Genomic DNA, 144179 nt, shown 5'->3' on the forward strand with positions numbered 1-144179 from the left:
GCCCTTGCTTTGTTCTCTGTGGGTCTGTGCAGGCAGAGCACACTGTCACAGCTTGTGGCACTGTGCTCTGCAGCTCCCATAGTGATACATAGCCGGGAAATCTTCCGGGCTATGTTGCTATGAGCAGTGGAGCTCGTCCCGGAAATTTTCCGGGCGTGCCACTCAAGGGGTTAACAAGCCTGGATTGACTTGCAAAAATATCAGTCAATGTCTGTTTCTGGCAGAACTAAAAACCTTGGGCATTTCAATTACTTCTTTGAACCAGTCACCAGAAATATGTTTAGAGACTAGAAAAGGGGAGAAAGTCCCAGAAAGCAGGCAGCGTTCATCTCTATCATGGGAGGTGACTGGGGACCAGAGAAACGTACTGCTCAACATGGATGCCAGAACTTTCAGCGCAACAGAAGAGAACTGTTTGCTATGTGAAGAGAAGGCACAAGAAATATTTGCAGTACAACTGTTTCCATTTGATGTGCTTTAAGTACTCTTTAATTGCAAAATAATTCCCACCACCAACATGAAAAACATACCAGCCTACAATATAAAGACAATTTTATTGCCAATAAGCTCTTAAAGATTCAAAATTAATCTTATTTTTATACGTCAGTAGGATCTTGCTTTCTCCTCCTGATGAAAAATCTGGTCATAGGCATCTTTCATTAAAAATAAAATTATTTGAAATAAATAAATATATAAAATAAATATCATATACATTTCATAAATAGTTTTCATCCTTATGCACAGTATCTATGCTTGCTTCTATATAACGTTCCTTGAAAACAGGAGCACTGCGAGTTCAGGGGAAGGGCATTCCACCCATCTGTGTCTTCAGAAGAGAACTGACCAAATTAAGTAGCGCTCACTATCAGGTAGAGATCGTGGTAAAATCCTCCCATGTATTAGCTTTCCAATCCTCTGTCATGGGATGGCAATGGTCGCATTCGCATCCATCCTAGTTAGTATCAGAAGTTGACAGACACATCCAATGTTCCATTAAACAACATCTTTCTTTATGAAGTGGCCTTAAGTGCCTATATCACATACACATACATGTGAGAGATTAGCGGGACGATGAGAAGGAGTGCACTCAGAATGGACTTCATCCTGTTTGTGCCATCTGGATTTATTTTCATGTCTCAGGAATAATTTTATAAACTGACTTGAGCTGCTGAAAGAGTTAATACAATTTACTAACCTTTATGATATTCCATACGAGTCTCTTATGTCATTTGTAACATCAGTTCCCTGCAGCTTCTCTTTACATGCTAATGCTTGTGGACGATTACAGTGATAGTTCACAGTTGTTAAGAATTTTACATGTGGATTTCTAAAATTAGTTGATTTTTGGTTACATGATTCATAAAAAAATCACAAGGAACTTTATGTGTTTGCCGTAGGCCCACAGCACCAAATTATCTTGTTTCACGAGATTCCAAAAAGAATCCCCTTTTAGGATTTTTATTTTAAAAAGGAACAAATATATGATCCCGTTAGAAAGAAAATGCTCTCATACATTCAAGCACAGTACCATTACTCTCAGTTGAAAGCCTTCAATATGGAAAAGACCATTAAAACCATTATCCATAGCCTTTCTTTACTGAAAGCTTTAACTCAACCAATGTTAGGAATGTTTATTAATATTAGGTTCCAGAGACTGGTAACCAGTGGTATATGTTTGTTGGTAGAGAATGGTACAAGGTACCTATTGTCTTATCTATATTTACAAAAGTAAGTATCTCTTTTATTTAATAATGAAAAGTGGTCTATATTATGATGGCCGTCACCCCATCTCCCATAGCACAGGCCTTCTAAACAGGTTCTCTTACAACTGTTTAAAAGGATTGTGCTTTCAGGCCAAGTAGCATTTGAAACAGCGCTTGAGCCACCATAAGAGTCCCAGTTATGTACAATGGCAGCAGTAGGCAGAACATCACCTATAGTGAAAAAGGTCTCTGTACATGACTGGTATTTTAGAAGGCTCCACAGGTCTTGGGAGGAAATGTGTGAACTTCTGGTGTCGCCTAGTCCTATATCCATCTCTTGGAGATCCATCTTTATTTAGGGCCACATAGAACTGTTTCTCGGAGTCCATATGCTTATACAAAGTGGATGCATATGTGTTGTACCAGTTTTCTTCAAACTGCTCCCGAAAAACACACTCCCTGTTGAGCTTTTTCTGTCAAAGAAAAGAAAACACTGGTGAGCTACAAATGAAACACAGTAGTTATAGGAAAGTTACCAATGCACTTTAAGGCTGGTTTCACATGGAAGTATTTGAGAAAACATTTGTGTGCGAAACATGCAGAAAATAGATCCTACTGATTTCAATGGATTTGTTCACATGCATGTATTTAGTGTATGCAATTTGGTCACACAGAAAAAAATACACAGCATGCTCTATTTTCCTGCACATTTGCGCAGGGAAAGACATGTCTTTAATTCATTAAACTAATTGGCCATTTCACTGGCTAAGAGCATTGGTGCGAGTTTTTCTGTGCGTGCAAAAAGTACAGTGAAAAACGCTGTTGCGCACAAAAATATACAATGCCTAATGTGAATATAGCCTTTGAAGCATAATATGTGAAAACCCCAAAGGGTCCATTACAAGGGCAAGAAATAGGCTAAAATAAAATTAAAAAAAATAAGCACTGCTTCCCTGTTAAATGGACACCTGGTCCAGCACACTGGTCCACTTCACCACCACTCTGGTGTCTGAAGATGCTGCAGCGGTCATGTGCCATTAGTGGTAGTATCACCACGAGAGCCAGTGACTGGCTGCAGCAGTCAAGTGGACAAGGATATGTGACTGTTGCAGGAGCTTTCATGATCAGAGCAGTGGAGTTTGAGGCAGCTGCGCTGGGCCAGGAGGCCATTCAGTGGGTGAGTAGTGCTTTTTTCCCCCATCATTGCCCATAATTCCTATCTTGGAAAACACCTAAAAGGTGCCCGGAAACAAGGACATACCCCATTTGCTTTTGCCTTAAATGTAGAGGCTGTTGCTTATGGCAACCAGCAGCATCAATGGACTTTAGACTGTTGTAAAATAGTCAGTGTGTTACAATTGTGCAGGGCACAAGCATGGGTGCCCTTCACAGACATCACCAACACAAAAGACCAAGACACAATTGACCAATATTGACAAAATATAATCACCGAAAAACGGGAAAAAACTTGGCCGCCTGCACACGGGCGAATTTGCATTGCGGAATCTGGGCGTCAGCCTCCGGTTTCCGCAGAAAATACTGCCCATAGCATGCTATGGAAAAGTGATTCTACCTGCACACCAGTGGAAACCAATTGCAGTTTCCATTCGCAGAGGAAAAATCGCAGCATGCCCCATTTTTGCACAGTTTCCGCACAGACGGCTTCCATTGAAGTCAATGGAAGCTGTCCAATCCGCAGCCCTTCTGCAATTGACATTGTGGAAAGGTTGCGGATTCCGTGTCAACACTAGGCCATGACGCAGGAAAAGCGGGGTTTAGAAAAAAAATCTTTACTGCGCATGTCCAAGAGTACTGATGAAGAGAAAGAAAGACAGGTACGCGCGGACACAGCTGCTGACAGGGCCAGACTCTGCTGCCGGATTCCGCATGCAGAATCTGAACCGCCCATGTGCAAGCGGCCAAAAATGGCAGATAATGATAACCGAATTACATGCCACATTTTTTAGCCTGTGTCCTTCTTAAATGCAAGTCACATGCCATATGTGCCCAAAACCTATTATAGCTCTTACAGACCCTATTATGCAAAAAATAATGCCCAGCTGGAATTTGAGCTTTTTCTCTACAAAAAGTCTGTGTTTAACCCCATGTTACCCAGAGTAGTTTTGTAGTGTGATGTCTGCAGCACTTAGTTGCAATGTGTGTGCAGCAAATATATCAAAAGGAAAGTGGCATGGAAGTTCCTATTGAATCGGTCATGAATGTTTGTATAGCCGCAGTCTTAAGTTCTCTGGTTCCACTTTTACTAGAACCTCAAATGGGCTTTGTTGCTACAAATGTAAAATAACACATATAATTGGCATAGTCATTGAGTATTTTAAATACATCTTAATCTATGGGAAAGACAGATGTGATTAATGGTTTAGCGTGACTTCAGATGGAAGAAATGCAACATTCTGTATGTTTCTTTTTCTTTTTTTCAAGCTATTTGGGGCCACATAGCCTTGGGACCTTTTATGGATTTCCAACAGCTTAAACAGCCAGACTTCTCCCCTCTTGCTACAGTAGAACTGAAGAGACAAAGTTATTTATGGAAAGAACAATCTGCAGTCCTCCTGTCCTTGCTGCCTCCGCTCCACCAGTTAGTGTACCTTTCCTCTACAAGATACTGGCATGGTAGGGGTTAATTAACTATGATTTTTTTTGCCTACATTTTCCCAGCTGGACTTCTGAGAAAAGAAAAAAATTCCTTGACTTTTTCCTTTGGACCAAGAATGTTTTTCTTTTAGCGTTGCTAATTGTGTCTTTGATCATTTTAATAGGAAAATCTCCACCTGTACATAGATTTTTTGAAGATTGTTCCCTTATGCCTTGGCAAAGACAATATATGTTTTCAACATGAATTTTACAGCTCTGACATAAAAGAAGCTGGCTTGCAAGTGACACATTGCAGGGCCAGCTCAAATCTGCAGAGGAAAGAGAGCAGGCTATTGTAGAAACACATTTTTAATCATGAAATGACTACCATATGTATATAGGTTTGTGGAAAGCGAGAGTTCGCAGCACAAAAATCTACCTTTTCCTTTCAGCAAAACCCATCCAATGTGTAACAAAGACTGGAAATCTACAAATAGCTCAATACCGGCTTGAATAGGGTATTTTTCTTCATTTTGTTTTTTTTTGTATTAATCTGGCAAGAAAAGAGCTAGAAGGTGAAATATAATGACTTATTTGGCAGGAGACACTGAAAAAGGTACAGTAAATTAGGAAGAGAAGTCCTCTTCACCGTAGCACCTAAGCTGCTCAGGTTGTGAACTTGTACCGGCCCCATTAAATAACTCTTTTTGTGCCAAACATAATCCTTTCTGAACAGTAGTCTAGCAAAACACTGAGTTCAATGAAGGTAAAAGAGAAAATCCAAAGGCAGAGAAATGTGAAAAAAACTATTTGTGTTGCACTATAAAATTACAGAACAGAAGTTCAGGCTTGTAAGGCAGAAGCTTGCAGTCCGCCTGCTGCGGGTTATTTCATGTATCGGTTGTTTTCACCTCTTACTAGACATTGCGTGTCCACTGACAGCAGAATGATCAAGTCATGCATCACTACATTACACTATTGTAACACAGCCACCGTAGTATAGAGTCGGAAGGTTTTGGGTCCTCCTTTCTTGGGAAAGGTGGGGGTCACAGGGGTCAGAGCCGCACAAATTGGATGGTTATCCCCTTTCCTGTGGGTAGGGGATAACGTCATTTCATGGGACAGCCATTTAGTTAGGGCCCATTCACACAGAAGTATATTCAGGCCGCTGCTGTAAGTGTATTCCACGTACAACAATGGCTCCATAATAACCTATGAAGCTTTTTACATGGACTGGGTACTGCTGTCCGATACGTGCTGTCTCTTTCTATGTATATGGCAGGGTGGTGATAATGACACGGTACAGAGCTGCCATGTACTACAGATAATGGGGACCTTGGTGGTTTCATTTACATGATTTCTTATTAGAAAATAGAATCTCTCAGTCCATATGAAACTAAAGCCCCATTTACACACAAAGATGATCGCTCAAAAGTCATTCAAAAAAATAGCTTGAATAACAGTTTGAGTGATCATTTTGCATAAACTACTACCGGTAATGAGCACTTATGCCCATTAGTAGCTTAATTTCCCTTCACTGTATGCAGATAACAGCGGGTGGTCTGTTATCTGCATCCATTGTTCTCCCGCGGGACTGCAGCTGAACACAATGTTATCAGCACTCCTGTGGAGAGTCACAGTGGGCAGTCCCTGCTATCAGCTGGCCAGCCAAAGGATAGTTTCGTAAATGTACACCTTGGCCAGGAAGTACTTAGTGCGAACAGGCATACACTATAGACAGTCCCAGCTTTAAAATGTCTTTAATTCACCGATCATGATGACATTAATGTGATGGCTGCTGACATCAAGCTCTGTAATAGGTCAGCGCAGAAGAGGAGAATGTGCTATGAACACTACAATCACATTCTCCAACCATCGTAGTGTATTACTGGTGGTTAGACAGAGACAGTGAGGGAGCCCTGTGATGAAAAAGAGTAATTTTACAGCGTTCATATTACTTTAGTGTAGTCTAGTGCAATGTATAGTCAGTGTAGTGTCAGTGTATAAGTGAAAAAAAAAAAAAAAAGAGGTGTGTCCCTGTCTCATTGGTCACCACATCCCACTGATCACTTGTCCCTTGATCACCCACCCAGTGATCGCCTGTCCCATGGTTACACACCCAGTGATTGATTGCCCTGTGCTCAACGACCCAGTGATCGCCTGTCCCATGGTCCCGCACTCAGTAATCGCCTGTCCCATGGTCACGCACCCAGTAATCGCCTGTCCCATGGTCACGCACCCAGTGATTGATTGCCCTGTGCTCACTGACCCAGTGATCGCCTGCCCCATGCTTACCCACCTAATGATTACATGTCCTGTGCTAACCCAATGATCTCATGCACTGTGGTCACCTACCCAGTGATCGCCTGTGCCGTGGTCACCTACCCAGTGATTACCTGTTCCGTGCTCATCCACCCAGTGATCGCATGTCCAGTGGTCACTTACTCACTGATCACTTGTCCTGTGCTCACCTACCCACTGAGCACTTGTCCCGTGCTCAGCTACCCAGAGATCGCTTGCCCCGTGCTCACCCACCCACTGATCACCTGTTCTGTGCTCACTCACCCAATGATCACCTGTCCCATGCTCATCCACTAAGTGATCACAGGTTGCCTCAGTGACAATCATTCTTGTGCTTTTACAACAGGAACAAGCATTACTTAGTGAATGGAGACAGAGCGGGCCAGGGATCATTCCAGCCAGCTGTCTCCATTCACAGAAAACAGGCAGTGGTTCATGAATGAATGACTACTTATTTAAACGGGCTAATCCATCATTCAGTTTCATGCATGCAGAAACTGTACAACGAACGAGAAGTGAAAGAATTCCTGTTAATTGTTCAGTCAGTGCATGCATTTACACTGAACAACAATGGTAAAGATTCTCACTGAACGATTTATTAGCGCATGTGAAAGGGCCCTTACCGGGAACTCAGGGATACAATTTGACACAAAAGGGCTCAGACGGGTGGAGTTTAATTTTTTTTCTGATAATTTTATTGCCCTAATGATGATCCAAACCAATTTATATGCCCACAATTTTATCAGCAAAACCCCCAAATCTATTTCTGTTAAACCCCACAGGTGGCCCCTGAGGATGCAGCAGAAACAATCAAGTTTTCGGACATTGCATTAAGTATGAGGTTAGTAAAGAAGCCGGGCATTAGGGCCTACTGGAACACAGATATTTTATACCACACCCCAATGTACATCATGGCTTCAGCAGGGGTGAAGTTTGAAGCAGTCCTATGATTCCTTCATTATAATGACAAAATGCAGTGCCCATCCAACAATGACCACAATTATGATCGCTTATATAAAATCAAGCCATTATACAGCATTTCAGTGCCACTTTTTCACAAATGTACACCCCCGAGAAAAATATTTTTATTGATGAATCCCTGGTGCAGGTTAAAGGGAGGTCTCAATTCCATCAGTACCTGCCCAGTAAAAAGGCAAGGCATGCAATGAAAATGTACAAGCTATGCAAGAGTATAACAGGGTACACCCATAAGTTCAGGATATAGGAAAGGAAGGACATCAGACTTGAGCCCCCAGAATGCCCCCTTTCCTGGGAATTATTAAGTGAAAAAATGTATTTGAATTGGTGCACCTACAGCTGGAACAGGGTTACTAACCTCTACATGGATAATTACACCAGTGTTTCCTTATTCCAGAGCCCTACTCAAGAGGGATGTCCTTATATTGAGCACAATACACGGCCATAGCAGTACTCCCTGCCCAGTATGAGGTACCAGTACAGAGAGTGGCCATGCATATCATACAGGTGGCACTATGCCTATGTGCTAAATCGATGTGCAGGGTCATATTTCTTGAATTCTAAGAGGAGGTCATCAGGGCCTAATATTTGTGGATAAGGAAGGGAGGCCATATGTATAGTACCAAGTCAACACTGTCCAAGTGAAATTCCATCCACTGGTAAATAGGGAGGGACCCAAAAGAGTGCAGAGCCTGTTACAAACAAGGGATAAGGATGGACAAAATTCATCATTGTGAAACCTGCAACTCAAAACCTAGCCTGTTGAAAGATTGTTTCAAAATATACTACACGTCCCTGGAATTATAATATTAGGTTTTTTTATTGTACCTTTTTTTATGATTTACCCTTCCATGTGCCAAACAGCAGTTCAGGTTGACATATGGGACAGTTACGTTCTTGGGAGAAATTGGGTAACACATGGTGGGATAGAATCCTAGAATGGTAACGTTAGAAGGGACCTCCAGGCTCAATGCAGGAGTCACTAAATAATCCAAGCAGATGTCTGTCTAGCCTTTGTCTTCCAACAAAGAAGAACTCACCACCTCCCGTGGTAACCTGTTCCATTCATTAATCACCATCACTGTCAGAAAGTTTTTTCTAATATTCAATTTGCGTCTCCTCCCTTTCAGTTTCATCCCATTGCTTCTAGTCTTTTCTTGTGCAGATGAGAATAAGGCTGATCCCTCTGCATTGTGACAGCCCTTCAGATATTTGTAAACCGCTATTAAATTTCCCCTCAGCCTTCTCTTCTGCAAGCTAAACATTCCCAAATCCTTTAACCGTTCCTCATAGGACATGATTTGCAGACCACTCACCATCTTGGTAACTCTTCTCTAAACATGCTCCAGTTTGTCTATGTCTTTTTTAAAGTGTGGTGACCAGAACTGGACACAGTATTCCAGATGAGGTCTGACTAAGGAAGAGTAGTGGGGGATAATTACCTCACGTGATCTAGACTCTATTCTTCTCTTAATACATCCCAGAGTTGTGTTTGCCTTTTTGGCTGCTTCATCACATTGTTGACTCATGTTCAGTCTATGATCTATTAGTATATCCGAGTCTTTTTTCACATGTGCCGCTGCTTAGCCCAATTCCTCCCATTCTGTATGTGCTTTTTTCATTTTTTTTTTACCCAGATGTAGGACTTTGCATTTCTCCTTGTTAAATAGCATTCTGCTAGTCACTGCCCACTGTTCAAGCTTTTCTAGATCTTCTTGAATACTCTCCCTCTCTTCCATAGTGTTAGTTGTCCCTCCTAGCTTTGTGTCATTGGCAAATTTGATCAGTTTCTCATCAATTCCTTCCTCCAGATCATTTCTAAAAATGTTGAACAACACTGGGTCTAGGACAGAGAATTGTGGTACCCCACTTGATACATTCTTCCACTTGGATGTGTTGCCATTTATGACCACTCTTTGAGTACGATCAGTCAGCCAGTTGTGAATCCACCTAACAGTTGCCTTGTCAATACCATATTTGGTCATTTTTTTCAATAAGTATGGTATGAGATACTTTGTCAAATGCTTTACTAAAGTTAAGATATACTATATCCACCGCATTTCCCTGATCAACCCAGTCAGTGATACTGTCATAGAAGGAAATTAGATTAGTCTGGCATGACTTGTTTGTTACAAACCCATGCTGACTCTGGTTAATTTCTCTATTTTTATCCAAGTACTTTCATACATGCTGTTTAATAATGTGTTCAAAGATCTTTCCCAGTATAGAAGTCAGACTCAAAGGCCTGTAGTTTCCTGGATCCACCTTCTTCCCTTTTTTTGAAGACAGGGACAACATTTGCCCTTTTCTAATCTTCTTGGACTTCTCCTGTTCTCTGGGAATTTTCAAAAATGATGGTAAGTGGTTCAGCAATTACCTCTACTGCTTCCTTTAGTATCATAGAATGTAATTCATCTGGACCTTAAGACTTGAATTCATTTAAGTTAGCTATGTGTTCCCTCACAATCTCTCTGCTTATAGATAGCCTGCATTTTTTTATTCCCCCAATAGCACAGGGAAGATCAGTTGATGTTACATCTACTTTTTGAGAGAAAACAGACAGAAAATATGAATTTAAAAGTTCGGCCTTCTCAACATGATTAACCAATTCCCCATTTTTATCCTATAAGCATCCAATAGCATCTTTGACTTTTCTTTTGCCCAGACACAAGACTTTGCATTTCTCCCCGTTAAATATCATTCTGTTAGTCACCACCAACAGTTAAAAAAATCATTCTAATATAATTTTAAATAGTTACTGTTTTGTGAGGTGTGACTGCCTTATAAGCAGAAAAAAAATCAGTTAAAAATTGCCGCATTTTTCTAAATTTTCAGTAAATTAATTTTTTAAATATTAATAAAGTCATAATTTATCAATGAAAATATCCAATAACAAAGTTATGATAAAACAGTCCTAGAATTGTGTCGATAAGTGAAAGCTTTGAAAAATTTTTACCACATGAAGTGTCAGATGTTAGATTTGAAAAAGGCGGCTTGTTCCTGAAGACCAAAATAGGCCATGTCCTTAACCCCTTCCTGCCACAGGGCATAACTGAACATCTTGGCAGAGGGGTACTTAGCGCAACAGGGCATATAGTTACGCCTTGGGGATAGCATGAGATCATATGAGATCCTGCTCTATTCGGTAGTGGGAGCCGGCTGTCACCAATAACTAGCCTTCCGCCTGCAACAGCGGGGGTGCATCGGAGCAGCAACCCCCACTGTTAACCCCTTCCCTGCTACAATCTATGTAGATCGCGGCATGTAAAGGGTTCACAGAGGGAGCATGCTCCCTCTGTGATGTCATCGGACTCTCATGATATAATCGTGGAGAGCCCGATGGGTTGCCATGGAAACCTGATGCTAGCTACAGGCATTGTCAGTGCCTATGATTGCTATAACAAGTGATAAGGCATTGTAGGACAGAAGTCTTGCAATGCCTTATCATTGCGATTGGTTTGATTGTATAGGTCTCCTACAGGGATATAAAAAGGGATGTAAAAAAAATGTAAAAAGAGAACAATATTAAAAAAGTAAAAAAAAAAGAAAAGCCTTTTTGGTGCTTTTCCCCATAGTAGCATAACAAATGTAAAAAAATTAAAATCCCACATATTTGATATTGTCGTGTCTTAAGGATGCATACAATAAATTGAGCATGTTTTTTATCGTGCACTAAAAAACTGAGGCAAAATACTTATCTTTTTTTATTTTGCCTCCCAAAAAACGCATTAAAAGTAATCAAAAAAAGTCACATGCACCCCAAAATAGTAACACTAAAACCTATAGCTTGTCTCAAAAAATACAAGCCCTTACACAGATATGTCCATGGACAAATAAAAAAGTTATAGGACTTTGAATGCAGCAAAATAGAAATGTATTTTTCTTCCAAAAATGGGTTTTTATTGCAGAAAAGTAGAAAAACGTAAAAAAATATATAAGAATTTTGGTATTGGTAATTGTACCGACCCACAGAAAAAAATGTATCTTTTATGTATCATTTATGCTGCATGATTAAGGGTTTATTTACATGGACATATATCGGTTGGGTTTTCACGCCCGGCTGATATACGCTGCTCCTCTCTGCAACGGGAGGAGATGGATGGGGTGGGAGCTAGTGTGCTGAACTTCTGCCCCCTGCTACTGTTTGCAATGGGAGGGGAGGGGGCAAGAGCTAAGCTCGACCCCCTCCCGACTCTCCCATTGCATACAGTGGTGAAGGGCGGAGAGGAGACGGGAGCTCAGCACACTAGCTCCTGCCCCATCCTGCCCTTTTCCCTTGCAGAAAGGACCAGCGTATATTGGCCGGGCATAGAAACCCGGCCGATATACGTCCATGTGAATAAGCCCTAACACTATAAAAATAAAACACAAAAAGCAATGGCAGAATTGATGTGTTTTCTATCCCTGACATCATAAAAAAATTAATAAAAGTTTTACAATACAGTGTTATGTACCCAAAAATGGCACCAATAAAAACTACAGTTCGCGATGTAAAAAACAAGCCCTTGACGGAAAAATAAAAAAGGCTTATGGCTTTTGAAAAATGGAGATGAAAATCTGTCAAAAATCGTTGCATCCTTAAACCCAAAATAGGCTGTGTCCTTAAGGGGTTAACTGTGCATGTTTGTCATCGTAATCTTGTGGGTGCTGTTACTGTAGTCGTTACATTAGCAGCAGAAGTGGATCTGTATTAGTGACCACAGCATCTAAGGTATTTGACAAATGGAATGGACTATGTCAGCCAATCACTGGCTATGATGCAATCACAGGGTGACAATGGATTATCATGGCAGCCGGGGAACTAAACAAGGTCCCCAGGCCTGCCCTCAATATCTAACTGTTGGACCATGCAAGAATAAGAGTATCACTAACAAGTAATAATACTTTGGAATACTAGATAGCTAAGTTATATATTTTTAAATGGTTCACCCTCAAATAAAAGACTTCCTTGGTTCTGCCGTCAATCATAATGACAGGAAGAAAAAGTTATTCACGCTGCAAAGCACATTGGTTGCAAAAAAAAGTGGTGGATTTGCTAGATTATTTTTCCATTCAAGGTCCCCAAAACTGTATGAAAATTAGTCAAATTACATGTGCTCTAAAACTGTACACAAAAATCCTAGAAAAAATCCTACAAATCATCCTGCTAAAAACATGCTTCCTTATGGCTAGGTCAACAGAAAAATGAAAAAGTTACGGCTTTTGAAGTTACACAAATGTCTTTTTCCAATGAAATGTTTGTATTGTGCACAAGTACTGGAAGTAAACGTGTATATACATATGTGGGACTGCAGTAAATTTTTGCTATATGGTAAACAACTGAAAAAACTTACAAAACAATGGCTAAATCTATATCTATACACTTAATCTACTGACATAAACCAGGCTCACACCGCTACAATTCTCTGCATGTGAGAGACACACATGTGAGCTCCAGCAAGTACGCAATGACATGTGTACTTGTTGCGCAATGCCAATTGCCATGAACCATCTTGGCGTGTAATTCATGCCAAAACGGTACATGCTGCAATTATTTATGCACACATATTACACACCATCTGTCAGCGCCAACATGGCAGAGTATGGGAGACTGGTACAGCGTATTACACGTGCAAAACCTACGCACATAATCCACTGTGACCACACGCTTGTGCATGCCTATCCATGCCGTGATTACTATTATGTTACCAGTTAATCATGGCAGGGGGGTGAAAATGTTTAGTCTTTGTACATTTGAGAATGTTATAAAAAATACTACCACCAGGTGTAGTATTTCTATATACTCTGCAGATGTTACATAAGCCAGAAACATTTAGCTTGCAGGCAGAAGGACCTCGTAATTCCTATTAATCAATGCTAATATGAATAAACATGTCATTTCTATTTGGAACAACTTATGCAACATGTTTGCTGAATATGTATAGAAAAATGTAAATAGAAAACACCTACTTTTATCCCTTGCTCTTGTTTCATTAAGGGGTTAGTTGGTCCGAATGACTCTGCAGGGGTTAAATATTCCAGTAAAAATTTAACCATCTGCACACCACCCATTCAGTTTCCCAATGCCTATTCAACATTCTTAGGCCCTTGGGCTCATAAGAGGTGTGGCTTCATTTTGTAACCTAATTACTGATGTTTATCGGCTTCAGCGATCAAGATTTATTCACATTAAAAATGTGATTATCAGAAGAGAACACAACTGGGCGAGGCTATACTGAATTCTAGCAGGAGGGATGTGAGGATACTGTGCCTGAGCTCTATTGTCTTCTATCTGGCCGTTTTAATATTTAGGATTTTACTGGGGATCACTGCAAAACTGTTAAAATGTATCAAGATATATCGGACGTCTCTGGCTTACGGTACGATGAGTAACACGTAAGCAACATGTTTATTTAGATTGCAACATCTACCTGCCGCTGCTTATTAAGGCCTTAGTCAGACGGGCGTTTCTAGCCGCAATTTGCGCATGCGCTTGTGTCTGGCGATTTTATAAAACCATTGCTTTGCAATGGTATCGGACACATGAGCGCTTTTTATGCGCTCGTCCGATAAATTATAGAACAAAAAAAATCGCAGATCGCACCTATCTGCGATCTGCGATTCCTGTTCTCTTCTCTATATGCGCTCAATGGGGCCGGCGGCAGCAGCGCCGACCCCATTGAGAACATATAGAATACAAATCATTCTTCTCTGCCACAGCTGTAACAGCTGTGACAGAGAAGAACGATGTTTGCCCATTGAATTCAATGGAGCCGGCAATACAGCCGCTCCATTGAAAGCAATGGGCTGCCGGCGTGCGTGAGGTTAATTGTCGGGAAGGGCTTAAATATATAAGCCCTTCCCTGCAATTCATCCTAAAATGTGTTAAAATAAAAAAAAATTGTATACTCACCTTTCCGCTGCAGCCGGAGTCCAGCCGCGGCCGCTGTCAGTTCTCCTGAACTGCTTCTCGGCACTATCAGCCGGCGGGGCTTTAAAATCCCCGCCTGCTGAATGATCTGCCTCTGATTGGTCACAGCCCTGACCAATCAGAGGCAAGTTTCACTCACACACCCATTCATGAATTCATGAATGGGTGAGTGACTGCTGCCTCTCAGCGCTGAGCCAATCAGGGGCAGGTCTGACTCACATCCATTCATGAATTCATGAATGGGTGTGAGTGAGGCATGCCTCTGATTGGCTCAGCGCTGAGCCAATCAGGGGGCAGGTCTGACTCACACCCCCTTCACACCCTCTGCAGGATGGCCGTGCGGAGCTCCGGCTGCCAGGAGAAGGTGAGTACATATATATTTATTATTTTTACACATTTTAGGATGAATTGCAGGGAAGGGCTTATATATTTAAGCCCTTACCGACAATTCATCCCGGGCTCGCCCGCAGCGCATTGCTTTCAATGGAGGCGGCTGTATTGCCGTCTCCATTGAATGCAATGCGCTGGACAGCTCCGGCCCGTTTCTAATGAAACGCGGCTAGGAGCAGATTTTCGGGCGATTTGCGTGCGACTTGCGCGCACCGGTCACGCGATTTGCGGATGCGCATCCGTAATGCGACCCGCAAATCGCGCAAAAAAACGCCCGTCTGACTAAGGCCTTAGCAGCTTCTACACAGGTGTTTTCCCAGTGTTTAAAAAAACGCTGTACTGAGTCTTCATTGATTTCAATGGGGCTTCTTATATGAGCATTTCAGAGCGGTGTTTTTGAACGCTGTCTGTTCTATTTTAGTCCGATTCAGTGCTTTTTAATGGACCTCATCACCCACTGCAATGATGGGGTGACTTTAAATAGCTGTGTACAGTGTTTAAAAATGGCGTTTACAAACGCCGTGTTTAATAATGTGGCATATCTCCCAACACCTGTGTGAGAGTGGCCTACCAAGATCAGAAATGTTTCTACATTCTGAGTTAGGGATATTACTTACAAATTCTATTGGTCGTTGGACTTGGTGGAGCTCCAGTATGTCCGTATCCATCACCATCTACTTATTGCAATGCCAAGATACAAAGATTCAACTTTTCCCTTGGATGTTGATGTGGCGAGTGTTCTATAATCCTGGAGTGAGAATCCAACCACCTTCAATAACATCTGAGACTTTGGTGATCGCCCTGCCGCTAATATTTACAGGAATTACACAACTAAGAGTCTTGTACCGATGATTCTCTCTGTAGAAACAGGCACTTTTTGGTAATTCCTGTTTTAGATGTTGTATGAATCTTTGATGAATAACATCCTCTTTTTACAGGATGGCAAATGTAATCTAATGTTTATGTTATTCATTCTTAGGCCAGTCTCAAACGATCGGGTTTGAATTGCAGAATCCGTGATCATCACCCGCACGAATGATCCGCGGTATTCTGCAATCATCAAAAATTAGAAAATTTCCATGTCCATTCACATGAGCTGATAGTGATTGCGATTTCTGCTTGCAGAAATTAAATCACAACATGTTCTACTTTAGTGTGGATTCCGCACGGACGGCTTCCATTGAAGTTAATGGTAGCCGTGCGACCCCTGGCCCATCTGCAATTGACATTATCGATATGCCGAGAGTACCTGTGTCATGGTCTAGTGACAATGCGGGAAAAATAAAGATTTTTATTTAAAATTCTGTACTGCCCATGTCCGACGGCGGTTTACCGCGACCATCCGCAGTTTAGGACTTGAAAGGTACGTGCGGACGCCGTCCGGGGACAGATTCCGCTGCAGGCTTCCGTCCATGTCAGACCAGCCTTATAGAGTAGATTAAACAACATCTGAGGCACGTTCACACCCACTTCTGAATTCCAGTATAATTTCTATTATTCGGCTCCATCATAGGAGCCAAACAGTGAAAATACAGGAAGTGCTGGACCTGAACTGCTCCAGACAGACTAAGGGCTCAGTCACACGGGCGCATCAGCATCCGTACACCGGCGCCGATGCGCCCGTGTGACTGCAGGAAGGAGACGGACGTACCTGAAGACGTCCGTCTCTCTGCAGCGCCGGAGGGAAGAACACATGACCGTCAATGAAGCGGGTCACATGTTCTTTTCTCCGGCGCTGCAGAGAGACGTCCGTCTTCAGGTACGTCCGTCTGCTGGTGTTAGTCACACGGGCGCATCAGCGCCGGTGTACGGATGCCGATGCGCCCGTGTGACTGAGCCCTTAACTTGATGTGAAGGGAGCCCTAGAACTTCATGATGACATGTTCTGTGTAGATAAGCAGTGGGCCTTCAAAACATTTACTCCTGCTGGACCAAGAACCCAGTCTGTCACTGGTCACCATGCCAGGCTGCCATAATGTTTTTATTATGTCTCACCTGAATGAAGATTTATACTGTATTCACGGTCCACTAGACATATAGAAAGCCTGTAGTACATAATACTTCACTGACTCACTGACTGACTCACTGACTAACTCACTGACTCACCACTAATTCTCCAACTTTCCGATGTCGTAGAAACATGAAATTTGGCACAAGCATAGATTATGTCCAAATAGGAAAAGCAAAGAGGTCCTAACTCGATTATTCAATTCTAGCGCAAAAGAATTAGCATCAAAATTTTATGTACGGAATCTAATTGTCTCACTTCCCGGTGTCATAGAAACATGAAATTTGGCACAAGCATTGATTATGTCATACATAAGAAAAGCTAATGGGTCTCAACTCGATTATTCAATTCCAGCGCAAAAGAATTAGCGTCCAAATTTTACATGCGTAATCTAATGCTCTCACTTCCCGATGTCGTAGAAACATGAAATTTGGCAGGAGCATTGATTATGTCATACATAGGAAAATTTAATGGGTCTCCACTCGATTACTCAATTCTAAGCGCAAAAGAATTAGCAGCATCCAAATTTTACGTACGGAATCTAATTCTCTCACTTTCCGATGTCATAGAAAATTGAAATTTGGCATGAGCATTGATTATGTCACAAATAGGAAAAGCTAATGGGTCCCAACTCGATTATTCAATTATAGAGCAAAAGAATTAGCGTCCAAATTTTACGTACATAATCTAATTCTCTCACTTGAAATTTGGCACGAGCATTGATTATTATTAGAGATGAGCGAACACCAAAATGTTCGGGTGTTCGTTATTCGGAACGAACTTCCCGCGATGTTCGAGGGTTCTTTTCGAACAACGAACCCCATTGAAGTCAATGGGCGACCAGAGCATTTTAGTATTTCGCCGATGCTCGCTAAGGTTTTCATGTGTGAAAATCTGGGCAATTCAAGAAAGTGATGGGAATGACACAGAAACGGATAGGGCAGGCGAGGGGCTACATGTTGGGCTGCATCTCAAGTTCACAGGTCCCACTATTAAGCCACAATACCGGCAAGAGTGGGCCCCCCCCCCTCCCAACAACTTTTACTTCTGAAAAGCCCTCATTAGCATGGCATACCTTTGCTAAGCACCACACTAGCTACAACAAAGCACAATCACTGCCTGGATGACACTCCGCTGCCACTTCTCCTGGGTTACATGCTGACCAACCGCCCCCCCCTCCCCCCCACAGCGCACACCAAAGTGTCCCTGCGCAGCCTTCAGCTGCCCTCATGCCACGCCACACTCATGTCTATTTAGAAGTGCGTCTGCCATGAGGAGGAACCGCAGGCACACACTGCAGAGGGTTGGCATGGCTAGGCAGCGGCCCTCTTTAAAAGGGGCGGGACGATAGCCCACAATGCTGTACAGAAGCAATGAGAAATAGAATCCTGTGCCACCGCCATCAGGAGCTGCACACGTAGGCATAGCAATGGGGAACCTATGTGCCACACACTATTCATTCTGTCAAGGTGTCTGCATGCCCCAGTTAGACCGGGCTTTTTAATTCATAGACACAGGCAGGTACAACTCCCTATTGTGAAGTCCCTGTCGACCCACAGCATGGGTGGGTGCCAGGAAGCCACCGGCGGTACATAGAAATATCCCATTGCATTGCCCAACACAGCTGAGGTAGTAATGTCGTGCGTAATACAGGTGGGCTTCGGCCCACACTGCATGCCCCAGTCTGACCGGGGTTCTTTACAAGTGGACACATGTAGGTTACACTCCGTGTGCACCTACAGCATGGGTAGCTCCCTGGAACCCACCGGCGGTACATAAAAATATCCCATTGCATTGCCCAACACAGCTGAGGTAGTAATGTCGTGCTTAATACAGGTGGGCTTCGGCCCACACTGCATGCCCCAGTCAGACTGGGGTTCTTTAGAAGTGGACACATGTAGGTTAAACTCCCTGTGGACCCACTGCCTGGGTGGGTGCCAGGAAGCCACCGGCGGTACATAGAAATATCCCATTGCATTGCCCAACACAGCTGAGGTAGTAATGTCGTGCGTAATACAGGTGGGCTTCGGCCCACACTGCATGCCCCAGTCAGACTGGGGTTCTTTAGAAGTGTACAGATGTATTAAAAACTCCGTGTGCACCTACAGCATGGGTGGCTCCCTGGAACCCACCGGCGGTACATAAAAATATCCCATTGCATTGCCCAACACAGCTGAGGTAGTAATGTCGTGCTTAATGCAGGTGGGCTTCGGCCCACACTGCATGCCCCAGTCAGACTGGGGTTCTTTAGAAGTGGACACATGTAGGTTAAACTCCCTGTGGACCCACTGCCTGGGTGGGTGCCAGGAAGCCACCGGCGGTACATAGAAATATCCCATTGCATTGCCCAACACAGCTGAGGTAGTAATGTCGTGCGTAATACAGGTGGGCTTCGGCCCACACTGCATGCCCCAGTCTGACCGGGGTTCTTTACAAGTGGACACATGTAGGTTACACTCCGTGTGCACCTACAGCATGGGTGGCTCCCTGGAACCCACCGGTACACAAAAATATCCCATTGCATTGCCCAACACAGCTGAGGTAACGTCAGCTGTAATGCAGGTGGGCTAAAAATTAATTTGATTACACTGTAGGCGAGGGCCCACAAAAATTGCTGTATCAACAGTACTAATGTACATCCCAAAAATTGGCCATGGCCAGCCAAGAGGGCAGGTGAAACCCATTAATCGCTTTGGTTAATGTGGCTTAAGTGGTAACTAGGCCTGGAGGCAGCCCAGTGTAACGAAAAATTGGTTCAAGTTAAAGTTCCAACGCTTTTAAGCGCATTGAAACTTATAAAAATTGTTCAGAAAAATTATTTGAGTGAGCCTTGTGGCCCTAAGAAAAATTGCCCGTTCAGCGTGATTACGTGAGGTTTCAGGAGGAGGAGCAGGAGGAGGAGGAGGAATATTAGACACAGATTGATGAAGCAGAAATGTCCCCGTTTTGGATGGTGAGAGAGAACGTAGCTTCCATCCGCGGGTGCAGCCTATGTATTGCTTACGTATCGCTGCTGTCCGGTGGTGGAGAACAGAAGTCTGGGGAAATCCAGCCTTTGTTCATCTTGATGAGTGTTAGCCTGTCGGCACTGTCGGTTGACAAGCGGCTACGCTTATCTGTGATGATTCCCCCAGCCGCACTGTTGCACTGCCTGGGATGTACATGCTGCTCGATCTACGCACATCCCCTGCTACCTTGCCCTCGGTACTGCGCCTTCTGCCACTAGCGCTGTCGGCTGGGAATTTTACCATCAGCTTGTCCGCAAGGGTCCTGTGGTATAGCAACACTCTCGAACCCCTTTCCTCTTCGGGAATCAGAGTGGGCAGGTTCTCCTTATACCGTGGATCGAGCAGTGTGTACACCCAGTAATCCGTCGTGGCCAGAATGCGTGCAACGCGAGGGTCACGAGAAAGGCATCCTAACATGAAGTCAGCCATGTGTGCCAGGGTACCTGTACGCAACACATGGCTGTCTTCACTAGGAAGATCACTTTCAGGATCCTCCTCCTCCTCCTCCTCCTCAGGCCATACACGCTGAAAGGATGACAGGCAATCAGCCGGTGTACCGTCAGCAGCGGCCCAAGCTGTCTCTTCCCCCTCCTCCTCATCCTCCTCATGCTCCTCCTCCTCCTCCTCCTGTACGCGCTGAGAAATAGACAGGAGGGTGCCCTGACTATCCAGCGGCATACTGTCTTCCCCCGCCCCCGTTTCCGAGCGCAAAGCAGCTGCCTTTATGGTTTGCAGGGAATTTCTCAAGATGCATAGCAGAGGAATGGTGACGCTAATGATTGTAGCATCGCCGCTCACCACCTGGGTAGACTCCTCAAAATTACCAAGGACATGGCAGATGTCTGCCAACCAGGCCCACTCTTCTGAAAGGAATTGAGGAGGCTGACTCCCACTGCGCCGCCCATGTTGGAGTTGGTATTCGACTATAGCTCTACGTTGTTCATAGAGCCTGGCCAACATGTGGAGCATAGAGTTCCACCGTGTGGGCACGTCGCACAGCAGTCGGTGCACTGGCAGCTTAAAGTGATGTTGCAGGGTGCGCAGGGTGGCAGCGTCCGTGTGGGACTTGCGAAAATGTGCGCAGAGCCGGCGCGCCTTTACGAGCAGGTCTGACAAGCGTGGGTAGCTTTTCAGAAAGCGCTGAACCACCAAATTAAAGACGTGGGCCAGGCATGGCACGTGCGTGAGGCTGCCGAGCTGCAGAGCCGCCACCAGGTTACGGCCGTTGTCACACACAACCATGCCCGGTTGGAGGCTCAGCGGCGCAAGCCAGCGGTCGGTCTGCTGTGTCAGACCCTGCAGCAGTTCGTGGGCCGTGTGCCACTTATCGCCTAAGCTGAGTAGTTTCAGCACGGCCTGCTGACGCTTGCCCACCGCTGTGCTGCCACACCGCGCGACACCGACTGCTGGCGACATGCTGCTGCTAACACATCTTGATTGCGAGACAGAGGAGGAGGAGGAGGAGTAGGAGGGTGCTTTAGTGGAGGAAGCATACACCTCCGCAGATACCACCACCGAGCTGGGGCCCGCAATTCTGGGGGTGGGTAGGACATGAGCAGTCCCAGGCTCTGACTCTGTCCCAGCCTCCACTAAATTCACCCAATGTGCCGTCAGGGAGATGTAGTGGCCCTGCCCGCCTGTGCTTGTCCACGTGTCCGTAGTTAAGTGGACCGTGGCAGTAACCGCGTTGGTGAGGGCGCGTACAATGTTACGGGAGACGTGGTCGTGCAGGGCTAGGACGGCACATCGGGAAAAGTAGTGGCGACTGGGAACTGAGTAGCGCGGGGCCGCCGCCTCCATGATACTTTTGAAGGACTCAGTTTCCACAACCCTATACGGCAGCATCTCAAGGCTGATGAATTTTGCTATGCGGACGGTTAACGTTTGAGCGTGCGGGTGCGTGGCGGCGTACTTGCGCTTGCGCTCCAACAGTTGCGCAAGCGACGGCTGGACGGTGCGCTGAACTACACTGCTGGATGGGGCCGAGGACAGCGGAGGTGAGGGTGTGGGTGCAGGCCAGGAGACGGTAGTGCCTGTGTCCTGAGAGGGGGGTTGCATCTCAGTGGCAGGTTGGGGCACAGGGGGAGAGGCAGGGGTGCAAACCGGAGGCGCTGAACGGCCTTCGTCCCACCTTGCGGGGTGCTTGGCCATCATATGTCTGCGCATGGTGGTGGTGATGAGGCTGTTGGTGTTGGCTCCCCGGCTGAGCTTTGCGCGACAAAGGTTGCACACCACTGTTCGTCGGTCGTCAGGCGTCTCTGTGAAAAACTGCCAGACCTTAGAGCACCTCGGCCTCCGCAGGGTGGCATGGCGCGAGGGGGCGCTTTGGGAAACACTTGGTGGATTATTCGGACTGGTCCTGCCTCTACCCCTGGCCACCGCACTGCCTCTTGCAACCTGCCCTGCTGATGCCCTTGACTCCCCCTCTGAAGACCTGTCCTCCTGAGTAAGCGTTGCACACCAGGTGGGGTCAGTCACCTCATCGTCCTGCTGCTCTTCCTCCGAATCCTCTGTGCGCTGCTCCCTCGGACTTACTGCCCTTACTACTACCTCACTGCAAGACAACTGTGTCTGATCGTCATCGTCCTCCTCACCCACAGAAAGTTGTTGAGACAGTTGGCGGAAGTCCCCAGCCTCTTCCCCCGGACCCCGGGAACTTTCGAATGGTTGGGCATCAGTGACGATAAACTCCTCTGGTGGGAGAGGAACCGCTGCTGCCCAATCTAAGCAGGGGCCCGAGAACAGCTCCTGGGAGTGTTCCCGCTCCTGAGCAGGTGTCATTGTAGTGGAGTGAGGAGGCTGGGAGGAAGGAGGAGCAGCAGACAGAGGATTCGGATTTGCAGCAGTGGACGGCGCAGAACTGCGGGTAGACGATTGGTTGCTCGAAGCACTTTCTGCCATCCAGGACAGGACCTGCTCACACTGTTCATTTTCTAATAACTGTCTCCCGCGTGGACCCATTAATTGGGCGATGAATGTGGGGACACCAGAAACGTGCCTCTCTCCTAATCGCGCAGCAGTCGGCTGCGACACACCTGGATCAGGAGCTCGGCCTGTGCCCACACCCTGACTTGGCCCTCCGCGTCCTCGGCCGCGTCCACGTCCTCTAGGCCTACCCCTACCCCTCAGCATGCTGTATTACCAGTGATTTGATTTCACAGGCAGCTAATAAATTGGCGCAAGACTGCAGGCCAAATATAATTTTTTCCCTTTTTTGAAAACGAAAGGCCCCACTGCCTCTAGTGAATGTATAATCTAAGTTTAATAACTGTGCTGTTTTCCTGCTAATGTGTCACAGAACGTGAGGGTAGCAGAGTTATTAACTGTGGCAGAGCAGGTATTTTTTTTCCCAATTAAGGAAAGCAAATGGCGAAGCCAGGAGTAAAACGTAGCTGGGTGCGTCTGATTTTTACAGGTTGCACACGCAGCCGACACGTGTCCACCGCCCTTAGGACGGACAGAGGCAGGACAAATAGAATTATTTTCCGTTTTTTTGCACCAAAAGGCAGCACTGCGTATATTCTATGAACATGAGAAGTTTAATAACTGTGCTGTTTTCCTGCTAATGTGTCACAGAACGTGAGGGTAGCAGAGTTATTAACTGTGGCACAGCAGGTATTTTTTTTCCCAATTAAGAAAAAGAATTAGCCTCCAAATTTTACGTGCGTAATCTAATGCTCTCACTTCTCGATGTCGTAGAAACATGAAATTTGGCACGAGCATTGATTATGTCATAAATAGGAAAAGCTGATGGGTCCCAACTCGATTATTCAATTCTAAGCGCAAAAGAATTAGCGTCCAAATTTTACGTACGGAATCTAATTCTCTCACTTCCTGATGTCCTTTTATATAAAGGAAATGTCACATGGTTACCTCCACGTGGTGTTTCCTGGGTAACGCAAAGAACCATGCAAAATGGTGAACATATTTTTTTCCTCGGTATCTCTAAAGTAACCACGACTTCATACGATTTTCCGTGTGAACACCAGATAAACATCAGTACCAAATTAACTCGGACGAAGCCGGGTATATCAGCTAGTATCTTAATAAAACAGAATTTTAAAAAATGGCCACAAAGACTGATTTCATCATCTGTAGCACCACATATAGAGTAACATTTCAGATCAGCTGTAATGTTTTCCCATTATTTGTGCTGCTTATCAGTCTACTTGTGTCATGTTGTAGAGTGCAGAGTTTATAAAAAGAAGGTCTTCAAACTTACCGACCCATACAGCTCTCCTCTCTCATTCATGCCCAAGTAGAGCCCGGAGTCCACGCCACGGATACTGACAAGACCAACAGCCAAGCTAATGAACTCCAAAATTCCTAAAGTGAGAACAAGTGCATGGTGTGAACCAGAACAAAACACTGCAGTTCTTATTATTATCGTGCTGTATGAATTTTTTTCTCATTTTATTTAGTATTTAATACAAATCCCCATTTAGCAGTTACATGTAAAATAATTTTAGATTCATTGATTAGTAGATTTTTATTTTGCAATATTTCGTTTGGTTGTATACAGGGCATTTCATTCTCTTGGAGGAAGAGTAGTAATTTGAGTGTATGACCTAGTCTTGGGATTGAGGGGAACTGTCAATCGAGGGAAAATTCATGCAGACCTTGATTTTCAGGGCTTACTGCTCTGTACCAAACCAATTTAAAGGGGTTGTCCCGTGCCGAAACGGGTTTTTTTTTTTTTTTAAACCCCCTTCCCGTTCGGCGCAAGACAACCCCGATGCAGGGGTTAAAAAAACAACCCGCACAGCGCTTACCTGAATCCCGGCGGTCCGGCGTCTTCATACTCACCTGCTGAAGATGGCCGCCGGGATCCTCTGTCTCCATGGACCGCAGGGCTTCTGTGCGGTCCATTGCCGATTCCAGCCTCCTGATTGGCTGGAATCGGCACGTGACGGGGCGGAGCTACACGGAGCTACACGGAGCCCCATTCAGAAAAGAAGAAGACCCGGACTGCGCAAGCGCGGCTAATTTGGCCATCGGAGGGCGAAAATTAGTCGGCACCATGGAGACGAGGACGCCAGCAACGGAGCAGGTAAGTATAAAACTTTTTATAACTTCTGTATGGCTCATAATTAATGCACAATGTACATTACAAAGTGCATTATTATGGCCATGCAGAAGTGTATAGACCCACTTGCTGCCTCGGGACAACCCCTTTAAGTACACACTATTATTTGCTTGTTCTTTTAATGGGCTTTTTCCACATTGGACATTCATTGCATATCCACAGGATATATAATAAATGTCTGATAGAGACGGGTCCCAGCTCTGGTACACCATCTGTCTCCAGAACTGTGGCCAGGACAAGGTTTTCCTGGCTTATCCCCGCAGCCTTTGCTGGCTGCAAGTTTGTAAAAGTTTAAGTACTAAAATCACATTGATTTACATTGGGCCATTCAGAACTACATTTTTCATTCTCGTGTTGTATGAAAAAACAATCACAGTGTGTCTTATTCTGGTGCACTGAAGTAGCCCATTAAAGTCAATGGGATTGCGTAAATACTGATGGGGCATCCTTGCAGTTTCTTTTTTTCTTTTTTGTGCGTGTAAATATGCACGCAATAAAAAACCCACGATACACAGAGAATATACATAGTTCGTTCACATAATTACCCTGCGTATTACGTCACGGAAATATGTAATATGCCTGTGTGAGTGAGAACTAATCATTGCAAAATACAACAGATGTAAACACTGTAAAATGTTCTACACGTGTCCAACTCAATAGTTAAAAATCATTTAAATGGACGGTTAGAACCTTCCTATGATTATACGTTGATCATAGAGTTCCCTGCTGCTTGGACTCCCAGCGATCAGCACTGTAGGGTAATCCAGCAAGTGCTGAATTATTTTACAGCACCACTGCAGGAAAAATGAGGCATTACAGTTCTCAGTAAAATCAACTAACTCTCCAAGTAATGCAAGGGAGTGTTGGGACCTCTAAAGTGACAAACACTCTTTTCTCAACGTTTACATTCTTGCTAATGTTTGTCTATTAACTCAGATTTCCCCACCATGGTTGGTGAAAATTAGTTTTTTAAAATTTTCTAAGCCAAACAACCAGTTGTTGCTTTGACAAGTATTGCATGCAGGATCAAAATAATTTTAGTCAGCATTAATAGATGTAAATATTTTGTAGAACTGTGCACGCTATCCACATTTCTGTCATAAAGACTTCTAAGTAATGCAAAAGGTTTTATTACAGAACTAGATGCAGAGCCATGGTGCTCTCTTCCGCTAGCTCTTGCTTCTCCCAAATTGTAGTCAATGCAGTAGAACAGCGTCAGGCCTACAAAGAGTAATGTCCAATGTTGAAGCATTTGTCCCAACGCATTTGTTTCTGGTGACCAATCGAGGATATTTATCTTGTTTATATTTGCTAAGGAGTAGAAAATGATATAAAAAAGTAAACATTATCAGGTTTATATAAATAACTTATCTACATGAAACTGTACTGTTTACGTTAATCTACACATAAAATATCATATAAACAGCAGACCTTATTACAAAGTTTTTTAAGGTTCATTTTTCCGTTAATACAGAAAGGGAAATTTATTAATTTACCTTGCAATGGACTTTTGGCAGCAAAAAGTTGTAATTTTGCTGCAAGCAATTCTTTGTGGCAAAAGCTTTAGCTTTTTGGGTTTTTACGCTTCCTCCGCTGCCTTTTTAAAAAGTGTCTGAAGCTTTGTGGCAGGGAACTTGGCTTCCGTATTTACTATAATTGAGGCTTTATTCAGACGAGCGTTTTTATGCCCGGCTAAAAAACTTGACCATCTGAGGCACTGGCTTACAATGCATTCATTCGCATGTGGGAATTTGCAGCACCTAAAAATGTTGCACCATAAAAAATAGAACATACACGTCCAAAATCTGTGGGTGTTTTTACGTACGAAAGGATAGTTCTGGATCTATCTTTCGAGCGATATACACTGGCGGCTTCCATAGACAGTTTAGCCGCGTCCAATGCAGGGAAAAGCTTACATGTGCCTCTATTTAGGAACTTGAAGTCATTCCGAGGATTTATTCCAAGCGAGAGATTTCCGGGCTGCCGCATATTTTTTCGCTAATACATCGCACCCAGCCATGTGGATGGACAAGAAAACACTAATTAAGCTTGGGACTTGATCACGGAAAATCATCCATGCATGCGAATTAACAATGCACACGAGTGAATGTAAAAAAGCATACGTTTGAGTGAATAAAGCCTTATACAAGAAAACAGGCGTAAATTATAGCTCAAATCTTTTTTTCTTCTTTTGGCAAGTGGGCGGTCCGAGATGTACAGAGAAACGTTGTGCTTCTATTGGGTGTATCTGCAAATGGCGGATATTTTATTAAGACCAGAGTAGGCAACGTCAATCTTAATAGATCATTGACAGAGTTTTCTGGGGACAGATTCTGAGTCAGGATACGCATCTTTTGGCATCCCATTGAAATTTGCATTGCTGAAAATACTTAACATTGACTGGGGCTAAATCTGCGCCCAGGGATCTGGACCATTTACAGTAATATGTAAATATGCAGCACAAATCTGAGGCCCAACCTCAGACTTCTGCATTGGATAATGGGGCAGAACCATGCAAATCATGTGATCAAGACCTTCAACCACAATATCACTTATAGTTAAATAAATAATATTATACTTGATAAATGGCACTTTTTATATGTTAGGGATATGTTTGCTAGTGGTGGATTTTCTTGCCCAGATGTAGGACTTTGCAATTCTCTTTGTTAAATACTAGAGATGAGCGAACGTACTCGTCCGAGCTTGATATTCGTGCGAATATTAGGGTGTTCGAGATGCTCGTTACTCTTAACGAGCACTGCGCGGTGTTCGGGTTACTTTAAGTTTCCTCTCTGAGACGTTAGCGCGCTTTTCTGGCCAATTGAAAGACAGGGAAGGTATTACAACTTCCCCCGGTGACGTTCAAGCCCTATACCACCCCCCTGCTGTGAGTGGCTGGGGAGATCAGATGTCACCCGAGTATAAAAGTCGGCCCCTCCCGCGGCTCGCCTCAGATGCCTTGTGAGTTAGCTGAGGGAAAGTGCTGCTGCTGGTGGTGCTGTAGAGAGAGTGTTAGGAGTGAGTGTAGGCTTCAAGAACCCCAACGGTCCTTCTTAGGGCCACATCTATCCGTGTGCAGTACTGTGCAGGCTGCTGTTAGCAGTGTTGCATATTTTTTTCTTTTCAAAATCGGCTGTCTGCAGAGCATTGCGCGTTGAAGTAATACTACAGGGAGAGAATTGTGTAGGCAGGGCCAGAAGACATATATTATTGATTGAATATAGTCAGTGGGCCCTCCGTTTCCAAAAAAGGGAAAAATTGTATTTGTCCTGCAGTCTTGCGCCAATTTATTTCCTGCCTGGGAAAAGTAACTGCTCTGCTGCACTTCATATAACTGCATTTCTGTGCAACACATATCTTATCTGATTGAATATAGTCAGTGGGCCCTCCGATTCCCAAAAAGGGAAAAATTGTATTTGTCCTGCAGTCTTGCGCCAATTTATTTCCTGCCTGGGAAAAGTAACTGCTCTGCTGCACTTCATATAACTGCATTTCTGTGCAACACATATCTTATCTGATTGAATATAGTCAGTGGGCCCTCCGATTCCCAAAAAGGGAAAAATTGTATTTGTCCTGCAGTCTTGCGCCAATTTATTTCCTGCCTGGGAAAAGTAACTGCTCTGCTGCACTTCATATAACTGCATTTCTGTGCAACACATATCTTATCTGATTGAATATAGTCAGTGGGCCCTCCGATTCCCAAAAAGGGAAAAATTGTATTTGTCCTGCAGTCTTGCGCCAATTTATTTCCTGCCTGGGAAAAGTAACTGCTCTGCTGCACTTCATATAACTGCATTTCTGTGCAACACATATCTTATCTGATTGAATATAGTCAGTGGGCCCTCCGTTTCCAAAAAAGGGAAAAATTGTATTTGTCCTGCAGTCTTGCGCCAATTTATTTGCTGCCTGTGAAAAGTCTCCGCTCTGCTGCACTTCATATAACTGCATTTCTGTGCAACACATATCTTATCTGATTGAATATAGTCAGTGGGCCCTCCGTTTCCCAAAAAGGGAAAAATTGTATTTGTCCTGCAGGCTTGCGCCAATTTATTTCCTGCCTGGGAAAAGTAACTGCTCTGCTGCACTTCATATAACTGCATTTCTGTGCAACACATATCTTATCTGATTGAATATAGTCAGTGGGCCTTCCGTTTCCAAAAAAGGGAAAAATTGTATTTGTCCTGCAGGCTTGCGCCAATTTATTTGCTGCCTGTGAAAAGTCTCCGCTCTGCTGCACTTCATAAACTGCATTTCTGTGCAACACATATCTTATCTGATTGAATATAGTCAGTGGGCCCTCCGTTTCCAAAAAAGGGAAAAATTGTATTTGTCCTGCAGGCTTGCGCCAATTTATTTGCTGCCTGTGAAAAGTCTCCGCTCTGCTGCACTTCATATAACTGCATTTCTGTGCAACACATATCTTATCTGATTGAATATAGTCAGTGGGCCCTCCGTTTCCCAAAAAGGGAAAAATTGTATTTGTCCTGCAGGCTTGCGCCAATTTATTTGCTGCCTGTGAAAAGTCTCTGCTCTGCTGCACTTCATATAACTGCATTTCTGTGCAACACATATCTTATCTGATTGAATATAGTCAGTGGGCCCTCCGTTTCCAAAAAAGGGAAAAATTGTATTTGTCCTGCAGGCTTGCGCCAATTTATTTGCTGCCTGTGAAAAGTCTCCGCTCTGCTGCACTTCATATAACTGCATTTCTGTGCAACACATATCTTATCTGATTGAATATAGTCAGTGGGCCCTCCGTTTCCAAAAAAGGGAAAAATTGTATTTGTCCTGCAGTCTTGCGCCAATTTATTTGCTGCCTGTGAAAAGTCTCCGCTCTGCTGCACTTCATATAACTGCATTTCTGTGAAACACATATCTTATCTGATTGAATATAGTCAGTGGGCCCTCCGTTTCCCAAAAAGGGAAAAATTGTATTTGTCCTGCAGTCTTGCGCCAATTTATTTCCTGCCTGGGAAAAGTAACTGCTCTGCTGCACTTCATATAACTGCATTTCTGTGCAACACATATCTTATCTGATTGAATATAGTCAGTGGGCCCTCCGTTTCCCAAAAAGGGAAAAATTGTATTTGTCCTGTAGGCTTGCGCCAATTTATTTCCTGCCTGGGAAATCACTGGTAATACAGCATGCTGAGGGGTAGGGGTAAGCCTAGAGGACGTGGACGTGGCCGAGGACGCGTAGGCCCAAGTGAGGGTGTGGGCACAGGGCGAGCTCCTGATCAAGGTGTATCGCAGCCGACTGCTGCGCGATTAGGAGAGAGGCACGTTTCTGGCGTCCCCACATTCATAGCCCAATTAATGGGTCCACGCGGGAGACCTTTATTAGAAAATGAGCAGTGTGAGCAGGTCCTGTCGTGGATGGCAGAAAGTGCTTCGAGCAAGCTATCATCCACCCACAGTTCTGCTCCGTCCAGTGCTGCAAATCCAAATCCTCTGACTGCTACTCCTTAATTGGGAAAAAAAATACCTGCTCTGCCACAGTTAATAACTCTGCTACCCTCACGTTCTGTGACACATTAGCAGGAAAACAGCACAGTTATTAAACTTAGATTATACATTCACTAGAGGCAGTGGGGCCTTTCGTTTTCAAAAAAGGGAAAAAATTATATTTGGCCTGCAGTCTTGCGCCAATTTATTAGCTGCCTGTGAAATCAAATCACTGGTAATACAGCATGCTGAGGGGTAGGGGTAGGCCTAGAGGACGTGGACGCGGCCGAGGACGCGGAGGGCCAAGTCAGGGTGTGGGCACAGGCCGAGCTCCTGATCCAGGTGTGTCGCAGCCGACTGCTGCGCGATTAGGAGAGAGGCACGTTTCTGGTGTCCCCACATTCATCGCCCAATTAATGGGTCCACGCGGGAGACGGTTATTAGAAAATGAGCAGTGTGAGCAGGTCCTGTCCTGGATGGCAGAAAGTGCTTCGAGCAACCTATCGTCTACCCGCAGTTCTGCGCCGTCCACTGCTGCAAATCCGAATCCTCTGTCTGCTGCTCCTCCTTCCTCCCAGCCTCCTCACTCCACTACAATGACACCTGCTCAGGAGCGGGCAGACTCCCAGGAACTGTTCTCGGGCCCCTGCTCAGATTGGGCAGCAGTGGTTCCTCTCCAAGCTGAGGAGTTTATCGTCACTGATGCCCAACCATTCGAAAGTTCCCGGGGTCCGGGGGATGAGGCTGGGGACTTCCGGCAACTGTCTCAAGACCTTTCAGTGGGTGAGGAGGACGATGAGACACAGTTGTCTTGCAGTGAGGTAGTAGTAAGGGCAGTAAGTCCGAGGGAGGAGCGCACAGAGGATTCGGAGGAAGAGCAGCAGGACGATGAGGTGACTGACCCCACCTGGTGTGCAACGTCTACACAGGACAGGTCTTCAGAGGGAGAGGCACGGGCAGCAGCAGGGCAGGTTGCAAGAGGCAGTGCGGTGTCCAGGGGTAGAGGCAGGGCCAGACCGAATAATCCACCAACTGGTTCCCAAAGCGCCCCCTCGCGCCATGCCACCCTGCAGAGGTCAAGGTGCTCTACGGTGTGGCAGTTTTTCACAGAGACGCCTGACGACCGACGAACAGTGGTGTGCAACCTTTGTCGCGCCAAGATCAGCTGGGGAGGCACCACCAACAGCATGCGCAGGCATATGATGGCCAAGCACCCCACAAGGTGGGACGATGCCCGTTCACCGCCTCCGGTTTGCACCACTGCCTCTCCCCCTGTGCCCCAACCTGCCACTGAGATCCAACCCCCCTCTGAGGACACAGGCACTACCGTCTCCTGGCCTGCACCCACACCCTCACCTCCGCTGTCCTCGGCCCCATCCAGCAATGTCTCTCAGCGTAGCGTCCAGACGTCGCTAGCGCCACAGTTTGAGCGCAAGTACGACGCCACGCACCCGCACGCTCAAGCGTTAAACGTGCATATTGCAAAATTGATCAGCCTAGAGATGCTGCCGTATAATCTTGTGGAAATGGAGGCTTTCAAAAGCATGATGGCGGCGGCGGCCCCGCGCTACTCGGTTCCCAGTCGCCACTACTTTTCCAGATGTGCCGTCCCAGGCCTGCACGACCACGTCTCCCGCAACATTATACGCGCCCTCACCGACGCGGTTACTGCCAAAGTCCACTTATCAACAGACACGTGGACAAGCAGAGGCGGGCAGGGCCACTATATCTCCCTGACGGCACATTGGGTGAATTTAGTGGAGGCTGGGACAGAGTCAGAGCCTGGGACCGCTCACGTCCTACCCACCCCCTGAATTGCGTGCCCCAGCTCGGTGGTGGTATCTGCGGGGGTGTATTCTTCCTCCACTAAACCACCCTCCTCCTCCTCCTACGCAACCTCTGTCTCGCAATCAAGATGTGTCAGCAGCAGCACGTCGCCAGCAGTCGGTGTCACGCGGCGTGGCAGCACAGCGGTGGGCAAGCGTCAGCAGGCCGTGCTGAAACTACTCAGCTTAGGAGATAAGAGGCACACGGCCCACGAACTGCTGCAGGGTCTGACAGAGCAGACCGACTGCTGGCTTGCGCCGCTGAGCCTCCAACCGGGCATGGTCATGTGTGACAACGGCCGTAACCTGGTGGCGGCTCTGCAGCTCGGCAGCCTCACGCACGTGCCATGCCTGGCCCATGTGTTTAATTTGGTGGTTCAGCGCTTTCTGAAAAGCTACCCCCACTTGTCATACCTGCTCGGAAAGGTGCGCCAGCTCTGCGCACATTTCCGCAAATCCCACACGCACGCTGCCACCCTGCGGACCCTGCAACATCGGTTTAATCTGCCAGTGCATCGACTGCTGTGCGACGTGCCCACACAGTGGAACTCTACGCTCCACATGTTGGCCAGACTCTATGAGCAGCGTAGAGCTATAGTGGAATACCAACTCCAACTTGAGCGGCGCAGTGGGAGTCAGCCTCCTCAATTATTTACAGAAGAGTGGGCCTGGTTGGCAGCCATCTGCCAGGTCCTTGGAAAATTTGAGGAGTCTACCCAGATGGTGAGCGGGGATGCTGCAATCATTAGCGTCACCATTCCTCTGCTATGCCTCTTGAGAATTCCCTGCAAAGCATAAAGGCAGACGCTTTGGAATCAGAAACGGAGGCGGGGGAAGACAGTATGTCGCTGGATAGTCAGAGCAACCTCATGTCTATATCTCAGCGCGTTGAGGAGGAGGGGGAGGAGCATGAGGAGGAGGGGGAAGAGACAGCTTGGCCCACTGCTGAGGGGACAGATGCTGCTTGCCTGTCATCCTTTCAGCGTGTATGGCCAGAGGAGGAGGAGGAGGGGAAGGAGGATCCTGAAAGTGATCTTCCGAGTGAGGACAGCCATGTGTTGCGTACAGGTACCCTGGCACACATGGCTGACTTCATGTTAGGATGCCTTTCTCGTGACCCTCGCGTTACACGCATTCTGGCCACTACGGATTACTGGGTGTACACACTGCTCGATCCACGGTATAAGGAGAGCCTTTGCACTCTCATTCCCGAAGAGGAAAGGGGTTCGAGAATGATGCTATACCACAGGGCGCTGGTGGACAAACTGATGGTAAACTTCCCATCTGACAGCGCTAGTGGCAGAAGGCGCAGTTCCGAGGGCCAGGTAGCAGGGGAGGCGCAGAGATCAGGCAGCATGTACAGCGCAGGCAGGGGAACATTCTCCAAGGCCTTTGCCAGCTATATGGCTCCCCAGCAAGACTGTGTCACCGGTCCCCAGTCAAGGCTGAGTTGGCGGGAGCACTGTAAAAGGATGGTGAGGGAGTACGTAGCCGATTGCAGCACCGTCCTCGGTGACGCCTCTGCCCCTACAACTACTGGGTGTTGAAGCTGGACACGTGGCCTGAACTCGCGCTGTATGCCCTGGAGGTGCTTGCTTGTCCTGCGGCTAGCGTCTTGTCAGAGAGTGTGTTTAGTGTGGCTGGGGGAATCATCACGGATAAGCGTACCCACCTGTCAACCGACAGTGCCGACAGGCTTACACTCATCAAGATGAACAAAGCCTGGATTTCCCCAGACTTCTCTTCTCCACCAATGGACAGCAGCGATACCTAAGCAATACGTAGGCTGCACCCGCGGATGGAAGCATCGTTCTTTCTCACCATCCAAAACGGGGACATTTCTGCTTCATCAATCTGTGTATAATATTCCTCCTCCTCCTCCTGCTCCTCCTCCTGAAACCTCACGTAATCACGCTGAACGGGCAATTTTTCTTAGGGCCACAAGGCTCACTCATATAATTTTTCTAAACAATTTTTATACGTTTCAATGCTCTTAAAAGTGTTGAAACTTTAACTTGAACCAATTTTTCGTTCAACTGGGCTGCCTCCAGGCCTAGTTACCACTTAAGCCACATTAACCAAAGCGATTAATGGGTTTCACCTGCCATCTTGGTTGGGCATGGCCAATTTTTTCTGAGGTACATTAGTACTGTTGGTACACCAATTTTTTTGGGCCCTCACCTACAGTGTAATCATAGTAATTTTTATGTTCTTCGCCTGCACTCGTGGTACAGAAAGGTGTGTGGGGTTGGCCTACATTTTAGCTACATAAATGTCTATACTGCAGCTACTGAAATGTGAAAGAGACTGTTATCTCCCTAAACTGCTGCAATGGGAATGTTACTGGGGCCTGTCTTGAGTGCTACTATTACTGAAATGGAACTAAGACTGCGCTCTCCCTATACTGCTGCTAGTGATATGTTAGTGGGGCCTGTCCCTAATGCTACCGCTGAAATGTTAATAATTGTGGGCTCTGCCTATACCGCTGCTAATGGTATGTCACTGGGGCGTGGAAACAGAGGCTTCACAAAGACATGATGGCGGCGAGGCCATTTCCCACCAACGCTGTTACTGTTAAGGTGCATATAACCACGGACACGTGGAGAGGACACATAGTGCCTCCAAAACATCCCCCTCCTCCTCCAACAATGAAAACATTCTTGGCAAATACCTTTGCATTGGTCCGTCTGGTGGCAGTCCAAGAATTTCACCTTTAACGACACAACAAGAGAGCACCACCACCATCCCCCCGCCACGGCCCACTTAATCCTGGCCACATTCCGAAAACCAACTACATAAAACCACGCTACCAGGTCCGCAGTCACCACCACATTACCACCAACGAGGTTACTGTTAAGGTATATATTACCAGTCAGACTGGGGCATGCAGTGTGGGCCGAAACCCACCTGCATTAAGCACGACATTACTACCTCAGCTGTGTTGGGTAATGCAATGGTATATTTTTATGTACCGCCGGTGGCTTCCTGGCACCCACCCATGCTGTGGGTTCACAGAGAATTATAAATGCATCCGTTTCCACTTCTAAAGATCCCCAGTCAGACTGGGGCATGCAGTGTGGGCCGAAGCCCACCTGCATTAAGCACGAAAATTCTTACCTCAGCTGTGTTGGGCAATGCAATGGGATATTTTTATGTACCGCCGGTGGGTTCCAGGGAGCCACCCATGCTGTCGGTCCACAGGGACTTGTAAATGCATCTGTTTCCACTTCTAAAGAACCCCAGTCAGACTGGGGCATGCAGTGTGAGCCGAAGCCCACCTGTATTAAGCACGACATTACTACCTCAGCTGTGTTGGGCAATGCAATGGGATATTTTTATGTACCGCCGGTGGCTTCCTGGCACCCACCCATGCTGTGGGTGCACAGAGAATTATAAATGCATCTGTTCCCACTTCTAAAGAACCCCAGTCTGACTGGGGCATGCAGTGTGGGCCGAAGCCCACCTGCATTAAGCACAACATTACTACCTCAGCTGTGTTGGGCAATGCAATGGGATATTTTTATGTACCGCCGGTGGGTTCCAGGGAGCCACCCATGCTGTCGGTCCACAGGGACTTCACAATAGGGAGTTGTACCTTCCTGTGTCTATGAATTAAAAACCGCGGTCTGACTGGGGCATGCAGACACCTTGACAGAATGAATAGTGTGTGGCACATAGGTTCCCCATTGCTATGCCCACGTGTGCAGCTCCTGATGGCGGTGGCACAGGATTATATTTCTCATTGCTTCTGTACAGCATTGTGGGCTATCGCCCCGCCCCTTTTAAAGAGGGTCGCTGCCTAGCCGTGCCAACCCTCTGCAGTGTGTGCCTGCGGTTCCTCGTCATGGCAGACGCACTTATAAATAGACATGAGGGTGGTGTGGCATGAGGGCAGCTGAAGGCTGCGCAGTGACACTTTTGTGTGCGCTGTGGACACTGGGTCGTGCGGGGGGGTTAGGCAGCATGTAACCCAGGAGAAGTGGCAGCGGAGTGTCATGCAGGCAGTGATTGCGCTTTGTTGGAGGTAGTGTGGTGCTTAGCTACGGTATGCATTGCTAATAAGGGCTTTTCAGAAGTAAAAGTTGTTGGGGGGGGGGGGGGGCCCACTATTGCCGCTATTGTGGCTTAATAGTGGGACCTGGGAACTTGTGATGCAGCCCAACATGTAGCCCCTCGCCTGCCCTATCCGTTGCTGTGTCGTTCCCATCACTTTCTTGAATTGCCCAGATTTTCACACATGAAAAACTTAGCGAGCATCGGCGATATACAAAAATGCTCGGGTCGCCCATTGACTTCAATGGGGTTCGTTACTCGAAACGAACCCTCGAGCATCGCGATAATTTCGTCCCGAGTAACGAGCACCCGAGCATTTTGGTGCTCGCTCATCTCTATTAAATACCATTCTGTTAGATGCCGCCCACAGTTCAAGCTTTTCTAGATCCTTTTGAATACTCTCTCTCTCTTCCCTAGTGTTAGCTATCCCTCCTAGCTTTGAGTCGTCAGCAAATTTGATCAGTTTCCTATCAATATTCTCCACCAGATCATTTATAAAAATGTTGAACAACACTGGGCCTAGGACACAGCCTTGTGGTACCCCACTTGATACATTCTTCAACTTGAATGTGCAGCCATTTGTGACCACTCTTTGAGTACGGTTACTCAGCCAGTTGTGAATCCACCTAACAGTTGCCTTGTCAATCCCATATTTGGTCATTTTTTCAATGAGTATAGTATGAGATACTTTGTCAAATGCTTTACTAAAGTCAAGATTAGAGATGAACGAGCACCAAAATGCTCGGGTGCTCGTTACTTGAGATGAAATTTTCGCGATGCTCGAGGGTTCGTTTCGAGTAACGAACCCCATTGAAGTCAATGGGCGACCCGAGCATTTTTGTATATCGCCGATGCTCGCTAAGGTTTCCATTTGTGAAAATCTGGGCAATTCAAGAAAGTGATGGGAACAACACAGAAACGGATAGGGCAGGCGAGGGGCTACATGTTGGGCTGCATCTCAAGTTCCCAGGTCCCACTATTAAGCCACAATAGCAGCAAGAGTGGGCACCCCCCAACAACTTTTACATCTGAAAAGCCCTCATTAGCAATGCATACCTTAGCTAAGCACCACACTACCTCCAACAAAGCACAATCACTGTCTGCATGACACTCCGCTGCCACTTCTCCTGGGTTACATGCTGCCAAATCCCCCCCCACACGACCCAGTGTCCACAGCGCACACCAAACTGTCCCTGCCCAGCCTTCAGCTGCCCTCATGCCACGCCACCCTCATGTCTATTTATAAGTGCGTCTGCCACAGGAAAAGCAGGCACACACTGCAGAGGGTTGGCATGGCTAGGCAGCAACCCTCTTTAAAAGGGGAGGGGCGATAGCCCACAATGCTGTACAGAAGCAATGAGAAATCCAATCCTGTGCCACCTCCATCTGGAGCTGCACACGTGGGCATAGCAATGGGGAACCTATGTGCCACACACTATTCATTCTGTCAAGGTGTCTGCATGCCCCAGTCAGACCGCGTTTTTTTATATATAGTCACAGGCAGGTACAACTCAGCAATGGGAATTCCGTGTGCACCCACAGCATGGGTGGCTCCCTGGAACCCACCGGCGGGACATAAATATATCCCATTGCATTGCCCAACACAGCTGAGGTAGTAATGTCATGTTTAATGCAGGTGGGCTTCGGCCCACACTGCATGCCCCAGTCAGACTGGGGTTCTTTAGAAGTGCACACATGTAGTTACAACTCCCTGTGGACCCACAGCATGGGTGGCTCCCTGGAACCCACCGGCGGTACATAAATATATCCCATTGCATTGCCCATCACAGCTGATGTTATGTCAGCTGTAATGCAGGTGGGCCAAAAATTTATTGGATTACACTGTAGGCGAGGGCCCACAAAAATTGGTGTACCAACAGTACTAATGTACCTGAGAAAAATTGCCCATGCCCAACCGAGAGGGCAGGTGAAACCCATTAACGGCTTTGGTTAATGTGGCTTAATTGGTAACTAGGCCTGGAGGCAGCCCAGTTAAAATAAAAATTGGTTGAGGTGAAAGTTTCAACGCTTTAATGAGCATTGAAACGTATAAAAATTGTTTAGAAAAATTATATGACTGAGCCTTGTGGGCCTAAGAAAAATTGCACGTTCGGCGTGATTACGTGAGGTTTCAGGAGGAGGAGCAGGAGGAGGAGGATGAATATTATAGACAGATTGATGAAGCAAAAAGGTCTCCGTTTTGGATGGTGATAGAGAACGATGCTTCCATCCGCGGGTGCAGCCTATGTATTGCTTAGGTATCGCTGCTGTCCGCTGGTGGAGAAGAGAAGTCTGAAGAAATCCAGGCTTTGTTCATCTTGATGAGTGTAAGCCTGTTGGCACTGTCGGTTGACAGGTGGGTACGCTTATCCGTGATGATTCCCCCAGCCACACTAAACACACTCTCTGACAAGACGCTAGCCGCAGGACAAGCAAGCACCTCCAGGGCATACAGCGCGAGTTCAGGCCACGTGTCCAGCTTCAACACCCAGTAGTTGTAGGGGGCAGAGGCGTCACCGAGGATGGTGCTGCAATCGGCTACGTACTCCCTCACCATCCTTTTACAGTGCTCCCGCCAACTCAGCCTTGACTGGGGACCGGTGACACAGTCTTGCTGGGGAGCCATAAAGCTGTCAAAGGCCTTAGAGAGTGTTCCCCTGCCTGCGCTGTACATGCTGCCTGATCTCTGCGCCTCCCCTGCTACCTGGGCCGCGGAAATGCGCCTTCTGCCACTAGCGCTGTCGGATGGGAAGTTTACCATCAGTTTGTCCACCAGCGCCCTGTGGTATAGCATCATTCTCGAACCCCTTTCCTCTTCGGGAATGAGAGTGCAAAGGCTCTCCTTATACCGTGGATCGAGCAGTGTGTACACCCAGTAATCCGTAGTGGCCAGAATGCGTGTAACGCGAGGGTCACGAGAAAGGCATCCTAACATGAAGTCAGCCATGTGTGCCAGGGTACCTGTACGCAACACATGGCTGTCCTCACTCGGAAGATCACTTTCAGGATCCTCCTACTCCTACTCCTCCTCTGGCCATACACGCTGAAAGGATGACAGGCAAGCTGCATCTGTACCCTCAGCAGTGGGCCAAGCGGTCTCTTCCCCCTCCTCCTCATGCTCCTCCCCCTCCTCCTCCTCCTCCGGCCATACACGCTGAAAGGATGACAGGCAAGCAGCATCTGTCCCCTCAGCAGTGGGCCAAGCTGTCTCTTCCCCCTCCTCCTCATGCTCCTCCCCCTCCTCCTCAACGCGCTGAGATATAGACATGAGGTTGCTCTGACTATCCAGCGACATACTGTCTTCCCCCGCCTCCGTTTCTGATTCCAAAGCGTCTGCCTTTATGCTTTGCAGGGAACTTCTCAAGAGGCATAGCAGAGGAATGGTGACGCTAATGATTGCAGCATTCCCGCTCACCATCTGGGTAGACTCCTCAAATTTTCCAAGGACCTGGCAGATGGCTGCCAACCAGGCCCACTCTTCTGTAAATAATTGAGGAGGCTGACTCCCACTGCGCCGCGCAAGTTGGAGTTGGTATTCCACTATAGCTCTACGCTGCTCATAGAGTCTGGCCAACATGTGGAGCGTAGAGTTCCACTGTGTGGGCACGTCGCACAGCAGTCGGTGCACTGGCAGATTAAACCGATGTTGCAGGGTCCGCAGGGTGGCAGCGTGCGTGTGTGATTTGCAGAAATGTGCGCAGAGCTGGCGCACCTTTCCGAGCAGGTATGACAAGTGGGGGTAGCTTTTCAGAAAGCGCTGAACCACCAAATTAAAGACATGGGCCAGGCATGGCACGTGCATGAGGCTGCCGAGCTGCAGAGCCGCCACCAGGTTACGGCCGTTGTCACACACGACCATGCCCGTTTGGAGGCTCAGCGGCGCAAGCCAGCGGTCGGTCTGCTCTGTCAGACCCTGCAGCAGTTCGTGGGCCGTGTGGCTCTTCTCTCCTAAGCTGAGTAGTTTCAGCACGGCCTGCTGACGCTTGCCCACCGCTGTGCTGCCACGCCGCGTGACACCGACTGCTGGCGACGTGCTGCTGACACATCTTGATTGCGAGACAGAGGTTGCGTAGGAGGAGGAGGGTGGTTTAGTGGAGGAAGCATACACCCCCGCAGATACCACCACCGAGCTGGGTCACGCAATTCGGGGGGGGGGGGGGGGGTGTAGGACGTGAGCGGTCCCAGGCTCTGACTCTGTCCCAGCCTCCACTAAATTCACCCAATGTGCCGTCAGGGAGATATAGTGGCCCTGCCCGCCTGTGCTTGTCCACGTGTCTGTTGTTAAGTGGACCTTGGCAGTAACCGCGTTGGTGAGGGCGCGTACAATGTTGCGGGAGACGTGGTCGTGCAGGCCTGGGACGGCACATCTGGAAAAGTAGTGGCGACTGGGAACCGAGTAGCGCGGGGCTGCCGCCGCCATCATGCTTTTGAAAGCCTCCGTTTCCTCAAGCCTATACGGCAGCATCTCCAGGCTGATCAATTTTGCAATGTGCACGTTTACCGCTTGAGCGTGCGGGTGCGTGGCGTCGTACTTGCGCTTGCGCTCAAACTGTGGCGCTAGCGACGTCTGGACGCTACGCTGAGAGACATTGCTGGATGGGGCCGAGGACAGCGGAGGTGAGGGTGTGGGTGCAGGCCAGGAGACGGTAGTGCCTGTGTCCTCAGAGGGGGGTTGGATCTCAGTGGCAGGTTGGGGCACAGGGGGAGAGGCAGTGGTGCAAACCGGAGGCGGTGAACGGGCATCGTCCCACCTTGTGGGGTGCTTGGCCATCATATGCCTGCGCATGCTGGTGGTGGTGCCTCCCCAGCTGATCTTGGCGCGACAAAGGTTGCACACCACTGTTCGTCGGTCGTCAGGCGTCTCTGTGAAAAACTGCCACACCGTAGAGCACCTTGACCTCTGCAGGGTGGCATGGCGCGAGGGGTCGCTTTGGGAACCAGTTGGTCTATTATTCGGTCTGGCCCTGCCTCTACCCCTGGCCACCGCAGTGGCTCGGCCTGTGCCCACACCCTGACTTGGGCCTCCGCGTCCTCGCCCGCGTCCACATCCTATAGGCCTACCCCTACCCCTCAGCATGGTGTATTAGCAGTAGTGCAGAAACAGAACGCTGTAATTAAATGTGCCGCTTATTGGCCTGTGGTTGGAGGCTCACTTCCTTTACGGAACCCCAGGAAATAATTTGGCGCAAGCCTGCTGTAACACTTAGCTGGTTGCGTATTTATTTGGAGAAATACTACCCCCAGCAGACACGGACCCAGAACACTGAGCAGAGTGACAGGCAGGCCAAATAGATTTTTTCCAAATATTTTTTTCAAAAGGACCACTGTGTATATTCAATCTATAATATGTCTTCTGGCCCTGCCTACACAATTCTGTCCCTGATGTGTGTGTCACGGAACTGCAGTGTTGCACTGTTATTAACTGCAACAGACCGGTGATTTCAGAGCCAGGAAATAATTTGGCGCAAGCCTGCTGTAACACTTCGCTGGCTGCGTATTTATTTGGAGAAATACTACCCCCAGCAGACACGGACCCAGAACACTGAGCAGAGTGACAGGCAGGCCAAATAGATTTTTTCCAAATATTTTTTTCTAAAGGACCACTGTGTATATTCAATCTATAATATGTCTTCTGGCCCTGCCTACACAATTCTGTCCCTGATGTGTGTGTCACGGAACTGCAGTGTTGCACTGTTATTAACTGCAACAGACCGGTGATTTCAGAGCCAGGAAATAATTTGGCGCAAGTCTGCTATAACACTTAGCTGGCTGCGTATTTATTTGGAGAACTACTACCCCCAGCAGACAGACCCAGAACACTGAGCAGAGTGACAGGCAGGCCAAATAGATTTTTTTCAAATATTTTTTTCTAAAGGACCACTGCGTATATTCAATCTATAATATATGTCTTCTGGCCCTGCCTACACAATTCTATCCCTGGAGTATTACTGCAGGGCGCAATGCTCTGCACGGCCGATATACCAAAAAAAAAAAGTGCAACACTGCTAAAAGCAGCCTCCACACTACTGCACACGGTTAGATGTGGCCCTAAGAAGGACCGTTGGGGTTCTTGAAGCCTACAATAACTCCTAACGCTCTCCCTGCCTCCACACTTCTGTCCCTGGACTATTACTGCAGAGCGCAATGCTCTGCACGGCCGATATACCAAAAAAAAAAAAGTGCAACACTGCTAAAAGCAGCCTTCACACTACTGCACACGGTTAGATGTGGCCCTAAGAAGGACCGTTGGGGTTCTTGAAGCCTAAAATACTCCTAACACTCTCCCTACAGCAGCTCCAACACGATACCACTGTCCCTCAGCTATCTCACAATGCATCTGAGGCGAGCCGCGGGAGGGGCCGATTTTTATACTCGGGTGACACCTGATCTCCCCAGCCACTCACTGCAGGGGGGTGGTATAGGGCTTGAACGTCGCAGGGGGAAGTTGTAATGCCTTCCCTGTCTTTCAATTGGCCAGAAAAGCGCGCTAACGTCTCAGAGAGGAAAGTGAAAGTAACCCGAACATCGCGTGGTACTCGTTACGAGTAACGAGCATCTCGAACACGCTAATACTCGAACGAGTATCAAGCTCGGACGAGTACGTTCGCTCATCTCTAGTCAAGATATAATATATCCACCGCATTTTCCTGATCAACCCAGTTGGTGATTTGGTCATAGAAGGAAATTAGATTAGTCTGGCATGACTTGTTTGTTACAAACTCATGCTGGCTCCATTTTCATCCAAGTACTTGCATACATGCTGTTTAATAATCTGTTCAAATATCTTTCCCATATAGAAGTCAGGCTCACAGGCCTATAGTTTCCTGGATCCACCTTCTTCCCTTTTTTGAAGTTAGGGACAACATTTGCCCTTTTCTAATCTTCTGAGATTTCTCCTGTTCTACAGGAATTTTGAAAGATTATGGCAAGTAGTTCAGCAATTACCTCTGCTGCTTTCTTTAGTATCCTAGGATGTAATTCATCTGGACCTCGAGACTTGAATTCATTTAAGTTAGCTATAACCCATTAAGGACTAAGCACAGCAAATTTACGGCTTTTGTTCCTGGGCTTTAAACCGAGCTGATAGTAAAAATACGTTGGGGGGGGGGGGGGGGGGTTTATAGCCCCTGCTTCTGCAATCAATCAGAAGCATGTCAGGTTGTCAGCTGTTAGTCACAGCTGATAACCTGGAAAAGAAGGCAGTAGGTTTTAACCCTTTCTGCCTTCTCCTTTCCTGAGTACACAGTGCTCAATGAGCGCTATATACTAAAAAGTGAAAGTGGAAGTATAACTTTGTTGGCAGTCATGTGACCACCAGGATCCCCTGGCACAGCAGAGTTACAGGGTCCCAGTAGACCCTGATCAGCTCTGCCAGTGACTACTGTCACTGCAGAAGCTGTTTTCACTGTAACAGGGGTTCTTGGAAAAGTGTCAAATTAGGTCTTATGTGACGTCATGGGCAACATAGGTGGTAAATAAAATAGTAATTACATACATAAGTAAAACAAATTTACAGAATAAAATAACAATATATACATAATAAAGAAAATAACCCAAAGTTGATGCCAACCAAAACTGTCACTGTAGGTGGCCTGTAATCCAACGCCTGAAACAAAGTGAGGAACTTTACTTTATTTTAGTGTAAATATACTAATTAAAAAAGAAAAGTATAAATGCTAAAAAAAAATCATTTTTTTTAGCTTTTTACCCCCAAAACGGAAAAAAGTCAATGATAAAGATATTTAAAAAATAGCCCTATATTATCACAGGGAAAAAAATGCAGCAAAAATAATTTTGGTAGCTGAAGGAAAAAAAATATGGCAGTTAAACCACCACATGGTTAACCCTTTCAAATCCAATTTGTATCCTGGTTTTTCTAGGGGGCTTACTCTTTTTCTGCTGTTATACAATGGTGCTATAAACTGGCTAAAGCCAGTACTGCATGAGGTTACACGTTGGATAGGCTTAGACAGCAGAGAGGCTGGCAATATACGGTAAGAGAACCCTGATGGACATCTGCCAACATCGAAGCTGTACAGCCTTAAATTATAATGTCTTCAGACGTCAGACAGTGGATTGGAAAGGGTTAAAGTAGAGCACCTGCCCTGATGAGGGTGACCCTGACTTTGTGTAGCTGGAAATAGGGATATTGGTAACATAGTATGTTAGGCTGAATGAAGACAATGTCCATCTAGTTCAGCCTATTTCCACCCTCTAGTTGATCCAGAGGAAGGCAAAAACCCCAAGAGGCAGAAGCCAATTAGCCTATTTGGGGGAAAATACTCCATAATGGCAATCAGATCAACCTTGATAGTTCCTACCTGACTGTAAGACCTGGATTTACAAACCTGCTGATCCCCTAATGTCTATATCCTGTAATATCCTTCCGCTCTAGAAAGGCATCTAGTCCCCTCTTAAACTCCTCTATGGATTTTGCCATCACCATGTCCTCAGGCAGAAAGTTCCACAGTCTCCCTGCTCTTACAGTCATAGGTGGTAGGTACAATGAATAACTATTTGTGGAGTTGATGTTGTATAAGCACACTATGAATCAGGCATATGTCCAATACAAAAGATAGCAATTCGACAGGAGACAGATGTTGCAACACCCCAGAAAACAAAATAGACTTATCTGAACTGTAAAACAAGACAAAAAACATCTGCAAACTAGAAGTATAACCAGGATCCTCAGTGAGGAGCCAGAATAAATGTGCAAGCGCTGACTGGCCAGCTGTTACACACACCTCCCAGCTCACCAATCCATGCACACACCAGCAGAGAAGTGCTCATGTCGGCATCCAACGCCAGAATAAAACTGAGCATGTGCCAGCATGTGGATTATGTGGCCTGGGACTGATGCTGCGTCGTTACCCCAGTCTTGATCCGATCCCGCTGGTGAGCCGTGAAACCTGGTTTGTATGTTAGAAATATCAGTGAATAACTACAGAGGTAGAAATATGGAAAATGTAATGGGGTCTATTTACACAGAAATGCTTTACTTACCTACCATTTTTGCATGTTTGGAATGCTTTTCATAGTTTGGGAAAACAGAGATACGCCTCCTTGTGTGTACGATAAAGGGATTGTCTACTTTACAAGTTTCATTTTCATCTGCCCTATTAGGTAACTATGAGTTAGTAGAGGTGGTGCTCTACTGAGGATCCTCACATCTTAACCAAAGAGCATCTCTCCCAACCGGCCCTGCATTTCACAGACATCCTACTGATTTGTATAATGCTACATTTCCCATGCGGTGCTGCTGCAGGGAAATTGAAATCTTTCAACCAGGTTTCCCCACTCATCACTGTTAGGCTAATTTCACATAGGCGATTGCAATTTTGCCGCGAGACAATCATGTCTTTGTTCCCGTGACTTTTGGGCGCCAGTAATGCTTTTTTTAAAGCATAATCTTGCATCCGATCACTGCCGCCTGCGATAGAATCGCAGAATTTTTTATCATGAAAGTCAATTGGACTTTATGTTAAAATCACTTTGCAATGCAAGTTTGTTGCGCTGCAATGCAATAAAAAGAAGGCTCTATATCTAAACATGGGAGATAAAAAAAATAATTTAAATTGCACATCGCTAAAAGTTAGAGCATGCTGCAATTTTTTTGTTCTCTCAACACCACATCAATGTTAAACATCACAGTTGGGAACAAAACCATTTAAAATCATTGGTTTCATACTCTGCTTTTTTACTGACTCTTGCATCATGTGAAAATCGTGCAATTTTCTTGCCCACGTGAAAGCTCTTTCATACTAGTGCTGTTTTAACGCTCAGATAGCCGCGCTAAAACAGTGCGGCTATCTGAGTGTTAAATTAGATGAACTAATAGCAACCATGAGCATGTTGCAGCTGCTATTAGCGAGTGTGCTGCTCTCCATTCCTTTGCGGGCCGGCTCCCATAGGAGCCTATGGCAGAAGGTGGCACTGTGCCGTCAAAAGATAGGACATGTTCTATCTTTTGATGCGCAATTTTCTCGGCGCATCAAAGAAACACTCATCTGTAAGACCCCGTTGGAAACCATGGGTTCTTTTAGATGCAATTTTTTTGACGCACCTGCTCAGGGTCAAAACGAAGCTCATGTGAAGGAGCCCTAAATACAATCAGCTTATTGTCAAGTGGCCTTTCTAAAAGGGTAAAGAGTGTCAGAGCGTACAACCACTTCAGATGTACAAAGTTATTAAGATCACTCACACCTTATATATAGTGCAGGAAATGGCTAAAGCAATGAACCACGATTCTCCCTGGACTGAGGACCCCTCTTCCCTAGTTACAGTAGTAAATATGAAATAAACGGAGTAAGGAAATAATGATGAGCATACTACAGGGAGGGTATGTTACAAGCCCACCTGCAAGACATCTCCTGCTGAACTGTGAGTACAGATCCATCATCAAAAGTAGAACTGTAGCAGGGAAAAAGATTGGTGCGGGTAACGCTGTTCACCAAGTAGGAGCTGGCATTGTATCTTACAGACTTCTTTAACTGTTCACCTTTAACCCCTTGAGTGGCAGGTTTCCTACCACCCTGTCGTGCCCACCAGGGCAGGTTTTTTAAAATGGTCTAACCATTGAATTTCAACTAATTTTGCAGTTGCGTCTCAAGAGCCATAACTTTTTCATTTTTCCATTGACATGGCCATATAAGGGCTTGTTTTTTGCGGGACAAGTTGTGATTTTTTAAACAGGGGGGAGGAAAAAAAGAAATGGGGAAAAAAGAAAAAAAGGGGCTATGTCATTAAGGGGTTAAATAATGTATTAACTTCCTTCTCTGGGTCATTACGACGCATGGATACCACATGTGTGATTATATTTTTGATTTTTTACAAAGTAAAGGGAGACAAGTGTTTTTATTATTTTTTTAATTATTTTTTTACTTTTTTTTTATTTTTTTATTTTTTTTTTGTCCCTTTAGGGGACTTCCACAGGGACCCATCAGGACCCCTGATCACATTCCGGGGGTCCGATGGTGACAGCCCTTTACATGCTGCAGTCACATAGACTGCAGCATGTAAAGGGTTAACACAGCAAAGATCGGAGGTTTTCTCTGATCTCTGCCGTAAGAGCTAGTACCTAGCTGTCCTCTGACAGCTAACAACCAGCTCTCCCTGCCACAGAGACCATCGGCTTGCTTCTGACAAGCCGATGGTCTCTATGGCAACCTGTAAACAAACCAGTGCAGTAGATTGCCGGCATGTCGGCAATATCTTTTGCTGGTTTTTCAAAGCCCTTGCTTTGTTCTCTGTGGGTCTGTGCAGGCAGAGCACACTGTCACAGCTTGTGGCATTGTGCTCTGCAGCTCCCATAGTGATACGTAGCCCGGAAATCTTCCGGGCTATGTTGCTATGAGCAGTGGAGCTCGTCCCGGAAAATTTCCGGGCGTGCCACTCAAGGGGTTAAAGGCCTTTACATGAGTATTCTGCATCTGGCAGGGAGCGCATGTCTGAGGCCAGGGGTGGAGATTAATTTCATCCCATCTAGGATTCTTTTGGCTTTCCAAGGGTACCTGCTGCCATACATTCATTGAAGTGGGACACATCTGTTCTTTATTTCCGACTCTATCATCTCATCTCCAACGTCAAGAAAATATGATAGCCACCAAAATTCATCAAACAGTCTTTTCTCAGAACACATCTTTTACAGTATTTGCTTTGTAAAAATGGAAAGCAATAGAAAGTTCCCTTTCAAGTAGCTTGTTAAAAAAATCTGTTTGAACAATCTAACCGGATCTCACTTCAAACATTAATATTTGATGCAGATCAATTTTCGTCTGCTAAATCATGCTGAAGACATGCTGTATTATGTGCCATGCTGATATCTGTAACCTTAAGACCTTCTGATAATAAATCCATGAATCTTTCAGGCAGACTGCATTAGATGCCATTACTGTACAGAAAACACAGGGAGTCACTGGCTTCATATGGCAGCCATTTATTCCTAGCAATTTTAGTCAAAACAGTACATGAAGTCCTGGTTATGCCCCTTTGTACTCAGATTCACCACATGGAGTAATAAGGCAGTGGTTTGGATGCAGATCTGTTTCCAGCTCTTACTCAAACACAAGTGCTGGGCTGGACGGATCGCAGCTGTCAGATGCTGCCCTTCAGAGGCTCCCCGCTCCAAGGGAACTCCAGAATTTACTGCTGACAGGTGGAGAATAAGAACACATTCATATAGAATGGCAAGCTTCTCTAAAGTCTGGGAATTTGCCTCATCCAGTGAAATAAACGTTAGGAGTTTATGAAATCAACAGGATCGTTAGGGTTAATTAAATGGCTATTTCTACCACATTGATGTAGCGATTAAAATTTATCAGTGACAAATTCAAATTCATCATTCAAATGTGACATTACATATGGTGTAGTGATTACACACTACAAATGCCTATAGAGCTACCCCCCAAAATACATGACCTGGCTGGGAAGTATCCAGATATCAGAAGTTCAAATTCAGCAACTATTTACCTGAGTAGCTCGATGGCAAACTGATTCTTTTCTACAGTGAGACAAATGATCTTGTCTGTTATTCCGATTTTCGAGAGCACCGGTATGAACATAGTATACAGACAAGTGCCCCCTATCACTGATCCCCCCAGCCCTCTGATCATACTCATATATATTGTATACTCCAAAAAGCAATAGACTGTGCCATTCATTTGAATTATCTATATATATAAAATTGAATGTATGTCTGTCTGTGTGTCTGTGTGTCTGTCTGTCCTTTATGCGCTACTACACCATTCATCCGATCGCCATGAAACTTTGGGAAGTTGTTGAGTACACTCCTGGGAAGATTATAGGCATAGTACAACTATCCTATGATAAATGGCGCGCGTGCGAGCGTCATCGACAGTTACGTCCCCCCCCCACGTAGATCGTTCGATTTCCATCATTGCCACTAATTCTCTCACTTCCCGATATTGTAGAAACATGAAATTTGCCACGAGCATTGATTATGCCATAAATAAGAAAAGCTAATGGGTCCCAACTCGATTATTCAATTCTAAGCGCCAAAGAATTAGCGTCCAAATTTTACGTACGGAATCTAATTTTCTCACTTCCCAATGTCATAGAAACTTGAAATTTGGCACAAGCATTGATTATGTCATAGCAAGGAAAAGTTAATGGGTCCCAACTCGATTATTCAATTCTAAGCGCCAAAGAATTAGCGTCCAAATTTTACGTATGGAATCTAATTTTCTTACTTCGCGATGTCATAGAAACGGGAAATTTGGCACGAGCATTGATTATGTCATAAATAGGAAAAGTTAATGGGTCCCAACTCGATTATTCAATTCTATGCGCAAAAAAGTTAGCGTCCAAATTTTGCCTACGGAATGTAATTTTCTCACATAGAAACTTGAAATTTGGCACAGGCATTGAATATGTCATAAATAGGAAACGCTAATGGGTCCCAACTCGATTATTCAATTCTATGCGCAAAAGAATTAGTGTCCAAATTTTACGTACGGAATCTAATTTCCTCGCTTCCCAATGTCATAGAAACTCGAAATTTGGCACGAGCATTGAATATGTCATAAATAGGAAAAGCTTATTGGTCCCAACTCGATTATTCAATTCTATGCGCAAAAGAATTAGCGTCCAAATTTTACGTACGGAATCAAATTCTCTTGCTTCCCAATGTAATACAAACTTGAAATTCGGCACAAGCATTGATTATGTCATAAATAGGAAAAGTTAATGGGTCCCAACTCAATTATTCAATTCTAAGCGCCAAAGAATTAGCGTCCAAATTTTACGCTAATAGAAACGTGAAATTTGGCACAAGCATTGATTATGTCATAAATAGGAAAAGCTAATGGGTCCCAATTCGATTATTCAATTCTATGCACAAAAGAATGAGCGTCCAAATTTTACGTACGGAATGTAATTCTCACTTTCCGGTGTCATAGAAACGTGAAATTTGCCACGAGCATTGATTATGTTATAAATAGAAAAAGTTAATGGGAAGTTGTTGAGTACACTCCTGGGAAGATTACTGGCATAGTACAACTATCCTACGATAGGTGGGGTGCGTGCGAGCATCGTCGACAGTTATGCCCCCCAGACAAAGATCGTTTGATTTCCATCTCAAGCACAAAAGCAAAAGGCATTACGAGTAACGGGATGCGTGTTCAACTACAAAATAATGCATCCGCCGAACGTTTCGCAAGACAATTGCTGGATATTGAGAATGCTGAGGTAAAATAAAAGCTGCGCTGTGATAGGTTGCTATATATTATACCGCTGAGGTAAAATCAATGCTGCACTGTGATTCGTTGCTATTTTTTATATTGCTGAGGCAGAATAAAAGTTGCGCTGTGATTGGTTGTTATTTCTCTTACTGCTGACGTAACATGAAAGCTGTGCTGTGATTGGTTGTTATATATTATACCGCTGAGGTAACATATAAGCTGCGCTGTGATTGGGTGTTATATATTATAAAGCTGAGGTAACATCAAAGCTGCGCTGTGATTGGTTATATATTATACCACTGAGGTAACCTAAAAAAACTGCGCTGTGATTGGTTGTTATCTAGATATATAAAAACGAATGTATGTGTGTCTGTCTTTGCAGCAACGCGTGACGGGTAAGCTAGTATTATATATTTCAGGTGATTTAAAACCATGTTTCATTTGACCTAGAGCTATGCACAGAGTTTTATTGATCAATGCATTGTAGGTGTATTTATCCCAATTGGTAGATTCATTTACCATACCCAAGCCATCGACTTTCACTTTGTCTTAAAACCAATAAGTTAAGATACCCAAAAAATAAAATAAAATCTCCAGTCTAAGGGCTTATTCACAGGAGCGTATATCGGCCGCCGTTTTGACATTAGGCCAATGTACGCTACTATCTGAGCTCTCTTCTCCCTTCCTTCCCTGACTCTCTGCCTCTCTCCTCCCCTTTGGCTGTTTGCAATGAAAGGGTGTGGGACATGGGCGGAGCTAAGCTTCCACCCCTCCCCGCCCCTTGTCTGCAGCCAGCAATGGGAGGGGAGCTTAGTCCAGACCCCTCCCATTGCAAATAGCCGGAGGGGAGGGGAGAGGCAGAGAGCCAGCAAGGGTGAGGGAAAGGGGAAGACAGCTCAGATGGTAGCGTATATCGGCTGCCTGTGAAAACGGCGGCTGATATACGCTCCTGAAATAAGCCCTAAAGAGAACATTAGCAGTCATGATTACATATTCATTCTTTGTATTTGGTAGCAGTCAGTTGAGTTCTTAGAGAAGGGACCTCATTGTTTACTTGCAGTACTGAAAATGCTAGAAAAATGTCTTAAGGTCAATTTACACACAAAGATGATCGCTCAAAATTCATCAGAAACGGCTAATTTTACATTAGCTAACGTTAATTAGCTGCTAATGTTGTTAGCGCTGCACGCAGAGAAATCAGCATGCGATCCCTCTTATCAGGGATGATGGCTTTTAGGCTGCATTCAGACGAACGTATATTGGCTCGGTTTTCACGCCGAGCCGATATACGTTGTCCTTGTGTGCAGGGGGGAGGATGGAAGAGCCAGGAGCAGGAACTGAGCTCCTACCCCCTCTCTGCCTCCTCTCCGCCCCTCCGCACTATTTGCAATGGGGAGAGGCGGGACAGGGGCGGGGCTAAGTCCCAAGAATTATCGGAACTTAGCCCCGCCCCGTCCCACCTCTCCCCATTGCAAATAGTGCAGAGGGGCGGAGAGGAGGCAGAGAGGGGGCGGGAGCTCAGTTTCTGCTCCTGGCTCTTCCATCCTCCCCCCTGCACACTAGGGCAATGTATATCGGCTCGGTGTGAAAACCGAGCCGATATACGTTCGTCTGAATGCAGCCTTATGCTGAGCTGATCTCAGTGATGGACGAAGAATGCACGGTAAAGGCCCATTAATACACAACAAATATCGCTCAAAATTCACTCAAAAAACATTTTTTGAGCGATAATCATTGTGTGTAAATGTGCCCATTTTTCACTGTTCAGTCAAACAATTAATTTCAATTCAGCCAGTCTGCTGCTGCAAAAGCTAATAGAGTCTCGGGGTGCATTAAAAGAGGTATAGGGGTGAAGGACGAGAACATTATTCTCCTACTATATAAGGCACTTGTCAGGCCCCCACATGGAATACTATGTACAGTTCTGGACACCGGTGCTCAGGAAAGATGTTGAAGTGCTTGAGGGGGCTCAAAGAAGGGCAACTAAACTAATGAATGCAAAGAGAGAACAGGAATACCCAGAGAGGACTTTTCACCATGGAAAAAGGATGGCTAAGGGGCATTTAAATAGCTATGTATAAATATATTAGGGGACAATACAAGGATCCCTCCCATGATCTGTTTATACCAAGGACTGCGTCGGTAACAAGAGTGCATCCGCTACGGCTAGAAGAAAGCAGGTTTTATCGCCAACACAGAACAGGGTTCTTTACTGTAAGAGCAGTGAGACTGTAGAACTCTCTGCCTAAGGATGGCAAAATCTATTGAGTAGTTTAAGAGGGGACTAGACGTTTTTCTCAAGCGGAAGGATATTACAGGATATAGACATTACGTAACCAGCATGTTTGTAGTTCCGGGTCTTCTATTTAGGTAGGAACTATTAAAGGTTGATCCAGGGATTATTCTGATAGCCATTACGGAGTCGGGAAGGAATTTTCCCCCAAATGGGCTAATTGGCTTCAGCCTCTTGGGGTTTTTCCCTTCCTCTGGATCAACTACGGGTTGAAACAGGCTGAACTAGATGGACATCGTCTTCATTCAGCCTAAAGGCCCATTTACACCAGCAAATGATTGCTCAAAGATCGCTCAAACAGCACTTTGAGTGACAGCTTTGAGCTTTTTTTGCATAAACTATTAAGTAGCTACTCAGCTACTTACTAGAAATTATGTGAGCAAATGAAGCCTTAGCTGAATGCAGTTAATAGCCCAAGGGCTCTTATCTTGCTTAGATCTTTTGTTCTCCAGGGGAAAACAATGTTATTAGCACTCCCTGTGGAGAACTGCTGATAAGGCTGAATGACGATTTTTATGTTGGACTGAATTTAACGTTCGGCTAGCAGTGCCCTAAAAGCGCACGATGGGTGCACATTTAGAAGTTTGAACACTTCCATTGAAGGAGAGCTTACCACCTCCCGTGGTAACCTGTTCCACTCATTGATCACCCTCACTGTCAGAAAGTTTTTTATAATATCTAATTTGTGTCTCCTCCCTTTCAGTTTCATCCCATTACTTCTAGTCTTTCCTTGTGCAAATGACTTTGTCTCAGCTGTTTTTAGCTGTCAGCCCCAAAGCAGAACAAAGAAAAAGTAATTAGGGAACAGCGGGTGGTGTGTTTCCTGATTACAGCTCCTGGCGGCTCACTAGCTGCTACATGGTACTAATAGTGCCATGCAAAATGATCGCTCAAAAGCCTTCTTTTTAGCGATCATCTTTGTGGTGTAAATGCACCATTAGTGCACGATTAGAACACATTTAAATACAAAGAAGATTGCTCAAAAGCCGTTGTTTGGACGAATTTTGAGCGATTATCAACAGATTATAATTGTTGATCAGCCTTTAAAAAACCCTTCAAACATTTTACCCAAATGGAAGTAATACTTACTGGCCAGGGTCACTTTTCAACCCAGTTTTAAATATTGGCACAATATTGGATATGCGTCTATCTATCTATCTTTTTTTTTATTATGGAATATGACAGTTTCAACGCGTGTTCCACATATACAATGGTAGGAGTTCTCAGTTCAGAAGAATTTAGTCACATATGTTTTAGTACTCTTTTGTGGAAAGATATGGGAAAAAATACCATTTAATTTAATCTATTAAATCTTTGAAAATTTGACATCTATGTCCGTGAATGTGATGAAACCCTAGATTTCACACTGATTTAAAAATATAGGTTACATTTCAGATATGTGATTAATTACAGACTGTTGGTACGATAGTAAATCGATTTCAATCTTATGTTTACCTGCAAGACCTTTCTACCGTATCAAGGTTACATACAGCAGACTACACCTATTCAAATATAGATCAGCTCCATCATCACTCAGTGACCTGTCCTCTCTTAAAGGAATTTTCCAGGAAAGGGCGAAGTTTGCAAAAGAGGAGAAAGGGATAAAATAATAAAAGACCAAGTACTCATCTGCTAAATCCCCCTGCATACCGTGCACTTGTGTTTGCTAATGGTCTTTGTTTATCTGGCTGCCTCAATAATGTCATATATCCAACATGTGAGTCCTGCAGCCAATCAGCAACCTCAGTAGCACAGTAACTTTTTAAAGACTATCATAGGTGAGGCGATTGCAGTGAAACAGTGGCTCCTATATTTAATGGTTGCAGATTACTATTAGGCCTGTTTCACACGAGCTTCAAAAATCACACGATTCGTAGCAATGCAACATCGTTACTAAACGCATGCATGTGAAGTCCATAGTTTCCAATGGGTTCTTTCACATGAGATGTTTTGTAGCCTAAAAGAACACACTGGAAACAATAGGTTTCATATACATGTGTTTTGTTGCGATGTTACATTGCTACAAAATCATGTAATTTTGTAGCCGGTGTGAAACAGGCCTTAAAGGCATGGTAGATAGGTGTCTGGGCTATGTAGGTGGGGAAAGGGGGCAAGATGGAAGGCTTTTCTAACAAATAAGAAGATTCAAGCCTGGCCATGTTTTAGCAAAACTTACATCAAGCCTGCCTAAAATATGTGGGAGAACGTGTCATGAGATCAAAGTTGGATTTTTTGTCCATAATTCCAAAATTATGTTTGATGCAAAGCCAACACTGCCATCACAAGAAGAACACCATACCTGCAGTGAAGATGGTGGAGGGGGCAGCATTATGTAGGAGGCTGTTCTTGGGCTTTAGTCAAGGTGGAGGGAATTATGGGCAGTTTCTATTATCAGTCCATTTTGGCACAACAATTTCAGTCTTCGGCTAAAAAGCTGAAGATGAAGAGGAATTTCACAACAATCCAGAGCAGACCTCCAAATCAACAAAAGAATGGCTTCTCCAGAAGAAATCAAGGTTTTGAAATGGCCCAGAGAGCCCAGAACTGAATCCCATTAAAGATCTGTGGGTTGACCTGAAGAGAGTGCTACACATGAGACTACCTCACAATCTGACAGATTTGGAGCTTTCGTAAGTAAGACTGGGCAAATATTGCCAAGTCAAGGTAGACACTGATCCAAAAAGACTAAATGCTGTCATAATGTTAAAGAGTCCATCAACAAAGTATTAATTTTAGGGTGAGCATATTTATGCAAACACATTATTTTAGTATTTTTCTCCATTTTTTCAGGCTAAATAATTTCAATTTGTTCTCCAATGGAATTGTACAGATAACGGGCACATGGGAGGTGGAAATAAATCTGAAGTGATTCATCTTTGTTAGATTTTTTAACATGACAAACCTGGTATTTTAACAGGGGTGTTTAACCGTTTTATAAAAATAAGGAAATTGGAATTACTACCATCTTCCTTATTTGCATAAATTACACAGAGGGAGCATGCATGGCCTTATAAGTCTCCTCACTCACCTTCTAGGTGTCCCCACACGCCTTTTGGGTGCTCTCCTTGGGGATAGACTATGCTATTCCCCTATCCACTCACTCCCTAGGTGTCTCCACACACTTTTTGGGTGCTCTCCTTAAGGAGACACAACACCCTTCCTGACAAACTTTTTATATACACTGTATTCAAGCGATTACTGTTAGTAGCTTTCAGTTTTTCAGATTATATTCTTTTAAACTCTGAGGGTTGTAGGATGGAAATTAGTGACATGTTTGAACAGGTTAAATGATCCAAAAGATATTGTAATGTTTTTGAAATGTTCTCAGGACTGCTCCCTAAGATCCCTATTTGGTGGTTTTATGTAATCGCATTGTAGAAAAGATATGTAATATATAAAAACTGTTTCTTAATCTTTAATCTCTTGCTTTTACCCTTGAGTTTGTTGGATAAAACTAATTAATTTGGTGGCTAAAAGACACATACAACATGTTTTGACATTAAAATGTGATATATGGAATTTGTCTTGCTAATTTCAATGAAGAGTCACTTCTGGGGGCAATTCTTAAAAATCGTACTGCAACTTGCATCTCCTATCTTTCAGCACCACTTTTTACTACTGCTGGTGACAAATGCTTTTTAAGAGAAATTCGGGGCAGACAGAGTCTGCAAAGGGTACCTATTTAAGAACACTACATGTGCTGCTTGCTCTTAAATAGCTCAGCAGTGCACCGGTTGTGAACCAAGAAATTTATTAGAGCAGTCTTTTACATGCACTATAATAGACAATATGAAGCAGATTGTAAGCTGACAGTAGAGGGTTCCCTTATCTATTATGCATCTGTGCAACTCCAAAAGTTAAAATGGGGTATGTCTAGCCCAAGGAATAGATTGGCATGCCTTAGGCCCACCAGGAGGAAGATTTGTTGAATATACGGAATACATGTTGCTGAAGAGAGGTCATATCATTAATAAATTGTAATAGGTTATTTGATCAAACTATAAGAATTCACCCCAGGAGCATTACTGTCAGGACACAAACCGGGAACCTCTTGTACTGTAAGCAGTGGCCCTTCTTATTGAGCTATCCAGCTTGGGAACACTTTTCCTGCATAACTCTCAGCCTTGTCCTCTGATCCCAGTTCTCTAGCTCCTGCCTCCAGGTCCTGACTCTTGCCTTGATTGCATCTCCTGTAAAAGCCTGGCCTTGCCACTCCCTCAGTGTGTGATTATTCTGGTTCACAGCAACGTTTAGGCAAGCTCCACATTAACTGCTCCTCCGCAATTCCTGCAAAGGCTACTTGATAATGACTCCTGGCTTCCAGCTGACTACTCTTCTCGCCTCATCCTTTGTACTGAAAATGTGACCACCCGTTAACGACTCCAGTTTCCTCCTGACTATTCTTTAGTCCCGCTCGGCTACTACACCCATGGCTCCTATCCAGTGCTGGTAATACGCTACAATGTCATTGACTCAAATTGGGTTGTCTTCTGCTGAATATTTGGGGCCCATTAAAGGGTCTGGACATTGGCGCACCAGAGGTTCCTCTGTTGAGACAATATCACTCTGTCTCTTCCTTCTGTCCCTCATACCCATGTAACGATGTCTCGTATGTAATCTTTTGAAACCGATCCAATCAGAAAAAACACTAGATGGTGATGCAGATAGAGAACGTTCTTATTCCAATAAAATTTTACTGTAAATTTGTACATTACGATAGGTAGTAACTGTACATACACCAGACCTTTTTCTGTATAATACATGCCATGTAGCATTTGATGGGACATGGAATGGCATACATGAAATTTGTTTTCCGCTCTGGTTTCTATGTATCTTTTATTTTGTATTCCAGTATTGTAAAAAAAAAAAAAAAAGACATAGCTGCTGTGGATATGGGCATGGCTAGAGAGGAGGAGGGGCAAGTGCCCTGGGTGCAGAGCAAAGTGGAGTATCTATTGCAATGTGAAAAGGTGAAAGATGAAGAAAACTTACATTCAGTTCCCTCTCCACTGTGTTCCTTTTCCAGCTTTTCCTGAGATAATATGTGGGAATAAGAGGAGAGGGAAGAAGTTTACTGAAACCAAGCAGAGCAATCCAGGATGCTCTCAGTCCTAACCTCAGCATATGACTAATTGTCCATTCCACCTAATCAGGCTGCCTGCATGATGTTCCAACTATCTGCATGAAAGGTAAGTGTGCGTCATGTTTGTATCTGTGTATATATGTATGTGTAATGTATCTGTGTGTGCCTACAATATGTATATATATATATATATATATATATATACACTACCGTTCAAAAGTTTGGGGTCACCCAAACAATTTTGTGTTTTCCATGAAAAGTCACACTTATTCACCACCATGCGTTGTGAAATGAATAGAAAATAGAGTCAAGACATTGACAAGGTTAGAAATAATGATTTGTATTTGAAATAACATTGTTTTTACATCAAAAACTTTGCTTTCGTCAAAGAATCCTCCTTTTGCAGCAATTACAGCATTGCACACCTTTGACATTCTAGCTGTTAATTTGTTGAGGTAAGCTTGTGAAATTGCACCCCACGCTTCTAGAAGCATCTCCCACAAGTTGGATTGGTTGGATGGGCACTTCTGGCGTACCATACGGTCAAGCTGCTCCCACAACAGCTCAATGAGGTTCAGATCTGGTGACTGCGCTGGCCACTCCATTACCGATAGAATATCAGCTGCCTGCTTCTGCTGTAAATAGTTCTTGCACAATTTGGAGGTGTGTTTAGGGTCATTGTCCTGTTGTAGGATGAAATTGGTTCCAATCAAGCGCTGTCCACTGGGTATGGCATGGCGTTGCAAAATGGAGTGATAGCCTTCCTTATTCAGAATCCCTTTTACCCTGTACAAATCTCCCACCTTACCAGCACCAAAGCAACCCCAGACCATCACATTACCTCCACCATGCTTAACAGATGGCGTCAGGCATTCTTCCAGCATCTTTTCATTTGTTCTGCGTCTCACAAATGTTCTTCTTTGTGATCCAAACACCTCAAACTTGGATTCATCCGTCCACAACACTTTTTTCCAGTCTTCCTCTGTCCAATGTCTGTGTTCTTTTGCCCATCTTAATCTTTTTCTTTTATTGGCCAGTCTCAGATATGGCTTTTTCTTTGCCACTCTGCCCTGAAGCCCAAAATCCCGCAGCCGCCTCTTCACTGTAGATGTTGACACTAGTGTTTTGCGGGTACTATTTAATGAAGATGCCAGTTGGGTACCTGTGAGGCGTCTGTTTCTCAAACTAGAGACTCTAATGTGCTTATCTTCTTGCTTAGTTGTGCAACGCGGCCTCCCACTTCTTTTTCTACTCTGGTTAGAGCCTGTTTGTGCTGTCCTCTGAAGGGAGTAGTACACACCGTTGTAGGAAATCTTCAATTTCTTAGCAATTTCTCGCATGGAATAGCCTTCATTTCTAAGAACAAGAATAGACTGTCGAGTTTCAGATGAAAGTTCTCTTTTTCTGGCCATTTTGAGCGTTTAATTGACCCCACAAATGTGATGCTCCAGAAACTCAATCTGCTCACAGGAAGGTCAGTTTTGTAGCTTCTGTAACAAGCTAGACTGTTTTCAGATGTGTGAACATGATTGCACAAGGGTTTTCTAATCATCAATTAGCCTTCTGAGCCAATGAGCAAACACATTGTACCATTAGAACACTGGAGTGATAGTTGCTGGAAATGGGCCTCTATTCACCTTTGTAGATTTTGCACAAAAAAACAGGCATTTGCAGCTAGAATAGTCATTTACCACATTATCAATGTATAGAGTGCATTTGTTTAAAGTTAGGACTAGTTTAAAGTTATCTTCATTGAAAAGTACAGTGCTTTTCCTTCAAAAATAAGGACATTTCAATGTGACCCCAAACTTTTGAACGGTAGTGTATATATATATATATATATATATATATATATATATATATATATATATATGTGTGTGTGTGTGTGTGTGTGTGTGTGTGTGTGTGTGTGTGTGTGTGTGTGTGTGCATTCTATGTATAAGTGTGTATGTGCACATATATGTCTGTGTGCATAGTAGTGGTACTGTTTAGGTATAAGGTATAGTGGTAAAGCAGTATCATTACTGTAATGATAGAGCGGGTGTGTTAGGCCCTGTTTACCGGAGGGGTATCATTTCTCCTTAAGGGGAGTGCCTAAAAGGGGTGTGAAGAGACCTAGGAGGTGAGTAAGGAGACTTATAAGGCCATGCATGCTCCTCTGGGTAATGTATGGAAATAAGGAAGATGGAATAATCCCTCTGCAGTGCCACCTGGATGGCAGTATTCCTTCAAATCAATGTCAGACCCTTTAAACTAGTCTTTAAAACAATGATTGTGAATTGAAAACCAAGCCAGAATCCATCCACAGACAGCTATTTTAGGTTTTTTGCCCCTCATCAGTGTGCAGTAGGATCCTGGCTTGGCTGGTGAGAGGCCTGCGACGAGGGTGGGGAGGGGTAACATTTCTCCTTAACCCCTTAACGACAAATGACGTACCGGTACGTCATGGAGCGTCGGGGTATGTATGAAGAGAGGTTGCGTGGCAACCTCTCTTCATACAGTGCGGGCATCAGCTGTTTATAACAGCTGACACCCGCGGGCAATAGCCGCGAGCGGCCGCGCGCCCGATCGCGGCTATTAACCATTTAAATGCCGCTGTCAATTCTGACAGCGGTATTTAAATCCCCGAACGATGTTCGGGGGTCCCGCGCGGCCCCCCCGCGGTGAGATCGGGGGAGCCGTGCAGGTGTCATGGCAGCTGGGGGCCTAATGAAAGGCCCCAGTGCTGCCTTAACAGACTGCCTATCAAGCCGTCCCCGTGGGGTGGCTTCATAGGCTGCCTGTCAAAAAGCAGTATGACGTAATGCTATAGCATTACGTCATACTGCAGGAGCGATCAAAGCATCGCATCTTCAAGTCCCCCAGGGGGACTTCAAAGTAATGTAAAAAAAAAGATCAATAAAGTTTTTTTTTAATTGAAAAAAAAAAAAAGTTGTAAAAGTTTAAATCACCCCCCTTTTGCCATATCTATTATTAAAAAATCTAAATAATAAATTAAAAATATGTATTTGATATCGCCGCGTCCGTAAAAGTCCGATCTATCAAAGTAGCACATAATTTTTCCCGCACGGTGAATGTCGTCCGAAAAAAAAAATGAAGAACGCCAGAAATGCACTTTTTTAGTTACCCTGTCTCCCAGAAAAAGCGCAATAAAAAGCGATCAAAAAGTCATATGTATTCCAAAATGGTACTATCGGAAACTACAGGACATCCTGCAAAAAATGAGACCTTGCTCAACTACGTCGACAGAAAAATAAAAAAGTTATTGCGCGCACAAAATGACGACAGAAAATAATTGAAAAAATTTTTATGTCTTTTAAAAAAAAAAAAAAAGAGGAGTATAGTAAAAAAAAAACCTAAACAAGTTTGGCATCGTAGTAATCGTACCGAACCATAGAATAAAGTTATCATGTCGTTTTTGTTGCCATTTGTGCGCCGTAGAAGCAAGACACACTAAAAGATGGCAAAATGTCGTTTTTTTTTCATTTTACTCCACTTAGAATTTTTTAAAAGTTTTTCAGTACATTATATGGTACTTTAAATAGCACCATTGAAAAATACAACTCGTCCCACAAAAAACAAGCCCTTATACAGCGACGTGGATGGATAAATAAAGGAGTTATGATTTTTTTAAAGGGGGGAGGAAAAAACGAAAATGGAAAAAGAAAAATGGCCGCGTCATTAAGGGGTTAAGGAGACACCTCTGGGAGATATCGCACAATGGTCCTCTGTTTGACGTGCAAGCCAGGAAATAATCCTGATGTATATAACAAGCTGTGATGTGTCCCACTTTATAGGAAACAGTGGAATACATTGCCCATAGTGTTCCATTATTATTAAAAAAAAAATACCACTTAGTATAATTTACTTACCATGTACTATTCTATGAAATAGCATAGCCTACTGCACTATTTCATACTTTTTTGTGGTACACTGATGTATACCGGCCCATCGGAGCCCAAAAGGACACTCTTTTTGGCCTCTGGTGAATGGAGCCCCAGGGATACTCTTGGCATGTATGTCATGAGCCTAGCCTGGCATACACACTAAGCATACATCAATAACATGATGAGAACCAGGTCTTACTGTCAAGCCAATTTAAGTTATGTCATACTTAATGGGGTGGGGTGCGGTGAGAGGAAGGGGCTGGGAGCGGAGTTATGTTCAAAATGTTTATGTGTATATAAGGGAAATGGAGCAGGGGGCGCCAGACTCAGTGTTTGCTCTGTGTGAAGGTAAGCCTAGCTACAACTCTGGCTGTAGACATAAAACTGTATACTGGGGATACATAGTATGGTTTATACTTTAGTAGTTATTCTGCAAGGTTACAGTGAGTAGGACTTGTAGGTATCAAAATGCCTTTTAATTTTATCACTGGAAAACACAACAAAACTTTCCAAAAGCAGAAAGTGTTACTATAGCCCAATCCCATAATGTATGCAAGTAACAGGAAAGTTAACCATTAGTGAAGAACAGCTGGAGCAGATAATGAATCCTGAATCCAGACACAGCCTGTAGGTACAATTTATCCTGCCTAGCATACAGCTGTTGGACAAAAAATAGTTTGGTCCTTAGGTCTCATGCCCACGGCCATGACAGACTCCGCCAGCGGAATATTGCAGGGGAGTCCGTCACGGAGCCCTGCAAAACCTCCATACTTACCACATTGGATCCACCGTACTTGTCCCGCAACGAGGGCCGGTGCACATGCACAGTACGCAGTGTCAGATGACTTGGTCGGCGGTGGGTGGGGATGTGTATTCATGCGATACTTCCGCTGTGCTACAGTGGAAGTATAGCGTGACAGCCAGCTTCCACTGACTACAGTGGAAGCCGGCTGTGCGTATTCCCGCGGCAAATAGGACATGCCGTGTTTTCTTTCACGCTGCGGAATTCCACAGTGTGAACATTGACCTTCCGGGCAACGCTGAGGATTTCTGCCGCATAAAACGTGGCAGAAATCCATCCGTAGACATTAGCTCTTAAAAGCTATGCACACCTTTGCACTTTCTGTAGTCATTGTGTTTCTGGAAATAAGGGCTTTTTGTATTTGCTTCTTTATTAATTTTTTTTTATTGTTTTATTTCTGTGCATGTAATGTTTTCCAAGGCACTGAAGACAGGAGGACTGAAATCTTAGCAAATTCCGTCACAGAAAACGGACTCCTCCCCTAGCCTGTTCCCCTGTTGTGAAAGTGCAGTCAATGTCTTTCCACTGAGCTATTACAGAGGGCTGTATGACGGTGCTGAGGGATAGTGGAGGAGATCAGAAGGACATAGAGCAGAGAAAGCTAATATTACTGAGGGCTACAAATTACTTGGGGTGAATTGCCTGTTCTTAGCAGTAAGAGGGAATGAGACCAGCAGCTATTCTGAGAGAGAATGAGATAGCTGTGCAGCATTGAGTGGGTGTGGTTAGGTTAAGGCCTCAGAAAGAGGAGGAGTTAGCATTCATTAGAGAGACCTGCTGATCAGTGCTTGGAATGCCCATGAGCCAGAAACTTGAATGGAGGAAAACTTGCAAACTAAGTATGATTCTTTCTAAATGTATGAGAAAGAAAACTCAATGCAAAAAAAGAAAAACAGATAAGTGCATCATTTTCTGATGCAGGGACTTAGTAAGAGATGTGTGTATTAATTTTTCATACACAGAGGTTTCCATAGCCTTTAAGATCCAAAATAAACAAGGGCATGCATATTGACCAAAATAAAGCTTCACAATCATTTAGTACACTGTACAATGCTACTTGACATTAAATATGAAGAAACATCCTGAGGACTGAGCCATGTAATTCTTTGTAATGAACAGCTTGTTCCTCTGTAAGTTAAAGAGTTAACAGAAAATTACTGTAGCATGCACATAATATTACATACTTGTGCTGCATGATTCAACTCCATTTTATGTACAGACACAGGATTCCAATAAATACTATTGGGCTTCCCTTTGAAATGCAGCACACAAATATTCATTTAACACTGCCTTGGGGAGCTCTTTAATGTACAAACCCAGAATGTCTTATATTCCATGTCTAGACACATTCACTCACATGAATAATAGGAAATGGAATAGAGGCTGTGAAGCAGAGTAGTATAGGTCAGTGACCTGTGGAACAGGTAGTAACGGCTATAACAGTATGTTTAGCTTGTAGGTGATAAAGGTGTTTCTCCTAAACAACTATATGGAGCTTATACTAGTAGTAATTGACATCTGTGAGGTTTTTAATTTTTTAACAAGATTCTACAGGTGCACTGCTAAGTTTTTAGTTCATAGAGTTACTGTAGATTATATTATAAGGTGGGTTTTCAATGTAGAAACTTGGGGTTTCTCCTGGTCTGCCTTCTCTGGATTATTACATCCAGGATTGCATCCATCAAGTCATCTGTATGAATAAATATTAGTGTTGAGTGAATTTTTGAAAAGTTTGGCTCAGACAGTTGCTGAACTTTAGCAAAAAAGACTGGTTCGAATTAGTTCAAACCAGGACTTCACCAATACCTCTAAAATTGTTATTAGTGGTGCCTTGCATCACTGGGGTCCTATGTTCAAATCTGATTAAGGACAAAATCTGCATGGAGTTAGTATATGTTGGTTTCCTCCCACTTTCCAAAAATATACTAATAGATTGTGAGTACTAACTGGGACAGAAAATATCAAGGGATGTAAAGTGCTGCATAATATGTATGTGCTATATAAATAAAGGTTATTAGGGCGAGCACCCACTGGCGTTTTTTTACCTGCGTTTTGCGTTTTTCCTGCACAGGCATAGAGATAACATGTGTTCCTGTCCACTGGCGTTTTTTTTGCGTTGCGTTTGCGTTTTTAACATAGGAACTGTCAGTTGCATATGTGTCCTTATTTTTCTCCTAATGCACCCATGAAAGTCAATGGAAATTAATGGAAAAGCCGCGAAAACGCCGCGAAAAACGCGCGGAAAAATCGCGGGAAACGCGGCGAAAACGCTGCGTTTTTTTCCCCGCGGAAAACGCAAACGCCAGTGGGTGCTCGCCCTCATCATGAAAGAAAGGAAGAACATACAAACTTCATGCAGATGTTGTCCTTGGTCAGATTTGGACCTAGGACTATAGTACTGCAAGGCAATTGGTGCTAACCACTGAGCCACCGAATCACTACCCTATCCAACTTATTTTTCTTTCAGTGTGTTGGGCTAGGACAAACCGCCCAATATTCAAGCTCACTCTGAACCAAACATTTAGCAAAGTTCAACCCAAAAGTGGATCAGTTCACGCAACACCAATAAATATTCTCTCTTCTAAATGGAGTAGCAAAAGGAGTATACCTTCAGTCTATGTGAGTATTATGTGCAATTTTGTGACGTACCTAAGAGAATCTTCTCATCAACCATTGATTGATTAGAACATTTCAAAGCCTTTACTTTTAAAAATCTCCAACTGGTCTAATGTTATCTTGTAAACAGGCCCCATTTGACCTGAAGTTGTCACTACATAAACAGTATAATATAGTTTTGTAAGACTGTTATTTTGTAAACTACTAAAGCGGAGTTGGTTAATGGAGAACCAGGGAGTTAGAATCAGGGGACCAGAGTAGTCCAGTGATTCGGTAGAAGAACAAAAAAAGCTAAAGGTTAAAGGACAGTCAGGTAATTCAGAGGAAACTGGAAAATGCTAATTGTTTCCCAAGTGGGGGGGTGAGACACCCAGATAAGCAGTATGGGGATTTCTGTAGGAAGAGGTGGTATCTCCAATCACCAAGCTCTGCATTTTGATGTACAATTTATATTGCCTTGTCTGCCTAAAGCTCCAATAAACGTGTGTTTTACCGTTTCACCTGATTCCTAGAGCTCCTCACACTAGGAAACATCTGCACTACGTAACATACTACACTGCCCTTCAGGACCAGGAACCACAACCACCATCATCCATCATCTTTATTTGTAGCATGACTGGGTGGGAGTCAGAGTATATTAGGCACTGTGAACCCAAGCTGATCCCCAATTCTGCCAAATTTGCCTGGAAAAATTGCACAGCATCCAATGCTATTTTTTTCCAATAAAATTTCAGATACCATGACAGAATCCCAACAGACCTCATTTTATTCACTGGAGTCCTTTGGTGTGATTGGTGCTTGTCATATAACCAGGGACATACATAGAAAGCATATGGCCCTATAGCAAAACTCAGGATTCAGCCCCTCACCCAAAATATTTATATTAGAGACAGCATATCTATAACACAGCAGCCCAGCTAGAGTATCTGGAAATAATGCAGTCACCAATTAATAGTCAAACACCAGCTCAACGCGGTGATAGTCATTACAATCTAGTTACCTCACACTAGATTGTAATGTCACACAGGTGACATCTATTTTAGTTTTTCTTCTTTATTTGGGTCCAGACCTCCATGAACATTTCTTCAAGCTATAACTCACTTCTGTGCACTCTCCCCATCCTGCGACTACTCCTAATAAGCCTTTTACCACCCTCATAGTACTAGTGCCTCTTCCATGGCAGCACAACGCAATAGTGCCCTGTGAAACTTTTGGTACAACCCTCTGTGGCCCCTGAAACCTTTAGTGCCTCCTTTATGGTTCATGAAAGCCATAATGACCTTTCTGTGGCCCCTGAAACTTATAGTGCCTGCTTTGTGTCCCCCAACCCCTATCACCTAAATGTCTGTTCTGCAGCACGTCTTTGTTACGTACAGTCTTATTGGTGGAGAGGCTGCCTCCTCCCTCTCTCCTGTTCTCAGGGTTGTACTGCTGGAGAGAGTAGGAGGACTCTGCACTGAGCCACCACTGTAAGTTACAAAGAGACTTGTGCTGCTTGGTAAGACTTTTGATGAGGGCCTGGTGAGTCAGCAGTGGGGTACGGGTGGCACTCTCATCCCATGGGCCCCATAGCAGCTGCATCGTCTTCTCACATTGGCCACACGCAACTACATATAATGAATCTGGCACTTAGTCATATTTATAGCTCTGCTCCTGTGATGTAACAGAACAACACAAACATAAAACACACATGTGATTACACCCTGTTTTATAAAAAAACAGATAATACAGATACAGATCTACAGATAATTGGAGGAGATTTAGTAGAAGGGAACTAGTACAAGGGAAGAGTAAATCAGATGAGCATGGCAACAAGTTAGTTTTTAGCTCTCATCTTGTTTTATCTGAGGCTTTTGAAAAGTCATTAGCTGCTATGGGAAGCGGCTCCACTTTCCTTTGAATCAGTTTTTATAAACATCTACAATTCTGGAAAAGTATATCATCACTAGTAACGGTATTTTAAGGTGTTCACATGTGCTGGATTTAATAGGGGTTGTCCAAATTGTAAGACCCCAGGAAACCCCTCTCCATACACTAAAACAGAGGGTGATCGTACTCCGCTCTCCCCGTTCCCGCAGTGTTGTGCCAGTGCTCAGTCCTCCGCTGCGGTCTCTCTTTACAGCTGCAGTCCCGCCTGCTTTACAGGGACGTCACAGGGGCTGGAGCGAATAACACAACTCAGCGAGCTCTATTAGTTTTGTACTTTAATATATATGGTAGTATCTTGGACATCTTGGAAACCTTTTGAAGTGTTACCATCAGTGTTAGTTTTTCTTGAAGTTATTCATTTTTTTAAATTTGTGAATATTAATATGAAAGAATACAACACACTGGGGTATTATCGCTACAGTTATTGCGCTAATATATTTGTGGAAATACTGAAAGAAACATTTTAAATCATGTATGTATGGAAACAGCCAAGCATTGCTGACTTATGCCGCTTCTGTAGCTTCAATAGCAATGAGTAGGAATCAGCAGGGCCAGAATAAGGTATTTTGATGCTCTTGGTAGGTTAGATATTACCCCCCCCCCCCCATCTGACATCAACTCAAAACTACATTGCGAAGATATTTCACCACATTTTAAAAGAAAGGCAGAGTAGATAAGCATTTAAAGGGGTTGTTTAGTTATAAACTATCGATAGCTTATTCTCAGGATAGGTCATCAGTAGTACACTGATTGTCAAAAACAATTCCTTCCGTAGTTGAAGCTGGCAGAATGGAGTGAAAATTATATAAGTAAGTGATTGCAATATTCGTGATCATTGGTCCTTGGAGCATGAAGTGGTCCAATTATCCCTTTGCCACATAAGAATACATCAGTATTATAAAAAGCTTGTGGTAGTTGATGGATCAGTTACAGATTCTGCATCGGGCCAAAGATATTCCGGTTACACCCAGAGGCGTAACTAGAAGCTTTTGGGCCCCAATGCAAAATCTGTAACAGGACCCCAGACCTACCATGTGACCTTTATAATACTAGTGTATTTGTATGTGATAGAGGGGCCTTTGGAACCCCCAAGCCTCCAGGGCCTGGTAGCAATGGCTACTTCTGCACCCCTGGTTACACCTCTGACTCTAGCTCATGAATTCTATAGCCCATCACAGACCCTTCTACTCCTTTAATATGCTTTTACCCTCATTCCTGTAAAATAAATATCCATGTGTCCCTATTATTGTGCTTACAATCCTGCTCAATGCCCCCAAACACTATACCACAAAAATAAAAATGCCCAAGAATATGGATATAGATATGGATAACAGGGGCATAACTAGAAACCGCAGAACCTGAAAGCAAACTTTTAGTTTTAGAAAATGAAGGATGGGGCAGGAGAGATATCAAAGCCCAGACCAGACCACAAACTCAAATCAGACCCCAAACCCTAAATTCGGAAATCAGGCCAGACCCCAGCATTGAAGGGTTATCCCTATCTTGTCCACTCACCCGTTGCAGGACTCTCCTCCTGCTCGCTGCTGCATCCAGTCTGTATGAGGGGGCCACGTTTTAGGGAGTCAGCCAAGCAGACTATCCTATGCTGTTTCACTTCTCTGTGAGCTGTTTGTGCTTTTCAGAACTTACAGAAATGGTCTACCTTGCCATGTTATGTTGTTTCTAGAACTCCAATTCAGTTCTATGGGTGTTACGGAAAGACAGCTTCTTCCAAGAACTGCAGCCATTACAAGCAGCCTAGGTGCGGTGGAGAGCAGAAGAAGGGCTGAGATGTGCTGACAGGAAAACCCATTTAAAGCCGGCTGCACACAACCTGCAACTGAATCCTGCCCAAACAACTGCCGTCGACCCTGCGTACCTGTTTACTTTCTGTACCGTGGATGCTCACGGCAAGCTGCCGTTGGACATGTGCAGTACATTTTTTTTTTTTCAAGTTTCAGATTTTTTTTTCAAATCCACAACCTTTCCGCAATGTCAATTGCAGAAAAGTTGCGGGTCGGACGGCTTCCATTGACTAAATGCCTAAACCACGAGTGTGCAGGAAGAATCACTTTTCCATAGCATGCTATGGAAGGTATTTGCTGCAGAACACACTCAGTCTCCATAGCAGACCTCTATATTAAGACTTCAGAGGAGATCAAAAAATAAAAATGAACTCCCCTCTCTTGCCCAGGAGCCACCTCCACCACATTGGGTCAACAGTGGTTGTGTGGAAGAAGCAGCATAAGCCTAAGCTCTCTGACTGCCCCGACCCCGCTGTGAGGTGCCGCTTTTTATGCCTGGAACTTCTGGTAAGAACACAGTGCTGAAACAGCAATACAGCTTGAGGGCTCCTTCACATGGGTGCTGTGGTGTTCAGCCAACTGCGTCCGAAAATCGCATGAACGAGAGGCTGCATCTCCCATTTTAACACCGATTCAGATGGCCGGAATACCAAGAGAGAGTTGAGCTTTGGCTGCTGGCAAGGGGAGAGGGCGGGACAGGGCGTGAGCTTAGCAGAACTAGTGTGCTAATCCGCCACTCACCCCGCCCCCTCCTTTTGCCGGCAAGGCACGGAGAGAGGGGGGGGGGGGGGGAAGTGGTCAGGAGTTTAGCTGAGCCACTGCTAAACTCCTTCCCACCTTCCTTTTCCAGCAGCTCTCATAGGCTCCCACAGGAGTCTATGGGACTGGTCACCGTCCAGACCTATGTTTTCCAGTCAACGTTAAAGCGGCCGGACGAAAAATAAATAAATAAAAATCGCCCATCTGAGCAAGTGCATTGGAATCCAATGCTTCAGGTGGTTACGATTTTCGTCAGATATTCAGCACGAAATAGCATAGCATTTTGTCCGTGAAAATACTGGATGGCAGATTGGAAGCTGGATGGACCCCATTAATGGTCTGTTTGGCACTTTCGGTTCAGCTATAGGACTTTCGTGCAGGGATTTTGTTTTCCTGCTCTTGTGAAGGAACAGGAAATCCAAAATCCAAATCGGATGTGACCAGAGCCTACGTGTGCTTTGTACAGAGATCTGCCTGTGAAAGACATATGCTGGAAAACATTTGGTACAGAATTGTACACTATGTATGTTGGATGCAGTTAGCACAATCAGCTCCTCAGCCTTGGAGACAGTTGTATAACTTATCCTTAGTAATGACTAGCTCATATACCCGGCTTCGCCCGAGTTCATTTGGTACTGGTGTTTATCTGGTGTTCACACGGAAAATCTTATAAAGTCATCGTTACTTTAGAGATACCGAGGAAAAAAATATGTTCACCATTTTGCATGGTTCTTTGCGTTACCCAGGAAACACCACGTGGAGGTAACCATACGACGTTTCCTTTATATAAAACTAGCTTACCCGTCGCGCATTGCTGCGAAGACAGACATACATACATACATTCGTTTTTATATATCCAGATAACAACCAATCGCAGTGCAGCTTACATGTTACCTCAGCTTTATAATATATAAAACCCAATCACAGCGCAGCTTTCATGTTATCTCAGCAGAAAGAGAAATAACAACCAATCACAGCGCAACTTTTATTCTGCCTCAGCAATAAATAAATAGCAACTAATCACAGCGCAGCATTCATTTTACCTCAGCGGTATAATATATAGCAACCAATTACAGCACAGCTTTCATGTAACCTCAGTAGTATAAGAAGTAGCCACCAATCACAGCACAGCTTTCATGTAACCTGAGTAGTATAAGTAGTATCAACCAATCACAGCACAGCTTTCATGTTGCCTCAGCAGTATAATGTATAGCAACCAATCACAGCACAGCTTTTTATGTTACCTCAGCAGTATAAGAAATAGCAACCAATCACAGCACAGCTTTCATTTTACCTCAGCATTCCCAATATCCAGCAATTGTCTTGCGAAATTTTCGGCGGATGCATCATTTTGTAGTTGAACACGCTTGCTCGTAATGCCTTTTGCTTTCGTGCTTGAAATGGAAATCAAACGATCTTTGTCTGGGGGGCATAACTGTTGACGATGCTCACACGTGCGCCACCTTTCAGAGGATAGTTGTACTATGCCAGTAATCGTCCCAGGAGTGTACTCAACAACTTTCCAACATTTCATGGCGATTGGATGAATGGTGTAGTAATGCATAATGGACAGACAGACAGACAGACATATATTCATTTATATATATATATATATATATATATATATATATATATATATATATATATATATATATAGACATCAGGAAGTGAGAGAATTAGATTCCGTACGTAAAATTTGGACACATTCTTTTGCGCTTAGAATTGAATAATCGAATTGGTACCCATTACCCTTTCCTATTTATGACATAATCAATGCTCGTACCAAATTTCAAGTTTCTATGACATTGGGAAGGGAAAAAAATTAGATTCTGTATGTACAATTCGGGCACTAGTTCTTTGGTGCTTAGAATTGAATAATCAAGTTGGTACCCATTACCCTTTCCTATTTATGACATAATCAATGCTCGTGCCAAATTTCAAGTTTCTATGACATTGGGAAGTGAGAAAATTAGATTCCGTACGTAAAATTTGAACGCTAATTCTTTGGCGCTTAGAATTGAACAATCGGGTTGGGACTCATTAACTTTTCCTATTTATGACATAATCAATGCTCGTGCCAAATTACATCAGGAAGTGAGAGAATTAGATTCCATACGTAAAATTTGGACGCTAATTCTTTTGCGCTTAGAATTGAATAATCGAGTTGGTACCCATTACCTTTTCCTATTTATGACATAATCAATGCTCGTGCCAAATTTCAAGTTTCTATGACATTGGGGAGTGAGAAAATTAGATTCCGTACGTAAAATTTGGACACTAATTCTTTGGTGCTTAGAATTGAATAATCGAGTTAGGACCCATTAGCTTTTCCTATTTATGACATAATCCATGCTCGTGCCAAATTTCAAGTTTTTATGACATTGCAAAGTGAGAAAATTAGATTCTGTACGTAAAATTTGGACGCTAGTTCTTTTGCGCTAGAATTGAATAATCGAGTTGGGACCCATTAGGTTTTCTTATTTATGACATAATCAATGCTCGTGCCAAATTTCATGTTTCTACGACATCGGGAAGTGAGAGAATTAGTGGCAATGATGGAAATCGAATGATCTATGGGTGGGGGGCGTAACTTTCGAAGACGCTCACACGTGCGCCATTTATCATTGGATAGTTGTACTATGCTAGTAATCTTCCCAGGAGTGTACTCAACAACTTCCCAAAGTTTCACGGCGATCGCATGAATGGTGTAGTAGCGCATAAAGGACAAACAGACAGACAGACACGCATACATTCAATTTTATATATATAGATGACATCAGGAAGTGAGAGAAATAGATTGCGTACGTAATATTTGGACGCTAATTCTTTTGCGCTTAGAATTGAATAATCGAGTTGGGACACATTACCCTTTCTTATTTATGACATAATCAATGCTCGTACCAAATTTCAAGTTTCTATGACATTGGGAAGTGAGAAAATTAGATTCTGTACGTACAATTTGGGCGCTAATTCTTTGGTGCTTAGAATTGAATAATCAAGTTGGGACCCATTAGCTTTTCCTATTTATGACATAATCCATGCTCGTGCCAAATTTCAAGTTTCTATGACATTGAGAAGTTAGAGAATTAGACTTTGCACGTTAATTCTTTTGCGCTTAGAATTGAATTATCGAGTTGGGATCCATTAGCTTTTCCTATTTATAACATAATCAATGCTCGTGCCAAATTACATCAGGAAGTGAGAGAATTAGATTACATACGTAAAATTTGGACGCAATTATTTTTGCAGTAGAATTAAATAATCGAGTTGGGACCCATTAACTTTTCCTATTTTTGACATAATCAATGCTCGTGCTAAATTTCAAATTTCTATGACATCGGGAAGTAACAGAATCGGATTACGTACGTAAAATTTGGACGCTAATTCTTTTGCGCTTAGAATTGAATAATCGAGTTGGGACCCATTAGCTTTTCCTATTTATGACATTGTAGGGTTCGAGAGAAAATAACTAAAATATAGCTTTTATTCAATATTACATTAAAAGGGAACTTGAAATACAAGTTTCCAAAGGACACACAAAAAACATTAAAAAAAAAAAAGGGAATTTCTTGCTCCCCAGTGGATGACCCCAACAATACTCCAATACTCTAGTGAGGGATGCCGTATTTCATGAAGAGCAATTAGTTCCAGTTTAGTAAGAACAAGTACTACGGCTTTGGCGATAGTCATAGGCTACCACATGATGCAAGTGGTGTAGCTGCAGCTGTTTCGTTAAAGGGTCAACCAGACTAGTATGCTCAGGGTTAACTCGGAAATTTCCTGGGTCTACTAATAGAAATTCCTTGGTCTGGTTTGTGCCTGGGATATATATGGTATCCCTTTAATTGCACACTAAATGGTTAAGACCAGACGGAAATTTCCACTGGAAGGAGATGGTGCACGGGATATAGATAAATCCCTGTTGTGTGCACAATCAAACTGATAGTCACAAGGACTGTGGGTAGACTCCTTTAACGAAAAGAGGACAATAACGATGGACCGTATTCAACGGAGAGCAGCCATAGGCTGCATATAGAGGATAAAGACGTTTGCTTTTCAAAAATGCACGGTTTTAAACAGCCAAAGGCTGCATATAGAGGATAAAGACGTTTGCTTTTCAAAAATACGCGGTTCAACGCGTTTCTGCTGCAATCATCGCAGCGTCATCAGGAACCTATTTCCTAGCAGTACGTCAGATAGAAAAGTAGAAATATCCTCAAATGCTAAACAGTAGCGCAAGCCAAACTGTAGCTGAAGATGTAGAGGAGAGATAGAAGATGCTATCACTAAGAAGGATTTAGAAATTCCCCCAGAGATTCCCCCTCAAAATGAAAAAAAAGACCAGAGTGGTAGCAGCACCAGCCGCCAGCCTACCACAAGGGCTTTCAGCTTTATATATATAGATAATACTAGTAGTAGTTTGTAGATCACTGAAAATACAGAAAAGTCATGATCAGCAGACGAAAGATGCATTTGCAGGATCATGATCCTTAAACTAAGAGAAACTTGCATAGAGTGTCATTTACAATGCCGAATGGGCACATTTTGCAAAAATATAAAAAAATAAAATAAAATTGTAGAGCCTGCAGATCAGAGGGAGCTGATTATATAATATACTGGATGGTGAAAGCGCTGAGTTGCTCAACCACAGAGCCACTTTACATAAGGAGAGCTGAAGAACTTGGTATCAGATACAGTATTAAGTAGAAGAGCACCGAAATCCATTTTTTAAAGAGACAGCATGCATTGTAATGTCACCTAATTTCTATATATGGCAGTGATTACTTAAAAATTGTTAATTAGAGAAGAGCAAGCATACTCGCTAACGACAATTACTCGAGCGAGTATTGTCCTTAGTGTGTACCTGCTCGCTCGGAAGAAAAGATTCGGGTGCCGGCGTGGGTGAACGGTGAGTTGCGGGAGTGAGCAGGGGGGAGGAAGAGATATCCCCTCCGTTCCCCCCGGCTCTACCCCACCGGAACCCGAATCTTTTCTTTCGAGCGGGCAGGTACTCGCTAAGGACAATGCTCGCTCGAGTAATTGTCCTTAGCGAGTATGCTCGCTCATCTCTATTGCTAATACTTCATCCTTTTTGTATTCTAATTTAGTATTAACAACGCAGCCGATACATTCATGTTGTCCAGTCCAACTATGTCCAACAAGCCAATTGTACCAGAAGTAATTCCATAGAATGCATTTTAGTTACTGTGTACAAGTAGTATTAAGGACTTGTCCTATCCTGAGTGAGGAAGCATTGTTGACCAGGCAGCATGTGACCAAACAATCATCCTGTAGCTGCTCCCCTGATATGGAGTGGAACCTGGTCATCATTTGGATGGAAGACCATATAATACATGCCAGGCTGAGTTCTCTAGCGGAAGAGCTGCACTCTGTAGGTCTGGCTAGCAATAGAGAGCAGATTCGGTGAGGCCCCTCAGTTTTGATAAGGGACATTTTACACCGGACAGAATATTCCACAACTGCGATGCAGAATATGCCGTTCCTGAATTCTGCACCAAAATCTGCATGGCAAAATGCGGAATTGCTGGTAGGATTCTATTTTCAATTCTGCACCAAAATCTGCAGCGTGGATTATGGTGCTGACTATTCAACAGGAAGGTAGATTCTGCAATGCTGTTGTGGAATATTCCAGCCCGTGTGAAAGGTTCCTAATTGGGATTTGGGTGTATGGGAGTGGGTTCTCCTAAACGGAAAACTCTTTCAATACCTACTGTAAAGCAACCCATGAAAATGATGATGTCGACCACTAGATAGCTCTCCAAACTTCCCATAAATTTGACCGCTCAGCTTGTCAGTTCATGTCTGTTTATGATAATGGGGAAAGTGCTTGATGCTTATAAAGGCGTTTGATAACGCCGAAACGCGTTGCATGCATATTGGATATATTGTTTGTTGTTTTTTAAAAAGAGGTAAATTACCTGCTGATTCTCTTATTTGATAAACCTCTATGTTTGGACTTGGGCCATCCTGATTCCCTTGGAAAACGAGGCAATGCCTTAGAAAGAAGCGCAGAAAAAGTTTTTTTATTTTTTCATCTTAATGGGGAAAGTGAAATATGAGGAGTCTGGTAGCAACTGTCAGGGTTGGCGCCTCTCGGGGTCGCCGTGCCCGCACTGCTAGTACTGTCGCTCCTGCTGATGGTGTGCGGCGCAGGGGAACCCTGGCGCTGGTTACTACTCCTGGCCACGCAGCTCCTATACACCACAGGGGTGCTAGAGACGCGGCGGCTGACCCCCGGCGCCGCTTTCCTGTTGCTATGACAACTGATTCACCTCCTCTGTCTTAGTTTGTTCTGCTAGTGCTGGGGGTGGTTCTCCCAGCACTCTGTGATTACTTCTGCTGCTGTCCGACTCTCCGCCCCAATCAGCTGCTGGGGCAGAAGCTCTGACAGCATTTAAACCCTCAGCTTCTTCCTGACACTGCCAGTGTTTGATTAGGCCTCCAGTCACTCACCAGCATTTCCCTGTTATTTTGACCGATGGTGGTATTGACCTCGGCTATTCCCCAGACCTGACTCCGTTCTTCCCTTGCCTGTACTGCGCTTCTTGGACTGTCTTCTGTGCTTGGACCTTTGGCTTGCTCCTGGACTGGTTTGTTATTTCCCTTGGTACTACGCTCTGGTTTTTTGTCTGTCTGTATTCTCGTTCTCTGTGTCCAGGGACTGTGATCTCCTGAGTCATTTTTCCTAGCTCACAGTAGGGACCGTCGCCCAGTTGTTGCCCTGGGGTCTAGCCCAGGGGGACAAGTAGGCAGGGACAGGGGTTGCGGGCTACGTTGCAGGGACCCCCAACTTCTGCTTTCCCTGGTTCCCTGACAGCACTGGGTGATAGCGCGGATTCCCGAGATACTTCTGCTGTGCTCACGGCAGTGAAGCGGTCCGTGCGTTTTTCCGCACAGAGCAGAACATGCTGTGATTCTCCACCGCAAGCAGAAAATCACAGTTGATTTCTGCTCATGGGCAGGGGAGAATAATTTAACATAGCATGTCTATGGATGTACATTGCTGTGGAATTTGCAGCGGGCGTCCGGCCGCAATTCCCGCAGCGATAATCCGTCTGTGAGCATTAGCCCAAAAGATCAAAGGAAGAAGTGTGGTGGCTCAGTTGTTAACTTGTTGCTGCTTTGCGGTGCTGAAGTTAGGATTAAATCTGTCCAAAGGGCAACATCTGTAAGGAGGTTTTCAAGCTGTTGCTCTTAATGGGACTTGAACTTTGGACTACAAGGCAACAGTGCTAGCCACTGAGCCACATTCTTGGAAGAGGGCCCACCACCAATTAGTGCACCAAATATATACTCCCATTGACTTTAATAGGAGTCAGAATTGGCTCGTCCCGATTCACGATTATTTTTTGGAATATTCCAATAATTGCTTAATAGAGATGAGCGAACACCAAAATGTTCGGGTGTTCGTTATTCGTAACGAACTTCCCGTGATGCTCGAGGGTTCGTTTCGAACAACGAACCCCATTGAAGTCAATGGGCGACCAGAACATTTTTGTATTTCGCCGATGCTCGCTAAGGTTTTCATGTGTGAAAATCTGGGCAATTCAGGAAAGTGATGGGAATGACACAGTGACGGATAGGGCAGGCGAGGGGCTACATGTTGGGCTGCATCCTAAGTTCACAGGTCCCACTATTAAGCCACAATAGCGGCAAGAGTGGGCCCCCCCCCCCCTCCCAACAACTTTTACTTCTGAAAAGCGCTCATTAGCATGGCATACCTTTGCTAAGCACCACACTACCTCCAACAAAGCACAATCACTGCCTGCATGACACTCCACTGCCACTTCTCCTGAGTTACATGCTGCCCAACCGCACCCCCTCCCCCCCACAGCGCACACCAAACTGTCCCTGCGCAGCCTTCAGCTGCCCTCATGCCACACCACCCTCATGTCTATTTAGAAGTGCGTCTGCCACGACGAGGGACCGCAGGCACACACTGCACAGGGTTGGCACGGCTAGGTAGCGACCCTCTTTAATAGGGGCGGGGCGATAGCCCACAATGCTGTACAGAAGCAATGAGAAATACAATCCTGTGCCACCGCCATCAGGAGCTGCACACGTGGGCATAGCAATGGGGAACCTATGTGCCACACACTATTCATTCTGTCAAGGTGTCTGCATGCCCCAGTCAGACTGGTTATATGCACCTTAACAGTAACCGCGTTGGTGGTAATGTGGTGGTGACTGCGGACCTAGTACCACGGTTGTATTTTGTTGGTTTTCGGAATGTGGCCAGGATTAAGTGGGCCGTGGCGGGGGGATGGTGGGGGGGCTCTCTTGTAGTGTCGGTAAAGGTGAAATTCTTGGACTGCCACCAGACGAACCAATGCAAAGGCATTTGCCAACAATGTTTTCCCTGTTGGAGGAGGAGGGGGATGTTTTTGAGGCACTACGTGTCCTCTCCACGTGTCCGTGGTTATATGCACCTTAACAGTAACCGCGTTGGTGGTAATGTGGTGGTGACTGCGGACCTAGTACCACGGTTGTATTTTGTTGGTTTTCGGAATGTGGCCAGGATTAAGTGGGCCGTGGCGGGGGGATGGTGGGGGGGCTCTCTTGTAGTGTCGGTAAAGGTGAAATTCTTGGACTGCCACCAGACGAACCAATGCAAAGGCATTTGCCAACAATGTTTTCCCTGTTGGAGGAGGAGGGGGATGTTTTTGAGGCACTACGTGTCCTCTCCACGTGTCCGTGGTTATATGCACCTTAACAGTAACCGCGTTGGTGGTAATGTGGTGGTGACTGCGGACCTAGTACCACGGTTGTATTTTGTTGGTTTTCGGAATGTGGCCAGGATTAAGTGGGCCGTGGCGGGGGGATGGTGGGGGGGCTCTCTTGTAGTGTCGGTAAAGGTGAAATTCTTGGACTGCCACCAGACGAACCAATGCAAAGGCATTTGCCAACAATGTTTTCCCTGTTGGAGGAGGAGGGGGATGTTTTTGAGGCACTACGTGTCCTCTCCACGTGTCCGTTCCATGTAAGCAATAGTAGCACTCAAGACAGGCCCCAGTAACAATTCTGAAGCAGCAGTATAGCGGGAGCGCAGTCTTCGTTCCATGTAAGCAATAGTAGCACTCAAGACAGGCCCCAGTAACAATTCTGAAGCAGCAGTATAGCGGGAGCGCAGTCTTCGTTCCATGTAAGCAATAGTAGCACTCAAGACAGGCCCCAGTAACAATTCTGAAGCAGCAGTATAGCGGGAGCGCAGTCTTCGTTCCATGTAAGCAATAGTAGCACTCAAGACAGGCCCCAGTAACAATTCTGAAGCAGCAGTATAGCGGGAGCGCAGTCTTAGTTCCATTTCAGTAGCCTTAGTATAGCCAAGGCACAAGTGACATTTATGTAGCTAAAGTGTAGGCCAACCCCACACACCTTTCTGTACCATGAGTGCAGGCGAAGAACATAGAAATTACTATGATTACACTGTAGGTGAGGGCCCCAAAAAATTGGTGTACCAATAGTACTAATGTACCTCAGTAAAAATTGGCCATGCCCAACCAAGATGGCAGGTGAATCGCTTTGGTTAATGTGGCTTAAGTGGTAACTAGGCCTGGAGGCAGCCCAGTGTAACAAAAAATTGGTTCAAGTTAAAGTTCGAACGCTTTTAAGCTAATTGAAACTTATAAAAATTGTTCTGAAAAATTATTTGAGTGAGCCTTGTGGCCCTAAGAAAAATTGCCCGTTCAGCGTGATTACGTGAGGTTTCAGGAGGAGGAGCAGGAGGAGGAGGAGGAGGAATATTAGACACAGATTGATGAAGCAGAAATGTCCCCGTTTTGGATGGTGAGAGAGAACGTAGCTTCCATCCGCGGGTGCAGCCTACGTATTGCTTAGGTATCGCTGCTGTCCGCTGGTGGAGAACAGAAGTCTGGGGAAATCCAGCCTTTGTTCATCTTGATGAGTGTTAGCCTGTCGGCACTGTCGGTTGACAAGCGGCTACGCTTATCTGTGATGATTCCCCCAGCCGCACTAAACACCCTTTCCGACAAGACGCTAGCCGCAGGACAAGCAAGCACCTCAAGGGCATACAGGGCTAGTTCAGGCCACGTGTCCAGCTTCGACACCCAGTAGTTGTAGGGGGCAGAGGCGTCACCAAGGATGGTCGTGCGATCCGCTACGTACTCCCTCACCATCCTTTTGCAGTGCTCCCGCCGACTCAGCCGTGACTGGGGAGCGGTGACACAGTCTTGGTGGGGAGCCATAAAGCTGGCCAGGCCCTTAAAGACTGTTGCACTGCCTGGGATGTACATGCTGCTCGATCTACGCACATCCCCTGCAACATGGCCCTCGGAACTGCGCCTTCTGCCACTAGCGCTGTCGGCTGGGAATTTTACCATCAGCTTGTCCGCAAGGGTCCTGTGGTATAGCAACACTCTCGAACCCCTTTCCTCTTCGGGAATCAGAGTGGGCAGGTTCTCCTTATACCGTGGATCGAGCAATGTGTACACCCAGTAATCCGTCGTGGCCAGAATGCGTGCAACGCGAGGGTCACGAGAAAGGCATCCTAACATGAAGTCAGCCATGTGTGCCAGGGTACCTGTACGCAACACATGGCTGTCTTCACTAGGAAGATCACTATCAGGATCCTCCTCCTCCTCCTCCTCCTCCTCCTCAGGCCATACACGCTGAAAGGATGACAGGCAATCAGCCGGTGTACCGTCAGCAGCGGCCCAAGCTGTCTCTTCCCCCTCCTCCTCATCCTCCTCATGCTCCTCCTCCTGTACGCGCTGAGAAATAGACAGGAGGGTGCCCTGACTATCCAGCGGCATACTGTCTTCCCCCGCCCCCGTTTCCGAGCACAAAGCAGCTGCCTTTATGGTTTACAGGGAATTTCTCAAGATGCATAGCAGAGGAATGGTGACGCTAATGATTGTAGCATCGCCGCTCACCACCTGGGTAGACTCCTCAAAATTACCAAGGACATGGCAGATGTCTGCCAACCAGGCCCACTCTTCTGAAAGGAATTGAGGAGGCTGACTCCCACTGCGCCGCCCATGTTGGAGTTGGTATTCGACTATAGCTCTACGTTGTTCATAGAGCCTGGCCAACATGTGGAGCGTAGAGTTCCACCGTGTGGGCACGTCGTACAGCAGTCGGTGCACTGGCAGCTTAAAGTGATGTTGCAGGGTGCGCAGGGTGGCAGCGTCCGTGTGGGACTTGCGGAAATGTGCGCAGAGCCGGCGCGCCTTTACGAGCAGGTCTGACAAGCGTGGGTAGCTTTTCAGAAAGCGCTGAACCACCAAATTAAAGACGTGGGCCAGGCATGGCACGTGCGTGAGGCTGCCGAGCTGCAGAGCCGCCACCAGGTTACGCCCGTTGTCACACACGACCATGCCCGGTTGGAGGCTCAGCGGCGCAAGCCAGCGGTCGGTCTGCTGTGTCAGACCCTGCAGCAGTTCGTGGGCCGTGTGCCTCTTATTGCCTAAGCTGAGTAGTTTCAGCACGGCCTGCTGACGCTTGCCCACCGCTGTGCTGCCACACCGCGCGACACCGACTGCTGGCGACATGCTGCTGCTAACACATCTTGATTGTGAGACAGAGGAGGAGGAGGAGGAGGAGGAGGGTGCTTTAGTGGAGGAAGCATACACCTCCGCAGATACCAGCACCGAGCTGGGGCCCGCAATTCTGGGGGTGGGTAGGACGTGAGCGGTCCCAGGCTCTGACTCTGTCCCAGCCTCCACTAAATTCACCCAATGTGCCGTCAGGGAGATGTAGTGGCCCTGCCCGCCTGTGCTTGTCCACGTGTCCGTAGTTAAGTGGACCGTGGCAGTAACCGCGTTGGTGAGGGCGCGCACAATGTTGCGGGAGACGTGGTCGTGCAGGGCTGGGACGGCACATCGGGAAAAGTAGTGGCGACTGGGAACTGAGTAGCGCAGGGCCGCCGCCTCCATGATACTTTTGAAGGACTCCGTTTCCACAACCCTATACGGCAGCATCTCAAGGCTGATGAATTTTGCGATGCGGACGGTTAACGTTTGAGCGTGCGGGTGCGTGGCGGCGTACTTGCGCTTGCGCTCGAACACTTGCGCAAGCGACGGCTGAACGGTGCGCTGAACTACACTGCTGGATGGGGCCGAGGACAGCGGAGATGAGGGTGTGGGTGCAGGCCATGAGGCGGTAGTGCCTGTGTCCTGAGAGGGGGGTTGCATCTCAGTGGCAGGTTGGGGCACAGGGGGAGAGGCAGGGGTGCAAACCGGAGGCGGTGAACGGCCTTTGTCCCACCTTGCGGGGTGCTTGGCCATCATATGTCTGCGCATGGTGGTGGTGGTGAGGCTGTTGGTGTTGGCTCCCCGGCTGAGCTTTGCGCGACAAAGGTTGCACACCACTGTTCGTCGGTCGTCAGGCGTCTCTGTGAAAAACTGCCAGACCTTAGAGCACCTCGGCCTCCGCAGGGTGGCATGGCGCGAGGGGGCGCTTTGGGAAACACTTGGTGGATTATTCGGTCTGGCCCTGCCTCTACCCCTGGCCACTGCACTGCCTCTTGCAACCAGCCCTGCTGATGCCCTTGACTCCCCCTCTGAAGACCTGTCCTCCTGAGTAAGCGTTGCACACCAGGTGGGGTCAGTCACCTCATCGTCCTGCTGCTCTTCCTCCGAATCCTCTGTGCGCTGCTCCCTCGGACTTACTGCCCTTACTACTACCTCACTGCAAGACAACTGTGTCTGATCGTCATCGTCCTCCTCACCCACAGAAAGTTGTTGAGACAGTTGGCGGAAGTCCCCAGCCTCTTCCCCCGGACCCCGGGAACTTTCGAATGGTTGGGCATCAGTGACGATAAACTCCTCTGGTGGGAGAGGAACCGCTGCTGCCCAATCTAAGCAGGGGCCCGAGAACAGTTCCTGGGAGTGCTCCCGCTCCTGAGCAGGTGTTATTGTAGTGGAGTGAGGAGGCTGGGAGGAAGGAGGAGCAGCAGACAGAGGATTCGGATTGGCAGCAGTGGACGGCGCAGAACTGCGGGTAGACGATAGGTTGCTCGAAGCACTTTCTGCCATCCAGGACAGGACCTGCTCACACTGCTCATTTTCTAATAACCGTCTCCCGCGTGGACCCATTAATTGGGCGATGAATGTGGGGACGCCAGAAACGTGCCTCTCTCCTAATCGCGCAGCAGTCGGCTGCGACACACCTGGATCAGGAGCTTGGCCTGTGCCCACACCCTGACTTGGCCCTCCGCGTCCTCGGCCGCGTCCACGTCCTCTAGGCCTACCCCTACCCCTCAGCATGCTGTATTACCAGTGATTTGATTTAACAGGCAGGAAATAAATTGGCGCAAGACTGCAGGCCAAATATAATTTTTGCCCTTTTGGGAAAATGAAAGGCCCCACTGTCTCTAGTGAATGAATAATCTAAGTTTAATAACTGTGCTGTGTCCCTGCTTATGTGTCACAGAACGTGAGGGTAGCAGAGTTATTATAACTGTGGCAGAGCAGGTATTTTTTTTCCCAATTAAGGAAAGCAAATGGCGAAGCCAGCAGTAAAGCGTAGCTGGGTGCGTATGATTTAGCAATGTTTTTCACGCAGCTCACACGTGTCCACAGCCCGTAAGGACGGACAGAGGCTGGACAAATAGATTTGTTTTCAGTTTTTTCCCACCAAAAGGCAGCACTGCGTATATTCTATGAACATGAGAAGTTTAATAACTGTGCTGTGTCCCTGCTTATGTGTCACAGAACGTGAGGGTAGCAGAGTTATTATAACTGTGGCAGAGCAGGTATTTTTTTTCCCAATTAAGGAAAGCAAATGGCGAAGCCAGCAGTAAAGCGTAGCTGGGTGCGTATGATTTAGCAATGTTTTTCACGCAGCTCACACGTGTCCACAGCCCGTAAGGACGGACAGAGGCTGGACAAATAGATTTGTTTTCAGTTTTTTCCCACCAAAAGGCAGCACTGCGTATATTCTATGAACATGAGAAGTTTAATAACTGTGCTGTGTCCCTGCTTATGTGTCACAGAACGTGAGGGTAGCAGAGTTATTATAACTGTGGCAGAGCAGGTATTTTTTTTCCCAATTAAGGAAAGCAAATGGCGAAGCCAGCAGTAAAGCGTAGCTGGGTGCGTATGATTTAGCAATGTTTTTCACGCAGCTCACACGTGTCCACAGCCCGTAAGGACGGACAGAGGCTGGACAAATAGATTTGTTTTCAGTTTTTTCCCACCAAAAGGCAGCACTGCGTATATTCTATGAACATGAGAAGTTTAATAACTGTGCTGTGTCCCTGCTTATGTGTCACAGAACGTGAGGGTAGCAGAGTTATTATAACTGTGGCAGAGCAGGTATTTTTTTTCCCAATTAAGGAAAGCAAATGGCGAAGCCAGCAGTAAAGCGTAGCTGGGTGCGTATGATTTAGCAATGTTTTTCACGCAGCTCACACGTGTCCACAGCCCGTAAGGACGGACAGAGGCTGGACAAATAGATTTGTTTTCAGTTTTTTCCCACCAAAAGGCAGCACTGCGTATATTCTATGAATAATAACTGTGTTGTGGCCCTGCCTATACAATTCTTTCCCTGCAGTATCAATGGAGGGTGGAATGCTCTGCAGAGGCGATTTTGAGAAGCCCAAAAAAAATGCAGCACAGCTAACAGCAGCCTGGACAGTACTGCACACTGATAAATATGGCCCTAGAAAGGACCGTTGAGGTTCTTGAAGGCTACACTCACTCCTAACACTCTCCCTGCCTATGCAGCACTTCTGTCCCTAATGCCAGGTGCAACGGTCTGCAGAGGCGATTTTGAGAAAAAAAAAAATCCCACTGCTAACAGCAGCCAACACACAGCTATCAGTGGCCCTAATAAGGACCTTTAGGGGGTCTTGAAGCCTACACTAACTACCAATTCTTTCCCTACAGCAGCTCCGGTATAAACAGCACTGTCCCTCATCTAACTCACACCGCATCTGAGGCGAGCCGCGGGAGGGGCCGACTTTTATATTAGGCGAACACCTGATCTCGCCAGCCACTCACAGCAGGGGGGTGGTATAGGGCTTAAACGTTGCAGGGGGAAGTTGTAATGCCTTCCCTGTCTTTCAATTGGCCAGAAAAGCGCGCTAACGTCTCAGGGAAGGAAGTGAAAGTAACCAGAACACCGCATGGTGTTCGTTACGAATAACGAACATCCCGAACACCCTAATATTCGCACGAATATCAAGCTCGGACGAACGCGTTCGCTCATCTCTATTGCTTAACACTATTGTAAGACAGCTCGCTAGACAGAAGGCCAGTAGACAGAACACAGAGCTATTCAATGTTGGACTATAGTGTTTCACTGCAGTTCACATTCTACATACTACAAAATTGCAGATTCTTCAAATGACTTTAAAGGGGTTTCTAGGCACAAAAAGAGAATTCTAAAAACACTGAAATCTAGGAGGTACAGCTAAGTAGCAGCAACCTGTACCTTTTATCTGCCACTCTGGACCCTCTTGTTTGTCCTGTGCAGCCGGCGATCTGCCGTTGTGTTTACATGCATCACTTCTGCAGTAAACACAGCAACAGACTGTTACCTACAGCTCTCAGCATGCATAGAGCTCGTTTACCGACCAGCACTGTAGCTCCGCCCACAGCTTACAGGTCCTACAATTTACCAGCCCACACCTCTGTCGCACTGGACACCAGAGAAAGCTGCTAAAGCAGATGGACCTTCTGGCACTCTGAACTGCACATAAGCAATACAGTACAGTGCTCCCGCTCCTGCCCTCCCATCATGCACTGCTCACAGGATGATGGTGGCTATGTACAGGGGAGAAAGTAGCAAAAATGGACAAGATGTCAGAGGAAGTGGAGATATTTCTCAGGTGGAGGGTCATATGATATAGAAAATGAGAAAAGCAGCTAGATCGGTCCAATGAGCATATTACAGAATGACTTGTGATGTATATTATACTAGCTGATATACCCAGCTTCGCCTGAGTTAATTTGGGACTGGTGTTTATCTAGTGTTCACACGGAAAATCTTATGAAGTCGTGGTTACTTTAGAGATACCGGAAAAACATATGTTCACCATTTTGCATAGTTCTCTGCATTACCCAGAAAACACCACGGTGAGGTAACCACGCGACGTTTCCTTTATATAAAATGACATCAGGAAGTGAGAGAATTAGATTTCATATGTAAAATTTGGACGCTAATTCTTTTGCACTTAGAATTGAATAATCGAGTTGGGACCCATTAACTTTTCCTATTTATGACATAATCAATGCCTGTGCCAAATTTCATGTTTCTATGATACCAAGAAGTGAGAGAATTAGATTTCATACGTAAAATTTGGACGCTAATTCTTTTGCGCTAGAATTGAATAATCGAGTTGGTACTAGAGATGAGCGAGCGTACTCAGCCCCGCCCCTTTTTCACCCGAGCTCCGCGTTTTTCGAGTACTTCTGTACTCGGGCGAAAAGATTCGGTGGGCGCCGTGTGTGAATGGGGGGTTACAGCGTGGAGTGGGAGGAAGAGGAGGAGAGAGAGAGGGCTCCCCCTGTTCCCCGCCCGCTCCGCCACACCTCACCCCGCTCCCCGGCGCCCCCCGAATCTTTTCACCCGAGTACGGGAGTACTCGAAAATCGCGGTGCTCGATCGAGTATTTACTCGAAACGAGTAGGTTCGCTCATCTCTAGTTGGTACCCATTAACTTTTCCTATTTATGACATATTCAATGCCCGTGCCAAATTTTAAGTTTCTATGACATTGGAAAGTGAGAGATTTAGATTATGTATAGAGATGAGCGAGTGCACTAGCCGAGCTTGATGCTCGTTCGAGCATTAGGGTGTTCGAGATGCTCGTTACTCGAGACAAGCACCATGCGGCACTCGACTCCATTACATTTCCTTTCCTGAGAAATTTGTGCCCTTTTCTGGCTAATAGAAACACGGGGAAGGCATTACAACTTCCTCCTGTGACGTTCCAGCCCTATCCCACCCCCCTGCAGTGAGTGGCTGGCGAGATCAAGTGACCCCCGAGTATTTAAATCTGCCCCGCCCGCGGCTCGCCACAGGCACACGCTAAGAGAGATCAAGGAAAGTGCTGCTGATGCTGCTGCTGCTATAGGGACAGTGTTAGCGTCTTCAAGAACCACAACGGTCCTTCTTAGGGCCACAGCTCACCTAGTGCATTATTGTTGTGGCTGCTGTGAGCACTTCTGCACTATTTTTTTTTTTTATGTATATCGGGCGTGCAGGCTGTAGCGTTCTCAGGCTGCAGTCTTTACTTGAGTATAGGGTCAGCATTGGTCAGGCAGGGACAGTGGTAGTGTAGAGTCCTCCCTACAAGAACCCCAACAGTTCTTCTTAGGGCAACCTGTGACAGTGTGCATTTAACTCCGTGGTTGCTGGGAGTTGTAGTACCTCTGTATTGCACAGCAGAGCCTGCGTGCAGCCTTCATTTAAACATTTTTCTGTCCACACTTTTCATTGCCTCAGTTCAGTCTGCCTCTAAGTGTACACCAAGAAACCACACATTTTCTACAACGCTCTGTGTTATACGTGTGCTGTCTCACAAGTGCACGGTGTGCCCGACGCCCATAGATTGAAAGTGCAATACACACTGCATAGCCTCTGCCTGCATTGCATAGAAAAATAAGGAGATTTTTTTTTTAATTCCTTTTTACGGCTACCGGAGACCCAGTGCATTTGCCTGCGTGGTCTGTGGGACTTCACGTCCATCCAAACTGCATAGTTCACAGCTAGGCCTAAGTGCAGCCTTCATTTAAACATTTTTCTGTCCGCACTTTGCGTTGCCTCAGTTCAGTCTGCCTCTAAGTGTATGCCAATAAACCACACATTTTCTACAACGCTGTGTGTTATACGTGTGCTGTCTCACAAGTGCACAGTGTGCCCGACGCCCATAGATTGAAAGTGCAATACACACTGCATAGCCTCAGCCTGCATTGCATAGAAAAATAAGGAGATTTAAAAAAAAAAATTCCTTTTTACGCCTACCGGAGACCCAGTGCATTTGCCTGCGTGGCCTGTGGGACTTTACGTCCATCTAAACTGCATAGTTCACAGCAAGGCCTAAGTGCAGCCTTCCTTATAATTTATCTCTGGCTTCATTTTGGATTATATTACCGCTGGCAGCCACCAACTGCGCGGCAATAATTCACAAACATTTTTACACCGCTCTGTCTCTACTCGATTCTTAATCCAGCATGCTGAGGGGTAGGGGCAGAGGACGTGGACGCGGTCGCGGTCGAGTACGCGCAGACCCAAGTGAGGGTGTGGGCATAGGACGAGTTCCTGGTCCAGGTGAATCGCAGCCGGCTACTGCGGGAGTAGGAGAGAAGACAGTTTCTGGGGTCCCCAGCTTCATATCGCAATTTTTGGGTCCACGTCGTAGACATTTATTAAAAAATGAGCAGTGTGAGCAGGTCCTGTCGTGGATGGCAGAAAGTGCATCCAGCAATCTATCGACCACCCAGTCTTCTACGCCGTCCACTGCTGCAACTCTGAATCCTCTGGCTGCTGCTCCTCCTTCCTCCCAGCCTCCTCACTCCATGAAAATGACACATTCTGAGGAGCAGGCAGACTCCCAGGAACTGTTCTCGGGCCCCTGCCCAGATTGGGCAACAATGGTTCCTCTCCCACCGGAGGAGTTTGTCGTGACCGATGCCCAACCTTTGGAAAGTTCCCGGGGTACGGGGGATGAGGCTGGGGACTTCCGGCAACTGTCTCAAGAGCTTTTAGTGGGTGAGGAGGACGATGACAATGAGACACAGTTGTCTATCAGTGAGGTAGTAGTGAGGGCAGTAAGTCCGAGGGAGGAGCACACAGAGGATTCGGAGGAAGGGCCGCTGGACGATGAGGTGACTGACCCTACCTGGTGTGATAAGCCTACTGAGGACAGGTCTTCAGAGGGGGAGGCAATTGCAGCCGCAGGACAGGTTGGAAGAGACAGTGGGGTGGCGAGGGGTAGAGGCAGGGCAAAAGCGAATAATCCACCAGCTGTTTCCCAAAGCACCCCCTCGCGCCAAGCCACCGTGCAGAGGCCAAGGTGCTCTAAGGTCTGGCAGTTTTTCACTGAGACGGCGGACGACCGACGAACAGTAGTGTGCAATCTTTGTCGCGCCAAGATCAGCCGGGGAGCCACCACTACCAGCCTCACCACCATCAGCATGCGCAGGCATATGATGGCCAAGCATCCCACAAGGTGGGACGAAGGCCGTTCACCGCCTCCAGCTTGCGCCACTGCCTCTCCCCCTGGGCCGCAACCCGCCACTGAGATCCAACCCCCCTCTCACGACACAGGCACGACCATCTCCTGGCCTGCGCCCACACCCTCACCTCCGCTGTCCTCGGCCCCATCCAGCAATGTCTCTCAGCGCAGCATCCAGCTGTCGTTAAGAGAATCGTTGGAGCGAAAGCGCAAATACGCCGCCACGCACCCGCACGCTCAAGCTTTAAATGTCCACATAGCCAAATTGATCAGCCTGGAGATGCTCCCCTACAGGCTGGTGGAAACTGAGGCGTTCAAAAACATGATGGCGGCGGCAGCCCCGCGCTACTCTGTCCCCAGTCGCCACTATTTTTCACAGTGTGCCGTCCCAGCCCTGCACGACCACGTCTCACGCAACATCATACGCGCCCTCACCAACTCGGTTACTGGCAAGGTCCACTTAACAACGGACACGTGGACAAGCACAGGCGGGCAGGGCCACTATATCTCCCTGACGGCACATTGGGTGAATTTAGTGGAGGCTGGGACCGAGTCAGAGCCTGGGACCGCTCATGTCCTACCCACCCCTAAAATTGCGGGACCCAGATGGGTGCTGGTATCTGCGGCGGTGTATGCCACCTCCACTAAACCTTCCTCCTCCTCCAACGCAACTTCTACCTCGCAATCAAGACTTGTCAGCAGCAGCACGTCGCCAGCAGTCTTTGTCGCGCGGTGCGGCAGCACAGTGGTGGGCAAGCGTCAGCAGGCCGTGCTGAAACTACTCAGCTTAGGAGAGAAGAGGCACACGGCCCACAAACTGTTGCACGGTCTGACAGAGCAGACCGACCGCTGGCTTTCGCCACTGAGCCTGCAACTGGGCATGGTCGTGTGTGACAACGGCCGTAACCTGGTGGCGACTCTGCAGCTCGGCAGCCTCACGCACATGCCATGCCTGGCTCACATCTTTAATTTGGTGGTTCAGTGGTTTCTGAAAGGCTACCAACACTTGTCAGACCTCCTCGGCAAGGTGCGCCGGGTCAGCGCACATTTCCGCAAGTCCAACACGGACGCTGCCACCCTGCGCACCCTGCAACATCTGTTTAATCTGCCAGTGCACCGACTGCTTTGCGACATGCCCACACAGTGGAACTCTACGCTTCGCATGTTGTCCCGGCTGTATGAGCAGCGTAGAGCTATAGTGGAATACCAACTCCAACATGGGCGGCGAAGTGGAAGTCAGCCTCCTCAATTCTTTACAGAGGAGTGGGCCTGGATGGCAGAGATCTGCCAGGTCCTTGAAAACTTTGAGGAGTCCACCCTGATGGTGAGCGGCGATGCTGCAATCATTAGCGTCACCATTCCCCTGCTATGCCTGTTGAGAAGTTCCCTGCAAAGCATAAAGGCTGATGCTTTGCGGGCAGAAACGGAGGCGGGGGAAGACAGTATGTCGCTGGATAGTCAGAGCACCTTCATGTCTAAATCTCAGCGCATGGAGGAGGAGGAGGAGCCTGAGGAGGAACAGACAGCTGGGCCCACTGCAGAGGATACTGCAAAGTGATCTTCCTAGTGAGGACAGCCATATATTGCGTACAGGTACCCTGGCACACATGGCTGACTTTATGTTAGCATGCCTTTCTCGTGACCCTCGTGTTAGACGCTTTCTGGCCACTACAGATTACTGGGTGTACACACTGCTTGACCCACGGTATAAGGAGAACCTTTCCACTCTCATTCCCGAAGAGGAAAGGGGTTTGAGAGTGATGCAATACCTTAGGGCCCTGGTGGACAAACTGATGGTAAACTTCCCATCTGACAGCGCTAGCGGCAGAAGGCGCAGTTCCAAGGGCCAAGTAGCAGGGGAGGTGCGGAGATCAGGCAGCATGTTCAGCGCAGGCAGGGGAACACTCTCCAAGGCCTTTGCCAGCTTTATGGCTCCCCAGCAAGACTGTCTCACACCTCCCCAGTCCAGGCTGAGTCGGAGGGAGCACTGTAAGAAGATGGTGAGGGAGTACGCAGCAGATCGTACCACCGTCCTCCGTGACGCCTCTGCTCCGTACAACTACTGGGTGTCAAAGCAGGACACATGGCTCGAAATCGCGCTGTATGCCCTGGAGGTGTTGGCGTGCCCTGCAGCTAGCGTCTTGTCAGAGAGGGTGTTTAGTGCAGCTGGGGGAATCATCACGGACAAGCGTACCCGCCTGTCAACTGACAGTGCCGACAGGCTTACACTCATAAAGATGAACAAAGCCTGGATTTCCCCAGACTTCTCTTCTCCACCAGCGGACAGCAGCGGTACCTAAAGACCTTTGTCAATCTGTGTATGATATTCGTCCTCCTGCTCCGGCTCCTCCTGAAACCTCTCGTAATCACCGCGAACGGGCAATTTTTCTGTGGGCCAAAAGGCTCATATAACTTTTCTAAATAATATTTATCTGTTTCAGTTCTCATGAAAGCATTGAAACTTCCACCTGAACCAATTGTTTTTTAGACTGGGCTGCCTCCAGGCCTATTTAAAAATTAAGCCGCAGTACGCTAAGCGATTATTGGGTTTCACCTGCCCTCTGGGATGGGCATGGGCAATTTTTCTGGGGTAAATTTGTACTGTCGGTACACCAATTTTTCGGGCCCTCGCCTACAATGTTATCCAAGTAATTGTTATGGGCTTCGCCTGCACTCATGGTACACCACTGTGTCTGGGGTTGGCCTACACTTTTGCTACAGAAATGTAGCTCTGTTCTGCCTACCTATACGTCTGCTACAGTAATGCTACAGGGGTCTGACTATACTTCAGCAACAGAAATGTAACTTTGGTCTGCCGATACTTCTGCTCCTGAAATGTTACCTTGGTTGGTGTATACAGTTACTACTGTAATTTTGCTAATACTGGGCTCTGCCCATAATGCTTCAACGGATATGTTACTGGGGCAGGTCTATACTGCTATAACAGAAATGTAACTATTAGTGGGCTCTGCCCATACTGCTTCTACGTTAATGTTACTGGGGCCTGTCTATACTGCTACTACTGAAATCTTATCAATACTATGCTCTCCCTACACTGCTGCCAGGGAAATGTGAATCTGCTGCTTTGCCCATACTTCTTCTACGTTACTGTTACTGGGGTCTGACTATACTGCTACTACTGAAATGTTACAAATGCTGTGCTCTCCCTACACTGCTGCCAGGGAAATGTGAATCTGCTGCTTTGCCCATACTGCTTCGACGTAAATCGTACTGGGGCCTGTCTATACTGCTACTACTGAAATCTTACCAATACTATGCTCTCCCTACACTGCTGCCAGGGAAATGTTTATCTGCTGCTTTGCTCATACTGCTTCTACGTAACTGTTACAGCGGTCTGACTACACTGCTACTACTGAAATGTTACAAATATTTTGCTCTCCCTACACTGCTGCCAGGGAAATGTGAATCTGCTGCTTTACCCATACTGCTTCTACCTAAGTGTTACTGGGGTCTGACTATACTGCTACTACTGAAATGTTACAAATGCAGTGCTCTCAGTACACTGCTGCAAGGGAAATGTGAATCTGCTGCTTTGCCCATACTGCTGCAACGTTACTGTTACTGGGGTCTGTCTGCACTGCTGGAACTGAAATGTGACTGGGGCATGTCACAACTGATACTACTGAAATGTTACTGGGGTCTGTCAATACTGCTGGAACTGAAATGTTACTGGGGTCTGTCTAGACTTACACTACTGAACTGTTACTGGGGTCAGTCTATACTGATACTACTAAAATGGTACTGGGGTCTGTGTATACTGCTGCAAATGAAATGTTAGTGGGGTCTGTCCTCACTGCTGTCAATGAAATTTTACAGGGGTTTGTGCATACTCTTACCGCTGAAATGTTACTAATTCTCGGCTCTGCCTATACTGCTGCTACTGCAATGTTACAGGGTAGTGGAAACGGAGGCTTCCCAAAGACATGATGGTGGCGAGGCCGCGCTACTAGGTTCCACAGGCACGACAACTTTTCAGCGACGCGGTCACTGGGAAGGTGCATATAACCACGGACACGGGGACAGGACACGTACTGCCTCAAAAACTTCCCCGTCCTCCTCCTCCAACAATGAAAACATACTTGGCCGAAGCCCACCTGTATTTCATCTGTCGTTCACTCTGCTGTCCAGGGCACTGCAATGGGATATATTTATGTACCGCCGGTGGGTTCCAGGGAGCCACCCATGCTGTCGATCCACACGGACTTCACATTAGGGAGTTGTACCTGCCTGTGTATACTTATAAAAAAAAAAACAGTCTGACTGGGGCATGCAGTGTGGGCCGAAGCCCACCTGTATTTAATCTGACGTTAGCTCTACTATCCGGGGAACTGCATTGGGACAAACTACAGGAACAATACAGCACTAATGAGACATGCACAGCTACGCTAGCATTGGAGTCCGCTGTAGGCCCGCGATGGCTGAGGGTTTGTGCAGAGGCCTATGTCCTGGGTGCAGTGACAGTCCGCTTCCTGCCTAGGATTGCTGAAGCTGTGGGCCGAGGCCTATGTCGTGGGCGCGGTACAAGTCTGCCATGTTTGGCCGCTCGGATCAATTTTTTGTTCATGTCTTGGGTTTCCTAGGACCCACTATGCTGTTGGTGCAAACTTAGTTCCTATCGTGGTGTTTGACCTGTCTGGCACAAAGACACTGACTGACTTGCGTATGAGGGCAGAGCGCAGATGGCTTTCCCCTTGCAGTGTCGATTGAGCAAAGCGACACCTTGACAGAATGAACACTGTGTGGCACATGGATTCCCCATTGCTATGCCCACGTTTGCAGCTCCTGACGGAGGTGGCACAGGATTGGATTTCACATTGCTTCTGTACAGCATTGTGGGCTATCGCCCCACCCCTTTTAAGGAGGGTCGCTGCCTGGCCCTGCCAACCCTGTGCAGTGTGTGCCTCCGGTTCCTCCTCATGGCAGACGTACTTATAAATAGACATGAGGGTGGTGTGGCTATGAGGCCAGTGTGTGGCATGAGGGCAGCTGAAGGCTGCGCAGGGACACTTTGGCGTGCGCTGTGGACACTGGGTCGTGCGGGGGGGGGTTGGGCTGCATGTAACCCAGGAGAAGAGGCAGCAGTGTGTCCCGCAGGCAGTGCTTGTACTTAGTTGGAGGTAGTGTGGTGCTTAGCTAAGGTGTGGCTTACTAATGAGGGTTTGTCCAAAGTAAAAATTGTTAGGGGGGCCACTCTTGCTGCTATTGCGGTTTAATAGTGGGACCTGGGAACCTGAAATGCAGCCCAGCATGTTGCCCCTGGCCTGCCCTATCCGTTTCTGTGTCGTTTACATCACTTTCTTGGCTTTTCCAGATTTTCACCAATGAAAACCTTAGCGGAGCATGGGTGATATACAAAAATACTCGAGTCGCCCATTGACTTCAATGGGGTTTGTTACTCGAAACGAACCCTCGAGCATCGCGGAAAGTTCGACTCGAGCAACGAGCACCCGAGCATTTTGGTGCTCGCTCATCTCTAATTATGTACGTTAAATTTCGAAGCTAATTCTTTTGCGCTAGAATTGAATAATTGAGTTGGGACCCATTAGCTTTTCCAATTTATGACATAATCAATGCTCGTGCCAAATTTCATGTTTCTACGACATCGGGAAGTTGGTGAACTTTTGGCGAGTCAGTCAGTGAGGGCTTTCGTCATTATATATATATATATATATATATATATATATATATACACATATATATACACACACACACACACACACACACACTAGCTGATATACCTGGCTTCGCCCGAGTTAATTTGGTACTGGTGTTTGTGCGGTGTTCACACGGAAAATCTTATGAAGTCGTGGTTACTTTAGAGATACCGGAAAAACATATCTTAACCATTTTGCATAGTTCTCTGAGTTACCCAGGAAACACCATGGGGAGGTAACCATGCAACGTTTCCTTTATATAAAATGACATCAGGAAGAGAATTAGATTTCATACGTAAAATTTGGATGCTAAGTCTTTTGCGCTTAGAATTGAACAATCGAGTTGGGACCCATTAGCTTTTCCTATTTATGACATAATCAATGCCCGTTCCAAATTTCATGTTTCTATGACACCAAGAAGTGAGAGATTTAGATTATGTACGTAAAATTTGGACGCTAATTCTTTTGTGCATAGAATTGAATAATCGAGTTGGGACCCATTAGCTTTTCCTATTTATCATATAATCAATGCTCGTGCCAAATTTCACGCTTTTATGACACCGAAAAGTGAGAAAAATACATTCCGTCTGTAAAATTTTGATGCTAATTCTTTTGCGCATAGAACTGAATAATCGAGTTGGGACCCATTAACTTTTCCTATTTATGACATAATCAATGCTCTTGCCAAATTTCGAGTTTCTATGACACCGGAAAGTGAGAGAATTAGATTCCGTATGTAAAATTTGGACGCTAAGTCTTTTGCGCATAGAATTGAATAATCGAGTTGGGACCCATTACCTTTTCCTATTTATGACATAATCAATGCCTGTGCCAAATTTTAAGTTTCTATGACCTTGGGAAGTGAGAGATTTAGATTATGTACGTTAAATTTTGACGCTAAATCTTTTGCGCTAGAATTGAATAATCGAGTTGGGACCCAATTATTTTTCCTATTTTGGAGATAATCTATGCTTGTGCCAAAATTCATGCTTCTACGACATCGGGAAGTTGGAGAACTTTTGGCGAGTCAGTGAGTGAGTGAGTGAGTCAGTGAGGGCTTTCGTCTTTATATATATACTAGCTGATATACCCGGCTTCGCCCGAGTTAATTTGGTACTGGTGTTTATCTGGTGTTCAAACGGAAAATCTTATGAAGTTGTGGTTACTTTAGAGATACTGAGGAAAAACATATCTTCACCATTTTGCATAGTTCTCTGCGTTACCCAGGAAACACCACGTGGAGGTAACCATGCGACGTTTCCTTTCATATAAAATGACATCAGGAAGTGAAAGAATTAGATTACGTACATAAAATTTGGACACTAATTCTTTGCACTTAGAATTGAATAATCGAGTTGGGACCCATTAACTTTTCCTATCTATGACACAATCAATGCTTGTGCCAAATTTTATGTTTCTATGACATTGGGAAGTGAGAGATTTAGATTATGTACGTAAAATTTGGACGCTAATTTTTTTGCGCAAAGAATTGAATAATGGAGTTTCCCTATTTATGACATAATCAATGCTCGTGCCAAATTTCCCGTTTCTATGACACCGGAAAGTGAGAAAATTACATTCCGCACGTAAAATTTGGACGCTAATTCTTTTGCGCATAGAATTGAATAATCGAGTTGGGACCCATTAGCTTTTCCTATTTATGACATAATCAATGCTCGTGCCAAATTTCATGTTTCTATGACACCAGAAAGTGAGAAAATTAGATTCCGTACGTAAAATTTTGACGCCAATTCTTTTGCGCATAGAATTGAATAATCGAGTTGGGACCCATTAACTTTTCCTATTTATGACATAATCAATGCTCATGCCAAATTTCATGTTTCTATGACACCAGAAAGTGAGAAAATTAGATTCCGTACGTAAAATTTGGATGCTAATTCTTTTGCGCATAGAATTGAATAATCGAGTTGGGGCCCATTAGCTTTTCCTATTTATGACATAATCAATGCTCGTGCCAAATTTCCCGTTTCTATGACACCGGAAAGTGAGAAAATTACATTCCGCACGTAAAATTTTGACGCCAATTCTTTTGCGCTAGAATTGAATAATCGAGTTGGGACCCATTAGCTTTTCCTTTTTATGACATAATCAATGCTCCTGCCAAATTTCACGTTTCTATGACATTGGGAAGTGAGAGATTTAGATTATGTACGTAAAATTTTGACGCCAATTCTTTTGCGCATAGAATTGAATAATCGAGTTGGGACCCATTAACTTTTCCTATTTATGACATAATCAATGCTCGTGCCAAATTTCCTGTTTCTATGACATTGGGAAGTGAGTGATTTAGATTATGTATGTTAAATTTCGACGCCAATTCTTTTGCGCGAGAATTGAATAATCGAGTTGGGGCCCAATTTCTTTTCTTATTTTGGAGATAATCTATGCTTGCGCCAAATTTCATGTTTCTACGACATTGGGAAGTTGGAGAACTTTTGGCGAGTCAGTCAGTGAGTCAGTCAGTCAGTCAGTCAGTGAGTCAGTGAGGGCGTTCAGCTTTATATATATAGATAGATAGATTTTTAGATGTTAGTCTTTGCCCGGAAGACCCCTTTAACAGCCATCATATTCATAGAACAGCCTAACTATCCAATTACCCTATAACCTTACATATGCATCAAGCAGACAACGTGTATTACAGAGGGTAGATCTAAACACTGGACCCTGTTCTATGATTCCAGAATGGAATCTGGTGAGGGCAGGACCCGGGATGAGTTGACTAATCCCAGACATTCCTGAAAAAAAATTTTTGTGCACCTGCAGAAAAAAAAGGACGTTGGAAAATAAGCAGCTGACATTTCTTGAAAATGAGCACATTTGTTTAGCATTTCAATTCTACCCAAGCAGAAACTGGAAAGGAGAGATGATTTATATTAATCGTGTAATTAGTTTTGTATGTGGCAGTGGCTGCGGTGTTTTTGGGTTGGTATGCAGGTTGGCAGGGAACGGGTTAACCCTTCCCTTGCTGGACCAGGCCCACAGATGGGGAGATGAGAGCAGACATCTAGAGGAAGTACACCTGTTTCCTCTTGGGTGGGTTGCAGACCATGGGAGCATGGGAGCGGGTCACTGCAAATTCCCTTGAATGAAGGCACACCTTAAATGTAGGTTAACTGTTTCATCATTGTCTAAATGCCAGAACAATGAGGACTACACAGTGCTGTAAGACCATTGCTATTAATTTTCTCATCATTCATGTCCCAAGAAATGATTTGATAGTGGAGCATTAAAATTATCGATACAAGCTTTGTTCTTAAAACTTGCTACCTATGAAATGAATTCTAGTGTGTGTAGCTAAGGTAGGAAAGTTGGGGACAGGGACTGGTGGGAGTGATTATGAAATCCCTCCAGAATATTTTGGGATTATATAATCAGCAGGAAATAAATAACAAAGGTCTAGACAATATGATTTGCTTCAAGTACAGAAAAAAAGTGACAAGTGAAGCTAATTTTAGATTAAATCATGTGATGCTCATTTCATCATCAAATGTATGACAGCAATAAATGAAAATAAGACTAGATAAATCAATGGTTTACTGGAGAAGGCAGCTGCTCTAGGCATCACTTATGGAAGTGATATTTTTTATATGCTATAACTTAACCCATTCAGCATCACAACAGTGAGCAAATCATGTCCATCCAGCAGCTTCTACCTGCACTTCAGCAGTCATCTTATTTTTCTATTTAGCAAAAAAAAAATCTAGATTGTCGGCTTCCATGGATATTGTTCTAGCATGTATGCATGTGTGAATGCCTGAGATGGGATTGTGAGTCACACTTGAGGCAGGGACTAATGTGACTGGGAGAATTAAAGGGAAATTAAAAATCTATTGTATTATACACAAAGTGCTTTCTGCAATAAGAAACTTTAAAGAGTTTAGACTGAGCAGTTAAAAAGTAACCTGGAGAACTATGGAAAAGAGAATGTATAAAGAAAGATCCCTCATCTGTACAAACTCCATCCACTCCAGATTCATAGCAACTTGCAGTGCGTGGCATCCAAGTCTAGCCGGCACCAGAATTTCTACTGATTTGAGTGAGCGAACAAGCAATAAATATGGAGTAATAACCTGAAAAACTTCCACTACAGAATGCTAGCATGTCCTTATCATGTCAGGATATTCCTCTATACCATCACATACCAGGATACCATTAAATAGAAAAATTGTGATTATAAAGCAAAAGCTAATAAACCAGCCCAAGGAAGCTGCAAATGGGAATACATTTTGTGAGGAGATAAAAAGTTATAAAAATGTATCCATTTACTTTACACATCCTATATCTCATATATATTAATATTAATTATGATAAATACAGCTGTATCTAGCCTGTGTTTAATCCTGGCCAATACTGTTTGGATACACCATATATACCCATCATGTTGTGGAAATTTACAATTTGTAGTTTTATTGACTGCACTGGATTTAGAATTTTTTTAATCCAAACATTCTGATAAAAACTTTTAACATTGTTTTATTAGGAAAGTAAACCATCTATTTCTTAAAATGTATACAAATAAGTTATGGTATTCTCTGAAAAATCAAATCATTTAAGAGAGTAAAATCCATAGAAAGCACGTGGGAATCTTACCAAATCTGCTGTGATCCTGCCTTGTGCCATGCACGGTACCATTAGGGAAGATCTCCAGGTGAAAGCCCGTCCTGCAGTAGAGCTGCCTTCTTCTGAGGATGCCCTTTAGGTGAGCAAAGTCGGTGGGAGAACCTCGTTGCAGCCTCCCTTCTATCTGACCCAGTCTTTCATTCAAAAACCCAGGAGAGTCAGCTAAAGGAACATTCCCAAGAGATGAAGAAAATCCATGCAAATCTAAATCCAGAGAAGCCAAAAAGCCACCAACTTCAGCCATTGCCGGAGATGACGGGATGCGGCACAGTGGTGTCAATACAAGTCCCTCAAACTTTAGAAGAAAAGCAAGAAGTGAAGTTTTTGGATCAGATTAGTAACGTGCTGTTGATGTCCATCAACTTGTCAGAGCCTCTTGATCCCAGCAGCCCCTCTGTGAAGAAGTATCCACAAGTGACCTGTTCCAGTGGGGAATTGAAGTCTTGTCCCTCTTAATTAATCTCCTCTTGCTTTTCATAGCTGGGTCTGTCTAGCTAAGAGATGAAAACTGCACTTTATATACATAACACACTCCCCTTAACTTTGACTTTCTGGATATTTAAATACAAGCCACACCTCATTATTATTCCCCCTGGCTAAAGCTTTTTCCCCCTGTGATCCATTTAGCTCTTTTGGAGAAAAAAAAATATTGCACTCCCTCCTTTATTATAAGAAAGGAAAAATGTGCACATGGCAGCGAGGCAGAACAGTTCCTGGCAAAGTCCCTGATTAACTCCTGAGTGTGTAAGCGGAGTGCGGCGCAGCAGGCTGCACTCACCTCGACGGCTGCTTACACTTTTCCGCAGCAGGCTGCACTCACTTCGGCGGCTGCTCACACTCCCCTCTGCAGGATACACTCACCTCGAAGGGTGCTCACACTCCCCGCAGCAGACTGCAATCACCTGGCCGACTGCTCACACTTCCGCAGCAGGCTGCACTCACCTGGCCGACTGCTCACAAAATCCGCAGCAGGCTGCACTCACCTGGCCGGTTGCTCACACTCCCCGCAGCAGGCTGCACTCACCTGGCCGGTTGCTCACATTCCCCGCTGCATGATACACTCACCTCGGCAGCTGCTCACACTCCGCGCAGCAGGCTGCACTCACCTCGTCATCTCAGCGGCTCCTCATAATCCCGGCAGTAAACTGCCCTTATCTCAGCGGCTGCTCACACTCCCTGCAGCAGGCTGCACTCACCTTAGCGGCTGCTCATACTCCCCGCAGCAGCCTGCACTCACCTGGCTTGCTGCTCACACTCCGTGCTGCAGCCTGCTAGCTAAGTCCGCTGAAATGGGAAAGTCAGCTTTTGAAAACTGATCCAGTCTAGTTTCTGGCTTGCTATTTTACAAGTGCCTGGAGCTCGGGGGATACAGGCGCATATACGCTGTACATATCTGACAGTCAGGCCACCTTTTCATGTTGGGAACAGGTGTTTCCCCGGATCATTTGCGCTGATACTGTGGCTGGAACTGCAGCTGTCTGCAGAAACTCAAGAAAGAGACTGAAGGCAGAAGGAAAATTGAAGCAGATAATGTGACTGATCCCCAGCGATAAGCCTGTGGGGGATGAAACTAGTCTGACTCAACTTTAATAATACAATAGAGTATAGTCCTTGCATACAGCGCCCTGTGTGATTGTGCCTGCACTTCTGCTGGGCTCATACAGCTGTAGGATGGGAGACTCGACTTCCAATGCTCAAGTTTCGTAGAACAAGTATGGCAACTTACCAGTGAGTGTGAGATGAGGATACGACCACTAGACGACGCTGTTCATTTCCTGGATGCTTCACCTGTAGCTTTCTTGGAGGAGAGACTGTTCTGTATAGCTGAGCTGCTTCGCTGGAGGTTTGTCTTCCTTCCTTTGCATTTTTGAGAACTGCTGGGTCCTGTTGCAAGCAGTTATAAGTCCATATGCAAAACGCAGACTAAAGGGCAGGCATATGTTCGCCAGGGAGGAGTCACATATCATTACATAGACTGGGAAAAGTCATTTACATACTGATCTAGCACTACTACTCCCACATTGAGCAGTAAAAAAGGGAATTTGGGAATATTATCAGCTGCTTCTAAGACTCAGAGCTTCAAATCTTCATTAGCTAATACTTCATCACTATTAAAAAAAAACATATAAAGTATGTAAGAAAAATAATAATTATCATACCTCTCGGGGAGAAGTATTTCCAATATCTGATACTGGGTTCACTATTAAAATGTCAAATTAAAATAATTGCTGTGTATAAATGAAAAAAATGCATGATCCCATTCACTTTAATGAGAGCTGCGGAGACAGCGCTGCGCTAGGTACTTGACTCTTTTTGACAGGTGGTCGGAACTAAGCAGCCGGTTTTTCCATCCTGGCCATGAAAGGCTGAGATGGGAATACACCTTCAAAGTACCGTTACATGGAGCAACTATCATTCAGATAGTCACTCAGAAAAGTTGTTGAAGCGTACGAATGAGAGTCGTGCATTTACTTTTACACAGTGCGATGATTGTTCCTTAGTTGTTTGCTGAGATCTCTTTCATATGGGGGATCTGCATGCAAATTCATTCGCAAGTTGTCCCACAACAAACCACTGTGACTTTACACCAGACGACTTTTGATCAATCAGTGACTTTTGTGTAAGCTTAAAAATGGAATGACTAGTGACCATCACCGTGTTGGTGTGCGTGCTTACACTAAACAACTACCGTTTGAATTAGTGCTTTTGAATGATCTGGCTAATAATCCTTCTGTGTAATGGTATCTTTAAAAGGCCATCCATGCTCCTCTGTGAAATTTGGTATGCAAATGGGGGATGGAACTACCTCTGCCACACCACCTATTAGAAGGCAGCTTTCCTACAAGTCAGCATCAGACCTTTTAAAAAACCTTAACAATGACTGTGAATTATGAGCCAAAGCCAGAAGGAAGAGATGAGCATAGACAGACAGCTGTTTGGGGCTTTTGCCCCTCATCAGTGTGCTGTAGATTGCTGGCTGTGATGTTGGTTAGGAGGGGTATAGTTTTTCCGTAGTGAGACTGCCTGGTGCTGCAGAAGCATTGCGTCAGCTCTCGTTTGCACTAAATTAGTATGAATGCTTTTTAAAATAAGGATCATTAGAGAAAGCTAAATTTGTGACCAGCCACTTTTTCCCCACAATCGGAATAATAGGAGTTCAGATGTTAAAGGGCTTCTCATACTACAGTGTTTTTGGAATACTAATAGGACATATAATACTGATTGATGGAAATCTAATCTCTTGGAACATCTTAAGGAGAAGTTACTTTTGGTCTTAAGCATTAGTAGATAGTAGATCTTGTAAGTTTTTCACTTTATATAACTCATTCAGCCCTTTAGACCAGTGGTCCCCAACCTTATTGGCACCAGGGACCGGCTTCAAGCAAGACCATTTTTACAAGGCCCGGCAGGGTTGGGCGGGACATGGGCGGGGCTTTGGTTATATGGGGCGGGGTTATGAAGGGGGTTGGAGTTTAGTGCATTCTTATTTAATTATGACATTTAGAATGTCCTGGAAGTACACACATAGGACAGTATATAATCTATCCCCCCCCCCAGCACACATATAGGGCAGCATATAATATATCTCTCCCCCCCCTCAGTAATAGACAGCCCCCACCTCTCAGTAATTAGCAGCCCCTCCCCCTGTAATAACTAGCCCCCTCCCAGTAATAAGCAGGTCCCACCCCCCTGTAATAGGCAGGTCCCCCCCCCCCATAATAGGCAGCCCCTTCCCCTGTAATAAGTAGCCCACACCCCAGTAATAAGCAGCCCCCCCCCCAGTAAGCAATCCCCCCAGTAATAAGCAGGGGACTCGGATAGGAGAATCCTGGCTGCACACTGAGGTCAGTGTGCGCCGGGATCAGCGCGATTACCAGCGGGGAGCTGCGGCGCCCCCACTGGTAATCGCTTCAGTAGTCTGCGGCGTCGGCACGCCGTGGGCCACATAACACGAGGCAGCGGGCCTTGTGTTTAGAGCAAAAGTTCCCGGCGGTGCCGCGGACCGGCGCTAAACACCCAACGGCCCTGGTCCGCGACCCGGTGGTGGGGGACCCCTGCTTTAGACTACCACGTTTTCCCGAAAATAAGACCTACCCCTAAAATGAGCTTTATCCTGATTTTCGGGAGTGGGCTTGAAATATATGCCCTACGCTGAAAATAAGTCTACACTACATTAAAAAAAGCAAGACATTATTAAGCAGGCGCTGTCCGAGTACCTCTCACTGCTCTCCGGAGCTCTGGCGCTCTTGCTTCAGTCCTTACTTGCCAAGAGAAAATCGTAAACCCCACCCCCAGCAAGTGATGGCTCTCGAGCGCCGCGGCTGAGCCAAACAATGCAACGCTCAATGAAGCTATGCGATGGCTGTGATTATTTTCAACATTGTGGTGTCTGGTTTTGTCACCTAGGAAATGAGTGCCTGGTGTTTACTCTTTAAGATGACCCTTGGGCCAATTCTCTACCTCCTTGTTTGCTAACAGCTAGCTCCTCTTTGGAAGAAGGTCCTGTATGTGTTCTCTTTACCTAGTAGCAAAAAGGATGTACCAGTCAGAACTGGAGCCCCCTTTCTCCAAGGGCCCCATAGCAGTCGCATGGTCTGCCTCTATGGTACGTACACAATTGTAACCATGCATATTATGCAGCACTTTACATTATTTAATATTGGGTTCTGTCACTATTGGGTCTCAAAATCTATATTCACCCATCTACATGCTTTTGGAGTGTGGAAGGAAATCCATGCAAACACAGGGAGAACTTACAAACTCCATGCTGATGCTGTCCTCAGTGAGATTTGAACCTAGGGGACCCAGCACTGTGAGGCAACAGTACTAACCACTGAGCCACCGTTAAGTGAAACAAACTACAGCAAACATCTTTAAAAGCAACATTGGACAGTGTTTTCTGCCAACCCATTTTTTGGGCAAAAATGACTCGGCCTCAGCAGTTACTGTCGTGTGACAGTCACAGCTATATACCTTGGATCATGCATATATAATGTTTTTCATGCCATGTCTTTTGCCTTTTCAAATATTTCTTGGTACAGCAGACATACAAAAGTTTCATAAAAATATGCACATTTGCGTGTTGAGGGACTCGGTGAACATTGTGGTCTGGGATTGTATCATGACAATTGTCATTGCAGCTGTCGTGCAGCAAAAGGTCAGTTTCTCCAGCTGGGCCAGTTACTAATTTCAACCTAGAATATAGTTAATAAGTAGAGATGAGCGAGCACCAAAATGCTCGGGTGCTCGTTACTCGAGACGAATTTTTCGCGATGCTCGAGGGTTCGTTTCGAGTAACGAACCCCATTGAAGTCAATTGGCGACTCGAGCATTTTTGTATATCGCCGGTGCTCGCTAAGGTTTTCATTTGTGAAAATCGGGGCAATTCAAGAAAGTGATGGGAACGACACAGAAACGGATAGGGCAGGCGAGGGGCTACATGTTGGGCTGCATCTCAAGTTCCCAGGTCCCACAATTAAGCCACAATAGCAGCAAGAGTGCCCCCCCCCAACAACTTTTACATCTGAAAAGCCCTCATTAGCAATGCATACCTTAGCTAAGCACCACACTACCTCCAACAAAGCACAATCACTGCCTGCATGACACTCCGCTGCCACTTCTCCTGGGTTACATGCTCACCAACCCACCCCCCCACCCCCGCACGACCCAGTGTCCACAGCGCACACCAAACCGTCCCTGCCCAGCCTTCAGCTGCCCTCATGCCACACCACCCTCATGTCTATTTATAAGTGCGTCTGCCACAGGAAAAGCAGGCACACACTGCAGAGGGTTGGCACGGCTGGCAGTGACCCTCTTTAAAAGGGGCGGGGCGATAGCCCACAATGCTGTACAGAAGCAATGAGAAATCCAATCCTGTGCCACCTCCATCAGGAGCTGCACACGTGGGCATAGCAATGGGGAACCTATGTGCCACACACTATTCATTCTGTCAAGGTGTCTGCACGCCCCAGTCAGACCGCGGTTTTTTATAAATAGTCACAGGCAGGTACAACTCCGCAATGGGAATTCTGTGTGCACCCACAGCATGGGTGGCTCCCTGGAACCCACCGGCGGTACATAAAAATATCCCATTGCAGTGCCCATCACAGCTGAGGTAGTAATGTCATGTTTAATGCAGGTGGGCTTCGGGCCACACTGCATGCCCCTGTCAGACTGGGGTTCTTTAGAAGTGGAAACAGATGCATTTACAACTCCGTGTGGACCCACAGCATGGGTGGCTCCCTGGAACCCACCGGCGGTACATAAATATATCCCATTGCATTGCCCAACACAGCTGAGGTAGTAATGTCATGTTTAATGCAGGTGGGCTTCGGCCCACACTGCATGCCCCAGTCAGACTGGGGTTCTTTAGAAGTGGAAACAGATGCATTTACAACTCCCTGTGGACCCACAGCATGGGTGGGTGCCAGGAAGCCTCCAGCGGTACATAAATATATCCCATTGCATTGCCCAACACAGCTGAGGTAGTAATGTCATGTTTAATGCAGGTGGGCTTCGGCCCACACTGCATGCCCCAGTCAGACTGGGGTTCTTTAGAAGTGGAAACAGATGCATTTACAACTCCCTGTGGACCCACAGCATGGGTGGCTCCCTGGAACCCACCGGCGGTACATAAAAATATCCCATTGCATTGCCCAACACAGCGGATGTAACGTCAGCTGTAATGCAGGTGGGCTAAAAATTCATTTGATTACACTGTAGGCGAGGGCCCACAAAAATTGCTGTATCAACAGTACTAATGTACATCAGAAAAATTGGCCATGGCCAACCAAGAGGGCAGGTGAAACCCATTAATCGCTTTGGTTAATGTGGCTTAATTGGTAACTAGGCCAGGAGGCAGCCCAGTTAAAATAAAAATTGGTGGAGGTGAAAGTTTCAACCCTTTAATGAGCATTGAAACGTATAAAAATTGTTTAGAAAAATTATATGACTGAGCCTTGTGGGCATAAGAAAAATTGCCCGTTCGGCGTGATTATGTGAGGTTTCAGGAGGAGGAGCAGGAGGAGGAGGAGGAATATTATACACAGATTGATGAAGCGAAAAGGTCCCCGTTTTTGATGGGGATACAGAACGATGCTTCCATCCGCGGGTGCAGCCTACCTATTGCTTAGGTATCGCTGCTGTCCGCTGGTGGAGAAGAGAAGTCTGGGGAAATCCAGGCTTTGTTCATCTTGATGAGTGTAAGCCTGTCGGCACTGTCGGTTGAGAGGCGGGTACGCTTATCTGTGATGATTCCCCCAGCCGCACTAAACACCCTCTCTGACAAGACGCTAGCCGCAGGACAAGCAAGCACCTCCAGGGCATACAGCGCGAGTTCAGGCCACGTGTCCAGCTTCGACACCCAGTAGTTGTAGGGGGCAGAGGCGTCACAGAGGACGGTCGTGCGATCGGCTACATACTCCCTCACCATCCTTTTACAGTGCTCCCGCCGACTCAGCCGTGACTGGGGAGCGGTGACACAGTCTTGCTGGGGAGCCATAAAGCTGTCAAGGGCCTTAAAGAGTGTTGGCCTGCCTGTGCTGTACATGCTGCCTGATCTCCGCGCCTCCCCTGCTACCTGGCCCTCGGAACTGCGCCTTCGGCCACTAGCGCTGTCGTATGGGAATTTTACAATCAGTTTGTCCGCCAGGGTCCTGTGGTATAGCAACACTCTCGAATCCCTTTCCTCTTCGGGTATGAGAGTGGAAAGGTTCTCCTTATACCGTGGGTCGAGCAGTGTGTACACCCGTAATCCGTAGTGGCCAGAATGCGTGTAACGCGAGGTCACGAGAAAGGCATCCTAACATGAAGTCCTCCATGTGTGCCAGGGTACCTGTACGCAACACATGGCTGTCCTCACTAGGAAGATCACTTTCAGGATCCTCCTCCTCCTCCTCCTCCTCCTCAGGCCATACACGCTGAAAGGATGACAGGCCAGCAGCATGTGTACCCTCACCAGTGGGCCAAGCTGTGTCTTCCCCCTCCTCCTCATCTTCCTCATGCTCCTCTTCCTCCTCACCGTGCTGAGATATAGACAGCAGGGTGCTCTGACTATCCAGCGACATACTGTCTTCCCCCGCCTCCGTTTCCGAGTGCAAAGCGTCTGCCTTTATGCTTTGCAGGTAACTTCTCAAGAGGCATAAAAGAGGAATGGTGACGCTAATGATTGCAGCATCGCCGCTCACCACCTGGGTAGACTCCTCAAAGTTTCGAAGGACCTGGCAGATGTCTGCCAACCAGGCCCACTCTTCTGAAAATAATTGAGGAGGCTGACTCCCACTGCGCCGCCCATGTTGGAGTTGGTATTCCACTATAGCTCTACGCTGCTCATAGAGCCTGGCCAACATGTGGAGTGTAGAGTTCCACCATGTGGGCACGTCGCACAGCAGTCGGTGCACTGGCAGATTAAACTGATGTTGCAGGGTGTGCAGGGTGGCAGCGTCCGTGTGGGACTTGCGGAAATGTGCGCAGAGCCGGCGCACCTTTCCGAGCAGGTCTAACAAGCGTGGGTAGCTTTTCAGAAAGCGCTGAACCACCAAATTAAAGACGTGGGCCAGGCATGGCACGTGCGTGAGGCTGCCGAGCTGCAGAGCCGCCACCAGGTTACGGCCGTTGTCACACACGACCATGCCCGGTTGGAGGCTCAGCGGCGCACGCCAGTGGTCGGTCTGCTCTGTCAGACCCTGCAGCAGTTCGTGGCCTGTGTGCCTCCTATCTCCTAAGCTGAGTAGTTTCAGCACGGCCTGTTGATGCTTGCCCACCGCTGTGCTGCCACGACGCGCGACACCGTCTGCTGGCGTCGTGCTGCTGACACATCTTGATTGCGAGACAGAGGTTGCGTTGGAGGAGGAGGAGGGTGGTTTAGTGGAGGAAGCATACACCGCCGCAGATACCACCACCGAGCTGTGGCCCGCAATTCTGGGGGTGGGTAGGACGTGAGCGGTCCCAGGCTCTGACTCTGTCCCAGCCTCCACTAAATTCACCCAATGTGCCGTCAGGGAGATATAGTGGCCCTGCCCGCCTGTGCTTGTCCACGTGTCCGTTGTTAAGTGGACCTTGGCAGTAACCGCGTTGGTGAGGGCGCGTACAATGTTGCGGGAGACGTGGTCGTGCAGGGCTGGGACGGCACATCGGGAAAAGTAGTGGCGACTGGGAACCGAGTAGCGCGGGGCCGCCGTCGCCATCATACTTTTGAAGGACTCCGTTTCCACAACCCTATACGGCAGCATCTCCAGGCTGATAAATTTGGCTACGTGCACGTTTAACGCTTGAGCGTGCGGGTGAGTGGCGGCGTACTTGCGCTTGCGCTCAAACACTTGCGCTAGCGACGGCTGGACGCTGCGCTGACAGACATTGCTGGATGGGGCCGAGGACAGCGGAGGTGAGGGTGTGGGTGCAGGCCAGGAGACGGTAGTGCCTGTGTCCTCAGAGCGGGGTTGGATCTCAGTGGCAGGTTGGGGCACAGGGGGAGAGGCAGCGGTGCAAACCGGAGGAGGTGAACGGCCTTCGTCCCACCTTGTGGGGTGCTTGGCCATCATATGTCTGCGCATGCTGGTGGTGGTGAGGCTGCTGGTGGTGGCTCCCCGGCTGATCTTGGCGCGACAAAGGTTGCACACCACTGTTCGTCGGTCGTCTGCACTCTCAGTGAAAAACTGCCAGACCTTTGAGCACCTCGGCCTCTGCAGGGTGGCATGGCTCGAGGGGGCGCTTTGGGAAACAGTTGGTGGATTATTCGGTCTGGCCCTGCCTCTACCCCTGGACACCGCATTGCCTCTTGCAACCTGCCCTGCTGCTGCCCTTGCCTCCCCCTCTGAAGACCTGTCCTCAGTAGGCGTAGCAAATCAGGTGGGGTCAGTCACCTCATTGTCCTGCTGCTCTTCCTCAGAATCCTCGGTGCGCTCCTCCCTCGGACTTAATGCCCTTACTACTACCTCACTGATGGACAACTGTGTCTCATCGTCATCGGCCTCCTCACCCACTGAAAGGTCTTGAGACAGTTGCCGGAAGTCCCCAGCCTCATCCCCCGGACCCTGGGAACTTTCCAATGGTTGGGCATCAGTCACGATAAACTCCTCTGGTGGGAGAGGAACCACTGCTGCCCAATCTGAGCAGGGGCCCGAGAACAGTTCCTGGGAGTCTGCCCGCTCCTCAGAATGTCTCATTTTCATGGAGTGAGGAGGCTGGGAGGAAGGAGGAGGAGCAGCCAGAGGATTCTGAGTTGCAGCAGTGGACGGCGCAGAACTCTGGGTGGACGATAGGTTGCTGGAAGCACTTTCTGCCATCCACGACAGGACCTGCTCACACTGCTCATTTTCTAATAAAGGTCTACCGCGTGGACCCATTAAATGTGCTATGAATGTGGGGACGCCAGAAACGTGCCTCTCTCCTAATCCCGCAGCAGTCGGCTGCGATACACCTGGATCAGGAGCTCGGCCTGTGCCCACACCCAGACTAGGGCCTCCGCGTCCTCGGCTGCGCCCACGTCCTCTAGGCCTACCCCTACCCCTCAGCATGCTGTATTACCAGGAATGCAGAAACACAACACTGTAATTAAATGTGCCGCTTATTGGCCTGTGGTTGGAGGCTGAGTTCGCTTACGGAACGCCAGGAAATAATTTGGCGCAAGCCTGCTGTAACACTTAGCTGGCTGCGTATTTATTTGGAGAAATACTACCCCCAGCAGACACGGACCCAGAGCACTGAGCAGAGTGACAGGCAGGCCAAATAGATTTTTTTCCAATATTTTTTTCAAAAGGACCACTGCGTATATTCAATCTATAATATATGTCTTCTGGCCCTGCCTACACAATTCTGTCCCTGGACTGTGTGACGGAACTGCAGTGTTGCACTGTTATTAAGTGCAACAGAGCGGTGATTTCAGAGCCAGGAAATAATTTGGCGCAAGCCTGCTGTAACACTTAGCTCGCTGCGTATTTATTTGGAGAAACACTACCCCCAGCAGACACGGACCCAGAACACTGAGCACAGTGACAGGCAGGCCAAATAGATTTTTTCCAAATATTTTTTTCAAAAGGACCACTGCGTATATTCAATCTATAATATGTCTTCTGGCCCTGCCTACACAATTCTGTCCCTGATGTGTGTGTCACGGAACTGCAGTGTTGCACTGTTATTAAGTGCAACAGAGCGGTGATTTCAGAGCCAGGAAATAATTTGGTGCACGCCTGCTGTAACACTTAGCTGACTGCGTATTTATTTTGAGAAATAGTACCCCCAGCAGACACGGACCCAGAACACTGAGCAGAGTGACAGGCAGGCCAAATAGATTTTTTCCAAATATTTTTTTCAAAAGGACCACTGCGTATATTCAATCTATATATATATGTCTTCTGGCCCTGCCTACACAATTCTATCCCTGGAGTATTACTGCAGGGCGCAATGCTCTGCACGGCTGATATAGCAAAAAAAAAAAAAGTGCAACACTGCTAAAAGCAGCCTCCACAGTACTGCACACGGTGAGATGTGGCCCTAAGAAGGACCGTTGGGGTTCTTGAAGCCTACACTAACTCCTAACACTCTCCCTACAGCAGCTCCAGTACGATAGCACTTTCCCTCAGCTAAGTCACAACGCATCTGAGGCGAGCCGCGGGAGGGGCCGATTTTTATACTCGGGTGACACCTGATCTCCCCAGCCACTCACTGCAGGGGAGTGGTATAGGGCTTGAACGTCACAGGGGGAAGTTGTAATGCCTTCCCTGTGTTTCAATTGGCCAGAAAAGCGCGCTAATGTCTCAGAGAGGAAAGTGAAAGTAACCCGAACATCGCGTGGTACTCGTTACGAGTAACGAGCATCTCGAACACGCTAATACTCGAACGAGTATCAAGCTCGGACGAGTACGTTCGCTCATCTCTATTAATAAGATATTTGAACACAGCGGTCCCAGAGAATCAGTTGACAGGCATTGGATCCATCAGCAATAGAGATGAGCGAACGTGTTCGGCTCCGCCCCTTTTCGCCCGAACACCGAACTTTGCGAGCAATTCCGTGCTCGGGCGAAAAAAGTTCGGGGGTCGCCGTGGCAGCGCGGGGGGGTGCGGCGGGGAGTGGGGGGGAGAGGGAGAGAGAGAGGGCTCCCCCCTGTTCCCCGCTGCTGCCGCCCGCGCCGCCGCGCCTCTCCCCGCCCCCCGGCGCCCCCCGAATCTTTACGCGCGGACACTGAAGTCCTCGGTAAAGCCGGTGTCCGGGTGCGTAAGTGTTCGTTAAGAACACGTTCGCTCATCTCTAATCAGCAACACTGTAACAACTGCGAACACATCACAAGTGGAGAAATGAACCGCCAGTCTGGTGTCCAACTATACGTACAAATACAGGGTGTCCCAAAAATCTCTGCACACTTCAATAGTGGTCATCTATGCCCCTTTTTTAAAACCCAAATGGAACATATGGCGGCAGTATGCAGTATTATCTTGTCTCATAGCGAACTTTCACACAGGACAGAATTGTCTGCAGGATTCAGCGCAGATGCAGATTTCGTCAACTTGTGAGGAATTTGTTATTTTTTTAACTGCGTAATACGTTCTGCGGATCATCTTGCGGAATTTCTTGCGTTTTTCCACCAGACTTTAACTGCAGAATTTACCCTCAAGTGTTTTTTTTTAACACTGCATTATCGCTGCGCCTTTTTAATTGCTAAGTCAATGGGACTTTCTAATGTTAAAATCGCATTTCACAAAAATCACAGAAGCACAAACTTTCCCCATGGAATAGGAGGGCATCATCCTCGCCCTGTAGAAGGGAAAAAGCCCAAAAACAATTTGCACTAGCTACAAGCCGATAACGCTCCTCTCAGTTCCTGGCAAGGTCTTCGCGCATGTTCTATTCTCAAGGGTACAACCACTCCTGACCTCCAAGTGGAGACCCCAGCAGTCAGGCTTTATGGCAGGCCGCTCCACAATGAATGCCGTACTCGCTCTTAGGCTCCTCTCAGAGAAACATAGAGAATTTAACAAACCACTCCTCGTCGCATATTTCGATCTCAAGGCTGCGTTCGACGCAGTCAACAGAGAAGCCCTCTGGAAGGCCTTGCGTGGCATTGGCGTCCCCACATCCCTTCTAAACCTACTAAAAGACATGTATCAGGGCACATCCGCCAAAGTCTGTATCAACGGTTCAACCTCTGCTAGTTTTGAGACGTCGTCTGGTGTTCAACAAGGTAGCGTCTTGGCTCCTGCACTCTTCTGCAGGGCCATGGATTGGATTCGTCAGCGCATTGTCCAACGTAATGGGGTCACTCTTCCGGAGTACCACTTTACCGACCTGGACTACGCCGACGATGTTGCACTTTTAGATGTCACATCTAATAATCTGAGACACTCATTGGAACAGTTCGATTTTAAGGCACCCTGTCTTGGGCTTCACATCTCCTGGCAAAAAACCAAGCTGCAGAATCTAGGAGCCGGTGCAATCCCTCCGGAGCTAGACGTAAACGGACAGAGAGTCGACGTTGTCAGTGAGTTCTTGTACCTCGTCAGCATTCAGCACACAGATGGGAGGGTGCTTTCAGATATCCTGCGGAGAATAGCGCTGGCAGCCTCAGCGATGAGGTCCCTGGATAAACTCTGGCGGAGGCAGAACATAACACTCAGATTCTACCAGACCTGTGTAATGCCAATATTATTGTACGGCTCGGAGACTTGGACCTTGCTGTCACAAACCACCGAGTATCTGGAGTCCTTTCACATGCGTTGCCAATGCCAGATTCTCCGTGTCCATCGGTTTGACTTAATCAGAAACAGCAAGATACAGGCTTGCACGGGGCTTGAGTCAATCACAAAAACAATAACAAGGAGACGACTGGCACTTTTTGGTCATGTTGCACGCTTGTCAGAAGCTGTTCCGGCCCACGGTGCTCTAACCGCAGCAATTGCTAGGAAAATCGAGAGACGACCCCCTGCCGGATTGACGGAGGCCCCCTGGTCGTCCGCAGCACTCGTAGGTGCAACAGACAGGCAACGGTACCTCCTCCGACATCAACACCGAATGGAACAATGCTCTTGGTCATGGTCACTCTAGATCGGCGTACGGACCCTCTTCGTAAAAGCGTGATAACTAACTAACTATTGAAATTCGCAGAAAAAAAAAGCAGCAATAACGCTGCTTTAAAAAAACGCTAGTGGGTAAAAGCCCTTACATCTCTATGTTAAAAATCTGTAACAATAATTCCACCAGACGTCCATAATTTTGCAGCAGGAAGCTTTATCACTGCGGAAATTAATCTTGTGGCTTTAAAGCAAAGATGCAGATTTCAAAGTCCCGTAGGGATAACATTGTGACACAGAAATGTCAATGTGGACTAATTCTGTTCCGTGTGAAACATCTGTAAAGATATCAAAGGTTGCGTGATTGCTAAAGCCACCATGTGGTTATAAGCAGAGTCAAATTTAGTGGATGAGGTATACTTGACTTTCAAGCACCAATGTTGTTCGTACAGTAGTTTGCTGAAATCACGTGTCTGGATGTTACTGGCGACCTTTTTTTATATAAATCTAGTAATAAAGCTCTTCTGCAGATATTTTTCATGTTTAGGTGTGTATATATTTGGGGAAACTCTGAATAGTCTGGGTCTCGGAGAATATATCCCCTCTATCCTCTGCTGCACGAATACAGAACAATGAAATTGAATACAACATTCAGCGAGTCACTGAGATCTATTAAATACAGAACTAACCGCTAGCAGAAAACAAGTGCAAAGTATTTCACAAACTCCCTCCACAACCTGAATTTGCTGTGATGATGAGTTTAAACTGGAGGAACATATTTAGCCACTGTTCTAGACATACTTCACTCCAACACATTTGTGTAACCATCAAAAGTAAAATATTCCTTGTTCTCACAATACTAACAATCTGTCCTGTATATGTATCTGGGGATATGCAGGTGGGCTGCAAATTACCTTAAAAGGGGCGTCCAGGGCTAGGAAACATGTCCTGCTCTTATTTTCCACCAGAAACTGCGCCACCCCTGTCAGTTTGCAGTGTATTGCAACTCTACCCTATATACTTGAATGACAATGAGCTGCCATACCTCATACAACCCATAGATAAGAGGGGGGCCACAATGAGCTGCAATTCCTTATACAACCCATGGATAAGAGAGGGGCCACAATGAGCTGCAATACCTCGTACAACCCATGGATAAGAGGGGGGCCACAATGAGCTGCAATACCTCATACAACCCATGGATAAGAGGGGGGCCACAATGAGCTGCAATTCCTTTTACAACCCATGGAAAAGAGGGGGGCCATAATGAGCTGCAATACCTTATACAACCCATGGAAAAGAGGGGGGCCATAATGAGCTGCAATACCTTATACAACCCATGGAAAAGAGGGGGGCCATAATGAGCTGCAATACCTTATACAACCCATGGATAAGAGGGGGGGGGGGGGGCACAATGAGCTGCAATTCCTTTTACAACCCATGGAAAAGAGGGGGGCCACAATGAGCTGCAATACCTCATACAGCCCATGGATAAGAGGGGGGCCACAATGAGCTGCAATACCTCATACAACCCATGGATAAGGGGGGGGGCACAATGAGCTGCAATTCCTTATACAACCCATGGATAAGCGGGGGGCCACAATGAGCTGCAATACCTTATACAACCCATGGATAAGAGGGGGGGCCACAATGAGCTGCAATTCCTTGTACAACCCATGGAAAAGAGGGGGGCCACAATGAGCTGCAATACCTCATACAACCCATGGATAAGAGAGAGGCCGTTTCTGAAGAATGATGTATGTTGTAACGTATAGCATTTAGGAATGTCTGATCTTCCAAATGATTAGCTTCTGAAATTGCTATTTCTTTTCCACTTCTTCCATGACAGTAAAAGATACCGTCTGCCATTAGTCAGGTCAATCATGTCACTATTAGAGATGAGCGAACGTGTTCTTCCGAGCTTGATATTCGTGCGAATATTAGGGTGTTCGTGATGTTCGTTATTCGTAACGAACACCATGCGGTGTTCGGGTTACTTTCACTTCCTTCCCTGAGACGTTAGCTCGCTTTTCTGGCCAATTGAAAGACAGGGAAGGCATTACAACTTCCCCCTGCGTCGTTCAAGCCCTATACCACCCCCTGCAGTGAGTGGCTGGGAAGATCAGGTGTCCGCCTAATATAAAAGTCGGCCCCTCCCGCGGCTCGCCTCAGATGCCTGGTGAGTTAGATGAGGGACAGTGCTGTTTGTACCGGAGCTGCTGTAGGGAAAGAATTGGTAGTTAGTGTAGGCTTCAAGACCCCCCAAAGGTCCTTATTAGGGCCACTGATAGCTGTGTGTTGGCTGCTGTTAGCAGTGGCAATTTTTTTTTCCTCAAAATCGACTCTGCAGAGCGTTGCACCCGGCATTAGGGACAGAAGTGCTGCATAGGCAGGGAGAGTGTTAGGAGTGAGTGTAGCCTTCAAGAACCTCAACGGTCCTTTCTAGGGCCATATTTAACCGTGTGCAGTACTGTCCAGGCTGCTGTTAGCTGTGCTGCATTTTTTTTTACTTCTCAAAATCGCCTCTGCAGAGCATTGCACCCTCCATTGATACTGCAGGGAAAGAATTGTGTAGGCAGGGCCACAACACAGTTATTATTCATTGAATATACGCAGTGCTGCCTTTTGGTGCAAAAAAACGGAAAATATTTCTATTTGTCCTGCCTCTGTCCGTCCTAAGGGCGGTGGACACGTGTCGGCTGCGTGTGCAACCTTTAAAAATCAGACGCACCCAGCTACGTTTTACTCCTGGCTTCGCCATTTGCTTTCCTTAATTGGGAAAAAAAATACCTGCTCTGCCACAGTTAATAACTCTGCTACCCTCACGTTCTGTGACACATTAGCAGGAAAACAGCACAGTTATTAAACTTCTCATGTTCATAGAATATACGCAGTGCTGCCTTTTGGTGCAAAAAAACGGAAAATAATTCTATTTGTCCTGCCTCTGTCCGTCCTAAGGGCGGTGGACACGTGTCGGCTGCGTGTGCAACCTTTAAAAATCAGACGCACCCAGCTACGTTTTACTCCTGGCTTCGCCATTTGCTTTCCTTAATTGGGAAAAAAAATACCTGCTCTGCCACAGTTAATAACTCTGCTACCCTCACGTTCTGTGACACATTAGCAGGAAAACAGCACAGTTATTAAACTTCTCATGTTCATAGAATATACGCAGTGCTGCCTTTTGGTGCAAAAAAACGGAAAATAATTCTATTTGTCCTGCCTCTGTCCGTCCTAAGGGCGGTGGACACGTGTCGGCTGCGTCTCCAACCTTTAAAAATCAGACGCACCCAGCTACGGTTTACTCCTGGCTTCGCCATTTGCTTTCCTTAATTGGGAAAAAAAATACCTGCTCTGCCACAGTTAATAACTCTGCTACCCTCACGTTCTGTGACACATTAGCAGGAAAACAGCACAGTTATTAAACTTCTCATGTTCATAGAATATACGCAGTGCTGCCTTTTGGTGCAAAAAAACGGAAAATAATTCTATTTGTCCTGCCTCTGTCCGTCCTAAGGGCGGTGGACACGTGTCGGCTGCGTCTGCAACCTTTAAAAATCAGACGCACCCAGCTACGGTTTACTCCTGGCTTCGCCATTTGCTTTCCTTAATTGGGAAAAAAAATACCTGCTCTGCCACAGTTAATAACTCTGCTACCCTCACGTTCTGTGACACATTAGCAGGAAAACAGCACAGTTATTAAACTTCTCATGTTCATAGAATATACGCAGTGCTGCCTTTTGGTGCAAAAAAACGGAAAATATTTCTATTTGTCCTGCCTCTGTCCGTCCTAAGGGCGGTGGACACGTGTCGGCTGCGTGTGCAACCTTTAAAAATCAGACGCACCCAGCTACGTTTTACTCCTGGCTTCGCCATTTGCTTTCCTTAATTGGGAAAAAAAATACCTGCTCTGCCACAGTTAATAACTCTGCTACCCTCACGTTCTGTGACACATTAGCAGGAAAACAGCACAGTTATTAAACTTCTCATGTTCATAGAATATACGCAGTGCTGCCTTTTGGTGCAAAAAAACGGAAAATAATTCTATTTGTCCTGCCTCTGTCCGTCCTAAGGGCGGTGGACACGTGTCGGCTGCGTCTGCAACCTTTAAAAATCAGACGCACCCAGCTACGGTTTACTCCTGGCTTCGCCATTTGCTTTCCTTAATTGGGAAAAAAAATACCTGCTCTGCCACAGTTAATAACTCTGCTACCCTCACGTTCTGTGACACATTAGCAGGAAAACAGCACAGTTATTAAACTTCTCATGTTCATAGAATATACGCAGTGCTGCCTTTTGGTGCAAAAAAACGGAAAATAATTCTATTTGTCCTGCCTCTGTCCGTCCTAAGGGCGGTGGACACGTGTCGGCTGCGTCTGCAACCTTTAAAAATCAGACGCACCCAGCTACGGTTTACTCCTGGCTTCGCCATTTGCTTTCCTTAATTGGGAAAAAAAATACCTGCTCTGCCACAGTTAATAACTCTGCTACCCTCACGTTCTGTGACACATTAGCAGGAAAACAGCACAGTTATTAAACTTCTCATGTTCATAGAATATACGCAGTGCTGCCTTTTGGTGCAAAAAAACGGAAAATAATTCTATTTGTCCTGCCTCTGTCCGTCCTAAGGGCGGTGGACACGTGTCGGCTGCGTCTGCAACCTTTAAAAATCAGACGCACCCAGCTACGTTTTACTCCTGGCTTCGCCATTTGCTTTCCTTAATTGGGAAAAAAAATACCTGCTCTGCCACAGTTAATAACTCTGCTACCCTCACGTTCTGTGACACATTAGCAGGAAAACAGCACAGTTATTAAACTTAGATTATACATTCACTAGAGGCAGTGGGGCCTTTCGTTTTCAAAAAAGGGAAAAAATTATATTTGGCCTGCAGTCTTGCGCCAATTTATTAGCTGCCTGTGAAATCAAATCACTGGTAATACAGCATGCTGAGGGGTAGGGGTAGGCCTAGAGGACGTGGACGCGGCCGAGGACGCGGAGGGCCAAGTCAGGGTGTGGGCACAGGCCGAGCTCCTGATCCAGGTGTGTCGCAGACGACTGCTGCGCGATTAGGAGAGAGGCACGTTTCTGGCGTCCCCACATTCATCGCCCAATTAATGGGTCCACGCGGGAGACGGTTATTAGAAAATGAGCAGTGTGAGCAGGTCCTGTCCTGGATGGCAGAAAGTGCTTCGAGCAACCTATCGTCAACCCGCAGTTCTGCGCCGTCCACTGCTGCAAATCCGAATCCTCTGTCTGCTGCTCCTCCTTCCTCCCAGCCTCCTCACTCCACTACAATGACACCTGCTCAGGAGCGGGAACACTCCCAGGAACTGTTCTCGGGCCCCTGCTTAGATTGGGCAGCAGCGGTTCCTCTCCCACCAGAGGAGTTTATCGTCACTGATGCCCAACCATTCGAAAGTTCCCGGGGTCCGGGGGAAGAGGCTGGGGACTTCCGCCAACTGTCTCAACAACTTTCTGTGGGTGAGGAGGACGATGACAATCAGACACAGTTGTCTTGCAGTGAGGTAGTAGTAAGGGCAGTAAGTCCGAGGGAGCAGCGCACAGAGGATTCGGAGGAAGAGCAGCAGGACGATGAGGTGACTGACCCCACCTGGTGTGCAACGCTTACTCAGGAGGACAGGTCTTCAGAGGGGGAGTCAAGGGCATCAGCAGGGCAGGTTGCAAGAGGCAGTGCGGTGGCCAGACCGAATAATCCACCAACTGTTTCCCAAAGCGCCCCCTCGCGCCATGCCACCCTGCAGAGGCCGAGGTGCTCTAAGGTCTGGCAGTTTTTCACAGAGACGCCTGACGACCGACGAACAGTGGCGTGCAACCTTTGTCGCGCAAAGCTCAGCCGGGGAGCCAACACCAACAGCCTCACCACCACCACCATGCGCAGACATATGATGGCCAAGCACCCCACAAGGTGGGACGAAGGCCGTTCAGCGCCTCCGGTTTGCACCCCTGCCTCTCCCCCTCTGCCCCAACCTGCCACTGAGATGCAACCCCCCTCTCAGGACACAGGCACTCCCGTCTCCTGGCCTGCACCCACACCCTCACCTCCGCTGTCCTCGGCCCCATCCAGCAGTGTAGTTCAGCGCACCGTCCAGCCGTCGCTTGCGCAAATGTTGGAGCGCAAGCGCAAGTACGCCGCCACGCACCCGCACGCTCAAACGTTAACCGTCCGCATAGCAAAATTCATCAGCCTTGAGATGCTGCCGTATAGGGTTGTGGAAACGGAGTCCTTCAAAAGTATCATGGAGGCGGCGGCCCCGCGCTACTCAGTTCCCAGTCGCCACTACTTTTCCCGATGTGCCGTCCCAGCCCTGCACGACCACGTCTCCCGCAACATTGTACGCGCCCTCACCAACGCGGTTACTGCCACGGTCCACTTAACTACGGACACGTGGACAAGCACAGGCGGGCAGGGCCACTACATCTCCCTGACAGCACATTGGGTGAATTTAGTGGAGGCTGGGACAGAGTCAGAGCCTGGGACCGCTCACGTCCTACCCACCCCCAGAATTGCGGGCCCCAGCTCGGTGGTGGTATCTGCGGAGGTGTATGCTTCCTCCACTAAAGCACCCTCCTCCTCCTCCTCCTCTGTCTCGCAATCAAGATGTGTTAGCAGCAGCATGTCGCCAGCAGTCGGTGTCGCGCGGTGTGGCAGCACAGCGGTGGGTAAGCGTCAGCAGGCCGTGCTGAAACTACTCAGCTTAGGCGATAAGAGGCACACGGCCCACGAACTGCTGCAGGGTCTGACACAGCAGACCGACCGCTGGCTTGCGCCGCTGAGCCTCCAACCGGGCATGGTCGTGTGTGACAACAGCCGTAACCTGGTGGCGGCTCTGCAGCTCGGCAGCCTCACGCACGTGCCATGCCTGGCCCACGTCTTTAATTTGGTGGTTCAGCGCTTTCTGAAAAGCTACCCACGCTTGTCAGACCTGCTCGTAAAGGCGTGCCGGCTCTGCGCACATTTTCGCAAGTCCCACACGGACGCTGCCACCCTGCGCACCCTGCAACATCACTTTAAGCTGCCAGTGCACCGACTGCTGTGCGACGTGCCCACACGGTGGAACTCTACGCTCCACATGTTGGCTAGGCTCTATGAACAGCGTAGAGCTATAGTCGAATACCAACTCCAACATGGGCGGCGCAGTGGGAGTCAGCCTCCTCAATTCCTTTCAGAAGAGTGGGCCTGGTTGGCAGACATCTGCCATGTCCTTGGTAATTTTGAGGAGTCTACCCAGGTGGTGAGCGGCGATGCTACAATCATTAGCGTCACCATTCCTCTGCTATGCATCTTGAGAAATTCCCTGCAAACCATAAAGGCAGCTGCTTTGCGCTCGGAAACGGGGGCAGGGAAGACAGTATGCCGCTGGATAGTCAGGGCACCCTCCTGTCTATTTCTCAGCGCGTACAGGAGGAGGAGGAGGAGCATGAGGAGGATGAGGAGGAGGGGGAAGAGACAGCTTGGCCCGCTGCTGACGGTACACCGGCTGATTGCCTGTCATCCTTTCAGCGTGTATGGCCTGAGGAGGAGGAGGAGGAGGAGGAGGAGGATCCTGAAAGTGATCTTCCTAGTGAAGACAGCCATGTGTTGCGTACAGGTACCCTGGCACACATGGCTGACTTCATGTTAGGATGCCTTTCTCGTGACCCTCGCGTTGCACGCATTCTGGCCACGACGGATTACTGGGTGTACACACTGCTCGATCCACGGTATAAGGAGAACCTGCCCACTCTGATTCCCGAAGAGGAAAGGGGTTCGAGAGTGTTGCTATACCACAGGACCCTTGCGGACAAGCTGATGGTAAAATTCCCAGCCGACAGCGCTAGTGGCAGAAGGCGCAGTACCGAGGGCAAGGTAGCAGGGGATGTGCGTAGATCGAGCAGCATGTACATCCCAGGCAGTGCAACAGTCTTTAAGGGCCTGGACAGCTTTATGGCTCCCCACCAAGACTGTGTCACCGCTCCCCAGTCACGGCTGAGTCGGCGGGAGCAGTGTAAAAGGATGGTGAGGGAGTACGTAGCGGATCGCACGACCATCCTCGGTGACGCCTCTGCCCCCTACAACTACTGGGTGTCGAAGCTGGACACGTGGCCTGAACTAGCGCTGTATGCCCTGGAGGTGCTTGCTTGTCCTGCGGCTAGCGTCTTGTCGGAGAGGGTGTTTAGTGTGGCTGGGGGAATCATCACAGATAAGCGTAGCCGCTTGTCAACCGACAGTGCCGACAGGCTAACACTCATCAAGATGAACAAAGGCTGGATTTCCCCAGACTTCTGTTCTCCACCAGCGGACAGCAGCGATACCTAAGCAATACGTAGGCTGCACCCGCGGATAGAAGCTACGTTCTCTCTCACCATCCAAAACGGGGACATTTCTGCTTCATCAATCTGTGTCTAATATTCCTCCTCCTCCTCCTCCTGTTCCTCCTCCTGAAACCTCACGTAATCACGCTGAACGGGCAATTTTTCTTAGGGCCACAAGGCTCACTCAAATAATTTTTGTGAACAATTTTTATAAGTTTCAATGCGCTTAAAAGCGTTGGAACTTTAACTTGAACCAATTTTTCGTTACACTGGGCTGCCTCCAGGCCTAGTTACCACTTAAGCCACATTAACCAAAGCGATTCACCTGCCATCTTGGTTGGGCATGGCCAATTTTTACTGAGGTACATTAGTACTGTTGGTACACCAAATTTTTGGGGCCCTCACCTACAGTGTAATCATAGCAATTTGTATGTTCTTCGCCTGCACTCATGGTACAGAAAGGTGTGTGGGGTTGGCCTACACTTTAGCTACATAAATGTAACTTGGGCCTTGGCTATACTAAGGCTACTGAAATGGAACTAAGACTGCGCTCCCGCTATACTGCTGCTTCGGAATTGTTACTGGGGCCTGTCTTGAGTGCTACTATTGCTGACATGGAACGAAGACTGCGCTCCCGCTATACTGCTGCTTCGGAATTGTTACTGGGGCCTGTCTTGAGTGCTACTATTGCTGACATGGAACGAAGACTGCGCTCCCGCTATACTGCTGCTTCGGAATTGTTACTGGGGCCTGTCTTGAGTGCTACTATTGCTGACATGGAACGAAGACTGCGCTCCCGCTATACTGCTGCTTCGGAATTGTTACTGGGGCCTGTCTTGAGTGCTACTATTGCTGACATGGAACGAAGACTGCGCTCCCGCTATACTGCTGCTTCGGAATTGTTACTGGGGCCTGTCTTGAGTGCTACTATTGCTGACATGGAACGAAGACTGCGCTCCCGCTATACTGCTGCTTCGGAATTGTTACTGGGGCCTGTCTTGAGTGCTACTATTGCTGACATGGAACGAAGACTGCGCTCCTCCTATACTGCTGCTAGTGATATGTTAGTGGGGCCTGTCCTAATGCTACGGCTGAAATGTTACGAATTCTGGGCTCTGCCTATACCGCTGCTAATGGTATGTCTCTGGGGTGTGGAAACAGAGGCTTCCCAAAGACATGATGGCGGCGAGGCCATTTCCCACCAACACGGTTACTGTAAAGGTGCATATAACCACGGACACGTGGAGAGGACACGTAGTGCCTCAAAAACATCCCCCTCCTCCTCCAACAGGGAAAACATTCTTGGCAAATGTCTTTGCATTGGTTCGTCTGGTGGAAGTCCAAGAATTTCACCTTTACCGACACAACGAGAGCCCCCACACCATCCCCCCGCCACGGCCCACTTAATCCTGGCCGCATTCCGAAAACCAACAAAATACAACCGTGCTACTAGGTCCGCAGTCACCACCACATTACCACCAACGTGGTTACTGTAAAGGTGCATATAACCACGGACACGTGGAGAGGACACTTAGTGCCTCAAAAACATCCCCCTCCTCCTCCAACAGGGAAAACATTCTTGGCAAATGTCTTTGCATTGGTTCGTCTGGTGGCAGTCCAAGAATTTCACCTTTACCGACACAACGAGAGCCCCCACAGCATCCCCCCGCCACGGCCCACTTAATCCTGGCCGCATTCTGAAAACCAGCAAAATACAACCGTGCTACTAGGTCCGCAGTCACCACCACATTACCACCAACGCGGTTACTGTTAAGGTACATATTACCAGTCTGACTGGGGCATGCAGACACCTTGACAGAATGAATAGTGTGTGGCACATAGGTTCCCCATTGCTATGCCCACGTGTGCAGCTTCTGATGGCGGTGGCACAGGATTCTATTTCTCATTGCTTCTGTACAGCATTGTGGGCTATCACCCCGCCCCTTTTAAAGAGGGCCGCTGCCTAGCCATGCCAACCCTCTGCAGTGTGTGCCTGCGGTTCCTCCTCATGGCAGACGCACTTCTAAATAGACATGAGTGTGGCGTGGCATGAGGGCAGCTGAAGGCTGCGCAGGGACACTTTGGTGTGCGCTGTGGGGGGGAGGGGGGGCGGTTGGTCAGCATGTAACCCAGGAGAAGTGGCAGCGGAGTGTCATCCAGGCAGTGATTGTGCTTTGTTGTAGCTAGTGTGGTGCTTAGCAAAGGTATGCCATGCTAATGAGGGCTTTTCAGAAGTAAAAGTTGTTGGGAGGGGGGGGGGGCACTCTTGCCGGTATTGTGGCTTAATAGTGGGACCTGGGAACTTGAGATGCAGCCCAACATGTAGCCCCTCGCCTGCCCTATCCGTTTCTGTGTCATTCCCATCACTTTCTTGAATTGCCCAGATTTTCACACATGAAAACCTTAGCGAGCATCGGCGAAATACAAAAATGCTCTGGTCGCCCATTGACTTCAATGGGGTTCGTTGTTCGAAACGAACCCTCGAACATCGCGGGAAGTTCGTTCCGAATAACGAACACCCGAACATTTTGGTGTTCGCTCATCTCTAGTCACTATCATATAAACCCGTGTCTGTTCGGGATGGAGAACATGTTAATGGATAGAAGTTAGGCCATATTTACACGGCCGATAGCGAGTCAAGCGCAAGATTCTTGGGCACAACTCACATTGTACAGCCCACAGACTGGACAATGAACTATTCTTGTGCGAGGTTCAAACAAAAACACAACATACTGCGATTTTGCTGTCTCGCTGCAAGAGAAGAATCGCCCATGTAAACAGACTCAATGCAAACAATGGGGTCTATTTTTGTGTGAGTTTTGCGGCTGTGTAAATACAGACTAATAAAAATCCACAGTCATTAAAGGACATTATTTTTCCTGCTTGAGGATTTTATGGATGTAGTCCATTGCTAAAATGACTTGTGGTGCTGGAATTAACCCCTTAAGGATGAGACATTTTTTAGGAAGTTACCCATGTGGTGGTTTTACTGACCTATTTTTTTTCTTCCTTTGGCAAAATTATTATTTTATTTATTTATTTTTCCGTGACATATAGAGCTGTTTAAATATCTTTTTCACTGACTTTCCATTTTTTAAAGTTTTATTGGGGGTAAAGCTAAAAAAATTTTATAGCAGTTTTTTTTTAAATTAGTATATTTACGCTAAAATGAGTTATGGGCATGGGTTCATCATTTTGTTTCAAATGTTTTGATAAACAATATGTATGGTTTTGGATTACAGGGCGCATATAGCGCCGGTTTTGGTTGGCGTCGTCTTTGGGTCATTTTCTTTTTCATGTATATATTTTTATTTTATTCTGTAATTTTTTCTTATTTTTTTTTAACTATTGTTTTCTCTATCTCTGTCCTCCATAACATCATATAAGACCTCTGGGGGTCATGCACAGGACCTTTTTTTTTCTTTTTTATTTGACACTTTCCACTGTAGATAGGGAATCCATAGGAGCTGCATCCATAGGAGCCCAAGTTACAGGGAAAAATCCCCTTGTAGTGACATCAGTCACTAATAGAGCTGATCAGGGTCTGCTAGGACCCTGCAGCTCTGCTATGCCAGAGGGCTTCCAGTGGTCACGTGATCACCAGATCACGTAGTGTAAGAAACACTTTCATTTCCTTGGACATTTCTCAGTGAGCGCTATATACTGAGGAAAGGAGAAGGCAGGTTAAAAAGCCCTTCTCCTCCGGGTTCTAAACTGTGACTAACAACTGACAACCCGACCTGCTCCTGCTTGATTGTCGGAGTGGAGGCTTTAATCCTGCGCTGTATTTCTGCTAGCAGGCAGGATTAAAGACCAGAACCAAGCGCCATAAATTTACAGTGCTTGGTCCTTAAGGAGTTAATAACATCTTGGATCATCACACAATCATATGTCACACTTTTGTCTAGGCCAACGGCAGATGAGTGTGTAAAACTTCATCTGTGGTGCATCCGCAAAAAATGTTTGTATATTTGTGCAATTCCTTTTGCCGCCGTATGCAGTCTGTGTATCCATTCTTTTACTTCAGCATATAATCTGTTTTTCATGGTCGCAAACAACAACAGGCCTAATTCTTTTTATCTACCTTTCTTGGCAATTGATTATTGAAATGTGGACCGTGCGTGGAGGACATCCAAGTGCTGATTTTTGCATCCCATTGACCTGACTAGGCAAGTCGGATCAGAATAGTCAGAATAGTCATTTCATGTTTTTTCTATGCACTCTTGTTTTCAAAAATCACTGAAGGCCGCCACACTTACTAATATAGGTGCCTGCAGATGTTTGGGTCGGAGACTTCTCTTAGCGGGATGCAGACCCATGCCCCTGCAGAGGCCTGTGGCTTACCCGCTCCCGGCGTCTCCTCTCTGCGCTGTGTGACAGCTGCTGCCCAGCCAATACATGTGTAGGGAGGAGCCAGCCCGTCACCACTGACATTTCTGTGCGGGCCTCTGCGACACCTGCACAGAAATAGAACATGCTGTGATTTGTTTTCCACGTGTGTTTTCACGCACACAGATCATGTCCGTCAGCCTATGATTGCGTTATCTAATGCCATCCTATGCAGGCGGACACGGGCAGAAATTCTGCAGGGAAATCCTGCCGCGGAATTTCTGCCCACAGGGGGCCATAGAGATACAACGGTAGGTGCAAACCACTTCAAGGCAGCATGCAGAACAGGCAGATGGAGAGGCTTGCCCAGGTGCAAAATACTGATGAATGACCACTAGAGATGAGCGAACGTACTCGTCCGAGCTTGATGCTCGCTCGAGTATGAGAGTACTCGAGATGCTCGTTACTCGAGACGAGCACCATGCGGTACTCGAGTCTATTCCATTTCCTTCCCTGCATGTTTTGCGCCATTTACTTGCCAATAGACATGCAGGGAAGGCATTACAATTTCCTCCTGTGACATTCCAGCCCTATCCCACCCCCCTGCAGTGAGTGCTGGAGAGATCAAGTGACTGCTGAGTACATAAAGCAGTCCCGCCCGCTGCTCTCCTCAGACACACGCTGGCAGAGATTAGGGAGGGTGCTGCTGGTGCTATAGTTAGAGTGTTGGCGTCTTCAAGAACCCCCAACGGTCCTTCTTAAGGCCACATCTGACCATGTGCATTACTGTTGTGGCAGCTGGGAGCAGTTTTGCACTTTTTTTTTTCATCTTGGGCTGTGCAGACTATTGCGTTCTCAGTCTGCAGCCAATTATACAGAGTATAGGGGCAGTACTAGTCAGGCAGGGACAGTGGTAATGTAGAATCCTGTCAGCAAGTTCCCCAAAAAAGCTCCTTCTTAGGGCTACCTGTGAGCGTGTGCATTACTGTTGTAGTGGCTCACTATTAGCCATCTAGGTCTTTCTGCAGCCCAGCGTATATTTTTTTCGGCCTGCAGTGTGCGTTACATAACCGCTGTGACCCTCCAAGTGCAGACCAATAATTGCCTAATTATTTACACCGCTCTGTGCGTCCCATCAACTTCACGCACAGCGTACGCCCACAGCCGCTGATAGAGGGAAAGACATATACACGCTATCTAGGCTGTTTGCTTTTTCAAAAAAATTTGAAAAAAAGCTCCTTCTTAGGGCTACCTGTGACCGTGTGCATTTTACTGCATGGCCGCTGGGAGTTGTAGTGGCTCACTATTACCCAGCCAGGCCTTTTTACAGCCTAGCGTATAATTTTTTACGGACTACAGTGTGCGTAACATAACCGCTGTCAGCCTCCAACTGCGCGGCTGTGAGGCAGTAAGTCCGAGGGAGGAGCGCACAGAGGATTCGGAGGAAGAGCCGCTGGACGATGAGGTGACGGACCCCACCTGGCTCGCTAAGCCAACTGAGGAGAGGTCTTCAGAAGGGGAGGAAAGTGCAGCAGCAGGACAAGTTGGAAGAGGCAGTGGGGTGGCCAGGGGTAGAGGCATGGCCAGAGCATAGACTCTCCCCAACTGTTTCCCAAAGCACCCCCTCGCGCCAAGCCACCCTGCAGAGGCCTAGGTCTTCAAAGGTGTGGATGTTTTTTCAGTGAGAGCGCGGACGACCGAACAGTGGTGTGCAACCTGTGTCGCGCCAAGATCGACCAGGGAGCCACCAGTACCAGCCTCACCACCACCAGCATGTACAGGCATATGATGGCCAAGCACCCTACAAGGTGGGACGAAGGCCGTTCACCGCCTCCGGTGGCGGTCCCACGCTACTCGGTCCCCAGTTGCCACTATTTTTCCCGGTGTGCTGTCCCAGCCCTACACTAGCATGTCTGCCGCAACATTAATTGTGCCCTCACCAACACGGTTACTGGAAAGGTCCATTTAACCACGGACACGTGGACAAGTACTGGCGGGCAGGGCCACTATATCTCCCTGACGGTACATTGGGTGAATTTGGTGGAAGCTGGGCCCGAGTCAGAGTCTGGGACCGCACACGTCCTACCCACACCCAGAATTGCGGGTCCTTCCTCGGTTCTGGTATCTGCGGCGGTCTATGCCACCTCCTCTAAACCCTCCCCCTCTTCCTCCTCCTACGCAACCTCTACCTCTCAATTAAGAAATGTGAGCAGCACGTCGCCAGCAATCGGTGTGGCGCGGCGCGGAAGCACAGAGGTGGGCAAGCGTCAGCAGGCCGTGCTGAAACTACTCAGCCTAGGTGACAAGAGGCACGGCCCCCGAGCTGTTGCAGGGTCTGACTGAGCAGACCGACATCTGGCTTTCGCCGCTGAGCCTCCAACCGGGCATGGTCATGTGTGACAATGGCCGTAACCTCGGCAGCCTCACACACGTGCCATGCCTGGCCCACGTCTTCAATCTGGTGGTTCAGCGGTTTCTGAAAAACTACCCGCACGTGTCAGACCTGCTTGGCAAGGTGCGCTGCATCTGCACACATTTCTGCAAGTCAACCACGGACGCTGCCACCCTGCGGACCCTACAACATCGGTTTAATCTGCTAGAGCACCGGCTGCTGTGCAACATGCACACATGGTGGAATTCTACGCTCCACATGTTGGCCAGGCTCTATGAGGAGCATAGAGCAATAGTGGAATACCAACTCCAACATGGGCGGCATAGGGGTAGTCAGCCTCCCCAATTCTTTACCGAGGAGTGGGCCTAGATGGCAGACATTTGCTATGTCCTCGGAAACTTTGAGGAGTCTACCCAGATGGTGAGCGGCGATGCTGCAATCATTAGCATCACCATTCCTTTGCTATGCCTGCTGAGAAGTTCGCAGCAAAGCATAAAGGCTGACGCTTTGTGGTCGGAACAGAGAGTATGTCGCTTGATAGTCAGAGCACCCTCATGTCTATATCTCAGCGCGTTTTGGAAGAGGAGGAGGAGGGGGAGGAGCAGGAGAAGGAGGGGGAAGAGACAGCTGGGCACACTGCAGAGGGTACCCATGCTGCTTCCCTCACATCTGTTCAGCGTGTATGGCCTGTGGATGAGGAGGAGGATCCTGAAAGTGATCTTCCTAGTGAGGACAGCCATGTCTTGCGTACTGGCACCTGGCACACATGGCTGACTTCATGTTAGGCTGCCTTTCTCCTGACCCTCGCGTTAGATGTATTCTGGCCACTACGGATTACTGGGTGTACACCCTTCTCGACCCCCCGGTATAAGGAGAAACTTTCCACTCTCTTTCCCGAAGAGGAAAGGGGTTCGAGAGTGATGCAATACCACAGGGCCCTGTTGGACAAAGTGATGCTAAACTTCCCATCTGACAGCGCTAGCGGCAGAAGGCGCAGTTCCGAGGGCCAAGTAGCAGGGGAGGTGCGGAGATCAGGCATCATGTTCAGCGCAGCAGGCTAACACTCTCCAAGGCCTTTGCCAGCTTTATGGCTCCCCAGCAAGGCTGCGTCACCACTCCTCAGTCAAGGCTGAGTCGGAGGGAGCACTGTAAAAAGATGGTGAGGGAGTACGTAGCTGATCGTACCACCATGCTCCATGATGCCTCTGCTCCATACAACTATTGGGTGTCAAAGCAGGACATGTGGCACGAACTTGTGCTATATGCCCTGGAGGTGCTGGCTTGCCCTGCTGCTAGCATCTTGCTAGAGAGGGTGTTTAGTGCAGCTGGGGGAATCATCATGGACAAGCATACCCGCCTGTCAACTGCCAGTGCCGACATGCTTACACTCATAAAGATGAACAAAGCCTGGATTTCCCTAGACTTTTCTTCTCCACCAGTGGAGAGCAGCAGAACCTAAATAATCTTTTCGCTGCAGCCGCAAATAAAACCACTCTTCTGTATCACCGGGAAAACGGGGCATTTATCTTTGTCAATCTGTCTCTGACATTAGTCCTCCTCCTGCTACACCTCCTCCAGAAACAACATGTCATCGCGCTGAACGGGCAATTTTTCTGTGGCCCAAAAGGCTCATCTACATCTACCAATGTTTTGACTCTTATCCAACTAACTTTTCCGGCCTTCGCCTACGCTCATGGTATCCCAATGTTTCAGATGTTGGCCTATACTATTACTACAGAAATTTTACTGGGGTCTGCCTGCTTGCCTATACTTCTGCTACGAGAAAGTTGCAGGGGTCTGCCTATACTGCTGCTCTTTACATGTTACAGGGGTCTGTCTATACTGCTGCCACTTGAATGTTACAGGGGTCTGCCTATACTTCTGCTACAGAAATGTTACTGGGATCTGCCTATACTTCTGCTACATAAATGGTGGTGGGGTCTGCCTATACTGCTACAGAAATGATACTGGGGTCTGCCTATACTGCTGCTACATATCTGTTACTGGGGTCTGCCCATACTTCTGCCACACAAATGTTACAGGAGTCTGCCTATACTTCTACTACAATAATGTTACTGGGGTCTGCCTATACTTCTGCTACAGAAATGTTACTGGAATCTGTCAATAGTGTTACTACTGAAATGATACAGGGGTCTGCGTATACTTCTGCTACAAAAAAGTTACAGGGGTCTGCCTATACTTCAACAACAGAAATGGTGGTGGAGTCTGCCTATACTGCTGCTACAGAAATGATACTGGGGTCTGCCTATACTTCTGCTAATGAAATGTTACTGGGGTCTGCCTATACTTCTGCCACATAAGTGTTACAGGGGTCTGCCTATACTGCTGCCACTGAAATGTTACAGGAGTCTGCCCATACTTCTGCTACAATAATGTTACTGGGGTCTGCCTATGCTACTGCTACAGAAATGTTACAGGGGTCTGCTTAGACTGTGGCGACAGACATGTTACTGGGGTCTGCTTTTACTTCTACAGAAATGGTACTGGGGTCTGCCTATACTGCTGCTACAAAAATGTTACAGGGGTCTGCCTATGCTTCTACTACATAAATGTTACAGGGTCTGCTTATACTGCGGCTACAGAAATGTTACAGGCGTCTGCCTATACTGCTGCTACAGAAACGTTACTGGGGTCTGCCTATACATCTGCTAATGAAATGTTACTGGGGTCTGTCTACACTGTTACTACAGTAATGTTACTGGGGTCTCCCTAGATTTCTGCAACATAACTGTTACTGGGGCAGCTTATACCTTTGCTACAGGAATATTACAGGGGTCTGTGTATACTATGGGTGCACTAAGTCTTCCCATCGCGGTGTTCTACCTCTCTGGCCCCCCAAAAAAACCAGGCTGACTAGGGCATGGCGTGTGGGCCACAGCCAACATGTATTTCCTCTCACGTAACCTCAGCTATCCGGGGCACTACAATGGGATTTCTTTCTGTACCGCCTGTGTGTTCCTGCTAGCCACCCATGCTGTGGGTGCACACAGATTTGCTATAGCGGAGTTGTACCAGCCTGGCACTTAAAAAAAAAAAACCCTGAATGTCTAGGGCATGGTGTGTGGGCCGCAGCCAACATGTATTTCCTCTCACGTAACCTCAGCTATTCGGGGCACTGCAATGGGATTTCTTTCTGTACCGTCTGTGTGTTCCTGCTAGCCACCCATGCTGTGGGTGCACACAGACTTGCCATAGCGGAGTTGTACCTGTCTGTCCCCAAAACACTGACAAATTTGGGTAGGGTGCAGAGTGCAGATGGTTTACTCCTTGCGTTGTCGATGAGGTATCCGACACCAAAACAGAATGAGTAGTGTGTGGAAACATGGAGTCCCCATTGCTATGTCACTCACAGCGTCTTGGGCCACACAAGGTGTTTTCTGGGACAGAGGCTGACCCAGGGCCCGCTCACATACTTCCCACACCGAGTATTGCTGCATTGTGGAGATGTGTAGAAGTGCTGGGCTGGCAGCGGACTCCCCTTTATGCCCACGTTTGCAGCTCCTGACGGAGGTGGCAAAGGATTGGAATGAAGATGGAACGTCAATCTATTATCAATTCTCAACAGCATTGTGGGCTATCGCCACAAGAGGGTCGCTGCCTTGCCCTGTCAACCCTCTGCAGTGTGTGCCTCCGGTTCCTCCTCATGGCAGACGCACTTTTAAATAGACATGAGGGTGGTGTGGCTATAAGGCCAGCGTGTGGCATGGGGGCAGATGAGGGCTGCGCAGTGGCACTTTTGTGTGCGCTGCGGACGCAGGGTCGTGCAGGTGGGGTGGGCAGCATGTAACCCAGGAGAAGAGGCAGCGGTGTGTCCCGCAGGCAGTGCTTGTGCTTGGTTGGAGGTAGTGTGGTGCTTAGCTAAGGTGTGCCTTGCTAATGAGGGTTTGTCCGAAGTAAAAACTTGTTGGGGGGTGGGCCCACTCTTGCCGCTATTGTGGCTTAATAGTGAGACCTGGGAATCTGAGATGCGGCCCTGCATGTTGCCCCTCGCCTCCCCTATCCGTTTCTGTGTCGTTTCCATCACTTCCATAGGTTTTGCAGATTTGCACAAATGAAAACCTTAGTGAGCATCGGTCATATACAAAAATGCTCGAATCGCCCATTGACTTCAATGGGGTTCGTTACTCGAAACGAACTCTCGAGCATTGCGGAAAGCTCGACGCGAGCAACAAGCACCCGAGCATTTGGGTGCTCGCTCATCTCCAATGACCACTCTTAGACCTACCCTGCAATGGGAGGGGGTCCTTTGTATTTTACTTGTAGATAGATGAGGCTTGCATGATGTGCCTTTCATCTGCTGCACTGCTTCCTTGGCTGCTCACTGCCGATGTAATTCTCAATGTTACCCATTTGTTAGTGCTTCTTCAAAAGAGCTTGAAATCTTTAACAGGGAGAGACCTTGTTGCTCTAGTATAATTACTTCTGTCTTGTTGCCGTGCTCAGTCTTGTCATGGTGTATGATCTGTAAAATGAAACTGTCTTCCACAACCTCACCTTGTAGCAGAGTTTGGTTGCAACTAACTATAATTATTTGACTGCAACATGTATATTCACCCTTAGACTTTCAAGACTATCACATGTCAATTAACCTCTTCCCACCCCAGACTGTCAATGCATGCCCTAGTGGGGAAGCAGTTCCCATAAATGGTCATATAATTACATCCTATGGATGATGTGGGCTCAGAAGCTGAACCTATGCCATCTGCAGTTGGAGCCAGCTGTGACTGACAGCTGGCCTCCTACTGCTACAGCATGGATGAGTGAGAACACTGATCCTCACTGTTACCTCATACATGCCATGATGAATGTTGATTGTGGCATGTAAAGGGTTCACGGAGGGAGACTGTTCCCTCTGTGACATCATCTGCCTTTTCTATGTAATCGGAGGGTTGATGGGTTGCCATGGCAACTGGACATCAGAGAATGGCATTTGGGTCTGCCACAACCTGTGATTACTATAAGAAGTGGTAATGTATTGCAGTATTGAAGTACCGTGTGATCATAGTATCACAGGTTCAAGTCTCCTACAGAAAAAATTTAAAAAAATGTGAAAAAACATACAAATGTGAAAAAAACACGTGCATTTACCCTATTAAAAAAATAAACATTTTTAAAAATCCCACACTTTTGGTATTGTCGCATTTGTAACGACCCATACAATAAATTGAATACACTTTTTATCCTGCAATAAAGGTGATCAAAAAGCCATATGTACCCAGAAATGGTAGAAATAAAAACTATAGTTTTTCACGTAAAAAAAACAAGCATTGATAGAGCTCGTTTGATGGAAAACTGGGACTTTGAATGCAGCGATGCAAAAATATATACTTTTTTTTTTTAAGTATTTCATTGTGCAATAGTGGAAAAACCTGAAAAAAATGTAATTTTGGTTTCGTCAGAATCATACCAACCTGCTGAAAAACTTTATTGCGTCCTTTATGCTGCCTAATTAACACTACAAGTTAAAAAATGGCAGAATTTAGGCGTTTTTTTTTCACTGTTCTCCAAAAAGAATTACTAAAAGTTATACAATGCATTATATGATACCAATAACAACTTCATCTTGATGTGCAAAAAATAAGCCCTGGAAATGAAAAATCCCCCAAAATGGTTCAAAATAGGCTGCATCACTACGGCCGGCTTTACATGACCAATGAAATCGCACAAGGTGCACAAATCTCGCACAAATATGAACCCCATTCTTTCTAAAGGGGTATACGCATGAATGATGTTTTCCTGCATGTTCTATCTGGTTGCATGATCTCGCATCGCAGCCTTACATGTTTTCAATGGGACGGGAGGCAGCAGCACCGCCCCCATTGAAAGCAATGGCAGAACTCTGTGATCCTCTGCCACGGCCATGACAGCCACACCGGAGGATCCCTACATCCCAAAGTGATGCCATGCTGTTTTCACATGAAAATGCCTTACATCCACAGAGCTTTTTACATGGTGGGGAGCACCATATGGAGGCGGGATTATTAGCCCCATATCACGCTTGCCATTTGAAACTAACCATAGAGGTTAAAGAAGTATAGTAGGCTTCTTTCCTGTTCCACATATAAGCATATTCTAGGCATCCTGTCCGTGTCCTGCTAGTTGTGTGTTGTGCTACTCCTTACATGGTATTTTTTTGTCTGTGAGGGGCAGTTTATTGCCAAGTTTCTGAACTAGATTTCATCCGAGTAGAACATGGGAACACAAAATCTGTAGTTAAATGTATTAATTTTACTGCTGTATATTGAAAATTAATGTCACTGGAAGATTTGAGCAGCTGCTGGGGGATTAGGCTCAAATGTTCACTATATGTACGTTCCTCATAACTCAGAATTTGGGTTAACAGCATCTGTGAAGTGTCTGTCTAATCCCAAAATCTAGGAAATCTGAACTCTTAGTCATCCAAATGATCGCGAGCAGTACAATGACTCGGTAATGAAATGAGCCGGGGAGTCCACTGTGTCATGTCTCCCCCTTGCTGTTCACCCTCTTAGTTTGATGTGGTTACATTTCTCCCAGCAACAAGTCCTACATTCCATGCAGTCTTTTCCTTTCACAAGAAGACTTGAAACAGGGAATTCGGCTTGAGTCAGTCACTACAAATTAGAGCTTTACTTCTTGTGTGTGTTAGAGGAAAGATGTCTTTTACAAAAACCTAAAAAAACTTTTTATTAATACAAATATATAGGTTTTTAAACAAATTAAAACTCATAAAGCAATGACTCTACTTAGAAGCAATAATACAGCATCGGGCCCACGTGGCCGACCATTATAACAAATTATGTGGTCTGCTAACTACTATCAGACAATTTTTGTGCAGAACCAAAATCCGCTATGTGTTAATGTACCCTAAGGGCATGTTCACATGGTGGATTCTGCTGCTGAATCTGTGTGGAGGAATGCAGCAGAAATCTGTGGCTACGCTGCTATGAATACACACGCAGATTTAGCCCTGTTAATGCACTAAATATAAGCCCCACACAGCATCACTGCAATTATCATGGCCCATATAACTACCCCCCTCCTGTTACTGCACAAAACCCTCTATACCAAGACCAACATTACCAATAATGACACTATATAAGGAACAAATAATCCTGCCACACTCGGACCACATATCACCACCACATAGTGATTAATACCAACATACTGTCACTGAATAAAGACCACTACAAGGATCAGTATTACCAATAATAAAACTATATAAGGGGCAAATAATACCCCAGACTGTGACCACATAATAACACCACAGTGTTATTGAAAAAAAACACCATACCCCCATATCACCACTATTACCCCCACATACAGTGATCATATAGCAGGATATACTAGATCTACATAGGCACTTTACAGTCCTTATAAATGATTATAATACTGCTATATCCAGTGATCACAGATGATGTCCTCTATGACTGGAGTCATTCACTTTCCCTTTTTCTTCATCCAGCTCAGATCATCATGATGACTTATCCTTGTCTTTAACTTGTCATAACTTGTCTTTGCAGAATTTGACGCACAGAAATCTTTACTTCGTCAATTTTTTCATGGACCTGGCTTTGATTTACAAACTTCTATATAATCTCTCTATCCATAGTACCCCAGATAGTAGTAATGCCACCTGAGGTGACCCATGCAGTAATAGTATCCCCCCTTCTTATGGTCCCTGTAGGCCCCACACAGTAAGTGCCACTTTTCATGTTCCATACACAGTAAAAGTGTCCCCATGCAAAACTAATGCTCCCATTATGCCCTCACTCATTAATAATGCCCCAATAGTTATGCTCCACATAGACCCCATTCAGTAATAATGCACCGTATAGGCCTCCACTCAGTAACAATATCTTTTAAAAGGTCACTACTCAGTGATAATACTCCAAATAGGCCCTAGCCCCTCCTCTCAGTAGCAGTGGTCCTTCATGCAGTAGCAATGTGTAATAAAAAAAAAGTCATACTCACCTGTGCCACTCCTCCCACTCCTGACCTCTGCATTCGGAATTGCCCACATTATAGTGGCACTAAGATGGAGCCTCAGGCGTAGTAGCAGGACTGGAGAGTAGTCAAATGGAAGCCAGGAGTCAGCAATGGGTAATCACGGTATGCAGTTCAAGGGATGAGGTGGGTAACGTAGACAGGAGAGAAAGCTAGGAGTCAGCAACAGGTAATCTTGTAGCAATAGCAGGCAGAAGCTATTGCTCACTGCCAGTTATTGGTTCTGTTAGCCGCTAGTCTGTTCTGTCTGCAGCCTGTCTGTCAGTACTAGTTGCTAGTCAGTCTCCTTCTAGTTTGCCTTTACCTCAGTCTGTTCCTGTTGGGCCATTCCATCTGCCTTCCTTGTCGGCACTCTGTCCCCCGGTAGTTAGTTCATCTAGGTAGTCGCCAGGTCCCTAGCCAGAGTAGGGACCGCCGTCCAGTTGTCTGCCTGGGGTTAGCCAGGGTCGAGGCAAGTAGGCAGGGACAGTGGGGTGCGGGAAGTTCAGGGCACCCCACCTGGCGCTCAGTGGGTCAGAGTGCCGTAACAAAATAGCTTTCTCGGGCATCTGTGATGGAACTCCTTCTTGAGCCTGAGAGCATGGCCACTTCCCACGAGTTTTCCTCCGGCCCTACCCTTTCCATTTAACAAGGTGCTGCAGTCTACCTCTGTGGATTCTCAAGTCCAAAATCTTGTCCACCATGAACTCTACCTCCCCTTGAACCCTCACTGGTGAAGGAGGTGGCTGGCTTCCTTTTAGGCTTTAGCAAGGACATGTGACTTCAGGCTGCCCTGGAGCTTCAACCGGAATGCCACTTGGCTGATCTTTGCCGCGATTGTGACGGGTCCAATAAATCTTCGTCTAAGCTTGGGACAAGGTACATGATATTTTACATTTTTGGTGGATAAACACATCTTGTCACCCACTTGGAAGGTAGGGGCTGCTTGGTGATGTCTGTCCGTTACTCTCTTGTAGGCATTCCTGCAAGGTCTTCTTTAATTTTTTGTGGATTTCAGCTAATGCTATCAGTTTATGGTCAACCATGGGGACAGGAGTGCTGATAGGAAGGCCTGGAATGAAGACAGAATGTATCCCGTAGTTCACATAGAATAGGCTCTGGGCAGTTGAACTATGCTGAGCATTTTTATAGGTGAACTCTGCTGTTGATAGATAATCCAACCACTCATCTTGAAAATGGGAGATGAAACAGTGGATACACTGCTCCAGCGTGTGGTTACTTCTCTCAGTCTAGGAAGGCAAAGGAGAAACTCACTGTAGTTCCCAGGGCCGAGCAGAAATGTCTCCATAACTTCGAGATGAACTGAACCCCTTTGTCCAAGATGATGTCATCCGGACTTCCATGCAGTTGGAAAACCTCCTGGATCATCAACTATGTTCCGGGCACATATCTCGCAAGAGATTACATATCTCTTCACATCCTTGCAGCAGTCGGACCACCAGAAGGAATGAAGCAGGAGTACCAGAGTCTTTGTGACCCCAAGGTGACTGGCCTTCTTGGTACCGTGGACCAGTTCAAGGACTTCGAGTTGAGCAGCCTTGGGAATGTATAGTTAGTGTTCTCACCTCCACAGTCCCTTCTTGAAAGGGAGCTTCACATCCTTTGAAGGATGACTCAGGAAAAAGTCATTTTTGTATCCTCCCTTAAATTTGGTTAGGTGGTCTTCTGAATGCAGGACACCTAAAAAATGTTTTGGGGACAGAATTTTGTGGTCTGTATTTGACTTCTGTTCAGGCTCCGAAAATATCCTGGACAATGTATCTGCCTTGCCATTTCGGGAGGAGGGGCAATAGGTCACAAAGAAATTAAACCTGGAGAAGAGCAAGGCCCACTATGCTTGTCTCGCAGATAATCTTCAGGCAGTACAGAGAAATTTGAAATGTTTATGGTTAATAAGGAATATGCAAGAAGTCCCTATTCAGTGAAAGCCACCTTGATGGTCAGAAGTTCCTTGTTCCAGACATCATAGTTTTTCTCTGTGGGTGATAAGGTGTAGGACCGAAATGCACAAGAATGTAGTTGCATCTTATCTCCAACTCGTTGTGATAGGATAGCTCCCACAGTGGAGTCGGAGGCATCCATCTGCATGACAGAAGGCAATTCTGGTCATGGGTGGATCAGTCCTAGTGCTGAAGTAAACAGAGTCTTTAATTTTTCCAAAGCGACTTGTGCATTCGGGGCCCAGGAAATTATGTATTTTCTTTGTGCGGGAGGTGATGAGAGAGATGACTTTTGAGAAGTTCTTGATAAATCTTCTGAGGAAGTTTGCCAAACCAATTAGGTGCTGTACCTCCTTCACATTTCTTGGAATGGGGCAATCCAGGATGGCTTTAATCTTGCTGGGGTCCATCCTTTGCATTTGGGTTTGTTCAAACTCACACTTCTCTAACTTGATGTAGAGGTTATTTTTTTGGAGTCACTCCAAGACCACCCGAATGTGCCTGCGATGTTCCTCCAAATTGTCAGAGAAGATGATGCTGTTTTCAAGATATGCTACTACAAATTGATCCAACAGGTTTCAGGTTTCATCATTAATAAAGTGCTGGAAGGTAGCAGGAACATTGCATAGACTGAACGGCATCACTAGAGATTCGAAGTGTCCATATTTTGTTCTAAAAGCCGTATATCCAAGTGACTGTCGGTCTGTGTAAACTGGTGCAGCAGGATGACCCAGGACACAGCGCATACTTGAGGAGCTGGGATGTCAAGATGGACACTGGTCATGGTGGCACTCACCACGCTCCCTCCCGGACAGACGCACATAGCCTCGGCCAGGGCAGCGCTGGGCCTCTTCCGGGCATTCCTCAGAAAGGGATGCCGAATAACTTTGTGAACAGGTATAGGGCTTGTCAAGAGTGACGCCATTGTTCCGTTTCCCACCAAAAAGACCCTCGGTAGTAAATAATTGAGACACAGACTGGGGTAATGTACCTCAGGTCCCTGGTAATGGTCAGGATCTGGCAAGACTTTACTTCGCATAAACAATGGGTGAAAGGCACAGTTTACACAGAATGGACGTGCAGGCAAACAACATATCATAGTACCTCTACATGGTGATCCCTAGGCACAGAACGGCCGTGTAGGAATAGTAGGATTAAAGTACCTCTATGCGGTGATGCCAAGGCACAGGATGGCCGTAAGATTAAAGTACCTCTGCATGGGGCCTTGGCCTTAACTCACCAACAACATGCCAATGCTCTCTCTCTCTCTCTTTTGGGGCTCCCTACTCCACGGTCACTGGCATACAGATATTCGGAAACCGCTCTTCCTCCTCCATTCTTCACCACATGGGAGTTGAAGGTACCCTCATGTGACTAGAACTCTCAATGGAACTCCCAAAATCGAAGAACCAAAAAGCTCTCAACACACCCAAAGCCCTCATATTTATCTCTTCACTCACACCACGTGACAAGACAAATTGGCACATTGCAAGCATCTCCCAGTCTCTTGCAAACACTTAACTCCTCATTTGCTGCAGCTGTGCAATATACATAACAGAATGACAAGACACTTTTGCACAGCACACCTACAAAATACATTACATGTATTACACCTATGGAGGGGCCAGCAACATAGACTTCTGGGCACTACACTGGCAGTCATTCAAGAATCGACGATTGCTTGTTTGCAGTGAATGGAGCAATCTCTGGCCCACTCCGACCCACCCTCCCTGAATGACTATCACACCTGTGTGAGAACGCAGGAGCAATAGTCTGAGGGATGGCTATTGGGCTCTTATGTGCCTGTCGTCCTGTGCTAAGGTAGCTTTACTCTTTTAAAAATGGACAACAGCAATTTTACATGTAGTAATCTCCTTATGAAGGTGCTCAGGCCCAGGTTCTGTCGGAGAGCTTATACACTGGTGGGCTAGTTTGGTTTCTTAAATGGAAACTAACTTTTCAGAAAACCTATGCTCATCTAATAGCCTGTATATCATCAATCTTGTAATGTGTTTTCACTATTTTTTTGTTTTAGCACTTTAAATCCAGTTTGAAGTACAGCCTCTCTGCAATTCACTGCCTGTTATTAAGCATTCAGCTTCTTTAGCAACTAGACTTTTTTTTAGACTTCTGCTTGTGGGGGCAAGCTGTCTTCACATTCTCCTTCCCATGCAATCACACTGCTCTCAGATCTGCAGTCAATGTTCACAATCTTTGCATCTCCTGATCTTTTATTTACCTAACTTTGTAAGTCCAGTGTAGCAATCGGGGTCACTCACTGACCTCTTGGACTGGAAATAGGCACCACATATGTAGATAAATGGCTCCAGAGACAGGATTTATTTTTAAAACTGGCTTCCACCAGCATTTATTTTCAGCACAACATAAACACAGCATACAAAGTCCAGGGTTCACCAAACCACAGGGTCCTCATCACTAACCCCAACCAGGGCATCTAGAGGGCATCCTCCCCTTTCAGACTGGTGTGATGGTCCCCAAGCTGGTCCGTATCGGACCTCAGGCTCCCAGTTCCTGACGCAGCTTCTATGACTGCCTCTCTGGCTAGCAGTCAGCTTTCTCAGCTCCACTGGTCTGTGCCCAACCTCAGGCTTCTAGTTCGTGATGCGGCATCACACTGCCTCTACTCTGGCTCTCAACCAACTTCTCTCACTTTTGAGTGTGACAGGAACAGATTTTTATGTTGTTTCTTGATACATCCAGCAGGTTTGAACCCTTTTTTTAGTGCTAGAAATCCTGTCTGCAGACTTCTACAGGCCCTTCTATGTACTGCACTGCCACACTAGTTATGTTTAGGTTTAGGCATTGTGTTTTCGGTTTGCTGTAGGCAAAGCAGTATAATTCCTATTGGGTTGACTTTATTAGGTCTTGTGTGTTTGCATGATCACAGCATATAGGGAGAGCTATATATGTTCTATGTATGCTGTGACCATGGAAACATACAAAGCCTAAGGCCTCCTGCAGATGGCCGGGTCGAATCCCGCAGCGAGAATCCTTGCAGCGGGATTCGACCTGTGCCCCTGCAGTGACCACTGTGGCTCACCTGCTCCGGTGTCTCCCCGCTCTGCTATGTGCCCAGCGGGCGCATGCGCAGAGCGGAGCAGTCGCGTTACTAGTGATGTTTCTGTGCGGGCCTCTGCGAAGCTCGCACACAAATAGGACAGGCCGCGATTTGTTTTCCGCACGTGTTTTCACGCGGTCAAATCACGGCTGTCTGCATAGGATTACATTATCTAATGAAATCCTATGGCAGTGGGCACAGGCAGAAATTCTGCGGGAAATCCCGCCGTGGAATTTCCGCCCGTCTGCAGGAGGCCAAAAAGAGATCAAAGTGGAGACAGATATAATGCCTATAACATAAATATAACTGCACATAGCAGGTTAAGAAAACATAAGATTAAGATCTCTCCGCATGGAACGATTGTTGGGAGCAACAGCATCCCATGACTATCGCTCTTGTGCTTTTATGCAGAAGCAAAAGTCATTTTGTGAATGAAGGCAGAGGGTAAGAGATCACTCTGGCCGCCCACTTCCATTTACTGCAAACAGGCAGTTACTCAAGGATTGAACGACTGCTATTTCTATGGAACAATAGTCGCTTGGTTGTTTACTTCGGTATTATTGTACCTTGATGCCACCAGAACTTGTAGATGTGCCAGAGGGGAAGGCTGTTTGACAGCCAGTTGACGCCCCCTGTATGTAATTGGCTGCAGTCATGCTTCCACTTCTTTGGGCTCACAGGTCCTGGTAGTCAGCACTTGTGCCACTCACAGCCCGCTTATTACAGTGTTCGGCTGTGTTGCCCCCGCTGTCAGTGTACCCGGTGCTGGCCAACACTGCCATTGTCCCCGGTGGATGTTTAATATGCTGCAGTGCCCCCGACGTCACAGGCATACTCCCCGCTGGAGGTAGCATGTGCTGTGCTGCGGCACCCCTGCTCCTGCCCCTGCTACCATTATAGCCGCCGCAGATGGAAACTGCAGGTTTTATGGGGTGCGGGGCCCCAGACGCAACTGAGATACTCCCCGCTGGAGATGGCATGTGCTGCGGTGCCCCTGCTCCTGCCCCCGCTGTCAGTGTATCCACCCTGCCCTGGCAGCTGCGCTGTGACTGTGGCCGACGGCGGACTCCCATCTCCCCTTACTCCCAGAGCCGCTCTCACACTCCATGGCATCTGCGTGTCAGCGGAGACCCCAGGACTCAGTGGGGGGACAGGAGAGGGCCACCACGGCAGGGAAAACTGAGGTCAGAGTGATTAGTGACTGCCAGGACCTGTGAGTCCGAGCACGGGGAGCGCGGCCTACAGCCAATGAGAAACAGGGGGCGTCACCTGGCTGTCAAACTGCCTTCCCTTTCTGCACACCCACCAGTTGCAGTGGCGTCAAGGTACAATAATAATTCTGCTATAAAGCAAGTGGCTCTGCCAAGTGAGCGATTTGGCAGTGGTCGCTTGTGCTGTTTCCAGTGATTATTTGAGCAATAATTGCCTGGTGTAAAGGTAAATTTAGAAGAGACAGAGATTGCTTACACATTGACTGCAGATCTGAGGTCATGAGAAGAAACCTGTGAAGACTGCCCCTTCCCCACAGTTTAGAAGACATCTAATAATGCTAGAGAAGCTGAATGCTTAGACAGTGGATTGCAGAGGGGCTACTCTTCAAGCTGGATTTACAGTGAAAACAATTAAAGACATTTTAATGAAAGTCTAATGCATGATTAATGAGACACCCACCAGCTATTAGATGAGCGCATGCTGTCTGAAAAGTTACTATCCTTTTAGGTTTCTGTTTTGAAATGGCTATTTAGCCTTGAGGACGTTGGGGATCTGAGCAATTTGTGTTATTGATGGGGTTTTTTTTGTTTTTTTATAACATAGTTCTATATTTATTTAACTTTTATTGACAAATTTGTCTTTTATCAGTTGTACAAGTCCTCCATTTTTATCCGAGTTACGTGATAATAGCTCTACATTTATAACAAACTGTAAATTAATTAATTGTTATAAGGAACCATAGCATGTACATATTATGCTTAACTGTATTAACCCTTTCCAATCCACTGTCTGGCGTATAAAGACAATCTGATTGAAGGCTGTACAGCTCCGATATCGGAAGACGTCCGACGGTATTCTTACTGTAAATTACTGGCCACTCTGCTGTTGGGGGGGGGGGGGGGGGGGCTCTCCAGCATGTCCAATACCACAGTACTGGCTCTAGCCAGCAGATGGTGCCATTGTATCATGACAGAAAGAATAAGCCCCCTAGGAAGCCCTGAATCCAAAATTGGATTGTAAAGGGTTACACCCTTAAGGACCTGGCTATTTTGTACCTTATGGTCCAGATGCTTTTTAGGGATTTTACTAGAGATGAGCGAGCATACTCGCTAAGGCAAACTACTCAAGCGAGTAGTGCCTCATGCGAGTACCTGCCCGCTCGTCTCTAAAGATTCGGGTGCCGGCGGGAGCAGCGGGGGAGAGATCTCTCTCTCGCTCTCCCCCGCCGGCACCTGAATCTTTAGAGACGAACGGGCAGGTACTCGCATAAGGCACTACTCGCTCGAGTAGTTTGCCTTAGCGAGTACGCTCGCTCATCTCTAGATTTTACCCATGTTGTGGTTTAACTGCCCTATTTTTTTTTTTCTTCAGCTACCCAAATTATTTTTTGTGTTTTTTTTTTTTTTCCCCCTCGTGATATATAGGGCTATTTTTAAATATCTTTTTCACTGATGTTTTTTTCTGTTTTTCTAGTTTTATTCGGGGTAAAGGGGAGGAGGCGGGATGGGCCATGGCTTGCAGAGGGGGGCAGCGGATATCGGTCAAGGGTGAAAACCCGACCGATATACGATCGTCTGAATAAGCCCTTATAGTTATTTTTTTAATTTGTATATTTATGCTAAAATAAAGGTATGAGAATATGTTCGGCATTTTGTTTTGGATGTTTTGATATATAATATGTATTGTTTTGAATTACAGGGCGTATACGGCGCTGGCTTTGGTTGGTACCGGCTTTGGGTTATTTTTTTTTTAT

At 46.4% G+C, this 144179-nt stretch overlaps 1 protein-coding gene across 2 annotated transcripts; it reads right to left on the reverse strand.

Annotated features, from left to right (window-relative positions):
• Positions 1–535: 535 nt before the first annotated feature.
• FGF16 (fibroblast growth factor 16) lies at positions 536–101003 on the reverse strand. 2 transcript variants are annotated; one of them, XM_066581249.1, is made up of 4 exons: positions 100882–101003; positions 99126–99649; positions 24116–24219; positions 536–2176 (listed from the first exon to the last, which is right to left on the reverse strand). In XM_066581249.1, the coding sequence occupies exons 2-4, from the start codon at positions 99397–99399 to the stop codon at positions 1931–1933; spliced, it is 624 nt and encodes a 207-aa protein (XP_066437346.1). In that variant the 5' UTR covers positions 99400–99649; positions 100882–101003; the 3' UTR covers positions 536–1930. The 2 variants fall into 2 exon arrangements, with proteins under 2 accessions (XP_066437346.1, XP_066437345.1); XM_066581248.1 differs by lacking the exon at positions 100882–101003 and adding an exon at positions 100393–100455.
• Positions 101004–144179: the final 43176 nt, after the last annotated feature.

The sequence above is a fragment of the Eleutherodactylus coqui genome, chromosome 10, assembly GCF_035609145.1.
Source record: "Eleutherodactylus coqui strain aEleCoq1 chromosome 10, aEleCoq1.hap1, whole genome shotgun sequence".
In the NCBI taxonomy this organism is placed as follows: domain Eukaryota; kingdom Metazoa; phylum Chordata; class Amphibia; order Anura; family Eleutherodactylidae; genus Eleutherodactylus; species Eleutherodactylus coqui.

Excerpts from the sequence above, each read along its gene's own strand:
- FGF16 (XM_066581249.1), bottom strand. The coding sequence starts at position 99,399 with ATGGCTGAAGTTGGTGGCTTTTTGGCTTCTCTGGATTTAGATTTGCAT. Across the intron at positions 24,220-99,125 it reads GCAGGATCACAGCAGATTTG|GAATTTTGGAGTTCATTAGC; the intron begins GTAAGATTCCCA and ends TTCTCACTTTAG. Across the intron at positions 2,177-24,115 it reads GAGGAGAGCTGTATGGGTCG|AAAAAGCTCAACAGGGAGTG; the intron begins GTAAGTTTGAAG and ends TTTCTTTGACAG.